This window comes from Balaenoptera acutorostrata, chromosome X, assembly GCF_949987535.1.
Source record: "Balaenoptera acutorostrata chromosome X, mBalAcu1.1, whole genome shotgun sequence".
Classification (NCBI taxonomy): domain Eukaryota; kingdom Metazoa; phylum Chordata; class Mammalia; order Artiodactyla; family Balaenopteridae; genus Balaenoptera; species Balaenoptera acutorostrata.
The window spans coordinates 96,168,771-96,312,949 of NC_080085.1; the positions used below are offsets into that span (position 1 = coordinate 96,168,771).

A 144,179-nucleotide genomic window follows, 5' to 3' on the forward strand; every position below is an offset into this window, starting at 1 on the left:
TTTTTTCTTCTGTTTTTAATTTGAATTTATCTGTTTTTATATGTTCTTAAAATTTGAAAACTGCCTAAGTCTATTTTAAGTAGGCATGTTAGGGAATCATAGACCAAGAGACTCTCAAAGTAGGAAGAGATCTTAAACGATCATTTATTACAACCCCCCTACAATCCTAGAAATATCATCTACTCTCTCCCCACCACATGGCCATTCAGCCTCTATCTGAATACCCCTAATAACAGAGAACTCACTGTCTTTGAGACCCAAACATTCATTTTTGGACTGCTCTGATTTCTAGAAAATTCTTCCTTATATTGACCTTATGTTTCTAGCTTCCATCATTTGATTCAGATTCTGTCTTCTGAGACCACATAAAACAAAGTGAAATCCTGCTCTTCATTGTAGCCTTTCACATATATCAAGACAGCTATCATGCCCCCCCTTAGTTCTTTAGTCTCCACTTTTCTTGGCTAAGTATTATAATTCCTAAAATTGGCTCCTCTCAATGCCTTAAGAGAAAACCACAGTAAACAATAATTGAATTCTTTTCAATGCATGAATGGAGACCATCTTTGCTATCAAAAGACAGTGGCTATCAAGATAAAAAAAGGTTAAGCAACAATGGCATAATAAAAATGTGACTTAATTTACCTCTTGGAAATTTTATGAGGGGAATATAAAAACACTACTGCTTTTCAAATGAAAAGCAAGATATTTAACCTCAACTTAATAAACACAACAAATACAAAATACATTTTTTATAATGGTTAATTAAATTATATATATATGTATAAATTTATATAGAGATACAGGTAGAGAAGGGTGATGAGAGATAGATAGACGGATGGAAACACTGGAAAAACATTAAATAAAAAAGGAAAAGAGATGAAAATGCACAGAGGAAAGATATACAGAGAGGCATAGAAACATTCATTTATTCATTCACCAAATATTTATTGAGTGCCTTTTATATATGTCAGGCACTGTGCAGAGTACAAAGATGAATTGAACATGGTTCCTGCCATAAAGAAGTTTGTAACATTTATGTTTTTTTCTCTGTAGAATGAAGTATAGTAGAGACAACAAGACAAACATACAAATAGCTAGAAAACAAGTTAATATTATATAACCATTAAAGAAGTATAGGTACAATTATTACAGGACTTCAGAAATAGGGACATATCACTAGTGGGAACAAGGAAGGCTTTTTGGAGAAAGTGATATTTGACTAGACTTTGAAGGATTGGCCTCCTATAGTGGTATTCAGAGGGAATTTCAGGTAGAGGGAAAAACATGAATAAAGGCATGGACTCAGAAAAGGTCAGGGGAAAGAGCAAGCACTAGGTTTGGGCTAGAGCATAAACTGTAGAAAGAGGATAGAGAAGATTATAAGATCTGAGCTGTAATCCCAGAAAGGTACACTGAAATATAGATTGAGATATACACAGAGAGGGAAAAAATTTACTTCTCTGGAGTAACATAACCATCTTTTGACACCCTTTTGGAACACTGTCACTACAAACCATTAAAGTAGTGTTGCACTTTATAGGCATAAATAAGGATATTTCATGTTAATATTTGTCCTTTGGGGACAAGAGACCAAGTCAACCCAAGTCTGACCTATGAGACAGGTTCTGCAGACTCACAACCATCCCAGTGAATTTAATCTGACCCTAGATTGCTCCTGGACCAAGGGATACCCAAAAGAACAAGCAGGTCTTGCTTCTTAGTCACATCAAATATGTCCCAATTAAGTTAATATACTGCCACTTATAAAGAACCTACCTCCATCAGCTAGTCCCCTAGAGGATTCTAAGCATTTGCTTGGAGCAATTGCTTTTCCTTTGATCTCTCATTCCAGAAAAGCATGGTTATGAGAAATTCACCTGGGACTACTTCCCATGCTGGGCTCAATCACCCTGAAGTAGCTGGAGCCAGTGAGTGCAGGGGCAAAGTCCCTCCCTGGCCAGACTATTCCCACTGGGTACAGAGCTGTACCCACAACTCAGATTTCATGGCTCTGGAGGAGAAAGGTGTTGTCAACAATAATAATCAGAATTGGTTCTTATCTCGCTTTGAAGTTTGCAGGCTTGGTTCTCCTCTGACTTCCCTCCCCATATACTGGAGCTCTTATTTGGATGATGGGCACAGTGAAAATGTTCCTAAGATGTCCTCTGAAGTCAGGCCTCTTCTCAGGTATTTCTGAGACTTGAATTCTATAAACAGGACTAAGACCATGTGCTTTCAACTAACAAATGAACCCATAAGGCTGGGCAGAATTCGAGGTTGTTTTCCATCCACTCGGGCCAAATCAACTTAGGAACATGTATGGCTCTGGATGAGATCCTGTCTGCATGATAAAGGTGATGTAATGACCCAGGAATCTGCATTTTTTTTTCTCTCTCTCTCTGGACTGTGATGTCAATACAGTCACCTAGCTCAAAACACCCCAAACCAAAGTATTCCTGCCAAGCTTATGCCCATATGTACACTTAGGGGTCTTTCCCCAGGATCTCTAAGGAGTGTTCCTAAGGGTCAAGGGTTGTCCTTGGTAACTCAGATCTCTTTTTGACTTGGTAAGAGCAGTTCTTCTTTTACTAACTAGATGGTGACTTTAGGAAGATGGCTTCTCCTCTCTGGACCCTAATATACTTTTCCACATTTCAACACGGTTGATGGTCTCCAGGGCCCTGCCAGGTCTATAACTCTATGTGCACACATTCATTTGCTTGGAATTAGGTCACCTTTGAAAAATCTTTAGTGGCATCTGGAGCCACTCTAATTTGCAGTGAGCCAAAGTTAGCATATAGATTAATAGTCACCTCTGCTCTCAGTGCCTCTTTGAAAGAGATCCACTATTGCTTGTCCTGCAGCAAATCCAAACTGGAAAGGAGGTAAGATAGCACAGTTTTTACAAACCACTCCAGAGAAACCCAAACAACATACAAATAACAGGTGTATTGTAGGTTTTTAAAAGGTACCTTGTGTCTATGTCTGTAGTCTACCTATCAGTCATCTTGAGCTGAGAAGACGGCATGGACCAGAGAAGGGGTAAGAGAGAATCGTATTGCACAGATTCCATTATTTTAATGGGCTAGGAGTAACCAGCCAGGTGGGAAATGTGCTTGATTAAGTCGACTAGCTTTGGCTGAAGAGGAGGCTAAAATAAAAGGGCCAATCCATTGTGGCCTTTTGTCTAATTAATGCTTACTTGATTCAACTGAGTTTTCAAGTTACATCCAATTGTTTGATGTCACATAGATGTGACCACCCAGTGTACGAAGTATTACCATTTGGCCGTTTGCCACCTCCCACTCCTTGCAAGTTGATTCCACTTGGCTTAAGGACAAGAATGTGATGAGATGAGTAGCTTGGTAATAAAGTTGTTTATACTAAGTCTAAGACAAGGTAGGCAGAATGGGAGTGCTTGGAACAACACTTTTTGGTAGAGTAGTTTTGTGTAGTAAACCAAGTTACAGATGAGGTAGATAGCCATCTGCTATCTCCTCCTGCTTAGCTACATCGAGTGAAATAAGGAATAAGTGGATCGCTGAAAGCTGCCCACAATCTAAACAGATTCAGCCTCCCCCACCAGAAATATGAGTAACACTGCCAGCAATAAAATAAAATAAAAGTAAAGTGGACTAATTTGAGAATCAGGCTGACTTCAGGTATTCTTTGGCTGGATGGATGTTATAATAACATGCAATAATCTATGAAGTGAGCCCAAACAGGAAGGATAAAATAGAATAAATGATCTAAAGGGATTTTGAGCAATTTCAATTTCCTTTGTGCCTTTCTGTGTTTTCTAAATTTTCTACAATGAACATGTATTGCTGTTGAGATCAGTAAGAAAAAAAAAATCTAAAGAGATTTAAATAATCCCCCATGGGATGACCATTCTGTTACATTACGTTTGTAGAGTACAGTCAAACCTCAAGTAAGCAGAACCCAACTTGAAGTTCATCAGCATTTGGCTTTCTTTTTCCAATAATCCATTTTGAGTAGAGGCAAATCACAAGAAAACAAGCAGATATAAGGGATGTGGTGAAACTGATTTAAATAACTATTTGAAAACCTTGTTTAAATTGTTTTCTAAATATTTTGTTTTGCACAAAGAATATAGTTTACTTAGGAAAACATCATTTTGAAAAATTCATTTTGGTCCCTCTTAACCACCAACTCAAGCTCCTGTGTTATTAGTGACAGATGAGTAGAGAAATATAAGAATCAGGCTATCCTCCACTAAATAAATCAAATGGTACATGAAAGTAGAGAGTGTTTTTCTTCTCCATAAATAATTAAAACACTAAGGCAAATTGAAGAAAGCTTAGTTTTGGTCAACGCAGAAGGCCTTAATGGAAAAGAATCCAAGAAAGGATGGATGATTTTAGATAGAGGTTCATGATAGAATCAAGCAAAGGAAGATGTGATCATGACCAAGACAGGACTAGCAGTCCAGACAAGGTAGGCTTGGTTGGCATGCTAGACTAGAGAAATACCAAAGAGGGAACTAGGGGGTAGGATTCGATACAGAGCTAGCCATCACACTCAGTGGATCTTACGGCTCACTAAAAGTCTTTGGCTGGTCAGTGGTCACTTTACAGGGCCAGCCCAGGGGCTAGACAATCCCTGGGGCTAAAGCACTACACGATGTCTGGGAGAATCTTGATCCATGGCACCTACAGCTGCAGCCTCATTCCCCCTACCTTGCCCCCCAAAGTCCTTCCATATTCATATAAGAGGGCAGTACCACCTCCTCTAGGAGAAGTAAAGTCATGTTTTAAGTTGGTACCTTTCTTTGAAACATCCCTCAGGCTTTGCCTCTTTCTAGAAGTCTTAAAAGTTCAGCTTTTGACTGAACCTGGCCACCAGTAGAAGATGATATTTCATGTCTCCTCCTCCACTGCCATGTCTAGAAAAAGGGATTAGAAACTCAGTTCGAGGAGATTGAAAGGCAACTTGAGCCTTTTCTGCATCCTCTTGAACAGCTTTAGTATAGTAAATAGACCACTCTGAGGCTGAGAGAAGTGAGCTTCTGTGAAGAGAGTAGTCCAAGGGCGCTTTGACTGAAGATTGAGGGAAAAATGCTGGGAAGAGCTTGTGACTCTAAGCTCAGATTCAGGGTGAGCTGATAATGGAAAAATTAAATATTAGTGAGAAAGGTATCAAATTATACCTTAGGCATTTCTTTCTTTAAAAAGGCTTGTTCTAAAAGAATTAACTGCTTTACTGGCTGATATGTTTGGGTTCAGCTGTTTTAATAAAGAGATTATTTTTTATAATAAAAGAGAGGAAAAGCTTGCTTAACTATTTTAAACATGCCTGTGACTTAAGCCTTATTGCTTCGGTCCATGTGACTGTGGCAATCCACTGCCAATAACCCCTTGAAAGTAGGAAAACTAAAAGAATAAAGTAAAAGCAAATGTTCAAAGGGATTTAGTTTAAGGGCAGGGGTAGGGGCTTGAAAAGCAGGGTGGACAGGGGAAGGGAGGGAAAGTACCAAACTGCAAGGGAATTGCTCGAGTCAATCTACGACCGCTATATCTTTTACCCTAACAATATCTCTTACATCTCTTCCGTCATGTTCAGATTGTGACCCTGAGGCGCAGTGAGATACTCACCTAGCAAGGACAATTCAACTGTGTTGCCTAGATTCTCCTTACTCAGACAAGAAAAGAGACCATGACAGTTTTGGAAAGCTTTTGAGTAATAAGCAATCAGAAAACAAAGGAACTTCTTCTTAGCCCTCAGTTATCCAAACAACACAGTTAACCAGACTCTTCTCCCCCTTCCTCTTCCCTATGCATTCCAGCCAACTGAGGTCACAGTGCACTGGGATTCAGATGTATGTTTGCTGGAAGATGTTTTTTCCTGGCACAAATCTCACAGTATCTGAGTTATAAATTGTGCTCATTAAATACTTTCTAGAGATTCAAACGAAATGAAAAAGAAAACAAAGTGCCTCCTACTTTTTTTTTCTGTGAAAATAGAGAGCTTCTTATCTTAGTCCAAATAGGGTCTGCTCTTTTAGAATGACTAAACTTGGAGGTGGTTCTCTGCCCTTCCTTAGGGTTCACATCCATGGTAGTATACATTCAAATGGCCTTTTGGTGATAGCTGTGTAGTGAGCGAAGCTTATTAAAGTTACTTCCCAGGGGCCCCCTTACAGTGGAATTAGGCTTGAATAACCCTAGACATTGGTCATCATCCTCAGAGGTATAGTCATTCACTAATTTCTTGCCCAGGCAGAACAATTTGTTGAACAGGAGTGAGCTTTTCCATTGCCTCACCAAGAGAAGACGTCAATCTTGGAGCCCTTTGTTCCTGGGTGGGAGAAAGAGAAAACAGTAAGTATACCTTCTCCATCCTAGGCCTTTCACAGGATTTCAATATGAATGATTCCAAGCCCTGCAACATCATGCTACTCCACCAGCAGTTTGCAAATTGCTAAACTTTCCTGGGTCGTTGAACAAATAAACATTATTACATTTGTCAGGATTCCATACTTACAATTGCATAATGTTGTTATTTACAAGGTCTTTACAGATTTAACAAAAAAAGAGGAGGCACATTAATACATAGGTAATTCTCAACTTACTAATGAGATGTGTCCTAAACATTTATAAGTCAATGACTTGGAGTTTGGAATGCCTTGCTGCAGAAAAACTGTGTTACATATGCGGTGGTCAGGTTTCTAGGCCAGTATGCAAAGGCTGATTTAACCCACATGAAGCAGAGTTATATTAGCGCTCTGGCTGAGGTCCTAGGTCCTGAGAGCACAAGGAAAAGCATTCTTACTTCCCATTCTTTGGGTCCAAGGAAAACCCAAAGCAAAAGTTTTAAAGTAGAGGAATCTAAACTGACTTTTCCACCCTCATACTTGTTTCACCCTTCACACATCTCCTAGGGATCCATTGCTCGTGTCTTATCCCAAGCCTTCCACTATAATCCTTCGTTCTTCAAAACTGCCAACTTCTTCATTTCTCCTAGTCCTGATGAAAATGAAACTTCCCAGTCTTCCTGAGCATCTAGCTCAGTTCACCTTCATTATGATATTAGTGATGAATTGCCCCTTACCCTCCAAAATGTATACCTATGGTTGGAAGAGGAGGCTTGTCAACCCCAAATGAACCCCAGTTGGTGAAATTTAAGGGAAAGTAACAACCTCTAGGAAGTTTTAGGGAGCGGTAGATATTGGAGGACAGGAGGAAGGAGTTACTAGGTAGACAGCAGGGTGCAGCCTGAAAGGCAAGCCCTGCAGTCACTTTGCCAAAGCTATACCCCCTTTCACAGCATCTTTCCTTCCTCCCTGTCTGACACCACAATGCTCTCTCAAGGTTTCAAGTGTCTCCTCAGTGGCTCCCATGGTAGCGGCAGTGCACGTGAGGCATTCCTAGATCTTGTGGGTATTTTAGAAGTTGAGTCTATCTCACTAAGAGTCAGCCTGAAAATTCATAGAAAGTTGGAAACATTCTGGAATAGGTGGTGTTAGTCTGTGGCATCAACATAGGACATTTAATGAAAGGTAAGTGAGATGTCTGGGAGCTCTTGGATTTAGGTCAAGCCTTCTGAAATTTGTTAAGGGGGCTCTTTTTGAGGACTTTTGTGATTTGTACAGCCTGCCAAGGCCATTGTGGTCAATTAACACGCTGGTTAAAGCACAAGTGCTGATGAGGCCAGGATCAGAGGTCAAATCCACTTTGGGGCCAATTGGCTTCAATCTGTTTCACAGATGCACATCCCACGGAATCTTGTCCTCTATCAAGGGGATCCAGATGAGTGAGTGTAAATGGCCTCAGCTATATCCATCTCCAGTGCTGGGAAAGCGCTACCAATCACACAGCCAATGACGGCGAGTCAGCTGCAGTGTTTTCTGCTGCAAACTCCAACACATTCTTAGGAATGGATAGGTTCTTGTGAGGTACCTCCAGTGCCTGTGCCACCCTGCCAGAGGGAAAACACTTCAAAAGCTTCCAAACCCTTCCCTGCTATGAGAGAGAGACAGAGGCAGCGGCAGAGACTGAGACTGACTGTGTGCTGTGTGTCTTGGGTGTTTCCTTCCCCACAGGAAAGAATGTCTTGGAGATTGGATGAATGTGTGTCCCAGTTGATTATCTGCTTGTATTGGTTAGGAGGAAAGAACAGAGCCGGGTCCCAGGTGGCAGGGTGGCAGAGGGTGGTGCAGGGGGCCACATGTTCCGTACAGAAGCTTTCTGAAGCATAAATGTTATGACACATAGAGGGTACCTGTGATAGTCACAGAAATGAGGATGCATTGGGTTTTCTTAGGAGAAAAGCAGTCATCGAGAGCTGACAAAGTCAACAAAGCCTAGTGGAAATATAGGAAGAATGTGGATGCCTTTGGTAGCTGCTGTTGGAATTGTGATTATTCTGGAACATGTTAAAAAGACAAGGGAGCAGGAGTGTGTGGAGATGCCCTAATGTTTACTTTAGAATCGTGTGATTTCCAAGGATATGTGGAGAGAGCAATGGGTCTGAAGGTCAGTGTCTCCATGAAAGAGAGAATAAGAAAGCAAGATAAAGAAGAGAAGAGATACTGACAGGAGCCCAATAAAGCAATGGATTTCTCAGAGATAAATACATGGGGAGAATTCTTGATAATTAGGCTGTTGTTGCTGCTTCGGAATGATACCCTTCTAGTAGGGGAGGAGAGATGAGGGAAATTGTCCTGAATTCAAGCCAGGCAGTCAAGGAGTTGCCAGTCTTACTTTGGTTGGTAATACCAACCTCAGAAGCAATTGGGCGGGGCCTGCAGAGGAAATGACATAAGCATCCCCTCGAAGATGATCTTGCCAATAGATCCTGGGAAAAGGGGGTCGTTGCAATATTGCTGTGCAGCTTAAATAGAGGTGAGTCTCTAAAGACCAGAGGTGGCTCACCGTGAGGCCCAAGTGCTCGACAATGAGACAGATGGGTGCACCTGCCTGATAACTGGATAACAAGGCCAGCCTCATTAACATTCAAATACGTTATCAGTGAGGAGGCGAAGATCTCTCTAAGGCCGGGGCAGCTGACCTCCCTCAGATGCAGCTTGCTCTGCAATAGGCCTCCCCACAAGGTTTTTGCACAACTCAGTGGAGCTTGGCAATTCACCAACTCCATCACACTCTGCCAACAGAATGTAGGCTGAGACTGGCACCCATGCCAAAGGGAGCCCCAGCTTTGAATATTTGGCCAGTTCCTGGGCTCTGTTTTCCTGCTGGCCATTACCTTATGGCTTGTTTCTCACCAGCTGCTTTTCTGCTTTTCTTCTTTGGAAGGCTGCGATCTCCACTGGTTGCAGGCCATGGCCCACTTGCCTGCGGGGCAGGAGAGACACAAAAATAGTTAACGAAGAGAGTGTGGCAGAGAGGGGCATGGGAAGATGCTAAGTGTGATCTCCACTTACCCATCTTTGCCCACTGGTGGAGGCACGGGAAGGGGCTTCGTGAAGCCTTTTTTTCCAACCAGCCAGAATGTCTCTTCTGTGCCTTTGCCCTTATTACAGAAAATACAGAAAATCTTAAACGTGCTATAACCAATTTTCCTAAAGAAGTCCTTCTGGTCAATAGGGTGCAAACATTCCGTTTGGCTCAGAAACTGCCTCTGCTTTCCCCTTATCACCACTCCCTGGAGTCTTCCTTCCTACACGGCTTCTTTGCCGTATATACCTAAGGCTCAGACAAGCTCCATAAGCTGCCACAGCGGCCAGATGAAGAGCGAACAGCATTTCAAGCTGTCATCCAGATGTTTTGTCTACCCACTGCCACGCAGCTCCATATTTGGGAATACGTGGATGTTTCGCTTCATAGCAACCAAACATCTGTACGTTCAATCAAAGATTCCATTTGTCATTTTTGCCATGATCTTTTGGAATTAGGCAACCCATTGTCTTTTGTATCTAGAGTACATACGTTCAGAGTCCACCTCCATCCCCAACACTCCACCATCCAATGGCCCTCACAAAACCCAAAAAGGGAATAGAAATGGAAAGCACGCCATGCAACTTTGATCTTAAGCCCAGGGCATCCTGGCTGCTTTGAGAAGTCTGCATTTCTGCAATGTTCTTTTCTTCCTGCCAAGGGAGTCTTACAGAAAGACACCCCAGGGAGGCCTCCACCTACAGCCCCATTAGTTGACTGTCAAGAACCACAGGTCTCAGAAGAAGAAGGGAATGTAAACTCAAGTTCATTGCCCCAGAGCCTGAGTGATCACCTCAGAAGAGCCAAATTTTCTGCCTCTGCCCTGTCCTCCCCTCTTTCCAATCAACCCTCCTCAACAATGTGGTTCTCTCTCCTCCTTTCAATTCTCTTTTCTCTGTCCTCTCATTTTCCCCAATCCGTAAGGAAAAAATGTGTTTACTAAGACTGAGAAAAGTAATGGGATGTGTTTCCAACTCATTAATCTGAAATATGGTCTCACTCTCGGCAGATTTCATTTGGAACAGTTCTAAATAGTTTAACTTAGAAATTCCAATTAGGTTTGCCCCCTTTAAATATCAAATCCATTATTCTCTATTTTACATCACATATATCCATCCCTTAACAATCACAACAACCATAATAATAATTAGCACATTTAATTGGAGAATCACAAAGCATTTCACAAATATTTGGTTCAAGGCTCTGAACGAGCCCTCCATGAAGCAAGTAGGAAGAGAATACCACAACAGCCCAACCTCCATGAACAGGCAACCAACCCACCGTAAACCTAAACCTCAAATAATTGGACTGTTTGGGGCCACTCTGTTTTCAGAAGAAGTGAGCAACTTGAAAATATGCTCCCATCACTCATTCTTACATTTATTCCACCCTTGTTGTGTCAGGGCTGGGAATACAGAGATGGCTCTGTCCTTAAGGAGCTCACAGTGTAATTAAATAAAAACAATTATCAGGCCATGTCTTGGGCCCTAAACAGAAGCCCAACCTTTCTGCCTCCTCAGCTCTTTGTTTTCCTTACAGAACCTAGTACAGTGTCTCGTACAGAACAGGTGCTCAGTAAATAGACTGTTCCATTAACTGGCACTCTCATTCCTTGAGTACTTGGAATACTCAAGGTGTCGTTGGACCTCATTTTGGTAAAACATACTCTCAAAACTTGACCCCAACCCCCAGCCATAGTTGACTGTTTCTCTTGAGCTCTAGGGGCTATCAGGACAGCATGCCAATCCCCAAGGGAGATTTGCAGATGCCAGGATTGTCTAGATCTTTGGGTGAGTCCTGGGACATACTGGCATGCCAAAACTAATGGTTGCAAAATAGGATGGAAGTGTTATGGACTCAGGCAAGCTTCCAAATCAAAGAGTATGCTGGGGAGCTCCAGGGGCTCTCTGAGGTTTTGGAGCCCATCCAGGAGAATTCTTAGAATCCTAGCTCTCTGTTTACCCACCCTACTTTCAAAAGTCTGCTGAAGGGGGGGGGGAACAAGTATGCAACAACTGAAGCCTAAAGCGAACTCTCTGACTCAGTATCAATCCCTAGGCAGTCCCAGAGACCTCCCAAATAATAGCACCTTACTTTGGCCTGACACTTTTAAGATACTTTGGCACCTCCTGTCTTATTTAATCCTCACAAAAACTGTGGAAAGTAGGTTTATTATTAACCTCATTCTGCAAATGGGGTCCCTGAGGTTTATGGTGATAAAATGACTTGTCAATAAGCAGGCAGAGCTGGGACTTGAACCCAACCCTACTAGACTACAAATTTTATTTATTTAATTTTTACTATGACTTTGCTATATTTTATTGAGGTAGAATTGACATACAACATTATATTAGTTTCATGTGTACAACATAATGATTCGATATTTGTATATATTGTGAAATGATCACAACAAGAAGTCTAGTTAACATCTTAGACTCCAAATTTTAAGTGTTCTTCCCTCTACACCATATAGCTTTTCCAACACACTGGAGTCAAGGGGCAGGTCTAGAGGCCAAAAAGCAACTGCAGGGAATTTTAAAGCTTGTGATTAATGATCTTCCTGATAATCACAGGTCAGAAGAGGACTCCATGTTGAGAAATGGAAGCACAGAGAAGATGAAGTTACTTGTCCAATGTCACACGTTGAGTCATTGATGGGACAAGAATTACAGACCAGACCTTCTGACCTTCATGACTCTGTCAATCCAACTCATTACTTCTTAGCTCAGTTGCTGGTGTGTAAATGTCCACCTCTGGCAAGGACAACAGAAACCAGCTAAGAACAACCATTTGGGAAAATCTTTTCAGAATGTCAACCTACCTAAAAGGCCCTGATATATGTGATAAGCCTAGATATATACAAAGTCTCAGCAAGGAGCTTCAAACTTGTTAGGAAAACAGTAACTGAAACAAGACTCATTCATGTAAGAGAAGAGGTAATGAGACGACTTATTGCCAGGCCATTAGGAGAAAAATATTGAAAAAAGCAGAAATGGCCAGTTAAGCACTGATGATTCTGTGCCAGTATAGCACAAGAGGAGGTTGGAGTGGGCAGGGGAACAGCTTCCCAGAGAGTATGAGCTTCTTGTCTCCAAATGTGTCCTCCTCTAAGCTTCCTCATTTTGGTCTCTTTCTTTGTACCCACCTCCCACCCAATTACTCAACTTCTCTGTGTTCTCCTCTCTCAGCCAATCCAATCCACATCTTTGATCCCACTAAAAGAAACAACTTAAAGCGTCATCACTCCAGTGAAGGAAATGGGATGGAGGGTAGAGGGGGGAAGAGTGTTGTTGTTACTGGATCCAAGCCTTGAGCTGAAGAGAAGAGGCTCTGATGGACGAATTTTAAGCCTCAGCCAGCTGGAAGGAGAGGATGTTTTTGGCCATCAGCTTTGAAATCACACCTGGCTGGCCATCAAATGTAGTCCTTCTGACCCAGGCACTAGAGCGATTCTTGCTTTCCAGCAGCACAGTGTGGATGGGGGAAGTGGGGGGCGGGTGGTGATGGAAATGTTGAATCAGAATTTCTAAAGTGTGCTGGTGATGTGGTCTTATTGGGGATATATTGCATGCCCTCAAAGGACAAGGAATCTTCTGTCCCCAAGTCCCTACTAGGTAATAGCCAACACCTGCCTCTGGCGGGGAGGTAGAGGTACAGAGACAGAAAAGATCTCCCCTCCTCTCCCTTCCTTTCTGTGGGTCTTACTTCCTATCCGTATCCTTCTTTTCATTGGCCTTTCCTTTCCCCTGGGGCACCCTCTGTTCTTCTCTCTCAGTATCTCCCTCTCAATCTCTCTTCCTCAGGAGGCCCCTGCCACCCCAATAACCAAGGCCTGACATGGCCTTAGGGGAAGCCTCTCCCAGCCTCTTCCCCCAAATTCCCTGGGGTAGGGGAAACTGTGAAGTTGCAGAGGGCCCTTTTGAAGTAGTCCTGCTTTTGTATGTGAACCACCCAAAGATGTGATTGCTCCTGACTGGTATTTGGGGGTAATAAAAACCATGGGGATGGGGGTATATTTTTCCTTTTCAGTTTCAAAAGTGGCACCTCTTCAGCTCTTAAATTCTCTCTTAAATGAGGGAATCTGTGTCTAGTAATACAGGCAGGCAAGTGCTTCAGGAAACCAAGCCACCTTTGTCCTCTTCTGCTGAGAAATGACCAAATATATAGAGGGATCACAAACGCCTTGGGTGATTTGATTCATTGCCTAAGTAATATCGTCACCCACATCCTATCTTTGTGTTCTCTGCAGAGGTGGGAAAGAAACCTCTGTCCCCTAATAAGTGACCCATCTCCCCTGCTAGAAGATATTAAGGATCTATTGGAAGGGACAAACTAGGACTAGCCATAAAGGGAATTAATTGATCAACTAGAACCAGGCCTTCCAATCTTTGACTTCTGAAATCCTTTTATATGTAAATTGCCACTATTTGGGGTAGGCATGCAAATGACAGAAACAAATTGTGCATCATTCAGTGCCTGGATTTTGCTTTGCCCAAGAATAATCACTGAGGAAATAATTTTCATGGACAATGGTATCATAGAAAGACTACTGAATGGGAAGTCAGGCTTCCTGGGTTATGGCTTGACTCTGCTATCAACTGACTATATGACCCTGATCAAATTACTTCACCTTTTTGGGCCTTGGCTCTTCATCTGAAAATGGAGTTAAATTATCAAATCTCTAGAGTCTCTTACAGCTGGGACAACCAGGGGCCCTGGGGTACCCAGAGGAAGATGAAAAGAATCCAGTGTAAATGGTGAAAAAAGAAAAAGGAATATTACTATAATCCTGAATCCCAGATCAAGTGATAGTCTTAACAGAGAAAAGGCACTATAAAATGTTTGTCTTTCATCAGAACTGACTGGTCCTTGGGGAAAGACATAAAGCCTCTCTGTAAACAGGGGGTCAGTGTTGTGGATGAAAAATCAGAAAGGAGAGCCACCAAGCAGATGGACAGAAAACCCAAACTCCCCAATACTGTAGCACTGCCACATACTAAATGAAATGGAAGTTAGAAAATGTAAATAATAGTGCCACTCACTGAAATGCCAAATTCTGGGCAATTTTTTAAGAGAGAAAAATGCAACTCCTAGTCAGAAAAATGCAGAGGGATTTTAACGATCCTTCTCACTGTAGCCATGTTTTAAAGGAATGAAAAGTGAGGCAAAAAGGAACAATCTTTTGGGAACCAGAAATGGAGCTGGAAATTCTGCCCAAATTATAGTCAGACACCCAGGTAAACTCTTTCAGCAGACCATGACCTCTCCAGGAGCAGGTGTGTCCAAGTGGTTTGACTCAAAAAACAAAAGGACATTATACCTTGAGCTCTGTCCTTCCTCGAAGCTCCACTTCATAGCCTTCACTCAGGGTTCGAAGAATTGTCACCGTGCTGTGACTGACGTGAATGCGATAAGCTGTAAAAGCAAGAGAGGCATGACTTTGGATCTTTTCAGTGAGAAAAATATTAATGTAATAAATGCCCCCACTTCTAAATGAACTAGACCCTAAACAAAGTCCCTGAGAGAGAGAGAGAGAGAGAGAGAGCTTTAGTTAGAGTTTCACAGGAGGAGGGGAGGGAGGTGGATGGCCTTCCTCACCAGGCCAAACACCAAATAAAACATTAGCTGTAGCACCTATCAGCCTCCTAGACACTATCTCAGATGAAAGACCATGCAATAGAAAGGTGTTCATTCAACTTGAGGTTTGAGATGAAGAAAAAAGCAACCACTACTTTGCTCTCAGGTGAAGCGTGACCTCCTCTGAGGGAAGTTAAGCTTCAGCAGCCGCTCTCACAGGCTGCTGCCGGGACTGAACCCCCAAGGTTTGCACATCCTACTTAAGAGGCAAAAGGGTGTCTCTTCCATATACATTCATCCAACTGTCTTTCAGTATTGCTGAACTTAAAATAAAACATCAGTGAGAAATGTCCCAAGACCTCTGCCAACACTCTGTGGTGACTACATCTATAGCTGTCCTTTGGGTGGGTGCCTCTAGCTGTGTACACACATGAATGGATTATTTTCCAACTAATAATCCCAACTTGGGATGAGAGCTTTATATGAGGAACTATGACTAAAACTTCTTTTTAGAAATTAAATGTAATTCTTTGGTGAAGAACAATCATTTAACTGAGGTAGGGTCCTTAGCTGTCCTGAAAACTGTCATCCTATGAAGTAAGACCTTGTTCAAGTTGTGTTCAATAAAAGTCCAAGACAGTCTCACACACACTTGAGAAAGTAACTCTTTTAGAATCTGAGTAGCAAGTCATGGCTGAAAAGAACTGCAAGAAATTTCTGCTGTGTTCTACAATGACTTTCCTTCTCTTGACAGCTCAGTATTGTTTGTATCTTCCTCACTACCTCATGGTCACCCAAAACCTCTGCTCCAAAAAGGTTGTCCCATCCTTAAAATTCACCTAGTGTGTCCCTAGCCAACCCTATGTGTGACATTCCACTAGCATCTTGTTGTGAGGGAACATTTCAGTAGAATAATCCTACTGATGGGGAACGCACAGCTCAATACGGAGAGATGGCTCATTCCAACCACCGTCCAGTTGTGTGGCAAGGAAGGTCACTCCAGGGCTGGGTTACTAGTCACTTCCGCCCCAGAATCAGTAGATTCAACTGAGCATAGAGGAGGTATTGATGAAATTGATTTTTTAAAAAAATAGACCTATGACACGTCCTAGTCTCATATCCAACATGAAGTTAGTCTACCTCTTTACAGATCTTCACTCAGGAGTGGCGCTTAATGTCGTGTTTCAGTCACACACTGCTGTGCATGATTCACTCCATTTTCTCCTTCCTAGCTGATCACTGGACAAGGTGCTGCCCGAATCTGAAAATTCACTTTCTGCTCTCAACTCTGTATTTCCAATGTGAAATGTGTGGAGTGGGTTTCCCTGGTGAAGACCAGAATATGACTTCAGTGTTCTACAAGCTTACAGCAGTCCAGAGTACTGTGCCAAATCTGCATTGCGTTTCCATGATCAATTTCACTTCATCTTGGGTTGCACTTCCAGAGCAAAGTTATATGCGTGCAGCAGTTCCTGGATGACTCCTTCCATGGCCTCTGCCATATCTGTGGAGTTCGAAGACTTTCCCAGATGTCAGAAAATTTATTCTGACAACAGCTTCTAAGAAGTTCCATGCTGCCTCCTTAATCATGGCTGCACAGGCTAGATTGACTAAGACTGGACCCATTGTGCAAGGCTGTTTCCACACATGAGTGATGAGGAGGGGGGTCAGACAGGGCACCACCTACTGTGATATAGGCCACCATCATCAGGGACTTGTTTACGTATATTGCTGAAGTTTGGGAAGAGCTTGTCTTGCTTAGTAGCTGCCAGAGCCAGGGCTGCTAAGGGCTTAAGTGGTTTTTTTAAAATGTAAAATCCATGAAAACTATATATAGAATCTATTGTGGTTCTTGATGCTTTTTTTATACTAGCTTGAACGAATCGCTTTGCTCAACCATAATATAGGTAAAGCACATTTTGATTCTGACATTGCCTTAATAGTAGCAGGAAATAACCAAGGAAGAGTTGCCAGCAGCGCACAAATGACATAATGGTTTGTACAGTTTTCTTCTCAAAGAAGTAGGGAGAAATGGTATCTTTGATACCATGCCTGTTTTGGTAGAAGCTAAGAGTTTTATATACAGGCAAGTTGAAATTAATTATTTCAGAATTCCAAGCTCCTTAGATTGAGGGATTATTGCTAGCTAAACTTGAGGGCGCTATTTGATGAAGCCAGAACTCCTGGGGTCGTAATGAGTTCAAAAAGAGGACTAGAGCAGCAAACAGCAGCTGGCTGGGAGACAGCTGGCTCTGGGTGTGTCTCCACAAACTAGCTGAAAAACTGAAAAATGTCAGTCCCTTACCTATTTCCTTTTTCAATATGACGCTCCCAAACCCACCGGGTTGGCCAATTTGTTCCTTTACCCAAAGGATTTTTTTGAGTTGTTTTGATCAAATTGTCTGGCTGTTTCAGCGTCACCTAGCTACAGCTTCACGGCTAGAACAACATCATGTTCAATCCAACATCACCCCCTGCTGGTTTGCCATTAGAGACCAAAATAATGTGTGTTAAATCTTCATCTTCTCAAGTTATCTTTGATTTTTCTTTGAAACATTAAAACATCTCTCTGCTCTCTTTCCTCTCTCTTTTTTAAGAAAATATTTATTTATTTATTTATTTTTATTTGGCTGTGCCGGGTCTTAGTTGTGGCTTGGGCGGTTTTTAGTTGCGGCATGTGGGATCTTTAGTTGAGGCATGTGGGATCTAGTTCCCTGACCAGGGATCGAACCCGGGCCCCCTGCATGGGGAGCGCGGAGTCTTAATCACTGGACCACCAGGGAAGTCCCTCTTTCCCCTCTCTTGAGGAAGAATCACTTTGTCAGTAACAGGAGGTTACCATCCCATCCATCCCTCTAGAAGTACTCACGTAACCCTGTTGATTCCATCCGAGAAGCTGTGTTCACAGTGTCTCCAAATAAGCAGTATCTGGGCATGGTGAGGCCCACCACTCCAGCAGCAACCGGCCCTGTAGAGTAGCAGGCAATTGGGAGTATAGTCAACAGGTATGCATCCAATGCTAATAGAGGAACACTGCCAAGGGAAGGAATGCAGCTGCATAAAAGAATAAAGTTGCCACTAAATAGCTCTGGGCATCTGAAGGAAGTCTTACAGTGAGTAATGAACTCTTTGCCCTACCAGAAAGCAAATTTATAACGATGAAGAAATGATTACCCTTCTGATTTATACCTTTGTTCCAAGTAACAGTTACACCCAAGATGCTTATATCTGTCAACAGGGACAAATAAGCATTAAACCCAATCAGAAAAGCCTGGGCAGGGATTCAGGATCCAAACATGTTTGTTGCAAGGGAAAAAATGTGACTCTTTCTTGTGCCTTAGGGTTGGAAGGAGGGATCTCATAGGGCTGTCTCCCAAATTGTGTCTATAAAGAGAATTATTGCTAAGACAGTTGGAAAATCTGAAAAGAAGTAGAGTTGACATTCAATCATTTGTGTTAGGGGCATGGAAGAGTAGTATATAAAGATAATCTGAGAATACTTTCTATTTGCCCTTAGAATGGTTTTTGTTCTTACATTTTAATACGATCATGTTAAGTGTTCAGAGAGTGAACATTACTTGAAAAAAATCTCAGCAACCATACTGAAAACCTAGTTCAAGATGATCTAGACATTTCTCCACCTTCACCTTTCTGGTCTCTGTTCTGTTTCTATGTGAAAAGTGTTCAGCATTATCTTTTTGCTGTTTCCTGAATTAGAGAAAATAATTAAGTGTTTTTGCTTCAAAAAGTTCTTTCTGAACATTAATTTTTAAGAATAAAAGTAAATAAAAGTTATGTTTCTCATTTTAATTCATTTCTCACCCATTAAGAAGCATTCATTAAGCCCTGAGCTAGGCACCAAGGGGAATGAAAAGTGTAGCACATGGTCTCAGTTCTCCAGGAGTTTATAATCTAATTGAAGAGAAGAGACTACCAAACTGGAAGCAATTAAGCAAAAACCCAAGACAATGTATGGCTGAGGCAAGATAAATGGCACGGGCAGAAGTGCTCTAATAGTTTAGAAAATGGGGGAAGGGTTGCTTATTAAGACCTGGTTCAGTCAAAAATGGCCCAATGGAGAAGGTAAGATTTGATTTGGATCTTGATGGGGGGTAGGATTTGAGTAGAAGAAAAGGGACATAAATCAAAGGTTTGTGGTTGGGACTGAGCATGGAATTTTGGGACACTCTTAGAGAAAGCAGTCTGCTTAGTTCAGGTGCCTAAGGAGAAACTAGAGACAAGGTTGGCTATTGGGTTGTACAAGATGGCGGACCTTGAATCATTAGAGAATTTTGAGCAGGGAATTACATGATGAAAATCCTTTATCTTTTTTTTTTCTCAAGTCAGTGTATAGAACGCATCAAAAGGGGAGAAAGTAAAACCAGGGAAAACTGTTAAGTGTAATAGCAGTAATTCAAGCACAAGGTTGTAAGTACTGGAAAGGAGGTGATGATGGACGGAGGGCAAAAAGGAGTGATAAAAGAGAGACATTATCAAAGGAGAAGTGTTGACTGTCTGATTGACAACCATGAGGAAATTGGCATGGGCTCACGCGCTTACACTGGTTTGTGGGAAAAGATGACTTGAAGCTTTAGATATGCAGAATTTGAAGTAATGGTGAATCATCCAAGAAGAGATGTGCTGAGGGTGGTTGTTGATGTGAAACTGAAGCACAAATGGGAGAGGAAGGCTTTTCTTTAAAAGAAAAATACTGAAAACCTGCTATGTGCTAAGCATTTAGGATACAAAAATGAGTAAGATCTGGTTCCTGCCATCAAGGAGCTTACAGTCTAATGGAAAGACAGGCAAGCAAACACAGATACGGTGATGACTATGAGAAGGATGGATAGAAAGAAGCAAGAGTGGAAGCAAGAAGATGCTATTGCAGTGATCCAGGCAAGAGATGCTGGTAGCCTAGACTTAAGTAGTGAGAGTCAAGAAGAGAAAGACAGAATCAAGAAATACTGAAAAGGTAAAATGTTTAAGACTTAGTCATTGGTTGAATGGTGAAGGTCAGGGTGAGGGAGGAGTCAAGGAGGGTGACACTCAAGACTAACTGGAATAACTAGGTGAATGGCGGTGACACCAATTGAAATAGAAAATAAGTACAGGAAGAGGAAGCTGATTATGCGGGAAGAAAATCACTCTGTTTTGGATCTGTTGAGTCTGAGGTCTGTGTGGAACATTCAAGTGGAAATGTCAGTAGCAAGTCTGATATATAGGGCTGAAGCTTAGGGGAGAAGACCGGTGCTGAAGTTGTAGAGCTGGAAGTCATCAGCACACAAGTGGTAGTTAAACCATAGACATGGATGAGATGACGCAGAAGAGCATATAAGGGGAGAGAAACAGTGGATGAAAGACAGAAACCTGAGGCATATCAATATTTAAGGGACAGATAAAGACAGAAGAGATTATCAGACAATGGTAGAAATGGAAGCCAGGTTGGAGTGGGTTGAGAAATGAATTCGAGGTCAGGACATACAGAGAGCAAGGAGATCACAGCTCAGAGCTTTGCAGAAAATGTGGGAGCAGTTAGAGAACAGGGATTGCTAAGAGAGCCAGTAAATGAAATGGAGAAGAAGAATTCAGAGGGTGAGGAGCAGGTCATAAAAGCCAACTGCGGGAGAATCGTCAAGAATATCAAATGCTGCAGAGATAAGGGCAGACTAGGACTGGGAAAAGTGGTAAGGGCTAAAGCCAGATTGCAAAGGGGCTAAAGAGGCAATGGATAGTGAAGAAATGGCATGATAAATGTCAATCATTCTTCTACAACATTTGGTAGGAAAGGGATGAAAATGATGGGAGAAGAAAAGGAACCTAGAAGAACAAAGCAAAGATAAAGAGGAGGGGAGTAAAGAGGGGAGCAAGAGGCTAGTAGGTGAGAGACCTGTGAAGATACCTGTGAATGTGAAGATAGGTGGAAAGGGTACAATGAAAGGGAGTCCTGAAGACGTTCAAGCAAGTGAAGAGGCGTGTGGGAGAAAAATACTCCAGGAGTTGAGATTTTAACGAATTAAAGGAATTATCCTAAATACCACATGTGCAGGTTGGTCTTGTATCATAGTCAAACATGGAACTGTTGGCTCTAACAAGAAAGGTAGACTGGAAGGGTTTGGTACCTAGAACAAGGGCTGCTGCCCACTGGGGTAGGGCAGGTGCTGGGAAGAGCGTAAACGTGGGGAGACATAAAGGAATGATGTAGCACTAGACACCTGGATAATACAGCTGCCAATAATCAGGGGAGAGCTACCCTCTTCCTCCCGTTTCTAGCCTTCCCTTGAGGTGCATGGGAATGTCTTCTCTTGCTTTAGCTGCTGGTTGTTACCTGAGTGCAGGCCTATTCGAATCCGGACTGGCACCTCTGGCATGTGCCGCATCTTGAAGGTACCCACGGAGCTGAGGATATCTAGGGACATGTTTGCAATCTCGGCTGCATGCCTCATGCCATTCCTCTTTGGGAGGCCTGAGGCCACCATGTAAGCGTCTCCAATGGTCTCTACCTGGAAATCAGGGGAAATAGAATTAGCAAGTAAATAACGTGTGTGTGTGTGTGTGTGTGTGTGTGTTTTCACAGAGCTTAAAGGGTACGATGGAGGCCAAGTGTTCTTCTTGTAAAGTGAGGAAGCCAGAGAGAGGCTGTCAGTGCTTCACAGGCCTGCCTGTGCATTAGAATCACTTAAGGAGCGTCACTCAAAAAAATACTGATGTCCCGGTCCCATACCTGTAGACTCTGCAGCTACTTCTCAGGTTCCTGTCTGACCCTAGAGAATTATCAGGCTCCAAATAATTCATCCTAGGAGAAGGTGCTTTCCCAGCAAGCATTTCTCTAGGTGATTTCGGGTCAATAAGCTAGAACAGCCTTGAGGAAAGTATAGGGAAAAGGAAAGGAAGGAGGTGAAAGATTCTGTTCCTTCTGCTTTGCCTCGCTAATATGATGGAGTTAGTTTTGCAGTCTCCTTGCGTGTGAGAACTCAGTCTTTTCCCACCAGCTCCCTCCTCCTGTCCTAGTGCTACCTCTCAAAGAAGCAGCAATACTAGCCCTCAACTGCTTTGCAGGGGCAGTTAGAGCTGGACACCTGTAAATAAAAGCGAATGAATCTGTGCTCCTTGTCTTCCCCACAGAAGTGTACTCACTCTTTTAGGTGATTAGTAAGGTGAAACTTTTCAAGTAAATCCAAAAGATAAGTAAGCTGAGGGGGCTTCTATGAAATGTGCCTGTCAGACTCTGCTAGTACAAGTTTGGATCCAGTCAAAATCTATGTTCTCCTAAAGAACTGAACTCACAGAGTGCCATAGTTAAGAGCATGAAATTCTGAAGTCATACAGCCTCGTTTAGAATTGCAGATGCACCATTTACAAACTGTGTGGCTTTAGTCACGTAATTTAACCTCTCTGTGCTTCAGTATCCTTACCTGTAAAATAGGGATAATGACAGCACCTACCTCCTAGAATTTTCTAAGTACTAAATAATATACGTCAAAGCACTTAAAACCTGTCTGGTGGATAATAAGTGCAAGCCATTAGCACCACCGCCATCATTATCACCACATCATCATCGTCAAACTGACGTGTCTTGAAACAAGTCATAGGATTGTGCCTATGACTCAGCTCCAGAGAAAATTTCGTAATTGGCAATAGGCCCCTCATCATGACTTCCTATGTAGCCAATAACAGCGATCCTTTGCACCTATGGTACTTTGTACCTCAGGATGCTTCCATTCAGGGCCTCCTATACCTGGTGCAATTTGAGAAAAGGATCCCTGCTCTCAGATAAGCATGCCCGCCTGCACAGAGGAAGGCAACGGTACAATGCAAATACTATATGGGAGGGAGAAACTCAATGGCTGGCCATTATCATTGACTGGTGGTTGGCGCTTCAGCTTTAATGAGTCGGTCATCCAGGAGCCCCCAGGAATATGGATGAGAAAGTTAGAAAGGCACGGAGCACGGCCACTGCTTGGCCTTGGTGTGGGACTGCTGTGGGGAATTGTGGGTTGTATAAACCAGCATAAGGACACAGAAAGGGAAGAGGAGGTATAGAAAGGGGTCTGGCTGAGATGGAGTGGTAGTAGGAGAACTGAAACTGAAAACCAATCACTAACTTCATAATTTTGTAGCAGCTTTCTTACTTCCATTTCAGATTATCAAGTGCCAGGGGAGGTGATTCCAATTTTCCAGGTAAGGAAAATGAAAACACAAACGGTTTTGGTAACTCGCTGCTGGTTCAATTTTTATTTCCTTTGCACTGTGTTGTTTTTATTAAAAATGACTGAAAACTTAGATTCCATTTTTGGATTTATATAGCCCTACTCTGTCCTGAAAACAGCCCACTAGCTTCTTACTGCAGCCGTGAGGTATCAAAATACCTAACAACCTCATTCCCAAGACCCCCAACAATTGTCTGAACAGTATCAGCTGGATTGATTAAACCAGAGGCTGTGTTACTGCCCACACCGAGTCATCTTTGATTTTAGTTTCAACTGAATTAGCTTTCAGTGATTTGTTTTTCTCTTCAGGCTGCTCGAGTTCAACAAGTTAAGACAGGTAGTCTGATTCCATGGATTTTTCCTCCACCGTGGTTTCCATGTGTGCTTCTTGATTAGTTTGCAGCTCCTGCTGATTGACAGGTATGATGTCTGTTTCTGAGCCCTATTTAGGCAGCTTGGCCTAGCCCCGAGGCTCTCTACTTGACCTGAAAGGGCCCTGTCTAATCTGAGATAAACACACTGCCCTGTGTGTGATTTGAGAGTTGGAACATTTCAGACTACTGTGAAGGATCCAATGAATGGAGCTACTCATTCTCCAGCTCTACCTGGGTTCCTGGGACAGAGGAGCTGTCTAAAGTGTGGGATGCCTGGGGCATCTTTCTCCATCAATAAAACAAGTAACCATGTTGCAGACGTGGAAATGTTCCTGTGTAGCTATGAGATTTTTAGTCATTTTCTGCCTAGAGACAGGACGACACATACAATCAAGGGTAAAGAAGCATGGCACTGAAATGAGTGAATGTAGTCATCTGTTCTGTACTCATCTTCTGCAACCTTTGAAAGGAAGAGTGGAAATTGACCGGCTGGAGGGGTGGGGGGAAGTGGAAGCAGTGGGTTGCAACCTCACAATTAATCACTTCCCAAGACCTCAGACCACTAGGTGGGCTTTAGGTTACCCTATAGCAATCCCAGAGAGCCTCAGGTCCAATAGCTCTTTGACATGTATAATGTCAGAGTTCCCTCCTGTATAAAAACGGTACCTAAAGGAGGAAACCAAGTTTTAACAGCATGTATTAGATGTACACAAACTTTACCAGGATGAACTCTGTCATAGTCATCAACTACGGGCCAGACACCAGTACTTTCTGTATCCCCTTCCGTGTCTGCACTGTGGGTACTTGGAAACTGAAGTGCAATAATGCTTTTTGGCCCCAACCTCTTCTTAGTCCCAGTTCTGGAAAATAGCTCAAAAGAAATCTGACCGGCAATCTCTTGCCGGGTTGAGATTGTTGTTTTGGAAAGTGTGAAATTCTATGCATTCTATTTGGCCTTCATTTCCAATGGGAGACCAATGGAAGTAGTGTACTATTTACATTTTAATTCCTAAATAACAGCATTCAATACAATTGCATCCTTCCTTCCATTTTGGAATACACATAGGTGAGCCTCAAATCAAAATTTCTCTCTGGAATATATTGCTCTGCTAAGTAACGTACCTTGTAGACATCATGACTGCCAATGATGGCATCAAAGAGTGTGTACAGGTCATTGAGAAGATCCACCACCTCGATGGGCTCACTCATGGCTGAGATGGTGGTGAAGCCCACAATGTCGCTGAAGTACAAGGTGACCAAGTCAAAGCCCTCAGGTTCAACCGTGCAGCCCTTTTTGAGGGATTCAGCAACTGATCTGAAAACAGACACAGCTATTCCTCAGAGGACACAGGTCTCCCTCCAGGCCACACAAAACATCTGCTAGAACACAACTTCTCCAAAAATCACTACCAAGTAAGTGATAAGGAAGAAAATGTCACCTGGATGCAAACACTCATTCTTTCATTTATTTTCCAAATAGATATTGAGTGCTTACAATGTGCCAGGCACTGTACCAGGTGCTGGAATGCAGCATTGAGCAGAGAGCCCTGATCTGTACCTTTGTGGAGTTTTTTTCAACTCTCTATCCTTCCTCAGTAACCCCCCCACCAACTCTACCCCACCTGAGGGGGAAATGTTCCCAGGCAGCTGCCTTTGCATGAGACTAGTTTCCCCAATTATCTCCTAGAAGATCATGTTACAACATGATAAGGTGCCTTGGAAATTTTGGAAATTGTAGCAACACATAAGGCTTTCACCTAAGGAAGGAAAAGCGTAGAAAAACAACCCTGCTACTTTCCTCTAGGAGCTAAAAAAACTGCCTCCTTTTAATTGGTCAACTTCCAGGCAAAGTCATGAAGTGACACATAGAAAAACCGAGGCATCAAAAACTTAAATGACTAGCATGACCCACAAGCAGTGGAAAATTAGGAAGTGTGCTCTGCTCCCTTGGCTTTCCAATTCTTTGATTTGAAGGTGTGACTCAAACCTACTGGGAGTAGAGAGTGTACAGGACAGGGGGAGGGAGCAGTTAGTTGATGGGTAATTTTTTTCTATTTTTAATAGAACACATTGTTACAAGCATTCACACTCCTCAGGTGTTCACACATACGGTGGTAGCATCTGTGTTAGAAGCTTTTCCGTTTTCTGTTTTTCAATTTCCAGCTCTCCAGTCCGCTCCCGGATCAAATCTTCCAGGTTGCTAGAATATTGCTCCAGCATCCGAAGCATAGAGTCAATAATATTAGTCTTCTTCCCTTTATTGAAAGTTTTAAACTGGAAGTAAACAGAAAGAGGAGCCAGGGAATTCTTACTTCTTAAACTTAGAGATGATGGAACAGGACCCCCTTATCATAAATCCCTTCCTCTAAAATGAAAAGGCAGGAGAGGTGAACCCAAATATAAATAGGAAAAGTCACTACCCACCCTTATTGTCACCCTGGCCCACTCACAGGGCTCTTTTTCCCTGAGTAGTTCTTCCCCTACCCTTCTGGTTCTTTCAAGTCTAAGCAAAAGTGCTCTCCAGGCAGGATCCTTCAGTTCTGAGATGCTAGCACATGAATAGTTAGCCACTTCAAAGGAAGCAGGATTTGGTCTTGAGCTCAGGCCAGTTGTGAGTGGGGTCAGGGGAAGAGGGCAGGGAGTGCTCTTTTACTCTTCTAGATCATCAACCTATAAAATCATCCTTATCTTCTAACGCTACCATGTTGCCAGTTCTTGGACAGTGGGAGGTTCTTTGACCTCTTAAATATGACCCAAGATAGACATGGTAAGATCTACCCCTATTTTTTACCATGGGGTCCAAGAATAATGGTGTCTCCTAGCGCTTGGCCTTCATGTCAGTCAGGGTCATGTAAAAATTCAACTGGTCTTGCCCCTGGTCCTTTAGAGGTGGCTGCATGCCACAGATTTTCAATAAGCCCTCCTGGGACCCTGTTCATTTACAGAGACAAGGAGCTTGGCATAGCGTTGGAATCACGAGGGGTAACCCCTCCTTACTGCTGTATTCAGCATGCAAAATGCTGGGTTGACAACAAGGGAAGACTGGTGGTAATTTTGCTCAGCACATGCCTAGGAATCTGTCCCGATGAACCCTTTTATACAGCTGAGCCACATGTGCTCTGTGTAGCACTCAATGCCCCAAGGCTAACACTAGGAGTTTCCTTCTGAGCCTGGTCCACATCTACATGTCCACCAAGGTCCTACAGGTAATCTCAGTAGCCAGCTCAGATGCTTTAGGCTCCGCCTCTTGCCTAACCCAGGGAGCCTCCCTCTCTTCCTTTTCCCATTTCAGTTTTATTAGCTGCAGGGAGTTGGGAGGCTACCCTTGTCTTTCAGACAGTCCAAACTTCCACTGAAGCATTTCAGTGAGGGCAGCTCCAAGCAATCTTGTTTGAAGGTCGTATGATGTGCACTCCTTCTATCTATCACCGGCTTCCCCGCTGCCTTCTGAAATAACATCTCTAGCATCAACACCAGGGCAAATGCTTTTTCTCCTGCCTCATGGTAAGTTTTCAGAAATTTGACCTTCATGGTCCTTTGCCTTTTCCATACTATTGAATACCTGTTTGAGTGTCCTCAAAAAACTCAGCCGGGCTAATGGAGGCATTGTTACCTGGGGACACGGATGACTTCATATTCAGGGCCCCTCAGGCTTTCAGTCCAAGTCTTTCTTTTTTCCGCCTCAGATACCTGCCACTCACAAAGCATCTCAGTGCTGTACCCTAGCCAGGCTCAAAAGCCTCTCCGCCAGAGCTGACACAGCACTGGCTCTCCCAGAGAGCACCCTGAGCTTCGGTATCCTGTAGTTTGAACAAATCCCTCAACAGCATGCTCCAACAGAGGAACCACACCCTAGCAGGGCTCCCTTAGCAGGGCTCTCTCTGTCTGCTCCTCATTTTCCCCTTTCAATCCCCAACTCTAGGGAAAGCGTCAACCTCTTTAGAAACTCAGTATCTTAAGGAGAGAGCTTATCACTTTTCGTGCACTCCATTGCCTCAAGTCGTTCCCTAGAAACCTAAGGAATCCCCTGCTTTTGTACTCCGCATTTGCACTTCCTTCCATCTGGAACACCGTTTCAAACACCCCATATTTTCCCTGACCCTCCAAAAACAATGTGGCTTCACTTAAATGGGATACTCATCAGAGTTCTCTGGAATTTCCAAAGCAAAGGGGGCTCTACGAGGATCCCCATCCAGTCCAGGATACATCTATTCCATCTTCTAATGGTCTCAATGCCATTGTCTTGCAAGTGCCTAGTGGTTCAACTCCATCTTTGAAAGGTTAGTTAGATCGGATTGTGGATGGTCTGGAACAGAGGTTCAGATAAAGAGCACAAAAACCTATCCTTGTGCTCTTGGAAGATGTGCTGGGGGTGCTCCAGCACCAAAGGCCTTCAAATAGCCAATTCCGTGCCTCTTCCCCAAGACGAATGTCTTTTTCTCTCGCAAGAGGTTCCACAGTATGATGAGAACCCAAGGAGTTCATTTTAGGTAGGCTGGTTTCAGGATGGCTTCTGGGCTGTGAGTGTTAAGATTCACGGAGTCCTTACCTGGTTAAATATTTCATCGAAAGTTGGTCGCTGTTCTGCAGCCTCAGCCCAGCACTGCTTCATCAGCTGGAGACATTCTGGAGGGGCGTGCTCAGGAGGAACCACTGGTCTGTAGACAGGAGGAGGCTTCTTAAGTCTTTCTATGATTTCTGTCCAGAAGCAAGAAGAAAAAGGTCTACAGACTGTGGGGAAAGCACCAAGATTTGGCAAAGATAATTGAGTTTTAGCCAAGAATAGCATTGGTCAGGAGAAATTACATAAAGGCCATGTCTTTTGCTTTCTCCTTAGGTGGCCTGAATATAAATTGTATCTGAACAAAAGCTACATCAATCAATTGAGGAAGGACTGAGAAACTAATCAATTGAGCTATTGGTATCATTTAAGCACAGCTTTATTCTGCTTCTGCTAGGTATTATTTATGTTTTCATTGAAGTATAGTTGATTTACAACGTGTTAATTTCCGGTATATGGCAAAATGATTCAGTTTATATATATATATATGTATATATATATATATATATATATATATACATATATATATTCTTTTTCATATTCTTTTTAATTATGGTTTATTACAGGATATTTAATATAGTTCCCTGTGCTATATATTAGGACCTTGTTGTTTTTCCATTGTTTCAATGATCTGGCTCCTTTCACCCACCCCAAAATCATCTAAGCCTCTCAATCCCTACAGTAGACCCAATTAGCCCCCGCTGAAGGCCCAGGCCCAGCCCAGTTCCAGGCTATGGGTCCTGCCTGGCCCCTAAGGTAAGGGAATTAAGAACTCCAGTAAAGGGACTTCCCTGGTGGTGCAGTGGTTAAGAATCCACCTGCCAACACAGGGCACATAGGTTCGAGCCCTGGTCCGGGAAGATCCCACATGCCGTGGAGCAACTAAGCCCGTGCTCCACAACTACTGAGCCTGCGCTCTAGAGCCCACGAACCACAACTACTGAAGCCCACATGCCTAGAGCCCGCGCTCCGCAACAAGAGAAGCCACCGCAATGAGAAGCCCGCGCACCGCAACGAAGAGTAGCCCCCACTCACCGCAACTAGAGAAAACCCGCGCACAACAATGAGGACCAAACATAGCCAAAAATAAATTAAAAAAAAAAAACTCCGGTAAATAGTTCAGGGCCTCATTGGGATCCTTCTGGCTGCTGGTACTTGAACCCCACTTTCAGTGGAACATTAACTGTGTAGCAGACTATGGGCTGAGCACTTTGCATGGTCTCTCTGCTTCCAGCCTCGCCTTCAACAAACCATTCTGAAAACATGGATTTGGCCATGTCACTTTTTTGCTTAAAATCCCTTCATGGATTTTTGTTACCCACAGGATAAAATCCAAGCCCTGACTATCTCTTCAGCTTATTTCTTTCTTTCTTTCTTTCTTTTTTTTTTTTTGGTTGAAGAAGGATTTTACTGTACATGGAAGTTGGAGCTTCCATTTTCAAATTTAATGTTCCACATTTCTCAGAATAGCTTTATTATTTATCAATTTTTTACTGGTGTATAGTTGCTTCAGCTCATTTCTTATCCCTAGCCCCCTCTCCACACCCTTGACTTTAATATCCTCATCATGAACCAAACCTTGCTTGCACCACCAGTGTGCCTTTCCCACCCCTGCCTTGGCTGTAACACTCCAACAGTACTGCTTTATACCATTATAAGTGTCCCCTTGCCTCCATGAAAGAATTTCAGTTGTTGCCTCTGACTTCTCAGCTTCTTGTGACACCACACCTTCTGCTCTGTTAACCCAGGTTGGCCCATACCAGTAATGGTTTCTCCATCACATCTCTCACCCTGCCCCCAGTGCAATAGATTCCATGGAAGTCGACCCCTTGGAGTGCAACTGCCCCATCCAACTCTCTGGTAGAGGGAGTCCCTTTCTCAGAACACCAGCGAGTGACATAGGTCACCTCTCTGCTTAGGCCCAGCATGATTCATGTCCTCGAGGAGCTCACAGTTCAATTGGGAAGATAAACAATGACCAGCAATATAAGTGCTCTAGCAGATATATGCACAGGAGAGCACAGAGGGGACACCTGACCCACACTGAAAAGGTCAGAGACGGTTTCCCAGTGGAGGTGACATGAGTCGGATGAGGCAAGGTGGGGAGAAGGTAGGGGCAACACGTTTGGAGGCACAGAGGTGGGAGAGACTGTGGTGATTTCAGGGCACTGCCAGTCACATGGCTTAGCTGGAGTATGGGGAGTGACAGAAGATAAGCCTAGAGAGGTAGCTAGGGACCAGATTGTGAAGGGCCTTGTACCTCATGTGAGGAGACTGGGCTTCATTTAACTTGTGATGAGGAACTGTTGGGGGGTTTTAAGTAGAGGAGTGAACTAAAACTCTGAGTGGGGCAAAAGACAACTAAGTATTTTAGGTTTGATTTGGTTTGATTTTGCATTTTTTAAATCTTTTATTTGGAAATAAATTTAGACTTCCAGAAAAGTTGTAAAAATAGTACAATAATTGCCTATATATCCTTCACTCGGTTTCCCCCTAATGTTAGCAACTTATTATTTTTTTTCTTTTTTGACCATGCCGTGGGGCATGTGGGATCTTAATTCCCCGACCAGGGACTGAACCCGCACCCCCTGCAGTGGAAGCGCGGAGTCTTAACCACTGGACCACCAGGGTTGTCCCCGAATGTTAGCAACTTATAAAACTGCAGTACAAAGGAAGTTAATATTGGTACAATACTATTACTAATCTAGAGTCTTTATTTGAATTTCATCAATTTCCCCCTAATGTCCTTTTTCTGTTTCACAATCCAATTCAAGATCCCATATCGTACTTAATTGTTATGTCTCAGTCTCCTCCAATCTGTGATGGTTCCTCATTCCTTCTCCGTCTTTCAGGACTTTGACACTTCTAATGAGTACTGGCCAGTTATTTTGCACAATGCCTCTCAGCTGGGGTGTGTCTGATGTTTTCTCATGGTTAGATTGAGGTTATGCATTTTGGGGCAAGAATACCACCAGGGTGGTATTGAGACCTTCTCAGTGCATCATGGCAGGGGTACATGATGTTGATGTACCTTGATCACTTGGTTAAGGTGGTGTCTGCAGGATCCTCCACTAATAAACTCACTCTTTTTCCATTTGTAATTAGTAAATATCTAGTGATTTCATACTTTTAGAATACGTAAACATCCTGCTTCCCCTCAAATTTTGCCTGGTCGCCAAAGATTCTGATGGGAGATAAGGATGAAAGACTATGGCGTGTCACAGGGAAAGAATGGGAGGACTTTGACATCCAGGAGCATCATTGAGGGGGCACTGAAATATCTGGCAGGGGGTGTCTCAAAGGAGTAGTAGGGGGCTGCTAAAAAAAAGGACTAACATAAGTCCTGTAGGCCCTTGGCTTATGTCACAGTTTGGAAAAGGACCAGCTTCTTGGGTGAGGGTTATTTCTTCCAAATGCCTAAAGCTGTCTGGCTCCAAGTCCCACCTGCACACAACAAGGGCTGCTTGCAGACCAGCCGGCAATTAGCACAAACACGGAATCGTGTTCACTCTTCTGGCAAATCGCAGCAGCCTGGGTTGGCCTGATGATCTGGGTCATGGTGGGCTCCTGGTACCCTTTCCTCACCTCCCGCTTACCTTTGGCAGGCAGATCCATCATGCAGAATGGGGTGCCCCGGACCATCACTTCTTGCATGATGATGGCAAAGCTATAGACGTCTCCTGCAAAAGAACGTAACCTGCTGCCCCTCGGGGCTCTCAACAGTTCAGGGGCCATCCACAGCAACTCTGAAAAGAAAGCATTGTGTAATGAATACAGGGAGGATTAACTGACAGCATTTGCAATGCCCTCGAGGGCTCCAAGGGTGCTGTTTCATTGACTGCTTTGTATTTTTATTAAGACAGACTGGCATGCTAGTGCCTCCGCGCCCCCCCCTCCCCCTGGAGTCTGAATTTATGAATCTAAGGAATTACTCTCAGAGAAAGCATACTACTTTCCCCACACCAGGACCACGCAGGCAGACAGAGCGGAGGTGTGGGGAAGGGCAGAGAAGCTCGAAATAAACAATCAGGTGCTGACTTTCTTGCTCTCTTGAGTCTGCAAGTAGCAGTTGGCAGGCTTCCAGGGAAAGGCGAGTGCACTGCCCGACTGGTTGCCATGGATTTGCTGTGTGCTGAGATCTATATGTGTCTGATAATTTGACTGTGCTGGGGCTCGAGGAGTCACAAGTTGCTTTCTCCAGGTCTTATCTAAGAGGATTAGAGGATCCCCAAGTCTCCTCTGTTCCTTGCAGGGCAAAAGGGTGCAGCAATTCCCTCAACTCAGTTCTGCAAATATTTATTGAGGATTTACTATGTACCAGGCACCGTGCTAGGGACAGGGGCAGTGTCAGAGATGAATTAGACCTTGCCTTTGCCCTTGCAGGGTTCACAGACCAGTGGGCAAGACACACACGTGTACCCCTAACTGCAATACAACAGAGATAGTGATGAGGGCCACTATATAGTGTAAGGAAATGAATCTATTAAAAGCCAATATTGAGCACCCACTGTGTGCTCTGCTGCATTTCAGACCCCAACAGGGAAAAAAAAGATATTATCTCTGCTTTCAGAGAGTTATGGCAGAGACTGAGAAATTTGGGGCGAGGGCTCCTTAAGCAATATATAAAGAAATACCAGTTAATAATATAAATTGAGTAGTCAAAAGTTGGAGGGAATGCTTCATATTGAACCATATGAAATTCCATTTCTGTAGATCAAAAATGGTTCAATATTGGCAATTCCATGAGGTTCAAGCTAACAAAAACACTGAGCTGATCAAATTAATCCAGGAAGGCTTCCCGGAAAAGTTAAATCTTAAAGGAGTTTGTTAAGAAGGTCAAGGATGCAGTTTCCTAGAGCCGACGACAGGGTAAGGGCTTTGCAGGGAGAAAGAACAGTATGTGCAAAAGAACAAGAGGTAGAAAGGAGCAAATTGCGGATGGGGGTGCCGGTAAGCAGATTAGCTTGGCTGAAGAGAAGGGCTCTGTTAAGGAATAATGAGAAATGAGAAATGGGGTTGATGAAGTGGGGGAGGGAGGGTGGCTGGAAGAATGAGGGCAGAAGGTGAGAGGCCCTGAGAGCCAAATGAAGGCATTTGGAGCGAATACAAAAGGCAGTAGGGGTGCTGGAGCTGGAGAGGGATTTGATGAAAGCCCTGTTTGGGAAGATTAATCTGGCAACCTGCACAAACTGGATTGAAGAAGGAGAGAGGCTGGAAGCAGGGAGACCGGCTAGGAAGTTATTACAGTAAGAGCCAGAGGCGAGGTGAAAGGGGCCTGAATGGGGGCAGGGGCGACAGCAGCAGGATGGGGAACGAGATACATAGGTAGGCTACAATGGACAGGGAAGGGGCAGGGCTGGGGATAGGCTCGATATGCTCTTCCGAGGGGAGAGAGGTGGAGTAAACAGCAGGTTGATGTCCAGATAGGGAGGCTGGAAAAGAGTGCCTCCTGAGGGTGAGGGTATCCCCAGCCTTTGTCCCCCAACTCGCCTGCCCCACCACCCCTGTGAGAGTCTCTGATACACTCACTATAGTGGTTTTGCCCTTCTGTCTCCTCGCCTAGGAGAACTGATATTTGCAAATAAAGCCAAAAAGATTGAATAATACTTTAGTCAAGGGAATACGTTTCTGACCATGGGAGTTCAGGCATACGGTTTTGGGGGGAGGGAAAATGGTATGCAGCTGCTTCTTCCTGGCGTCCTCTCTCCCTGCACATTTAAAAGCACAAGAAGGAAAAAAAAAAAAGCACAAGAAGGGAAAAGAGGACATGACTCTCTGGTAAAAAGCTGGGTTATTAAATACAATCACTACCAAATAGTATTTTCAGAGAGCACTTACATGTATGTTGTTAATGGCTAAAATGAGGCTTTATCTGCACTATACTTATGTAATTGGGAGTGGGCAGTAATGAATACACTTACAACCTGCCCCCATTTCCCATTCCCACTCCAGAGCCAAGTAAGAGCCACTACCTACCATTAGACTTGAACTCTCAGGAAAAAAAAAAAAAAAACCTAGAAAAATCACTTTGGCTTGTTTTGTGTTTGCTGGAGCTACTACTAACTCTTGAGCCCTGCTATGGTGATAAAATCAACCTTGGAGAGCCAGTGTGGTGTGGTACAAGAGAACACAGGGTGGAAGTCAGGAGACCTGGGTTCACAATCTCAACTCGGTCACTAATCAGCTCACCTTTCTGAACCTCAGTTTCCCCATCCGTAAAATGGAAATTGAGCCAGATGATCTCCAAGGGCCTTCCAATTATAAGATTCTATTAGCCCTGTCATCTAAGGTAGGGAGCAGCAAATTTGTTTATTTTATTTTATTTTATTTTATTTTATTTCATCCATTCATTGATTCAACAAACATTTACTCCACCAAGTATTGTGAAAGGCACTGAGGGAGGCAAACCTGTTTCTCACCTTCACAAAACTTACAGTTTGGGGAGGGAGAGAAGACAGCTAATTAAACATGTAATACCAACAAAATGTGGTATTACAACAAAGTTCAAAACCTTAAAGGATCATAAAGAGGAGAATTTAGCCAAGCCTAAGGGGTCATGGAAAGTCTCTTGAATCAGTGGTATTTAAGTTGAGCCCTGTGGGAGGAGGAGAATTTAGCCAGACTCAGATGAGGGGGTAACAGAGTAGGAAGGGAAGAGTGTCCCAAGCAATGGGCACAGCATGTGTGAAGTTCTGGAAGTAAGAGAGAGCCTGGTGCAAATAAACAACTGGAAGGCAGTCAGCATTGCTGGAGCATAGAGACAGAGGAGGGAGTGATTAAGCACAAGAGGTCCTCACAGCCCAGACCATGAAGGGCTTGTAAGCCACGTAAGAGAGTTTGAACTTTATCCTAAGAGCAATGGGAAGCCATTCAATGAATTTTGGCACAGTTGTAACATGATCAGATTTGCAGTTTAGGAAACTCCCTCTGGCTGCAGTGTGCAAAGAATGGATTGAGCATCCAGATTGCCCTTGCAATTTGGAGACTGGAATGAAACGTGAAGAGGGAGAAACAGGGAAAGAGACAGACACAGTCCACCAAAAAATAAAATAAAATAAAATAAAAATAAAAAACACCCACTGCAGCTATCCTTTCCTCACTCTAAAACCAGCGTTTCTTAAGTTTGAAAGTAGCCAACCTGTGAATTCAATGGAATTCTGGGAAGCTGGACATTGTGTTTTATCTTTGATAGATGAGTAATTTTGACAGGAAGCTAAGTACTTCCCACTCTACAGCTGTTGTCCCAACATCCTAGCGCTAACACCAGGCAACTACTCCAAGCTTTCAAATTGGGATTAGCCAAATAATAACCATACGACTAAGTCGTCAACAAGAACAGGTCCACAGGGAGAAATAGAGGAAGAGAGAGGCAGAGACGGAGAGAGAGCGACAGAGAAACAGAGACACAGAGGAAGACAATAGCACATGTTTCTATTGTGATTACCGGGAGCTTCAAGCCCTTCAAAGCATGGATGGGCAGAGAAAGAGGAAATTGTCATTAAATGTTTTAATTTAGCTGGGTGTAGGAGCTAGTCTTCAGAAGATCTGAACTGAATTCCTGGAACTGCTTGCTGCTAAGTAGCTGCACGATTTGGGCAAATCTTGAGACTCAGGTGTCTCATGTGTTAAATGAGCAAGTTGGACCAGATGACTCCCTAAAATTTCGTATTCCACTAGCTTTGTAAAGCTCAAAGATGATGCCACTGATGACTGGACTGTCTCTATCCGTGCATGTGTCTCTCTGTGTCCTCCACTCTTCATTTCTCCTATAAAGTCAGCAATTTTAAACTTATTACACCAAAGATCATTTTAAGAATATCAGTATATGTTGTCATTTTGCATCTCTCCCTCTCTGTGTCTCTTCCGGGTTGTCTGCTTCTCTGTGTTTTTGTGTCATTTCTCTTCTTCCCCCTTGCAACACGGGTTAAAACTTTTAATGTGCAAATTTCCTATATGTATTTAACCTTATTCATTTTCTCTCCTTCTTACTCTTTCTCTTTCTTCCTCCCTCCCTTCCATCAATTCATTCCCTCATAGTTCTCAATCACCCACTCCCAAGTCCCATCTCAGATTTCTATTTCTTTGATCTGTTATGACCTCTACAGGCATTGTTTGGTGTTGCCACGGGTGCACTAAATAGAAGACAAAAACACAAAGTGGACATTACAGGCATGCCTACTGATTTACTAGAAGGCCATAGTTCGGTCTGAAGCCATCCCACACAACCCACAGAGCATTTACTTGCTGGCGACCACCCCCTCCTTGCTTCTTTCTCTCTGACAGAGACAGTGAGGGTAGGCTCTAGTGACATCCCATTCCAGAATGGGCTTTGTGGGAGTCCAGCTACCAAATTACCTTCCATTCAATCTGACAAGTATTTATTGAGCACCTACTGTGGCCTAGCGCTCAGCAAGTTCCTCCAGGGACACCTGGGGTCTCCACACAATATAACCTAATCCTGCCACAGCAGGAACTCAACATTATTGCACTGGCTTTGTTCAGAAGGCTTGGCTGCGCTGAGATTACAGCCTGCAGACTTCATTCAACTCCTTTGGCTTGGAAATGAGGCTGCTTTTCAACAAAAGTGGGGAGTTGAATCAGCCTGAGGCTTTAATTCAGGGCATGTTCTCATTTGAACTTTGGAGTTACCTTGTGTGCATCAGAAGGGTACAATACATCGCTTACCTTCCGCAGAAGGTTCCTCTTGGGAGAGTCTTAGCGTTTCCAAGATGTCATTAAAGCCATAATCTGTCACTTTGAGTACAAAGCGCCCATCTACCACACAGTTCCGAGACTTCAGCCTCCCATGAGCAAACTCTCTGTGATGTAAGTACTTCATGCCCTGCAGATGATACAAACAGGATTTATTTAGCAACTTATTTAACTATTTTGTGCTTTTAGAGCCACTTTCTGAGATTGTTAATGGCATGAGCTATTATGATCTAGAATTCAGCCTTTTTCTCTTACACACAGGCAAAGCAAAACTTTGACAACAAGAATCGTTTCCAGGTCCCTTCTAGCGCTAAAATTGTACGTTTTGATGAAGCATCATATCTTGTGGGCATAAAGAACTGTGTGTTATTGGAAGATTTATTGACATTTCAAACACAGGACAGGTCTATACATATAAAATTGCCAAGAATTTGAAGATTCTGATTTTCCCCCAAAAGGTCTAGCCAAACTCTCATCTACTACTGGCAGGAATGGAAATTGGTACAGCCTTTTGGGTGGGTAATTTGGAAATAGCTATCAAAATTTAAAGTATGCGTACCCTGTGACCTAGGGATTCTACTTCTCCAAAGAAATGCTTGAACATGTGCACATACACAAGAATGCTCCGTGCAGCTATGCTTTATATTATATAATTGGATGTATAATAAATATCTATCAAGAAGGGACGTCCAAATTGTGGTACATCCAACCTATGGAATATTCTGCAACAATTAAAAATAATAAGATCAATTTGTATGTACTGATAGGGAACCATATCTAAGCCATAAAGTAAGTGAAAAGGAGTAAGTTGCAGAACTATGTGACAGTATGTATTTTAAACAACAAACAAAATCTATAATGTATGTAAATACACAAAAAATGAATTGCAAGGCTAATCACCAAATTGTCAACAGTGATTAATTTGGGGGGAAGATATGAAGGAGGATTGAGTAATTGTCAGTATTTTCCCAATATATTTATATCACTTGATTTCTAAATTTAATTGAATGCATTATTTTTATAATTAGAAATGTCTTATTTTTATAATTTATATAAAATATATTAAAATTATATAAAATATATACAATTTATTTTTTATATATTTTTAATTAAAAATAGACAATAAAAAAGAAAGCTGAAAGCAAGAAAGCTGATACTGACTGCTACAGTTTGCTTGGCAACCTTATATGACATTCAAATGTGATCTACCAGGACTTTACCAGATGGGTTTAATCATTCACATATAAATACATCCATTTTCTAGTGCAGTCATTTCGGGACTGTTTATGCTGAGTCCTTTTAAGTATCTGGCTCTATTTTGCAGCCTGACACCCCTTTGTATTTGTATGCTTTACATCTTGCACCCTAGGAAATTCTGTAGTCCCCAGTACTTCCAAGCAGAGTCTATAGTGGGGGAGATTTCTCCCTAGCTGTCTAATGCTTGGGTTTCATTCATCATGGGTCTGAGAGGACTCACTTAGAGGACTCTCTCTTAACTCACGGGACTTTGCTTACAGAGTGAGTGGAAAGAGTATTAGAATAGGAATTAGGAGATTTAGATTCTATTATTAGCTCTGCCACTTAATAGCCAGCTGGTAAATGTTTATTGAGTATCTACTATGTGTGGTAGACACTATATAACAAAAACCTCATTTAGTTTCTCTGAGCCACTGTAAAAGGAGGATAATCACACTTCTTTTATGGAAAATTGGAATGAGATAATGTCTATAAAGCTACCTTGAAAAGAGTTAGGCCACAATACAAGGGTCAAGACTGTGATTAATATACAGGAAGCTCAATGACTATTTGCTATCCAAATCAGCCCACTACAAGTGCACATAGACACAAATTTCATATCACTCTAGGGAGTTCATGGACTCCACTGAAGCCCATCCAAGGACCCATCTGTGAACCCCGTTGGCTGTTAATAGTCCTTGCCTCTGAGAATGGAGGTGCTGCCTGATAGAACCGATGGTCTTTTGGCTTTCTGGTCATGCTGAGTTCCACATCTATACCTATGGTATAGACCTATGCAAAGACCCATCACCTAGTTCTAGACTGAACCACCTTTTAGAATGTGAAAGCCAGGAGATGGGGCTAAGCAGAACCTAAGAGCCTGGGAATGAGCACTTTCCCACAACCAGAAGGCAGAGAAATGGGATGGAAGAAAAGATTGCTTAAGGCAGAAGAGTGCTCAATAGCTATAGGAAGTAAAGATAAATCTGGCCCTCAAATGGGGTGGGGGGGCAGGTGAGGAGCAAGCAAATTCTTTCTGTATCAGGACCTTATAACATATGGACAAAGGGGCTATGAGAAGAAGTGAGGGCAGACACAGGGAAGGAAGGTGGAGGAGTGAGAGCATCACAATGACCCAAGGAAAGTGAAACATCCCAAAATATTGAAGTTCTAATCTACAGGGAAAACCTTGGCTTTTCAGTCTTTCCATTAACCTTGATGAGATCCAGCAGGAGTGATGATTTAAACATCCAATCTAGTTTCACATCCTGATTTGTCAGTATGTCTTCCAGGCTCCTTCGGGAACAGAATTCTGTCACAATGGCAAACATCCCCGAATCATAGAAGAAGCCCACTAAAGGGTTAATATTCTCATGATGTAGGTCCTTCATCTGAAAACAGAGAGAGACAAGAGAGTCACAGCTGTTCTGTCTCAACTGGAGCTGGGGCCTTCTTCCTGATTCTTTAGGGACACTGTGGAGTGGAGCTCAGTGACCCAGGAATACTAAAGAGGTTAGTACAGTAAGAGGTGGAATAGATTGTCTTTCCGTGAATATTCATCTATGCAGCATCTATTAAAATAAATAGCTTACATAAACATCAGGCCAAAGCTTACAAAATTTGTTTCAGAAGAAACCCTTCGAATTTTGACTACATTTTACCTTTGTATCCATTCAGTTTTTTCACTAATGTGAGAAGCATTTAGTGTGTCTCAACAATGTCCAAGGCATTGGACTGCATGCTAGTGATATAGAGATAAACAAAATGAAATCAATATCCTGAAAGAGCTCACATTCAAAGAAGGGTGATAGACAAACAAACTGACAGCTGTATTTGCCTGTGAAATGGTTTCTTATGGGAGAACGGGATGCTGGTAGAGTTCAGATGGTAAGTACCTAATTCAGCCTGGGAGATCTGGCTTCCCTGAGGAGGTAATGTCTAGACCATCATGAAGCGCAAGTAAGAGCTGACCATGTGAAGGTGACACGGTGGGAGGGGTTGAGAGTGAGAGCATGTTATGCTGAGGAAATTGCAACAGGTTTAGGGTGGCCAGAACACAGTGCAAAGGAAAGAATATGAGATACAAGTCTGGAGAGATAGGCTTCCCTGGTGGCGCAGTGGTTAAGAATCCGCCTGCCAATGCAGGAGACACGGGTTCGAGCCCTGGTCCGGGAAGATTCCACATGCTGTGGAGCAACTAAGCCTGTGCGCCACAACTACTAAGCCTGCGCTCTAGAGCCCATGTGCCACAACTATTGAGCCCACGTGCCACAACTACTGAAACCCGTGCACCTAGAGCCTGTGCTCTGGAACAAGAGAAGCCACCACAGTGAGAAGTCTGTGCACCACAACAAAGAGTAGCCCCAGCTCGACACAACTAAAGAAAGCCCGTGTGCAGCAATGAAGACCCAACGCAGCCAAAAATAAATAAATAAATAAATTTATAAAAGGCTGGAGAGATAGACAGGAGTCACATCCTGTGCAGCTTTGAGAACCGTGCTATAGAATTTGAAATTAATATTACGGCCACTCAATAATTGTTATCTATTATTATTACTTTTTAATGGGGGATGAGAGAGAAAAGGGCTCCATTATTGCTTCTAGATTTCTACTTGGATTCCTGGGTAGATGGCAGTGATATACATCAATATAAGAAATTCAGGGATGTTTTAGTAGTGGATATGTTGGTGCCCCACCCATATCCCCTTTACAGTGCATCCTGTAGCTGATGTAAATGTTGGCTGATAACTCACAGTTGCTCCATTCTCTGGAAAATTGTCCTAGAGGCTAAGCCAAAGGGGAGCTATCTTACTTGAAAGGTTAGGGCCCACCCACAGACCTCAGCTAATGATTGACTGACTGGGAAAGGTACAAAAGTTCAACTCCCTCACCTCAAAGTGGAACTCATGGTATAACTTGTGCTCCAGTATTTCTCCCATAAAATCATACTGAAGCTAGTCTCAAGCTGAGATCACATACTTGCTGAGCTTTTACTTCTGCCTTATCCTGCATCCTCACTCCTTTTCTCTTGAGAGAATTCTCTCAATGAGTAATTTGAACAAGAATCTCCATCTCAGGCTCAGCTTTTAGAGAATCTGACCTAAGACAGTGGGAAAGCAAATTTTGGGTGATGGGGACAGCTGATTAATTCAGTTTGAGACATATTAAGAATGAGGTGCCTGTGGAACATCAAGGTGGAACTATTGCAAGGAGGTAGTGTGTTCTAGATAAATAGACTTGGGAATTGTAAACATGTAAATGGTAGATGAAATTAATGGGAGTGAATGAGATAACCCAAGGGAAGCATATAAAATAAAAAGAAAAGGGGGGGGGGGATATCAACATTTAAAAGATGGGAAAAGGAAGAACATCCTGCATAAAGACTTAGAAATGAGGCTAGAGAAGTGGAGAAAGGCTTATTTAGAACAACATTATGAACACCACAGGAAGAGTTTCAGGGAAGTGAGATAAATGCCAGAAGGAATTTCAGGAAAATGTGATAAATACTAGAGAGGTCAAGTAAGATGAAGACAACTACACCTAGACACATCATAATTAAACTCCTAAAATCTAAAGATAAACTTATGCAGGCAGTCAGAGAATATACAAAAACCTCTTCATGATTAAAAAAAATGCACAAAAAATCAGAAGTCAAAGGGACATGTGTGAAAAAACCTTCAGGTAACATCAAACCCAATAGTAAAACATTAAATTCTTTTCCTCTAGAGTCGAGAGCAAGACAAGGATGTCTTCCTTCACCATTTCTACTCAATATTGTATAATAGCATCAAAACATTGATGAGAAAACTTAAAGAAAACTTAAATAAATGAAGATCTATACCACATTAATGGACTGGAAGATTCAGTATTGCTAAGATGTCCATTTTCCCTAAATTGATTTATAAATTCATATAACCCCCTATGAAAAATTCCAGAAGGCTTTATTGAAGTAATGGACAAGTTTATTCAAGAACTTATTGAAAATTAAAATGAACTACCCTATCCAAAACAATCTTGAAAAAGAACAATTTGCAGGAGCTTACACCACTTAACTATAGGAGTTACTCTGGGGCTGTGATAATCAAGATAGTGTGATATTGGCAGTAGGGTACACTAATGAGTTAGTGAAATAGAGTAGAGAGTCTAAAAATATACCCACACATATATAGTCAGTTAATTTTTCACCAAGTTGAAAAGTTAATTAAGTGGAGAAAGGAAAGCCTTTTAAAAATAATTGTTACTGGAACACTGGATATCGCTATGGAAAAAAAAATTAACCATGACCACTATCTCAGTCCATACACAAAAACTAATTCAAAATGGATCATAATCCTAAATCTAAAATCTTGGAATTGGCAAAAATTTTCGAGCCACAAAATAAAATCATAAATTGGATTTCCTCAAAATTAAAAATTTTGCTCATCAAAGCCATTAAATAAACAAGCCACAGACTGAGAAAAAATATTGTAAAACATATATCTGACCAAAGGAAGGTTATATAAAGAACGTCTACATTTCAACAATTAAAAGGCAAAACTCTCAATTTTTTTTAAATGGGCAAAAACGTGAACAGACAATTCACAAAAGAAGATATACAAATGAATTATAAACACATGAAAAGATGCTCAATAACATTAGTCATCAAGAAAATGCAAATTAAAACCACAATAAGATAACATTGTATACACCGTAGAAAGGCAAATATCAAAAAGACAAATGTTGCTGAGAATTTAAAGCAACTGGAATGTTTGTACATTTCTGACAGGAGTGTAAAATATTGTAACCAATTTGGAGACCTGTTTGGATGTTTCATACAAAGTTATACGTACATCTACTCTATGACTCAGTTTGTCTATTCTTAAGCATTTACCAAAAAGAAGTGAAAATATATGTTCACAAAAATATCAATACTTGGACAAAAATGTTTATAGTTGCCTATGAAGAAATACTCAACATACTAATCATCAGAGAAATGCAAATCAAAATTACAATATGATATCATCTCCCACCCATTAGGGTGGTTACTATGAATTAAAAAAATAACAGATAATAACAAGTGTTGGCAAGGATGTAGAGAAATTAGAACTCTTGTGTACTGTTGGTAGGATTGTAAAATGATGCAACTGCTATGGAAAACAGTATGGAGGTTCCTCAAAAAATTAAAAATAGAACTACAATATGATCCAGAAATTCCACTCCTGCGTATATATCCAAAGAATTGAAAGCAGGATCTCAGAGAGATATTTGCACACCCATATACATAGCAACCCAAATGTCCATCAAGAAATGAATGAATAACATAAAATGGAATATTATTCAGCCTTTACAAGGAAAGAAATCTATTCACACTTTACCACACGGATGAACCTTGAAGACATTATGCTAAGTGAAATATGCCAGTCACAAAAAGACAAATACTATATTATTCCATTTATATAAGGTGTCTAAAGTAGTCATATTCATGGAAACAGAAAGTAGAATGGTGGTTAACCCAGAATAGGGGGAGGGGAAAAAAGTGAGCTGCTATTTAATGGGTACAGAGTTTTATATTTGCAAATTGAAAAAGTTCTGGTGATGTGTTTAACAACAATGCAAGTATATTTAACACTGCTGAATTGTACATTTAAAAATAAAGATGGTAAATTTTATGTTATGTGTTTTTTCATAATTAAACAAATATTTATAGTTGTCTTATTCATAATGCCAAAAAACAGGAAACCCAGCCAAATGTTCATCAACAGGAAAATTATAAACAAATTGTGATATATTCATAAAATGAAATACTACTCAGAAATTTTTTTTAATGAACTGCTACTGATACCTGCAAAAACGTGGATTTAATCTTAAAAATACTATGTTGAGAGAAGAAAGTCAGGCACAAAAGAATATATAGTCTATCATTCCACTTATATGAAATCCAAGAACAGAAAAAATATTAATTCATGATGATAGGTATCAGAACAATGATTGCCTCTGGGATAAAAGAAATGACTGAGAAGGGAAACAAGAGAACTTTCTGGAGTGATAGACATATTCTGTATCTTGTTTTGGGGAGTGGTTACACAGATATATGCAATATATGCAATTATCAAAGTTCACTGAACAGATAATTCATTCATCAAATTATACATAAATAAAAAATGTCTTTTCGAAACACAGTGAGACATTATACTAAGTGAAATAAGCCAGTGACAAAAAGAGGTATCTAAAGTAGTCAAATTCATAGAAACAGAAAATAGAATAGTGGTTATCAGGCATTGAGGGTGAGTGGGGAAAAGGAGAGTTTTGTTTAATGGGTACAGAGTTTCAGCTTTGCAAGAGAAAAGCTGTGACAATCTGTTGCCAAAAAATGTGAATATACTCAACACTTAGAGATGGTAATTTCTGTCATTTTATCATAATTTAAAATTAAAAAAACACAATGAGATACGCATAGAAACCCACTAGAATACTAAAACCAAAAAGACTGACAAGACTACATCATTGGTGATGATGTAAAGGGAGCTCTCATAACTTGCATGTAGGAAATTAAAATAGGAAAGGTTTGATAGTGTCTTATAAAGTTAAACATATACTATATTTTAACATAGAAATTCCACTCTTAGGTATTTACCCAAGAGAAATTAAAATATGTGTCCATAAAAAGACATAAAAAGCATATTCATATCAGTTTTATTCACAATAGCCAAAATTGGAACCAGCCTAAATGCCCATCAGCAGGAAAATAGATAATTACATTGTGTTATATTCATGCAATTGACTACTACTCAGCAATGAAAAGAACAAGCTATTTATACACATGATAACACGAATGAATCAGTCAGTATGCTGTATGATTCCACTTGTATGAGGTTATAGGATAAGCAAAATTAATGCAAGATAGACCAAAAACCCAGAACAGTGGTTTTCTTTGGTTGGTGGGGGGCAGGGGGGAGGGCACAATAATTTACTAATGAACACAAGGGAACTTTCTTGAGAGAAAGAAATGTTTTATATCAGGGGTCAGCAATCCTCTTCTGTACATATAGTAAATATTTTAGGCTTTGCCAATCATGTATAGTTTCTGTTGCATAATCTTTGTTTTCTTTTTTTACAACCCTTAAAAAATGTAAAAAACATTCTCAGCTCCCAGGATGTAAAAAACAGGCCAGGATGTAAAAACTTTGCCGACCCCTATTCTATATCATAATAGAAGTCTAGATTATATGGGCATATCTCTTCATCAAAATTATATATCTATGATATGAGCATTTCAATGCATGTAATTGTACCTCAGAAATACAGAACTGCAAAATAACAACAACAATAATAACCAAGTTAGAGATGTGAGAAGTGGGTGGAGATAGAGGTGAAATAATAATGGTAGAATGTTGATAATTGTTGAAGTTGGGTGACGGGCATATGGAGTTTGTTTATATCATTCTGTTTATTTTGTATGTGCTTGTTATTTTCCATAATAAAAGTTTTTTAAAAGAAAAGAAAAACTTCCAGGATGTAGCTGAAGCAGTACTTAAAGGGAGTTTTCTAGCTTTAAGTGACTGTATTGGAAACTAAGAAAGGTTAAAATCAACTATAAAAACTTCCAGCTCAAAAAACTAGAAAAAGAACAACAAATTAAAAGCAAAGAAACTAGAAGGAAAGAAAGAATCAGAATACAAATCAATGAAATAGAAAGCAGACATACAATAGAGAAAAATCAACAAAGCCAGAAGTTGATTTCTGGAAAGGATTAATAAAATTGATAATCTTCCAGCAAAACTGATCAAGAAAGAGAAAACAGAAATTATCAATATCAGAAATGAAAATGGGAGCATCACTACAGATCCTAAGGCTACTTAAAAGATTGCATGAGCATATTATGTACAACTTTATGCCAGTAAGTTCAACAACATATATGGAATGGACAACTTCCTTTTAAGTCATAACTTACTGAAACAGGTATAAGAAGAAATAGAAAGTTTGAATAGTCCAATATCTATTCAAGAAATTGAATCTGTAATTTAAAATCTCCACACAAAGAGAAGAACAATAGGAATCTAACTAAAGAGATTCAAGCAGAGAACTGACAAGATCAGGTTTGATTTTGATTCAGATTGCAATGTGGAGAAAAGATTTGACAGTGGTAAAAGTGGATATGTGTAAAGACAATTGCCAGTGGTTGCCAGGGTTTAGGGGGAGGAAGGTGTGACTAGGCAGAGCATAGAGGATTTTTAGGGCATTGAAACTATTCTGTATGTTACTATTATGGTAGATACATCATTATGCATTTGTCAAAATGCATAGGATGTACTACCCTCTGAACCCTAATGTAAGCTATGGACTTTGGGTGATAATGATGTGTCAACGTGTGCTCGTGGATTATAACAAATGTACCACTCTGGTTCAGGATGTTGATAATGGGGGAGGCTCAATTTTGCTGTGAACCTAAAACTGCTCTAAAAACTAAACTGTCTCTTTAAAAAAAACAAAAAAAACAAAAAAAACAAAAAAAACAAAAAAAAACAGACAATTGCAGTAGCTCTAGTGGGTGATGATGGTGGCTTGGACCAGGATGGTAACAGTAAGAATAGAGGAAGAGAACATTGGACTTTTAAGGAAAATGGAGAAGCTCTGAAATACAGGTTGTAGAAAGTGAATTAACTAATGAAGTATTATAATGGACTTAAAGGACAATTTTAAGGGACATTTTAAGATGGAAACAATATACCTTGTTGCACGACTTTCTGCCATAATACTCAGCTGTTCAGATGCAGGCACAAAGAAAGTTAAGAATTAGGGTCATCCTGAATATGAGTTTTATAAGTGTGTCCAAAAAGACAGAAATAAGAATGTGTTCAAACGGTCAATTATGAAATCTAAGGTGGGCATGAAAGAAGATAAAAGAAGGGCTTGTGGGATGGGAGAAAGTAGAGGGCAGTAGACAGGAAGACCCAATGTAAAATATAGGCACAGTTGAAAGAAGAGAAGGCTATAGTCAGAGAGTGTGATGTTTGAATCTATGATTTTGGAAGTGAAGCATTTTCAGTAGCAATTATAGATAATGACAAACCCCAAGGTATAACGATAGTAGTGGATGGCCAAAGTGAAATGGAAGAGAAGATGATTAGAGATTATATGGCAAGGAACTAAATAGCCAAGGTATTAGAAGGTACAGGGAGTGTGCCACTCAGTTCCAGATGATGGGAAAGAACATGAGACTGGGAGATAGATACAGTCTGATTTTCCTGCATACACCTTTGCAGAAGTTGGGACCCTAAAAGATGTTGGAAGTCATCAGTCCTTTGGCCTTCTGACTCCACCTGTTTCCCTTTAAGGAATATCTATCTGACTGTACATGACTCCCTTCTATAGCTGGCTCACCAAGATGTGTTTTCCAGTCTGACCCCTGATACTCAGTCCCAAAATTTTAAAATTATGAAGGCACATAGTAGTCAAAGCAGTGCTGCACTCACAGTGATAGCATCGTCAGATCCACTTCCTGCTTCAGAAAAGTACTAGAAAGGAATTAGGGCCTTTCACATGGTAAATTCTGGAAAATTGGCCTTCACCCTAGAATTGAGTTACTATCTGCACCTGACATAGTAACACAAGTTAGTAAGGGGACACAAAAAGATGTCATGAGGATAATGGGAGCCAGTTTTCTAACTGGCTGGAGAAAGGAGTTACAAATATGGAAAGGGAAAGGATAGAATGAACTCTGTGGTATTCAATTACAATTGGAGGTATTAGATGGATGATAGATAGATAGATATAAATGATAGATAATTGAATAAAATTAAAACCACTGGTATAAATGTATGAATAAATAAATAAACAGTAGAGAAGGTAAGGCTCCTTCTTACAATACAGAGCCAACAAATAAACATAGAAAGAATGCTAGAGTTAGAGAATCATCAATGGATGCTAAAATTAGTAGGTAAAAATTTGATTAGAAAAACAGGATATTTATACAGACTCAAAGTATCTCTCTACAAATTATGTATTAATTACAATGAGGAAAAAATAACAGTAGCTCTACAGTGGCAAAATCTGGTAGACACCACCTAAACCAAGCGATAAGAGTTAATATCACTAAAAATGGGACAATCAACATTATGTGCTTCCTAATACAAAGCACTGAAAAGAACACTGCATCACTTTTGTAGCATTCTGGCTGAAGATGCATAAACTAAATCTAACCATGAAGAACATGGAGAAAACCCAAATTGAGGGACCATCTACAAAATAACTCACCTGCATTCTTCAAATAATGTCAAGATAAAGAAAAACTACAACAACAAAAAGCTGAGGCTCTGTTTCAGATTAAAGGCAACTAAAAAGACATGACAACCAACTACAATGTGTGAACTTGCATTGGAAACTGGCCCAGGGAAAAATTAGCTATAATGTATTATGACTAATGATAAAATTAAAATATGAGCAGTAGTTTAGATAATATTACTGTATCAATGCTAAATTTTCTGATTTTGATGATTATACCATAGTTATATACAAGAATGTCTTTGTTTTTAGGAAATAAACACTGAAGTATTTAGAGGTAAAATGGCATGATGTCTACACCTTACTCTCAAATGGTTGAGAAAAAAAGAATATATAATCATCCCTCAGTATCCACTGGGGATTGATTCCAAACCCCTGAGGATACCAAAATCCATGGACGCTGAAGTCCCTTACATAAAATGATACAGCAGTACTTCCCTTGAATTCTCCCTTGAAGTGGTTGTAATATCTTCCTGATTCCCTTATATATATAATGATTTAAACAAAACCTTTGACATGTATTCATTTTGTATTTGTGCGAGCATCATGATTTTATCCTTTAAAAAAATGATAGTTAACACATAATATTGGTTGTTATCAAACAATGTAATAAATACCTGTCAACTTAAAAAAAACAAAAATAAAATAAAATAGTACAGTGGGCCCTCCATATCCGTGGGTTCTGCACCTGCGGATTCAACCAATCTGAAGTTGGTTAAATCAAAGGGTGAGGAACACATGGATTCTGAAGGCCGACTGTACATAAATTTATAAATAGAGAATGAAAAGCACTAGGCAAAATGTAAACAATTGCTGAATCTGGGTAGGATATACAGCAGTTCCTTCAATTATTCTTGCAGCTTTGCTGCAAGTTTGAAATTACGTCAAAATTTTAAATTACCCAAAAAAAGGTATCATGGACACACTCTACCTTGGGTCTTCTTATTTCCATACTTCTAGTTTATCAGCTCCCCCAGGTTTGGCCTTGTTTGGCTCCATACTTTGGATCTAGTGCTCTGTTTAGCATCCCAGATCATCAAACCAGTGTGGAACTGCTTATTCTAGCTCTGACCTTAGTCCCCCTTCTGGATTCATCTCTCATTATTTTTCCTTCAGCTCCAGGCATCAAAACCACATGTAAGGAAAATACCAAATCATAACATCTCATTCTGATCCATGGGGCACATTGGGTCTCTCATGGGCTGCACCTCTTCCATTTCCCCATTTCCCTTGTTTTCTCACTTGTACAGCAGTCTGGATGTAGCAGGTGTCTCATTCAAACCTATTGGATTGATTTGAACTTGCCTGATTCATAAATGTGAAGAAATATATCATTATCTTCTAGAAATCCCACTTTCATGAGTCTGAAGGAACCAGAGACAGTCTCCATAAATCTTTTATGAACTCAAAGTTCAAGGAGGAGCCAATTTTAAATGGTTTGAGAGGAAACATCATCACCTCTGCCTTATGTACAGACTGCTTCCTTAAACAAACTATCCAAGGACTTTTTAAATATAATTGGTGGGATTGGGAAATCACCAATTTTCTTATGTAAATAGAAATTACCAGATGACTTTTCCAGGCCTGGCAAACGGAGATTTTGAATGATTATGGGATATGTACTTAATAATATTCAGATACCTACCATTTTACAAAGAAGGTATATGTCAGGAAACGTGCAAGGTGCTTTACATGTATTATCTCAACCCTGGGAGGTAGACATTAATATACTCCTTTTACAAATAAGGAGAGTAAAGCTCAGGGAGTTTAGGTGACTTTCCCAAGTTAATGTATCTCTTAAGTGGTAGCGCTGAGAAGTGAATCCTTCATGTCTTTCTGACTCCAGAGCCCATACTTTTGCCATTGCATCATACGGTCATAATGAGTCAGTAGCCACCCTATAGTTTCCCTGCACTGATCTGTTAAAGGATCTTCCTAACAGCTGGTATTAGTTACTTTGGAGAAAGGATTGGTGGTTTCGGTGGGAATATATATAAGAGAGGGTTTCTCATACCATTTCAAACATATCACTTGCACTTGATTTGATGGATTTAATGTCTCCAAAATCTCCAGAGGGGAACTTTTTCAGCCACACCCAATCACCCTAGAAAGAAAAGGTAAAGATTGTTGGTGAGCCTTAGTTGCCAGCAGCTTTAGAGCAATGTCCCTTCCACATGAAGAGTTTAGACCATCAACCAAAACAAGCATTGTTCCTCCTCTCTCACCCTCCACCCCATGGACATTCTGTATTCGGAGCTAAAAAGGAGGTCACACAGAGAAGTTAAAGTTTAAAATTCCAATTAACTAAAGCAGGGAAACAATTGCAGGGATGCAGACGCCAGAAAAGGAATGATACTGCTCTCTGCAACGACTTCCTTAACTAACTGCAGAAAGTGCTGGGTCATTTCACTCATTCATAGCTAAGTGATGTAGCACCAGGTTTCCTGCGATTAATGGTGATGGTTAGTGGTTGCAATTCTCACTGCCTTGAGGCGTCTATGTCGAGAGATGTAGGGCAGGAGATGTAGTGCAGCAAATGTTTCCTGCATTTACCTTGATCCATTTTTCTCCTGTGGGACAGGCCATTTTGGGGGCCTGTTATGCTTTAATCATAAACTGATTGGCTTAAACATGAATTAACCATTTTTTATTTGGATGTACAAATGTACTACCATAGTAAGAGAGTAATCTAGACTCTTTCGGAAGTCTATTTCTGACTTTTTAAGCACAAAACAGCTATTTCTAAGGCTGCTGTCAAGTCAAAAACAACAATTATTTTACTGTCTTCACTTTAACACCAGTGCCTGATAGATAATTTTCTTCTACGTGCATAGCCTCAAGGATTCATCAGTCACCAAGCCCTGTTTAGTTTCTGTCCAACCCAAATCTGAAAAAAGCAATACATAGATTCCTTTTTCTCTGTGATAATAATAATAATGCCTTACATTTGCACAGCGCTCTCTCCTCTTCAAAGTGCTTTCACGTCTATTACCTATAGCCTGGAGATTCCATTTCAGGCTGTACCAATTTGTCATCAAGTAGAGATAATAAAGCAGAGAGCTCTGTACAGTCAAATTCCGAGAATAAGAGAGTATAGCCACTCTCTTATTATGGAATATATCCAGCTGTGGCACTACATCTGGAGACCAGCCGGAGGCAAAGGCTAATAATGGGAGCTGCAGGCATCTGAGTTACTCGCTCAGATGTGTGTTAGAGGGTATCTTCTGGCCAAGGAGCTCAAAACCCTTTAACTAGGAAATGGCTTCTAGAGGGCTTCAGCAGCTGAACAAAACTGTGTCAGCCAGGCTCACGCCCGCAAAATTCAGAAAGGTAGTCCAGGACCAGTGCCTGCCTGTAGCAGAATGGTCAAAGTACCAAAGGCAGCTTTCCTGGTCTCTTGCCCAGCAATTCCCTGAGTGTGACCCTAGACCAGTTACATCATAGTCACTTAGGAACTGATTAGAAAGGCCCATTGTAAGGCCCCACAAAATCTAAAGGATTTTGCCCTTTAGAGGGATCAAAGGCTGAGGTTTAATCTGAAAGAATAAACTCTAACTGGGAATTTACAAAGTCAGCCCACGTGTGGGTTATACACTGATGTGTATATAGTAAAGCCTTCCCAGCACCTTTGCAATTATATTACTTGGACCACGGTCACCGTTAGCCTCTATGGCACTTTTGTGCTAATTAGCAAAGGGTGCTTTCCCTCAAGTAAAAAAATAACGTGAGAATATTATTTTGCAGCCTGTGGCAGCCCTGTGATGTTGGGCAGCTGTATATATCTGTGCAGGTACCACACTCTCGTTGACTCATACATCCTCCAGACACCAGGGAAAACACTGCACTAGCAGCTTCAGTATTCTGCGGACCACCAAGCCCTGCCTGCCAGGTAAGGCCTCTTTGTCAGGTCCGCCACCTCATTCCAGAACTAGGCTGAGAGGCCAGCATCTCTTTGCTCACTCCTCCACCACTCTCGTATAAGTTACTATATGTCTACAATGTGAATAGTACCGTCTTAGAAGTGGTTCCCTTGTGCCGTGTACAGCCTGAATATCAGTACTGGCAGCCCTGACTCTGCCTATAGCCAGTGCCTAATACCTTCTTCCTGGAGTCTGCCCTATTGCAGATATGGGTCCGCTTTCTCTCTTGCTTATTAACTTTTACAAGTAGTTAAGCAGAGCTTTATTTCCTCCCAAATCACCAAATTTGAGGGCTTCATATTTAAAGAAATTGAAGCCTGAAGAGATTAAATGACTTGCCCAAGGTCAGAAGGTTAGGTAGTAACAGAGCCAAGGTCTTCCATCTCCCACTTTGTTGCTCTTTCCTCCCATGGGCTTTCTTTGGTTTGGGGGATTTGTGTGTGTTTGTTTAAAGATTTAAACAATTCTCATGAACTTTATAAGCAAATGTTTATTAAGTCTGTGTGTATCCTACTTTATGAGTAATGAGGAAAAGGGAGGATACGGGCAGGTTTTATCTTTACCGAGCATGCACTATTTGTTTTGTTTTTTTCTTTTAAGAGAAAGAATGATAAAATATTTCACTCATCATTCACTTTTTAATTAAGAGGAAGAAACATCAAACTCTATCCACTAAAGTTTTTAGAAGTAATTTAAAGTCCATCAGTTTTGCACTAAGGCCATGTTGTATTAACTAAGAGTCAAGAGAATTAAGTCCTAGACCTGGCTTTGCCTCAAATTCAGGGGTGGTCTTAGGGTAGCTACCTCATTGGCCTGAGCCTCAGTTTCCTCACTGATAGAGCTGGACGACTTAGATGATTTCTAAGGTCCTTTTCAGCTTTGATGATCCGATTCTGTGATGAGAGAGAAAAGATGGTTGGTGCAAAGGAGAGGAGTGGAGAGAGAGCTATACGGGATATAGAAGGTGGGAAGATAGAAAAAAAGGCTCTGGAAAAGACAGATGAATGGGGAGGGTGTGTGGGGGAGAGACAGAAATGAGACAAAGAGAAAAACACAGGGAGAGGTTGAGAGACAGAAGGAGTCAGAGAATAAAGAGGGAGGATCAGTTCAGTGGGTTCTCTCTGAGTGTGTCAGGGTTGCACTACTGCCCACCTCACCCCTCTCCCCTAGACTGTGGCTATTAGAACAGATCCTGACACATCCCCATTGCATCAGCCAGTCATAGCTCTTTCTCCCCACAGTCTCCTCAGCTGGCTTTCCTTTTACATCTCACAGAGTATCTCTGAGATAAGGGCTGATTTTCCCGTAGAGTTCCGAAGGCTATGCATCTGTGTGTCCCATCAAAGTGTGAATCTGTGTCAGTGTATACAATGTTATGGCATGCCCTAAAGAAACCTGTCCTTTGTTATTAGGTATCTGCTACTCCAGGCACATTGTCTGGAACTTTCACACCTTCCAGTAAAAGTTCTTATGAAAATCCGGTTTATTCTAAACAGAAACTAGATAATGAATCTTTAGAGGGCTGAATGAATCCTAATAGAGGGCTGTTTCAGAAGGCACACTGGACCTCTTTGTTTGGTCTGTTGATTCGATTGACTACCGCTCTCTCCTGGAGTCCTCTTTAGCTCTAGCTAGGCAGTTTTCTAGCTTCAACTGTCTTCCTTTGCACCCTGCCATCAGCCTAATCTTGACCTCATGGTGTGATATTATTCTCACTAACACCTTCCTTTTGTGCAGATAAAGTCCCCCTTTGGCCCACACAATTCAGAAACACCCATGATCTGACTGACCAACAACAGTCATTATGGGAACTAACTCAACTGTCTGCTTCCTTCCAAAATGAGGAAATATCTGACAAATTCTTAAAGGCCAATTACATACAGATGTTTATTTTCTCCCTTCTTAATTCTACACTATCACCTTCCAGCTCCACCAAATAAAACATACCACAATTAAACACATAAATTCTTCTGCAGAATCAGAGAATCATAGCATATCTGAGCCAGAAGAAGCCTTACTCTTAGTTCAGCAATTCTCAACCCTGGCTGCACATATAGGGGAACTTTTAAAAGAAATACCAATGCCTGGGCCCACCCCATACGAAATGAATCAGAGTTACTATGCCTGGGCATAGGTATTTTTTCGTTTCCCACAGAGATTCTAATGAACAGCCAAGATTAAGAATTTAGTTCAACCCCTCAATTTACAGATGAAAAACCAAGAGACTGCCTTAGGTATTGAGATTTACTTCAGAATCTTAGAGATGTCCATATATTTGTAAAGCCATCAGCCCCATTCCATTTGACATTCAGAAGATTATCTTGAGATTATCTTGCCTTTGGTCTTTGAGAGAGTAGAACTGTCAATTCCCCAATACCTCAAGTTTACATTTGAATCAAATCTCCTATTTGATTAAATTAAGTTCAAGGCAAGATCCAGAGGTTTCCTGCTCCAAATTTAAGTCAACACACTTCAGGTACACTGAGAAAATATATGCCATGCTAATCTTGGCGTTTTTATGTAGTTATAAATTATTTATCCAATGAAGGAGAGCATTCACTTGGAAAATCCAATGGTGGACAACCTAAAAACTCATTCTGGCCTGTTTTGGACTTTCTTTGTAGTTACTATTGAAGTTGAGAGTGTTTGCTGCTTTTGGGAGTATCTTCAAACAAAACAAGGAAACCATACTGGGAAGGCCTTACTTAGGAGGGACAGAAAGGCAGTCTAGTTTCCCTTTTACCCCCTGCTTAACTCTTTCCTGCTGAGAAGAAACAGTTCGTCTCTCCAACTGATTCAAGATTTGTTCTGGTTGCCAAATTCCAGTATCTTAGAACAAGGGGTTGTGGGTGGTCTCTTAAAGCTTGAAAGACAGAAATTTAAGTGAAATAAAAAGGATTTCTATTTTAGACATCAGAAGGTAACCTTTTACTGCAAGAGGAAGTACAGGCTGAGAAAAGGAAAGAAATGAATAATTTTTTAAAGATTTCAGTAATATCAGAGAATAACAGGTAAAGGAAGAACAAGCAGTATTTGAAGGGAAGAGCTTGCCCCAAGCCTTACTCTATATAAGCATGTCTCTAGACATCCCATCACAAACAGTTCACTCAGGAAGTCATCTCTTCTATTATTATATCTATGTCTTCTGGAATGAGTGACATGGTTAAGTGTTTGGGCCTCATGAACTTTTTTCCGCATTCATAGTAAATACATGGTGTTGAAAGATCAATGAAAAAAAAAAAAAGATCAATGAAGTTGGAAGTAAGTAGATTAGTTGCTGAGGAAAATCATCGTCAAAAATGTCAACCAGGGGCTTCCCTGGTGGCGCAGTGGTTGAGAATCTGCCTGCCAATGCAGGGGACACGGGTTTGAGCCCTGGTCTGGGAAGATCCCGCATGCCACGGAGCAATTGGGCCCGTGAGCCACAATTACTGAGCCTGCGCGTCTGGAGCCTGTGCTCCGCAACAAGAGAGGCCGCGACGGTGAGAGGCCCGCGCACCGCGATGAAGGGTGGTCCCCACTTGCCACAACTAGAGAAAGCCCTCGCACAGAAACGAAGACCCAACACAGTTATAAATAAATAAATAAATAAATAAATAAATAAATAAATAAAAGAACGTGAATTTCTAAAAAAAAAAAAAAAAATGTCAACCAAACAAGTCTGTAAGGGGATAATGGACAAAAACACTTATCAAAAGGAAAGACTTACCAAAAGCCTCAATATTTTGGCACAAAGACTAAGTAAGTCCTACGTCACTGCCTCATTTTAAAACCCAAGAAGGCAGCAGATTAGATAGCTGTTGGATATCCTACCTCATAAATCGCTATGTTGGAGTTTTCATAGGTAGCTGGAGTTAGGCTCCCTGAAGAAAAGGAGAGCCTTGGGAACCTTCCACTTTGGACCTCTGACGTGATCTGGAAGCTTACACTGGCACGACTTCCTCTCTGTGAAAGGATTAGAAAAGAAAGTTTATGAACAAAATTACCGTGATTAAGGACAGAGCATTGAGCTATGGTATAGACACTGTGCTTACATGGTATTTTTTTCTTCTTTAATTCCTAAGAGAGTAACTCTATGAGTTGAGCTCTATAAACATGAGATTGATTAATTTTTCCTATTCCCAGCAGTTTTTTATGCTAGGATTCGTTCTGTGCTTCACCTCCGTATACCACAATTCACCTCCATATACCACAAAAGAAAGGCAAAGCTTTGCAGATATTTCCATCTCCTAGAGAAGATTAGAGCTGTGGATTTTTGGGGACAAGAAAGAACGCCTGTCATAATTTAATTTGGGACCCTCATTTTATAGACAAAAGTGAGAAAAAGATGAGAATCTAACATTTTGAAAAAATCAATAGAAAAATTAGGACAGAATCCCACTGTTCTGGCTCTTAGGCTTAGCTCTTAATGTTATACCATCTTGAATGGCATCCTTTTTTGTGCAGGCAAGATTAATGGCAGAAGATATCTCAGAAAGCTATAAGATGGTAGAGAGTGAGAAGATCATCTGCCCATGATTTATAAGTCTGATGTTTAAATAGGCCGAATTTCTTATTTCTTTATTTGTTAATTAGTACACATAAGCCTGGTAAGAGAGGGCTAGGAAGTGTACAGTTGAATGACAAAAGGAAGGGTTATCTCCAATCTGTGTTAACTTTTAAAATTGAACATCTTCAACTGAACTTAATATCTTCAACTGAACCAGCAGACGTACTTCATATGAAGAAATAATAAGTCAACAAGTTCCTCATATCCTTCTCCACGTCTCTAAATATGCCTTTCTTAAAATTATAGCAATTCAGAGTTAGCAGTTACATTTGGTATTGTCTAGTCCATTCCCCACCACCAACTCCAACACTCTCACTTTACAATGAAGAAACAGAGACCTAGAGAGGGACTTAGGGACTGGAAGAGGAATGTAGATGTTATATTTCCGGTCTTGTGTTCTTTGTACCACATCATGCTTTGTTTCACTCTTGCTTGCCAATAAAAATTAATCTTAAGCAGTTTCACACACTCTGCCCTTAACAATCTTTGATAAACTGAAGATCACCAGTTGATTTAGCCCCGAGTTCAGTTCATTCTACCAAGACAAGACTATCACAAAGCTCCAAGGCAATAGTAAACTATACTTAGCTCCTAATGTGTTGAAGTCCCAACAGCTCAAGATTCAGACAAGATGGAAAACTTGACTCTTCACATAACCCTTGCATCAACCTGAACTCTCCTCAACAGAGCAAGGCCAGAGAGGAATCCACTTCCCTTTCATTCTTTATTTTCATATCTCAGCAGGAGCACCTAGATCTGTATATTGAGATATAAAACTCTCCATGAAGGGCAAAGGAGAGAGCAAGAGAATCTGCCAAAATCCACATATATTTGGGCTTCAGCTTCACTTTCTTCTAAAAACTTCCTTTCCTGACCTGACTTCTCCTGACCTGCCAATTTTTCTAGACTGAATTAATTTTTTATTCACCAAGAGTTTACACTTTCAGACATTCCATTTGGATGGAATTCTTGGCTTGGCTTCTTGACTGATTAGACACAGCCAGCTGCAAGTTTGTGACTACACAGCAGTTAAGGAAAATATATGCTCCCCTTATCTTCTTCCATCAGAACCCATGATACAAGCCAAGTGCCAAAAAGGATCTGGAGGCCAACGGCTATGTTCTTCTAGGTAATGCCATCCCTTTCCACCTGGGCCAATATAGTAAAGAAAAAAGGAGAAGAAGAAGAAGAAGAAGGAGAAGAAGGAGAAGCAGCCCTGTAAGGCTATCTATCCCTGTTGCTATTCATTTTTATCACTCATGTGGTGAGAAGTGGTGATGATTGTATTTTTTAACTCTCATTATGTCAGAATTTATGCACAAGTGAAAGAAAAGATCTATTATCATGAACAAGATTTTAAAACCTTAGGCACTTTGCTCATCTGAAGGTAGCACTATTCTGTTATTTATGGTGATTTTGTGAGAACTGGTATGAAACCCAAATATATTTTGTGTCTCAGTAGGAAAGAGAGAAGGCATAGGTGGAAGAGGTTTTATATTTACTGGACTACTGCAAGGCCTATAAAAAGGAGAGGCTAATTCAGTCCAAAATTGAGCTACGTTTATTGTTTTGACACTTTAGACCCAAAACATCTAGTTATATTGAATATGACAAATCCAGACAAATTCCACCACTTGAGTTCCAGTGTCCTCTGGTGGCTTCAAAAATAGAGACTAACATCAATAAGTTTTGATGGCATAAGGGCAGAATGTAGCTTTCAGCCACAGTGATCATTTTGGCATTCAGCAATACATTTCCAGGAACATGATATCAACATTACAAAAGGATCTGGTGATTTAAACAAGTAAGAGTTAGGGCTGTAATTGAGACTTAAAGCAAACAGCTGAACTTTTCATTTGATTCCAAATGCACAGGGTATTATCATGTAAATCCACTCTCACCCAGCCAACTAGTTAAAGCACACCTTTTAGTGTCACATTTAGGCAAGTGATCAGTTCTGTCACAGAGATAATTAATTCTCAGATCTGGTATGCTGGTGTAGCAAAAGTAAATAGCACATAAGAACAATGTGAGGTGTGGGAATCCTCTCCCTACACCCTGCCACCACCATACTAGAATTTGCAAAGACTAATGTCTTATTTTGACCACATATACTGGGCACAAAGAGGCACAGTCTCCTACTACTAGCTGCATTGGACAAAACTCTTCCCTACACATTTTCTTTTCCAAGCTCTTGTTTGTGCTGTTTTCTCTGCCTAGGAGGCCTATAGGGGTGAGGCAGGTAATATAAATTGATGAAACAAGTTGAGTATAAGACAATAGAGAGTGATGGGAAATGTGTCAAACTGCAGACACCGTTTTTGCAAATTCTTCCGAAAATGGTGACTACTGAAGAGTTTCAGCCAGTTGCCACAATGATGCCCAAAGTTGATAGATCTTCCAACCTATAAAGAACATCCAGAAATCCAGGTTTTTATGTATAATCTCACAATTCCAAAATTCTGGCTACAATTTTTTAAAACCATAAAGGTCAGACAAAAGTGGTTACCAGTTTGTGACCTGGGACCTAGACAAATCCTCTCCCGCCTTCTTTAAGACCCAGATTCGGTGCTGGGTCTCTAAGAAGCCTTCCTCCACTGATCAGTCTCCTCTTAAGTTCTACCATATTTCTAGTGTCCTCTGTGCAATATGGCATCTACCGACTCGTATGGTATGATTTGTCTCTCTGACTTGACTGTAATCTCCATGAAGGCAGGGACTACATGCCATCTCTTACAAAGCCTAGCCCAAGGCCAGGACATAGTGGCAGGCACTCAGTGAAAACAGCCAATTACAACACAATCACAATCAGAAGGGAACCCCTGGTGACACTTAACTTTCTTTCACTAGTTGATTCATTCACCACTTTTAAGAGCACCTATTACACTATCAGCACCACATCAGGTGCTATGGGCTAACATTAAAACAAAAAAGATGTACCTCCACCCTTGAGGAACTAGCAATCACATGTTGAGTCCAAATGTACAAAAAAAGGGCTATATGAAGTCAAAGCTACACTATTGTTCAAAGTGCGCTGCATCAGTTTCTCAAAACTAAGACAGCACTATCCAATAGAAATGTAACATGAGCCACATATGTACTTTTAAGTTTTCTAGTAGTCACATTAAAAAAACCTAAAAAGAAACAGGTGAGGTTAATTTTAGTAATATACTTTATTTAACCCAATATATCTAAAGTATTATCATTCTGACATGTCATTAATATTTTTAAAAATTTTAATGAGATATTTTACATTTATACTGTCTTCTAAGTCCAACGTGTATTTTACTCTTACAGCACATCTCAGTTCAGGCTAGCTACATGCCTAGTGCCCAACAGTCACTTGTGGCGTGCGGAGACCAGCTTGGGCCGTGCAGTAAGAGAAAGGGATGTTCCTTACCTTACTGCCAAAGTGGGGTTTGATAAACGTCACATCCTCCAAAGTCAGTAGAATTCTGTTGGGTCCTTTAATCAACTGGATTTTATTTATACGACGTCTGAAACAAGCATACAATCAGAAGGTCACAGGGGGCGGGATGTTTTGCAAACCAGGGGTAAATTTGCCCTATGATAGAAGTTAAAAATATATACAAGATAATTGAGAGAATAACCACAAATAGATGTTTACCACAGTATCCACAGCAAAGAGAGAGAACAAGCCTGGTCCTCATAACGTGCAATGTTACAAAGAGAAAAGTGAAAATGCTATTAAGGAGGTATCAAAAGGGAGAGTGCTGCATGGGGATAGTATCTCAGACTAATAAAACAGTGATTCCACATCAAGGGTACATTCAAAACAACACCTCTGAATACTTTTAAAGAACTCAACACCTTTTGTCATATGCCATAGTATATATTCTGATAATACCAAGGCCAAGAATCATTAATCTCCATTTTATAAATACAAAAAACACCTTAAAGAAACAAAACAAAATTAAGCAAATTATGTGAGATCCCATAGCCTGAGGCAGAGCTGGGACTTGAATCCTTGGTGTCTGGCTGTGGGCCCAGATTTCTGCCCACAAGACCACTTGTCTTGCAAAGTTGCATCTATACGTTGCCAAAGCAACAGGTTGAAAAGTGGAAAAATTCAATCAGTTGGTTGCTTTGTCTACATGATTCCAAACAAGTGGGCTGACTGAGTTTTTTTCCTTTGACTGAATTGGTCTCTTGTTTAAAGAGTCTTGTCTCACAGTTTAAACCTGATTCTCTCCAAACATGCCCATTAATTTGCGGTGAATGCAATTATTTCTTACAAATCAATTACTAGACACATAGGAGTTTATGATGTCTACCCACACAGCCAGGTGGGTCCTCAGTTGAGCTAACTGAGCAACCTGAGGACCTGAAAGGAACCTTGGATTAGTCCGTGTGGTTGTTTTGTTCTGTTTTGTCTTGAGGGCTCTGATAGCTACAGTTTGGCTTCACTTTTTCCATAACCCCTTAATGGTCACCCTGTGGAATGTATTAAAGCTGACAGCCAGAATGGGGAAAACAACCACTGAATGAAAATGCTTTGTCAAGTTGCTCTAAGAAGTCTACAGTGTCACTGTAGCTTTAAGTACCAGCAACCCAGACAGTTTTTCTCAGTGATTCTACTGATTTGTAAACAAACAATTAATGTGTTTCTAATTGTCTGCCAACAAATATGTCCCTTATCACTGTGGGAGCTGCTGCCCTGCAGAGAAAATTAAAAGAGCCCTGTAGTGAATTCTTGGGTAGAGCACATGAATCTTTTGGCAAAGTAAAGCATCACTCCCTAACTTATCTATTTCATATGTGCAGTGAATTGTCTTAAAACAGGCACACCTGTAAAAATAATCATGCTACAGAATACACTCTAGTAGAAAAAAAACTGGACTCTCAATCCAGAGACCTGGGGTGTAGTGCAGATTCTGTCATTAATTAGCCAGATTACCTTGGATAAATAATTTAACCTCTTCATGCCCCAGTGTCCTCATCTATCTAGCCAGATAATAGTCCTTGCATTACTCGCTTTATAGAGTTGTTTTGAAAATCAAATGAGATAATATATGTGAAAGTGCTCCGAAAAGCGCGAAGCACTATGAAAGTATAAGAGCTCATTATTTTCATTATCATCATTAGTATTACAAAGCACGGGAGAGCTTTATAGAAAGGCGAGGCAATCTGGTTCAGAGTAGGGAGAAAGGAGGAGTTCAAAGAATCCTTTGTTTTGGGGTGGTTGGGTTCTTTGCACGTCTTTCTTTCGGAAGAAAAAAAAACTTAAACAATCAAAACACAGAGAAAGGGAAGGAACAGAGAGCCACTCTCCTGCAAGTAATCACCATCTATTACAGAAACTCATCAGCCGCTCAGCTCTTCTGATTGCAGCCACGGTGGGCAGAGAGAGGGAGGAAGGCAGCAGAGAGAGGGCATCTTTTGTGCTTTGTTAACTGAAGAACCAAGGCCCAAGTGACTCTGGGAAATGATGTGCCTCTCTCCCATCTCTGAGTTTTCTGTGACCACTTGAAGTACCAATTGTCTCAAACTCATTTTCCTCGCCAATCATTTTCCTCTCCAGTCTTCTTTGCCCTTCAGCCCACAAGATCCAAACAAACCCGCCCCCCCATGACTTTGTTTTCTTTTTTTCCTTCCCTTCCTGAGAATTGCAGGTTGGGCTCACTCTAAGCCCAAAAAACCAGTCAATTCCATGAGAAAGACCAGTGAGATCAGTCATTTGGGGGAGAGTGGGGGGGGGAGATTGACAAATAAACAGCTAAGCGACTCCATTTTCCACCTTGCCATGGCATCTTTTGGCATTAGGAAGCCAGAGCCTATTACTCTTCAAATCTCCCTAGAGGGGGAAGATTTTGATTGGAGGGCATTTATTTTCACTAAGTATCTCATGATGTTAATTAAATACTTTATTCTTTGGCAGCAGCTAAAGACATTAAATTCCTGTTCTGAGCAGAGATATGTCACAGTCATAGAAATTGAAAGAAAAACTTCCTTTGAACTACACTACTGTCTTTATCAAGTGTGCTTTAACAATGCATAAGCTACCTACTATTTTGTGTGGCTTTATCAAGTTTCTAATACTGGGGAGATGGATAATAGTGGTTTTTCACAGCGATGCTAACATTCTAACACTAAGAGTAACACCTGTTATAGTTTCAATCCAGGATTTTGCAGACTCATTAGAACATCAGAGCTGGAAGGGCTCTTAAAGATCATCTAATCCAATTCCTTCATTTTACAAATGAGAAAATTCTGGCCAAGAGAGATTTAGTGTCTTGTCCAAATTTACACAGCTACTTAATACACTCTAGACATGTTTTTTCTTGGAATTTTCCAAAATAGCTCCACTCCATTCCCTACCAAGTTCTTGTCATATTGTTGTTAGGACCACCCACAAAGAGATAACAAAGGTGTGGTTTGCAGGGTGGAAAGGGTAAAGTGGGAGGGGTATGGCTGATTTCATTTTTCATTTTTCCCAAATCATCCTAATGTGGGGAGGATCCAACTGTTAAAACGCAAAGATTATAAGAAAGAAGTGTCATATTAAGCCATCTTCAGCCATTTATCCCTGATCCTGAATTAGTTCATCAGAGTAGTTGGTCATGTATTAAATGATCTGAGGGAGAAAAACAAGGACTTGATGATGTTGATGATCAGCTAGGATAGCTTTTGTCCAAGGAAGAAGGACAGTAAAAATCTGGAATACGATACCCTGGGCAGAAGAGATTACTGTCAAAGTGAGGATCCTGGGCTCCCAACAGTCAGCAGGAGAGTCCCACGTGCTTGGGAAGGAGATGAGATTTACTGTTTCTTGAGCACCTACTGTGAGTCAGGTATTGTTCTAGGTACAATACTTGCTTCAGTTTATTTAATCCCCCCTACAGTCCTGTGAATTAATACCATTATTCCCAAATCTTAGGTTCTAGCCAAAGTCTGCCTAACTCTTGGAACTTGTTAAAATATCCCAGTCCATACCTACCACTCCATACCATTTGAGGAAGGAAGTGGTTATAGGAGACTCTGCCAGTGGAAAAGGGAGCACAGCTAGGGAGTAGGCAGGCCCTAAAGTACTAGTTCTCTTATTTCACGATAGTGTTGAGAGCCAGATCTGCTCACAGGCGACAACACTGACAACACAACTGAGGAAGTTATTCTTGGCATCATGAAAACACTTCACTCTAAATGGGGCCGGTAAGGATGGTAAATCACTACGGAAAAAAGAAAATCAGTGGGTCATGTAATGAGGCAATTGTACTGAAACATGACTTCCCAGAAATCAATATTAACAAGGCTATAATGGGCTTGTGTTTTTATATACAAAAAGAAAAAAATGTACCTTATAAAGTAAGCAAATCCATTAATAGACAGCAGGGCTATAAGCAAGGCAAGGCAGACCATCACAGCAAAGGCAGGGTCGATGCCTACAGAGAGGAAGAGGAGGGGGAAGAATGGCATCAGAAAGAGGCTGTAAATAAAGGGCACCACTGAGCGACTCCTCGTGCTTTCTGGTGACTCTAAAATCAAGCTACATCTACCTAACTTAATTCTATTTTTCTCCAGCACAGTCTGTCTTGTTGACTTTATGGACACAGAAAGCAATTTCACTGTTCTGAAGCAAAACCACTCACCACTCTGACAATAACAAATCACATGAATTAAGGCTGACCTGGGTGTTTCCTTGGAGAAAAAAAGTCCACGAATGGAAAACTTTGAGTACTTTAATTTAAGTTGGACAGCAATAGAGTTCTTGAGAATAAATATGTTATCTCACCTGCGAAGGGTATTATGTTGGCTTCATAAAATAAAAGACCTTTTTAATTCACCTGAGCCCATAGACCTCGTGAGTTATAGATGAAAAACATAACACTTGTCCTTCAAGGGTCAGTCTGGTTTTGATAATTAGTGTTTTCACTAGGATGTAAATTGTCCTCTGTAAAATCTACGTATTTGGATAGATTACTAAGATTTCAGAGGGAAATATATGATGAGGCAAGTAAAGAGGTAGCTGGGTATGTCACGCTAAAACAAAGTAGAAGTTGAAGTCTATTTCAAATAGATGCATTTGGTTTTAGAAGGGTGTGGGGTACACTTGCATAGGAATAGTATAGATCCTTCCAAATTTCCCCTCTGGCTCTCAGAGATTGGATGGAGTTTCCCCTCTTCCACAAACTAGAGGGGTTCCATCAGTCAATCAAATGCAAGTATTCATGGGATGCCAACAGTGTTGGTTGGTTGGAGGGTATAAGAATTATTAGCTCTGGTCCCTGCCCTCAAGGAGCAGTCCATTTGGGAGGAAGAGACACAATCAATACACAAGAAACAACTGAAAAGCAATTTTGTGCTAAGCTGTGAGGTACAGACTTTTAGTTCAACGGGAGTTCAGAGAGGAGAGGGTGGAAAATGGTATTTCTGTGGTGGAACCTGATTGAAAGGATTTGGATACATCAAGGGAAGGACAGGTGAATTTTCTAGCAGGGGGAACAGTCACAGATCACAGCCTACAAAAGACCAAGAAAAAGCATCATGCCTTCCTCTTATTAGAAAAACCTCTTTGGCAGTGGGATCCTTTTAAAAACAGGTAGGGGGGGCTTTTAAATTGTGGATGGTTATTCAAGGTTACAAAGTACGTATCATGGTCCTTATTATTTTAAATTAACTATGTAGAGTGCCAAGATGTTTATGTCACCTAAATGCAAATGATTGATTCTCGGAGTGTCCCAATATTAAAATATGCCTTCTCCTAAGAGGTTCCCTGTAACCCAAGCTGAGCCAAATTGACTACCATTGATTTTCCATTCCTTACCTCCTTGGCAGATCTTCCCTTCTGCAAACCAGCATTTTGCATCTGCTTGAGGGGGCCTGCCACCAGGGAAGTGAATTGGGGTCTCTCTGAATCGTAGCAGCTCTGTTTCCATGTCCACAGTGTAAGTACTGTGGAGTTCCCATTCTTTCCAGTTGGTGTCCAGGATCACATAGTCTGAAATTCCATTTCCATTTGAATCTGTCCTTATCAACTGGTTGAATCCATAGAACTGCATGTTTCTGGAATGCTGAACCAGACTGGCAGCACTGGCCCGTCCATTTTCTTTCATAGCATTATTCATGGCTTGTGCGATAAAGTAAATTGAATTGTAGATGGTTCCAAACAACGGTGAAACCTATTTTTAAAAATTACAATTATCTTGAGCCCTAGTCACCCTAGAGCAATCTCAGAGTGTATTCCAAGCCTGTGTTCATTATTAAGGGCTGCACGTCTGAGTGGAGGTGAGCTATGAAGACCCAGAGGAAAAAAAAAAACAAACAATTGTTTCTCAGGACTTGCTTGGTTTCTCCCCTGAATTTTTCTGTTTTTCTCCCCCAGGCCTTCACATCTTTAAATATATCAACTATGACAATTTTATGAGCAAATCAAGTCATACACAATATATTTTTATGCTCCTAAACTAAGATAGTGATTTAGAGTTATAAAGGGCACTAAAAAAAAAAGTATGAAATAGACAAGAGGCACGCAAGGAAATTTACCAGGTTAATTACTACTGCATTATGCATGGTAAAATCATTTGGTTGACACTACTAGAGTGGTAGGTGTATGTGGTAAGACTATAAATAATGTGTCTCCACAGTCCAGGTCTGTGTCCCGACTTAGTTCAAAATGGCTATTCTCCTAGACACGTGCTCCCCAGAGAAAGTGGACAAGTTCAAAATGGCTATTCTCCTAGACACGTGCTCCCCAGAGAAAGTGAACAAGTTCAAAATGGCTATTCTCCTAGACACGTGCTCCCCAGAGAAAGTGAACAAGTTCAAAATGGCTATTCTCCTAGACACGTGCTCCCCAGAGAAAGTGAACACTAGAAAACAGTTTTAAACATATACCCCAACTCATACACATGCAGACATGCACACTGACACACACACCCACAAATACAGAGCCAAATGTTTTTGTGTATGGAGAAAGTAGGTTTTAATCAAGAAATCCCATAATCTGTTGCTGTGCAAAGTGGCAAAGCTTTGGTGAGAAGCCACTGTAAAGCAACAAGGCTGCTACAATGGACAGCATGACTCTTCTTCTCATATAAATATGGTAAAAGCAACAGCATTTGTGTCCTGTGTCTGATACCCTGCTCATTAACCTTGTAAGTTTATTTTTGGAACAAACCTTGTATCCTTTTTCCAAAAAGGTGGGGAAGAAGAGCAAATGATCCCTCCATGCTTCCTCCCACACTGGCCATGGCTTCGTGGCTTTTCACAACATTTCACTTCTAGGATGGAGTTCAAGAAAGCTATGGTCATGCCATTTTACTAAGCTTCAGGGAAAGCTGATACTTGCTACTTCAGTTTCACAAGGTCTAGAAAGCTATCCTCCTGTAACAATCTGCATCTGAATTAGAGGGTTTAAAATTGAGTGAATCATTTTTGTGCTAGAAATACAAGTCAAGATGCAGAGTGGTGTAGCAGCTAGCAAAACACTGCCATGCCTTGTAAATGTAGAGCAGAGGGTTTTCAACCCTGGCTGCACATTAGAACTACCTGAGGAATGTCAAAAATACTAATGCCAAACACAACCCAACCAGTAAAATGAGACACTTTAGGTTAGGAACCCAGTAATCAGTATTATGAAAAGCTCCCCAGGGATTCTAATATTCATACAGGGTTCAAGACCAACAGTATAGAAGAAGACACACTGGCCTGGGGTCTTTTCCTAATGCCAGTATGTTGGGCGAGTTACTTATTCCCTCTCTCTGGACTTCAGTTTCTTACTCTCTAAAATGAGGATATAGAATCATGAATGTCTAAACCTTGGGAGTCATCTGGTCTAGCTATCTTACTTCCTAGATATGAAAGAGAGACCCAAAGGAGTTAAGTGATTTGTCAAGGTCGATTAGCAAACACTTGGTCCTGTCCAAGATAGTCATAAGATTTTGGTCCATGCCAAAATGTCCTTGAGATTTGGTCATATTTAGTCCTATCCAAAATGTCCATAAGACATTTGGTCCACACCAAAAGGTCCTGGAAATTTGGTCCTACCCAAAATGTCCAGGAGCATATTTGGTCCATGCCAAATGGTTTTGGAGAGGACCAAATATCAAGGACCTTTAGGCATGGACCAAATGTCTTATGGACCAAATGTTGATGGACGTTTTGGTCAAGACCAAATATCAAGGACTTTTTGGTGTGGACCAAATGTCTTATGGATATTTGGGACAGGATCAGATGTCCTGCAATGGTCATGGTCACTCACCTAGGCATAAAATCAGGACTAGAACCCAAGTCTCTTGGTTCTTAGTTTATTTTAGCATTCTTGATTGAAATAGATGTTCTCTGTGGTCTCTTCTAGTTCTAAGCTCCTGTGAAACTTCCCAAATCTTGATCTAGTCCAGGGAGCAAACTTAGCTTGCAGACGTTTTTGTTTGGCTTGTTTATAGTTTCTTCTTAATTTCTCTGATCTTTTAACATTGGCATGCTGCACAGCTCAGTCCTTGGTCCTCTTCTCTATCTACACTCACTCCCTTGGTGATCTCTTCTGCTCTCATGGCTTTAAGTACCACTCTATGCCATAAATGTCAGGTTTACACTTCCAGTTAAGACCTGTTTCCTAAATTCCAGAGTCATATAGTCAACTGCTTACTTGGTATCTCTACTTAAATATTAAGTTTCAGTGTACCCAAAATCAAACTCCTGATCTTTACCCCAAATCTTCATGCTCCATTTATGAGTCTTTCCCATTTTTGTTAAAAGCTACTCCATTCTTCCAGTTGTTCAGGCCAAAGACCTTGCCCCAGTAACAGAGCATCTAATAGCAGAGCAGAAATCAACATCTCAGTCTCCTGAGTTTTATTCCAACGATCTCCCTTCACCCTGCTTTAACACACACTATAGATATAGGCATGGTGAATGTGCTGCCACCAAGGCATCCACAGTTAGTTGCCTAGCACACACTGAGGTCCCTTCAGGGGTTTTTACTAACTCCCCCTCCTGACATTCTCAGATGATCCATTTAATTGTATTTAGGATTGCTGCAAGAGTCTGCCTGTTTTCTGGGGCTTTGGTAAGTTATGACAATAAGTGAAGGCTGGAAGGTAGAGTATAAAATCAATACTAGTAAAACAAATGAGTAAAATACCACAGGGCAGCAAGACCCTGAGAGCAGGGAGAATGCTAGTATTCTGTTTTGAAAGGCACAGAGCCTTCTGGGAAAGGGACGGCATCTAACCTACAACCAAAAGCAAAGATTTAAACTCTTAAAAACATCATCCTCACCTCTGAGCTGACCCATCGCACAGAGTTTTCAGCTGACCAGCCTATGCTGCCCTTGGTGCTCTCGGATTGACCCCTGTTAGAGCTGACTGACAGCAACTCCCCAAGATGAACGAAAGCTGAAGCTTGTTCTTCAGGGTTCTCCAGCCTCTACCACATACCACACACATACCCACACATTCATGTGTACACACACACACATACACACACACACACACACGCAGAGCCACAAAAGTATGGTAGGGGGACTTGAAGCTAGGAAAGAACATAGCTGTAGCAACAGCATTTGGTTGCAAAAGAGGGGCTGTCACTATGCCCCACTCTCGCTGTGAGGCCTTAGATTTGTGTTCTAGCTGGTTTGTGTTGCCGTTTTACCTGCTGTGCCTTTCAGCAATGGTAATTGCCCCTTCCCATAAGCCAAAGGCATACTCTGTTAGCGTTGGTAACAAAAGCTCTGTAGTTGCAACTGCTGCAAATAATGAGAAAAAGAAGAGATAGAGGATGGGACAAGGAAAGTAAGGACACTCTTTACAACCCTCTATCTTGGCTTCTGTCTATAGTTCTAAAGAAGCAAGACAGGATTGGCAAGACCTTCTGTCAGGCAGATGGCCTTGTTCTATCACAGGCCAGAATGGTGAAACCACTGATGACTCAGTCTATTGGTTTGGAGTGCTGTATAGACCTGAGCCTGAATGAATGAATGAACTGTGAATAAATGAATGATAATTGAAACTTATCTTTCATTGTTACTCAGTGACTTTAGCTAGCTCTACCCTAGGCTTTTTTGGAGCTTGTATTCAAGAGAGCAAGGTCTGGGTCAGAAGCAAGTGATATTTGAATTTGTTCAGTTTAATGGTTCATGGTGTCGTCAAGTTGACTATCATCAGTTCCGATTTACTGTGCTTAAAAGACACAAAACGGGTTTCCAAAGAATTTTGTCCTTAGAAGTATACGTTAAAACACCTGGCTTGGAAAGCACCAGTTGAAGGACAAAATGGCAACATCACCTTTGAACAAAAAGCCAGGTGCATACAGAGACCAAGAAGCCAAAGGGTAATTGAATTCTTGTTATTAAAGGTGGTACCTCCAATAATGCATGATCTCAACCCTTGGACTTAGCCAAAAAATGTCTAATAGCCTAATCTGTTTGATATGATACTCATGAAGATAACACTCTTATTTTATATAGAATGCAGTACAAAGACAATTGTAGCCACTGTGAGCTGCAGGCAAGCTTTTCTGACAACCTGTCTAGTGGGCCGCATCCTGGAATGTTCCAGTCCTAACCACATCGCCTTCAGTCTAGCATCCCCCTGCCAAGCACCCATATTTATGGTAATGGAAAACAATAGGTGTAGGAGCTTAAGGTCCCCCGGGCTGGCTGAGAAATCCAGAGGATTTCTTTTGCTTAGCCAAATAAGGCCACATTTGGAAAAAATATCCAAAATGTGTGTTCTAGTAATATGCATTTGTAGCCAATAGAATTTCATTGAAAACAAGCATTGGGAATACAATGAAAGAGAAGAATGCAGGAACTAAAACCTTATTTCAGAAGTCTTTTTGTGCCAAAATATAAAGGTACAAAGTGATAATCCTTGCCCAATCATGCTGAGACCAAATTAGGAAGTTTTTCACTGATGTCCCACCCCCCCCAATCTCTCCATTCTGATTTATTTTTCTCTTTTCACAGGTCCTCATAAAGCCCTCTCACCTCCTATATCAGAGGAAAACAATCCATTCAAATCAAATACCCATTCAAATCAAATACCCATTCAAATCAAAGTTATTAGTCACTTAGCAATGTTACTTTGAGTAAAGCACTAGACATGGGACACGATGTAATTTTTTTAAAAGGCTAATGTGTGGTTAAATGGTCAGGTTATATTACTTCAAGTAGTAGACTTGGGTTGGAATCCCAGCTCTGCCACTTGCCAGCTGTATGACCTTGGACAAGTTACCTTGAGCCTCAGTTTCATCATCCATAAAATGGAGTTGATAATACCTAATTTGTAGGTTTGGTCTGAGGATTCAATGGAATCATTTATGTAAACTACCTGGTGCAGAATAATCACTGACTACATGATAGCTGCTATTGTTTGCATTTAAGAAGAGGAACACAGGGCTCTGGTAATATCATCATGGAAGTTAGTGTTCAAGACCCTTGTCTCAGTCTTGAATTTGTCACAAATATGTAATAGAGTCCCAGTTTTGGACCCAGTGTCCTTAGCACCCTGAAATGGTAAAACTGTTCCCCTTCACTGGAGGAAAGATCTTGCTTGTATTTTGTTTTCCATTATATCACCAACAGAGTGTTTAGGACACCATAATAATAAAAATAACAACATTAACAATAATAATGAGAAACATTTATTGAGGAATCATTAGGTGTCAGGCAAGCTCTTTATGTGTATTAACTTATTTAATCCTCACAACAACTCTATGAGGTAGGTACTATTATTGTTCCCAATCTAAAAATAATGAAAAGAAGATACAGAGAGCTTAAGTAAATTTACAGCAGTCTGCCTTCAGAGCCCATGCTCTTAACTACCATGTTATATCTGAGCTAAATAAATAAATGCTAAGTTAATTCATGGACTGTCATTAAACCCACCAATAAGAGAATATCATATATACCTTTTGTAACTTCTTTTTTTCCTTTCATGACTTCCCGATTAAAGATAGCAAAATCAAGATTTTTTTCCTTCACTCTCTTCCTCCTCTCAAATATCACTCCCAAACAACAAGGAGAACAAGAAACAGAAACAATAAACCTCCATATCTAACGGCACTAGAAGACAAGTATAATCTTGACCACAGAATATGAAGATAGAAAGCTGCTACAGGAGTGGTAACTGATTTAGCAGAGTGGAGGGTGATTAAATCTAAGTATCTGAAGAGGGGAATATTGGTAAGTAACAAGCAGATTTGCTCCTTGTGAATCCTGGAAAGGCTTAGGAATTAGAGGCGCTATGTACAGAAGTGGAGGTTAGGCAGAGCACGAAAAGAGGGATAGCTTTGAATGTCTGTGTAAGGAGCAGTTAGACTTCTGCCATCCCATTTCTACGAAGGAGAACCAGATCTCTGCAGAAAACAGGTTAAACTGATTCAGAGCAGCTCCAGAGCTGGGACACTTGACCCAAATGACAGTGAGAGTGAGGTGGGCCATAAAAAAAGAGTGATGAAGTTAAAGTCTTCATACTTAATGATGAGAATCCCAGCCTACTTCCCCCAACATGGCTCCTAGAATAGTGACAACCAGGATTACAACTCCCAGGAAGGAGTTTGAAACATTCTTCTCTGAAGAAAGTGACTAGCTCAAGAGGCAAGATCTACAGGTATTGGGGGGGAAAAAAAAAAACAACAGCTCGCAAGCCAATTGCCCTATACTGAAGCCTACAGGTCAACATAACCAGCATGTACATACACTTTCAAATCCTCCTTTTAAAGCTTCACTCTTAAAAACATACAGATAGCCAGGATCATCAGACATTTAAGGAAAGCTTCCAAGATTAAATAGAAAGACCAAAACAAAGAAGCATGAAAAATTAGGAACTGAGGAAAACACAAAGAGCAGGAGAAAACTTCAAAGAAATTATAATGAATATCTTCAGATAAATATAAGAAAATACCATATTCAAAAACAGGATGCTATAAAAATAGAATAATCAAACAATAAGAATCAATTCTTGGAAATTAAAAATATGATAGCAAAAAATTTTTTTTAATCAGGAAAAGAGTCAGAACACAAAATGAGGAATTCTTCCAGGAAGAAAAGCTAAAAACAAAGATATGGGTGATACAAGAGAACTAATAATACAATTAAAAAATCAACCCAGGCAATCTTATATCCAACTAATAATATTTTCAGAAAGAGCAAAGACAATGTTGTTGAGGAAATTATCCAAAAAAATAACATAAGAAAGTTTTCTAGGCAGAATGAGCTTCTAGATTGAAAGGTCCCACCAAATATACAGCATAATACATGTCAAAGACCCAGACATAATCATGAAATTTCATTACTTCAGGAATAAAGAGTTAACCTTAAAAGTTTCCAGGGGAGATAAGGAGGAGTGAAAACAGGTTGCTTCAAAGGATCAGGAATAAGAATGACGTTGGAGTTCTCAACACCTACGGTGGAAATAAGAAGACAATGTGCCATGTCTTCAAAGTTCTAACAGAAAATAATTTTTAACCTAGATTTATATATTTAATCAAACTATCAATCAATAATGAAGCTAGAATAAAGACTCTCAGTGCAAAATTTCAAAAGTTTACCTCCAGTATACCTTTTTTCAGAAGCTACTAAAGGATGCGCTCAATGAAAATGAGGGAGTAAACAAGAAAATGGGAGTCATGAGAGTCGTGAATAGTGAATCCGGCACAGAAGAAAGAGAAAGCGAATTTCCAGGGTGATGAAAAGAGAGATTCTACCATAACAGCTGTATAGCAGCCTTAGGGAACAACAGGTTTAGATTGGAATAGGAGGACAGAGAGCCTCAGGAAAAACAAATGAAATTGATAAGGGATTTAACAGATTTTACTGTGTATAAAATTGTTTTGAGAGGATTCTACAGCTTTATCAGACAGTACAGAAAGACTTAGAAATCCAAATTAAGGTAAACAAATTAAAAAATAAAGTAATTATTAACTCCAGTAAAAATCAAAAGTTATACTTGAAATGAATTATCACCATAGTATACCACATGGATCATCTATGAATGATATTTAGACAGGTATAATGTTAAAAACACAAAATATGAATTTAACTAAAAATTGTGACATAACTATATTGAGGGTCTGAAGGAGGGTAAGGAAGTATATAAGTGCTAACAGTCCTCAACTATAATGGGAAGTCAACAAATAATGTCCAAAACTGAGTAATCAAGAAACCAGTAGCAGTATGGTATTTAGAAATATAAATACCACAGTAAAGAACTAAAAGACATGAACGTGGTTGTTTCTGATGAAGAGTGGGAAGAAGGCCTAGGAACTGCTTTGTTGTTGATACAAAACGTTTTAGCATTTCTTGACTTTTAAAATCGTGTGCATGCATCACTTTGATAGTTTTTTGTTTTTTATAATTTTTGAATAGGCAAGTATATAAAGTAAAAGAGGATGCAAACCACTTCTATAAGCAATATAGCCTATATATAGAAATTTCAATTCCACTGGAAGTTATTGGGCAAGGGAGAAATACAGCCATCTTTCTCATACATTTGTTTACTCATTTACAATCTCTCTTTCATTAGAATTTAAGCCCCATAAGAGCAGGAACAAGTGATATGCTAGTAAATGTTGGCAACAGCTCTATGAAAAGGGGAAAAGACTCTTATTTGTAGCATTTACCAATTTCTGTGGTGTAAATACTCTCAATGCCTGATTCAAGCTACCAACATGATGCCACTGAACACAGTGTTTGGCAAAGAGGCACACAATTGGCTTTTATGAACTGGCTCCAACACACTACTGACAAAAATCCTGTCTTGTTTACTGTTCTATCTGAAGTTCAGCATAGTGCATGGCACATGGCAGGTGCTTAATAAATAGTTGTTGATCTGTTGACTGAATAGGAAAAGACAACAGGAGCCAAGGGATAAGCAAACATTGAGCTACATAATTTGATCTGAGAAAATACCTTTTGGAATTCTGAAAGTGAGATAATTTTGAAAGCTGGAACTATTGAACGATTCTGTGCCAGTAATCATAAAACTTCAAGAGAGTAGGAAGTTCAGGTCAGACTGTAACTTAGATGCTAGGTCACCATCAACCAATAAGGTCATCCTGGCCCCAAAAAGAAAAGGTGGAAAGGAAGCAGCTATAAGCCAGGCACTCTGCTAGTCACTTCACACGTATTACTTTGTTTAATCTTCACAATAATCCTAGAAGCTGTAGATCACTAACCCACTTTCCAGATGGTAAAATTGAGACTCAAAAATCTAAGTAACTTGCCCAAGGACACGCAGCTAGTAAGAGTGAGAGCTGAGATTTAAACCTGTCTAACTTCTTATCATATGTTCTTTCTGCTATACTAGCTCCCTTCAAAAATACCTTTTAGCAAGGTAATTTAGGAAAAAAGGGGTTTTGTTTATCAGAGATGTGAAAATAATTGTCTCACTCTTCTATCATTCTTTGGTTATGAAAGTAAAGCCAAGGCACCTGCAAAGTGGGGGTGGAAATGTATCCAAAAAAGCTTTTTTTTTTTAATAAGCTTTAGAGTCTTTGTTTTCACTCTATTTCCTTGTCTAAAGTAGAGTACAGGTTGCCTAGCAACCACACTAATGGCGTCTTTTTTTACCTTAATTACCTTATGTTTTCCACAAGCTCAAAGAGATTGGATCAAACGTTAAGAGTAGAAGGTCTGAATTTTTTGTATCAAAATATCTGCTCATACATATGATACACACACACACACACACACACACACACACACACACCTTTCTATTTCCCTCAATCCTGTGATTAAAGTAAAAAGATGACTTAGTCTTGTAACTATGTGATGCCATAGCATTGCATTAAAAAGTACAAAAATTCACCATATGATTGCTTGCCTATAAATACACCAAACAACTGGTTTGAGCAATCATTCTTAGCAGTTTGAGGGATTCTTGCCTTTCTTGACCAAATCAATGAATTGTTTTCAATTAAACATGTGTGTGTCTCCTAAAAGAAAGATTTATTACAAACATATCTGTGGCAATAAAGTTTAAATCCAACACTGTTAGTATCTCTGCTGGTCACTTTTTTTTTTATTAGAACAAGAATCTGCAAAATCTTTGCTATCAATACTCAGGACAGAAAGAGATTAAGAAAACCTAAGCTTCATCTGAATCATTTATTCAGGTAGAGAGGCAGTGCACAGGATAAATGAATAAATAGTATACAAAAAGGAGAAGATCATGGAGAATGTGAGTGTTAGGCACAACCACCAGCCTACCTGATAGCCTTCTTCCTTGCTAATGGAATCTCAATTTTTTGCACACTTTTCCAGCAGCCGTAGGGTCAGTCACGATGGTCTCATTCCTCTTTCTAAATTATTAGTTTGGGTATGGGTATGGGACACGATTGTGACCAGGAAAGTGTGGGGAGAAGTCTGCTTGAGGAGCATTTGGGCAAGATTTCCTCACTCTTAAAAAGAGACACAAGAGAGGGACATTCCCCATTTTTGTCTGTAGACAGTTGCACTTGGACATGATGTCTGGAACTGTGGCAGTCATCTTGGGACCAGAAGAACCAGATCATGAGGGCAATCTAGCATGCTATGATTGTAAAGTGGAAAGATGAAAAGAACCTGGTTCACTGATAACATCATGAGCAGCTGAATTAACTGACCCTAAAGCCCCCATATCTTCCAGTTTGGAAAAAAAAACAATTACTTGGGCCATTTTGTGTTGAGCGGTCTCTTAGTTACAGCCAGAGCATTATAACTAATACATTGTAACTAATGTATTAGTTATAACAGAGCATTATAACTAATACAATATGTTAGCAAATGCTAGAATTTTTAAACTTATTGATGGGCCATTCTGAAAATGACTGCCTTCTACATCTGGCCTCTAACCTATAAAAACCCCCTCTGTATTTTTTCTAATCTATCTTTGGCCTTCCCATCTTCCTCTCATATTCCTTGTCTCTTCTGTATTTTTCCCTCTTTGTTTTTGTCTTTTGCCCATTTTTTGGTCCATTTTATTTTTGTCCATTCATTTCCTTGCTTTCATCCTGTCCCCACTGCTTTTCCTTCCACTAGCCCTTAAATGGCTGTGATTTGATCTGAAATATGTTTATACATATATTCACGTATACATACATAAATATTATTTCTTGTATATTATTAGGGAGGAATTCTTCCCCATTCCAAATGATTCCTTTCATATAGAGATAGCTCTACTAGCAAAAAACACCTGACCTCTTCAACCCCTTACTCATTCCTTCCCACAAAGGAGTGACTTAATCTGACTGGTTAGTTGGGAAGGAGAACTAAACAGATGTAGCCCAAGCCCTCCTAACTTCTTTCTCTTGGGAGTAAGCTCCATTATGCTCTTTCAGGCTGTACATTTTACAAAAGGCATGCCCTCACGGGGCAGAAATATAGGGGTCCAGCAATGCTGGTAACTAGATGGAGAAGTCTGGTCAACCCTCAGATTCAATACTGGGAAACTCAAATGCATATAGACAGAAGCCGCATTCTCCAGTACCAGCTTTATCAATAATAATGGTAATATCTTCCTATATACCAGCTCTCTTATTGTTGAATTGGTTCCAAACTTGGGTCAGAAGCAAGATTTCTTTTTACTATGCCCCCTTGAATGGCACTAGTATATATTAAAGTTTTGTTTCCCTGTTCTTAAACACATTTTATTTCTTCTTCATGGCTGTATATGTTATCATTGCAGGTTGCTTGAAGATAAAAAAAATAAAACTCCAATAATGTATCTTTGTTTTATAAATGTTTTCTGCAGACAAAAGGTGTTTTTAATTTGTGTGTGGTTGCCTGCTATTGACTGAGTTTCCTGATTTTTGAGGTTTTCTGTTCATGATTAACTTGTGAATCTGCACTTACTTGATCTGACTCCAGCTTCTCAGGAATTTCACCTCTAGCTGCTGCCTCCATAAAGGCTTGATAGAAGGTCTTTTCTTGGGACTCCACTGTAATGGTCAACACAGCATCATAGGCTTCCCGGAGTTTTGGATTGTTCCTTAGAACCTGGTAGGGGGTATGCTTATAAGGTAAACTGTAGAGCAGGGCATCATAGGGAACAAAGACATAGGTTCCGTCAGTCATTTTCAGATCATGAGCCCATTCCAACAGATGCGTCTGAGTCTCTCCCCCAATCAAGGTCGAATGCATACACATGATGATTACTGAAACCGACAAAGCAGGGAGGTTATGGTGACAATATGTTAGTAAAATATAGTACCAAAAACTACAGATTGGGAGAAACAAATAATTGTATTATAACCAATTTTTAAATGATATCTGTCTTACGTCTTTAAGATGAACAAGATGTTGAAACCCTGAGTTGAGGCTGACGTATTTTCAGGGACGCTGATTAGGCAATAGGGAAAAATCAGACATGTCTACAGGCTGCAGAGCCTAGTACTAGACTGGAATAAACAAATATAGCAAGTGGGAGGTAGCATAATGAAGAGGCTTTGGAGTTGGAAAACCTAGGTTTATATCCTAACATCACCAGTTACTAGCTGTATACCCTTAGGTAAATTACTTAACCTCTCTCTGCCTCATTCATAAAATGGAGATAGTAAATATGTACTTCATGGGGTGGTAGTGATGACTGAAGGGGGAATACATACAATGGGCTTAGCACACAGCGCTCAATAAATGGTAGCTATTATTATACCTAAGAATAAAAAGGCTAGAGGGAGAAGATGGGTGATATTCCCATAGCCACTGTTGCTTTTTATTGCCTACCTCCTACAGACCTACAGTCCAACAGATGTTGACCAACTGTTCCCACCCTTACCAAAGCCATTATAGACAATGAATGGCACTAACTCACACTCCGCTGTAAATGCTACTAATATTACGAGTGATATGTTCAATTTTTAAAAATCCAACTTCCCTATAACTGGAATTACTTTGCACTCACTTTAATTCTCCCTAGACTTATGAAACTATGTTGCTTGGCAAGGCTATGCTAGAATAGAGTGGATTCGTGGAGGCCACGGTTGAAGAATGGCAGCTAGATCATGAGAGTGAAAGTCTTATATCCAATTTCGCCCTTGGCATGCTAAATGAGTTTAGTTTAAGCCCACTTGTGCTTCAGTGCCCACATCTTTAAAATGTAGATTCCAATGCATTTCACAGGTACACTGAGTAGTTTAATTAGATAATGCCTGGCAAGTATTCTGAGCTCCTTGAAGAAAGGCAAAGACCCTACTGCCTTTGGTAAATATTAATTATACATGTTTACATGGAACCTTTAATCTCAGGAACTGAGTATGCTTAAACTACGTTCAATGACTAGTCTTTGGTATTTACGTATTGCTTCATCTATTTTCAAAAACCTTCTTTGCACTTGTTAGATACCCTCAGAAAATTTCCCCTTTGAGCCAGAGCTGGTACCCTTTATTTTTTAAGGTGTACCTAGTAAGTTATGAAGTTGATTTAGATACCAAACACACACACACACACACACACACCATAACTTGAATTTTTAAATGACCATTAGCTCCTTCAATATAATTACCCTGAGAGGCTCTATATGTATTCTGATGCACAAAGTATTCCTTTGAATACTCTAGGGATATCTTTGGAGCCAGTTCTTGAGCCACACGAGGAATTCAGCCTCCCTTGTTCATAATCACGCATTGTATGATGGGAAAATGGAGTGACAGAGAGGTCTAACAAGGCAATGATTGGATTTAGAAAGAGAGACTAGAACCCAAGGCCCCTAACTCCGTAAGTTTGGCTACACCATTAAACATGAATCACTTTGGTCAAATTAATTCAGTAACATGTCCATTGAGGGGAAACACTGAGTTTAGTCAGGTGCTTCGGGTAGCTGGTCAGTTCTTCCAACAGTATCCTTGGCAAGCGGGTCAGTATTGGGATCTTCTACAAAAACAGAGATTAGATTATGAGACCAAGGTTACCCAATAGAGATAAAATTCATTTAATTAACTTAAAGGAATATTAAAATTACTTCCCTGGATGGAAACTATTAAATAGAACTAAGTGCTTTGTGTTGGTTGAAATACAGCAAATATTTTAACATATGCTACGTGTATTGGGCGCTGTGGTGTGCCAGTCGGATGCGACCCTCAGGAATGAAGCATTCATTCTCCTAGCTGCTGGGAATGTTTGGAGAGAATAGCCAATGCCTCTCAGGGGATTGTCCTCAGCTGAGGGGAACCACCTCTCCCAAGGTTGCCTCCCCTCCATAGTGTGTTGGAGCTGGCTTGTGCCGGTTCACAAGAGACTATGGTTAAATTTTCAGGGATATTATGAACTAGTAAATGTCATGTTGGTAGCTTGAACTTGGCCATGGTGGGTGTTATAACACCATGGAAATTAGCAAATGCTACACATCAGGGCTTTCCCCTCCTCCCCCGATAAACTGGCTATTAAACAATTATTATCACATTGCACCCCTTTCTCTGTATCTGCCTGTACCCAATGACCGGTCAATATGGAGGCATAAAGGCCAACACTCCTTAAGTCTGGACAATACTGAAGGGCCACCCCAGCTCCAGAGCTCCCACTGGGACTGGCTGGGACCTTTGTCGTGACTGCATGACAGTTTAATTTTTCTCTTTTTCCAATCCTACTGCTGCCTCTCCGTCACAGGTGTTGTCCTTGAAAGCATTCTCCCAATAAGCTTCCTGCACACCGATCTCCATCTGCCATTCTTTTTACTAGGGTACCAACTTGTGACACTGGTTTAGAGCCCAGCTGTACCCTAAACTGTCTTCTGTCATGGCAGTTACAAGATTCATTGCCCTTATTTATTTATGTCAGCCTCTACTATGAAACCATGAGTTCCTTGAAGTCAAAAACTGTATTTTATTTCTGTATCCTGGTACATATTATATACCCAATGAACAAGGGATGTTTGAAACAATTTCAGAAAGAAGTTTTATCAAGACCTTACCCTCCCCTTAATTCTCCTTTCATTGGCCCACACAGAGGACATTTTGGGCAGAGTCAGAATCTTTATTACTGGAAAGACCCTTTGAGACCATCTAGCCTGTCTTACTCCCCCCATTATTTTACAGATGATGAAATGGAAGCCTCAAGAGGGAATGATCACAAGCTACTCTATTTTTTGCAAGGTAAGACTTTGCCATCGAACACGATTAAAACAGAAAGCATAAATACTGAATTCAAACAGCACCATCTTAATTTAATAGATTGAGTGCTTTGTCAATAGGGATTTGTAGATGCATCTGTTCTACATGATTATTTTACTAAATAGCTTTATTATCTCAAAATGACATTCATTAAAATGGGATTTTACCTGTAAGTTGTCAGGAAAGGATTAGCGGACAGAAACCTTAAATCCTTGACAAGACCTGGGTCAACAGGTGATCACTGAGTAATATTAATTTGTAAGTTTCCATCCTGATTGTTCACAGTCAAGCCACTCTATAGCCTAAACAAGGACCAGAAGATACATTCTCCTGAGATCCCATCTCACTAGGATATGATATTAGCACTTTCTCCGAGCCACCTGAGCCCCACTTGAGTTGTCTAGTAGCTACGTCTTCATACTGTGGTACCCACTATGGCAGGCTGCTCTCTTTCACCCTCTCTTTCACCCTCAATGCTAGCAGCAGGAAATGTCTAACTCCAGGAGAAGCCAATTCCCAAGCCACTCAATTCCTACCTCTCTTCCTATATTGAAATACTCTATCCAATACTTCCTCGAGGTAGAGGAACTGTGTTTCTCCAAAAGCAAATTTCATTTCTCCCAGATTACTGGCTATGGAGCGCTTGGTGGAGGAACCTGAGCCCAGTCTCACACCTTGTGAGATGAAAATGGTTTCACTAGCTATTGCTGAAGAAGTTCTTAGAAGTCATATTCATGTTGTGAGCCCACAATACTGCTCCCAATCCACAGAAACCCTCCATTCTATTGTCCTTAATTTTCATTTTAATCCTTTTGTGACATTTCCTACCACTAACCTTCATTTTAACCTATTCCGTGTTAACAAGTGTTGAGAGATGGGAGAGTAAGCAGGCCAGAGGAGGAGGGGGACATACAGTGTGATTTATCCCAGGTCTCACATTCCCCCAGGATTCAGCCCCATCTGGCCACACTCTGAAACAAGTAGATTCACGCCTTCCTCCCCTCAGTTCTCCCCCATGCACTCTATAAAATGGATACATAAAAAGAGGGTGGGAGGCTCTGGAATCTGCATGTCTCCCAACCACCGCCCAAAGTGTGATTCAGTACAGGAGGCCCTCAAACCACACTTTAAGAACACTGTAGGGGCTTCCCTGGTGGCGCAGTGGTTGAGAGCCTGCCTGCTAATGCAGGAGACACGGGTTCGAGCCCTGGTCTGGGAAGATCCCGCATGCCGCGGAGCGGCTGGGCCCGTGAGCCACAGCTGCTGAGCCTGCGCGTCTGGAGCCTGTGCCCCGCAGCGGGAGGGGCCGCGATAGTGAGAGGCCCGCGCACCGCGATGAAGAGCGGTCCCCGCACCGCGATGAAGAGTGGCCCCCACTTGCCGCAGCTGGAGAAGGCCCTCGCACGAACCGAGGACCCAGCACAGCCAAAAATAAATAAATAAATAAATAAATAAATAAAATTAAAAAAAAAAAAAGAACACTGTAGTACACGATGTGTGGCTATTTCTATCGACTGAGGACACTGCACACATTTTTGGCCTTAAGTCCTGAGACCACCACTTACTTACCTGCCACCTGTGTCAAACTGGTCCAAGTAGCTCAGCATGCTGTCAGACACATATTACATTCAATGGCCATTCTGTCTGCATCAGATCGTGTTTCTTCATACCCAGTAAAACTGTTATTACAAGTACTTTTATTGCTGCCCAGCTTATGTTTTTAATATTTCTCCATATTTTGCAACGTATGTTTTCTTCAGCTTTTCCTAAACTGCTATGCAGGTAAGGACTCTTAAACGCAGGAAGCCTAGATGTTTAGAGATTTCCTCCTGGGCTGGGTCTTCAATAATTCTATCATTACTGACAGTGGACCCATTCAAGAGAGCAAGTTGTCCTTTCACCATTTACATTTACTTACATTTATCTATACCAAACTGTATACCAAATTCCCTATCAGCACTAAGGCTCTTGGCCATAGTATTACAGTATCACTATTCTTATTACTGTAGGAAAACTGGGGCGATACTTGTTACCTTGAGGCACTTAAAAGAATTTCATCAGTGGGCCCAAAAGTTAAGAGAGAAAAATGGAAGGGCTAAATTATACACCATGGGACACAGGATGTCAAGTGAGTATGCTTTAGGGGCGTCCCTCAAGTGGACAGGAGGCAGGAGAGCATAAGTCTTTCATTAAACCAGTGATGCTCAAAGTATGGTCCCTGGACCAGCAACATCAGCACCACCTTGAACTGGTTAGAAATGCAGATTCTGGTACCCTATCCCAGCCCTCCTGAGTCAGAAACTCTGGAGGAGGGACGCAAGCCCCCCAGGGGATTCCGATCATGCTTAGGTTTGAGAGGCACTGCTTTAGATCAACCTGAATACATATCCTAGTTTCCCCACTCACTAGCTGTGTGACCTTAAGCAAGTTATTTAACCTCTCTCAGCCTCCAAAGTCTCATTGGTGAAGTGCATTAAATAGTAATTTGCCTTACTTTATAGGGAGGATGCAAGAATTGAATGAGATGGTCCATATAAAACCCTTGCAAAATGACTAGCATATAATAAATTCTCAATAAATATTAGCTATTATCATTGCTATTATTATTATTGGGGTTTTTTTATGTCAAGAATCTTCAATAGATGGAAGAGGCCAGCCAGGTCTCTGACAATGAGGTAGTAATAAAGTATCTGATTTTGGAAGAACAAGAGAAGGACATTCTGACTGTGTCCTAGTTACCGAACATCATACTGTAATGAAGCATTCCCAATTTGGAAGGATTTAAAGGAATCCCCAAATGGTTCAACAACCTTGTAAACCCAAATTGAAAGGATTTCACAATCAGCCAAGCATTGATAGGCAAAAAGGTGAGGAGAAGGGAGGAGGGCTCGAAATAGCCATTTGAAAAGTTCTCTAAAGAGCTTTTTAGTGGGGCCTCCTGCTAGTCTTTGTGAGAATTAGCAAAAGAACTTCTGGGAAATTGCAGTCCCCCGGGTGCTCTGCCTGGTGAGTGATGCTCTTTTGTGCCACTGGATCCAAATCTCCAACAGGACTCATGGTTTAAGGAGCAGAGAGTGAACTGAATTGTGGCCCTCATGCCCACTCAGCTAGATTCCCTTGGGCAGGGAAAACCACATACAGCAGCCCTGCCTGTAAGCTGAGGCCTTTGTCCTTGATTAATATCTCTCCTATATGACTTTGTCAGAAACAAAGATAATTGGTAGTTGCCTCTGAAGCTTAAAGGAAGTGAGCTGACAATCTGGGAGAGGCTGAATCCTGAATCCCCCCTTCTCTGGGACTTCATTTACCCCATTCTTTGGTGTTAATAATGCATACACCTACCTACTTGTTATGTGAGATTCACAGCTGTTGTAAAACTTGGAAGAAAATACCTTGCTCCTGGAAAACCCTGAGGATTAAATGACATTATCTATATGCAAATACCTTGTAAACTGTAGAGAGCTGTTCACATGTAAAGTGGTATTATGGTTGCTTTCATTGTCTCAATGGCAGCCTCTAGTAACACCCTGCTGTTTCCCTTTCCAAGAGCCCACAACCATTATTATTGTTATGATCATCTTTACTATTAAATTTTATCATTGTCTTGCTGTTGTGTAAGCAAAATTTAGACCAGTTTCTGAGAAAGACATTCCTTCTGACTCCAGTAATGTGCCAGTGATAACTGGAAACATAAATTTACAAGGAAGAGAAGTGGCAGAGCAGCACTACCCTCCCTCCCCACCACTATCTCTCACTGCCGCCACCACTGCCACTGCCACATGGGGCTTTGGTCACTGTTGTCGTGAGTAGGTCAGACAAAACCAGTCTTCCAGCTATTTCCATTACTTCCAAATATTGCCAGTCCTCTCCAAAGGAAGGGATCCCTTTCCACTATATTTTCTACATCATAAAAGGTCCTTCTCTGAAGGTTTACTTGGGGGTCCACAGTGTTAAGAAGTAGCCTCATACCCAGCAAAATGAGGAAGAGGCCAGGCACTGCCTTCCTCAGCCCTTCTCAGCTGAGGTCACCACAAAAACCTTAGTGCTTTTTCAGTCCCAATAGTCAACAGCTAGGAACACTTTCACAGGCTCAGTCCTACCAGTTGAAAGGGGCTAGAAAATCAGCTAGAGATGTGATCGAGTAGATGCCGGATCTGGTGTATTGTAACCGTCCTCACTGCTCAGTTGGCCCAATCCATACTCATTAACTTCTAGCTCAGTTTCTCACCAGATCTCCCATTCTCTGATTGGACTGGAGATGTGCCCTGAACACTAGGCCTCGCGGCTGAAGTCCTGATACTCGATTCATATTCATACTCTGGATCCTGCTTCTCACGCTCCTATTGGCTGGGGCACTAGTCTCAATGGATGATCAAGTGGACAACAGGCTTCCCTTGCTTTAAGACTCACTCCCCTTCTGCAAGTCCTCCTGTCACATCCCATCCATCACTTGGAGTGCCCTCAGATACCAAAAACTAGCTGTGCCAAGTGTGGGTACCACACACGCTTTTGGACAGTGCACACTCAGGTGCCCGAGGTCCTACTCAGGTGGCAGCTCAGCCAATGGCTCAGTTTCCCTGCATCCGCCCCAACCTACCCACGTTCTGATTCATGACGCTGAGGTCCCAGCACGCCTCACCTGAGTCTGGCTATGTTTTGTCAGAAACCGGGGGCAAAATCTTGGAGAGCAGAGCTTTGTCTTCACTCCCTTTTATCTCCCTTTCTGAGTCCCTACTGCGCTTTCTGCTGCTTTTCTCCCTACCCAGGGTCTTTCTTTGCTGCATAACCACATACCTCCCTCTCTAGGCTTCCAGGCTCCTACCCCCTCACCCCCATCTTAAAATTTTCATTCCCTTAGCGAGCTGATCCACACTGCTATACAGAAAGCAATCTGATTAAACAAAGTCATATTAAGACAAAAAATTGTCTGGTAACTTAAAGTAGGGAACATTTATTTACATTTTCTTGAACTTGAAGCAGTGGTTCTTGACTCTGGCTACATTTTACAAGCACCTGGGAAGCTCTTTAAAATACCTTTGCTGGGGCCTCACCACAGACCATCAGAATGTCTGGAGGTGGTACTCTGGCCCCAATCATTTTGAAAAGATGTCCAGGTATTTCCAGTGTGCGGCCAGAGTAAGAACCATTGACCTAAAGGAATGAATCTCTAATAGTACGGCGATAATCTGTACATTTGCTACCTCCCTGCCTCAAAAGAATTGTGGGTGGTAAACACTCAATCCTAACTTCTCTCAGTCTGACAACCCAAAGAGCTTCGGGGCCTGGATTTATTTAACATTTCATGGTAGAGGCCAAAATGTCATTTCAAAGAGTATACTATTTAGAATGGGTGGGATGTGAAACACTCATGGAATGTAAACTTGCAGGAGACATTGGGCTTCGTGAAGATTTGTAACATATTATAAAGTTATGATATTAAATATGTTAGCCTGTTTCTGGCATGATTCCTCCCTGGAAATGGTTTTATATCTTTAAAAATAATTCTGTGCTCTGCTTTGAAAGTATCAAGCTCTATTATGAAGTAATCAGCGCCACACTGATTGCTTAACATTTATAGGATCTTGTAGACTGGAGCTGGAAGCAGACTACTATAGTTCCTGGAACTAAAAATTCTTGCCCTCATCCTCCCATAATGATCATAATTAAGGTCCAATACTGGAGACACTTGAAACTTAAAATGGGCTTCTGGGTATAGGCCAGCCCTAAGCTGGGCCATTCTCTAACAAGTCCATTGTTATGTTAAGGAAATGACTGGGACCAGGTCTAATCCTAGAAGTAATCAGTTTGACAAGTAGTTTCTGAGCTATCTGTCCTAAAGCGATGGAGTGACTGCAATAGAGGATGAGCAGTGTTCCCACAGATCACTGCTACTTTCCAGAAAAAAGGTAAAGTGGAGATTAAAAAATTAGAATAGAAAAAAAATCAAAACCAAGTGTCACAAAGGCTTGCAGTATGTATATGTAAAAGACTTCCATCTGATTTAAGAGGACCAGGAAGAGCCCTCCCCTTTCCCAAAATGCACCCAACTCGCCCTGGGTCAGTGGGTCAGTCCTTTGCTTTACACTTGGTTCATGGTCTCTGCAAGAATCATCTTTGAACATAAAACTTCTCTTGGGAGGGGAAAGGTTACAATTTAGGCAGGCTTCTCATTTTAATATGCTTTTATTTATCAGCTAGCTCCCTCCATATCGGCTCGTTGTGTGCTGCAGAGAGAGAAGCCCTGCTTTCAGGGAGTGGAAAGTGAGAAGGGGTGGGTGTGCATTTCTGAGTCCAGAGAAGACAGGTTCTTAGTGAGATGTGATGACACAAGGGCACTGGGCATCTATGAGGGAAAGTACCCAGAAGGGAATCAAAGGTAAATCTCCCTTCAGTGACTAGACCAGACAAAAATAGAGCTATAAGAACACCGCTTCTTGGCTGATCTGAAACTGCTGGGGTCCTAAGGGCATGGAGGGTGTGTGACCACAGTTGCTCTTGATGCTAATCTTCCCCCCCACCCCAGGTGCTGAGAGCCAGCACTGGCACCCAAGGGCATTGTAACCACAGAGGTCTTTGTACTTTTATTCAGTTCATAAAATAGGCTCTGTTGAAGCAGGATAGTCTTGGGGCCCGAGTGGGATTGAAAGGGGGCAAATGCATGAAGAACTGGAGAGTGATGTGCTATCCTAGGGTGTGAGGATAGGAAAATTTTGGACATTGTCATATCCTTTCACTGAAGCCACATTTAAAGCTGAGCCAGGAGAAGGCACTCACTGAGAATTCTGTCTGCCTGGCGAATCCGCTGTAGAGCTTTCTGGATGCTTTGGCTGTCTTGGCCTGTGGTCAGGACGACCCCTACAGGTAGGCCGCGGCTCCGAAGAGCACTTGCAACTCGATGGGCTGTATGCACCCAAACGTCTTCATCTGAGGAAATGACTCCAGCGTGAGCCCACTGGAAATATTTCATGATGGTTACCAGCACCCGGATGGGAGAAGGGAGTGTCCGAGAAAAGGTCGGGTGGCTATTTGTATTGTCTAATTCATAATTCACACAGGCCCAAGAGAATATCCCTTTGTCCCAGCTGTTTCCCAGGAGTGAGGCTGCCTCACAGTAGCCAGGGTTGGCCGGTCCAATAAATCCTGAGGCCATCTGGTGGTGGGAAATGAAACTGGATAGAGCCCTGGAAGCCTGGCAGTCTTCATTGAGAATCACGTATTCAAAAGAGTAACCCAGGTCAAACGATGGGTCCTTGTTGATCCGCTCAATGGCTAACCGAGCAGCAACCTCTGGCAGGGCCTTTGAGAACAACGGATCACAAGTCCAAGGGCCCACCACCCCTATCTTGTAGGGGGGTGCCCATACCCACTGCGGGAGGGACGTAAGGGCCAGGAGGCACAAACACCACAGGAGCTTGAAGGATGCAAGGCCATGGTGCCCTCGCTGTCTTCCGGGAGCCGAAAACCAGAGCATAAGGTGAGAGAAAGGCCAGGGTCCCAAGAACAGAGCCGTCCTGCTTCCAGCAGGCTAATGAAGAAATACTGGAAGGTGAGGCAGCTGTCCCGAGATGGATACTGTTGTTTCCAAATGCCTGTCAATCAGAAGAAAAGGTATATTACTCACATTATTCCTGAAACTTCTGGAAATAACAGTTATGAAAGAATGGCCAAGGAATGGCAGTCCCTAACTAAAAGTTTCTCTCCCCTACCCTGACCAAAACTTCTCCTCTTCCTCTACTTCCTGTAATCCTTATCTCAGGAGATGGCGCCTCCATCGACCCTTCATCTACTTGCTCTGGTCAGAAACCTGGTAGTCAGCTGAGACTCTTCCTTCTTCTCTGTCCCTCATTCAATCCATCACCAAGTACTGTTGATTCAACTTCAGTAATAGTTGCTCATCTCACAGTGTTGTAAGGATTACATGGATTAACATACAGCAAACACTTTTAACAGGGTTTGGCAGGTCATTAACTTTATATTTGTGATATTTTTATCATTATTATAGTTTCAAATATGTCCATTTTTCTCCACCACACTGCCCTCTTGGGGACAGGCACAGATGTAAATAGATAATGGCAAAGCAGAGTAAGAAGTGCTATGATTGAAGTAGCCCAGACAGAGGAAAACATAGAGGATCACCCAAACCCAAATTTCAGGGGAGGAGAAGAGGGAGGAGGAGGGACGTCTCTCTGAGTTAAGTATTGAAAGAAAAGTTAGCCAGGTGAATGGGGTTGCAAGGGGGTTGTTGCTAAGAGCCTTCTAGGCAGAAGGAACGATATACAGTAAGGCCCAGAGGTTATAAAAGGAAAAGGATATATTAGATTCTCACAGTTCCAAGGCATTTGTTTTGCTCGGGTCTGTGATGTCAACCAAGGCAGGGGCCAGGTCACCAAGAGTCCTATATGCCATTCATAAGTTTTTAGATTTAATCCTGTAGATAATAGTTTTAAGCAGAGAAATGATATAATAAGATTTTCATTTTCTAAAGATTACTCAAGTAGCAGTGTGGAGAATGGGTTGAAAGGGGACAAGACTGGAGGCAGGGAGGCCAGTTTGGAGGCTGTTGTAGTAATCCATATGAGAAATGATGGCAGACCAAGAGAGTGGTAGTAAAGACGTAGAAGAATGGAGATGAATTCCACCAAGATTAAAAACATCAAAGAGATTAAGAAAGTAAAGCCAATAATAACTTAGTGACTGACAAGATGTAGAAGGTAAGGGGGAAAAAGGAGGACTCCAAGATGATTTTGGGCTAGGCAACTGGTTAGAAAATGATATAAGTCCCTGAGATAGGGAACACTAAAGGAAGGGGTGGGAAATATAATGTATTCTATTAGACACGTTGAACTGATGATGTCTGTAGAATATCCAAGTAGCAAGATCCAGTTGACAATTTGGCATACTGGATCTTGTAACAGAAAGCTGAGCCAGAGATATAAATTTGAATGTAATCAATTGATAGAGGGTAATTGAAGACATGGCAGTGTATAAGATCAACAAAAGAGAGTTGCAAAGTAGAGAAAGAAGTCAGAGGACAAAATCCTGAAAACCCACAACAATTAAAGGTCAGGCAGAGAGAAAGGAGGTTATAATGAAAACTTCCATGAAAAGTCCAGAGAAACAGCAAAATCCAGGAGACAGTGGTATCTTACAACACAAGGAAGATGACACTTTGAGGGTGAAGATTGTTTATCACATCTCACACTCCTTTGAGAAGTCAGGTGAGCTAAATATAGAAAGGTCTCTGTCCATTAGATTTGGATTCAGAGAGTAAGGCTGCAAGTGGAAGGACCCACAATGAGTCAAAAATGAATGGGGATGAATGAAGTGGAGTCAGTAAATGTGGAGGGCTCTTTCAAGATGATGCACGCAAAGCCTTTCTCCACTTGGCCCTTGTCTTTCTCTATATCCCCCATCTCCCTGTTCTCATCTGATGTTATAGTAAAGTTTTTGCAGTTCTATAGACATATGTCACATAGTCTGCCGAGCATAGGATTTGGAAAGTGCCGTTCCTTCTGCCTGGAATGTCCTCCTCCTTCCTCCCCTACTCCACTTCCAGATTCTCCTGATGAACTCTACCTTCAAGACCCAAATAAAGTGTTCCCTCCTCCGTGCAGCCTTAATTAACACCCCCAGGTTGAGTTCACTGTTTTTCCACCTGTGCCTCATACTTATACCCATTAGGAAAGGCGTTCCTCTGATTTATAAACTGTCCCTATTTCTGGTCTGTGTTGTGACAAAGCTACCGAACTGTTTGCTATCTCTGTATTTACAGGACCTCATACTTTCAACTACAAGGGGTAGGTAACGAGGGCAACTCTCTATGGGGAACAGAGCCCACTGTACTGGGATTTCCTAAGGATCTTCTTCATCGCACTAATGCCTAGCCAACACATAGTAGGTACCAGATAAATGTTTGTGAAATGAATTAATAAAACACTAAAGTTGCTCCAAGGCCAAGAATAACCTCACTAGATATAATAAGAAGAATTAACTGCTTGGGGGAGATATTAATGAGGAAAATCCTTAGTGAATTTTTAATTCCAACCAAAGATCAAAATAATGGCATGGCTCTCTTCAGGGTTAATACTTGGCTCTTGTGTGACTGGGCTTGCCAGCAATAATTCTGTCTGGGCCGGGTCTGTTGGTTATCACCTTGACTTTCACCCCTAATTTTATGAGAAAGCCTGACTCTTCAAGAAACCAGTCAGGGGCATATCTGCTGGATCTTCCAGACGTACCACAATAGTATGCCCCATCATTTGTACACAGGTTAAAATGGAGCACTACTCAGCCATAAAAAAAGAACAAAATAATGCCATCTGCAGCAACATGGATGCAACTAGAGGTTGTCATACTAAGCGAAGTAAGTCAGAAAGAAAAAGACAAATACCATATGATATCACTTCTATGTGGAATCTAAAATGTGGCACCAATGAACCTATCTGCAAAACAGAAACAGACTCACAGACATAGAGAACAGACTTGTGGTTGCCGAGGGGGAGGGGGATGAGGGAGGGAAGGACTGGGAGTTTGGGATTAGTAGATGAAAGCTATTATATATAGGATGGATAAACAACAAGGTCCTACTGTATAGCACAGGGAACTATATTGTCTCCTATGGTAAACCATAATGGAAAAGAATATAAAAAAAAGAATATATGTGTATAACTGAGTCACTTTGCTGTACAGCAGAGATTGGTACAACACTGTCAATCAACTATATTTCAATAAAAAAATAAAATAAAAGAAACTAATGATAGTAATAACTAAGTAAAATAAATAAATATAAATAAATAAATAAAATCGACTCGTCGCAGCCCTTTGAGGTAGATACTATTATTACCCTCATTTACAGATGATGAAACTGAGGCTCAGAAAGGGTAAGTAATTTGCCTGAGGGCACATAGTAGCAGGATGGGGATTTGTATCCCAGTTGATCAAGCACTGCCTGCCAACAGCCCCTAATCTATGAAGTCACTGAGACCATCCTTATTATACCTTCTATGCTACCCAGATAGAGCTTGAATGATTCATTGGTGGTTTTTTAAAAATCCCTTTGTTCCCCATGAAATAATAAATTAAGTAATGAGGGGGAGGGATGGAGTAAACTAGGAGGAGCAAACAGAAATTTATTATCCAACTAGAAGAAATTTGCCACCAGTGTTCCAGCCAAACCTGGGGACCCCTCACTGAGGGTGCAGTATTGCACAACTGGGGGTGCGGGCCTCCAATCACATTGTACTCTATATGAAGCTAATCCTAGTCTTTGAGAGCAGAAGTCTTGGGAGTACGACCTTTGGCACGTTAGTTCTGCTTCTTAACTGCTTCATCTGCAAGATGGAGGTAAATTTAATTTAACGCTTTTGAGGTAAGGGATTAAATAAGATAGAATGCTGAGCACGCAGTTGTCCTTCAGTAAATACTAGTTCTTCCTTGCTGTTTGGAAAGAGGACTGCTTTGGGAATGGGAAGGCCTGGATCTTGAACCCAGATCTGCCACTGACTCACCATGTGACACAGAAGATATTGTTCCCCCTTCTAGGTCTCTCTTTTTTCTCCCTCAGCTGAACTAGAGGATCTTCAAGTCCCTTTCTTCTCTGATGTACGTTGATCCTGGGATTCTGTACTTCTTCCAAGCAGTGACTTTTCTAAACCTCTGTGCTATGAAACTGCTTTCTGAATTCATTCAACATTCCCTAGGCTCTGCTTTTCTAATTAGATTTTGCTGGAGTGGTTTGCACTTACTTCCATCTGGCAGATCCAATTCCTGATCATTTTAAATTTTGGTCTAGAATCCTCTATCAAGTACCTACAATGTGAAGTGCCACCCCCATGCTGTAGTTATACTATACTGAAAATCTGGATTCCTACAACCATTCACTATCTTATCATTATGAGCAAGGATACATTGAGAACCTGGTCTGTGCTAGGCCTGTAGCTACAAAATAAAAAGTGGGGGACTATAGGGCCTGGCCAAGAAATCTTACCAGGAAAAGAAACTATGTACATCAGGAGGAAGAGAGCAATAATATCCACCTACATGGCTCATATGTAAAGTCAAATTTGTAAGTTCCCTGCTTGCTTTTGCTCACCATGGTATCTCCAGGGCCCTGCACAGTGCCTGAAACATAATAGGTACTCAGCAAGTGTTTGTTGAATAAATAGTGAAGAGGAGACATGGAACACAAGTGAAAGGTTTTATTACTGTGTTCTTGAACAGGCTTCTGTTTTAGGCCTTGCACACTGTTAACGGGAATGTAAAATGGTGTAGCAGCTATGGAAAACAGTATGGACATTCCTCGAAACATTAAGAATAGAACTACCATATAATCTAGTAATCCAACTTCTGGATATACATATCTAAAAGAATTGAAATCAGGCTCTCAAAGAGATATCTGCACTCCCACGTTCATTGCAGCATTATTCACGATAGCCAAGATATAGAAACAACATAAATGTCCGTCGATGGATGAATGACAAAGAAAAAGTGGTATATACATAAAATGGAATATTATTAAGCCTTTGAAAAGAAGAAAATCCTGCCATATGCAATTACATGGGTGAACTTGGAGGATATTATGCTAAGTGAAAAAGCCAGGACAAATATTGTGTAATTCTGCTTATATGAGATGTCTAACGTAGTCAAATGCATTGAAGCAGAGAATAGAATAGTGGCTGCTGAGGGCTATGGAGAGAGGGAAATGGCAAGTTCAATGAGCATAGAGTTTTAGTTCAGCAAGCTGAAAAAGATCTAGAGATTTACTGTACAACAGAGTGCCTATAGTTAACAATATTGTATTTTGCACTTAAAAATTTGTTAAGGGGGCAAATCTCATGTTAAGTGTTCTTATCATAATAAAAAATTCAAATTCAAATTTTGCTCCTTTTGTGTAGCATTTTTCAAGTTTACACATTTACAACATGGGTCCTTCCTCAAGCCACATGTCAGAGAGTACCTCTTGCTATTTGTCTAGGTTGTTGTTGCCCTTTGTTAAACAACTCCCAAGCTGAAGATTTGTCTCTCCATTCTTCCTGGGCTCTATTTCATGCATTGGGTGGTGTTTCTAACTCTGCTAGGACTCCCTTGAGAACCAGAAAGTTCTGTGTTGCTCTAAAATGTAGTCTTGATTCCTGATCCCAGGATTTTGCAGAAGGAAACTTAGTCTGAAAAAAGAAGTAAGGAGACAGAGAAGAGAGGAAGACGAAGGGAGGAAGGGAGGAAGGAAGGAAGGAAGGAAGGGAGGGAGGAAAGAAGGAAGGGAAAAAGGAAGGGAGAGTGAGGGAGGGAGGGGGGAGAGAGGATGCCCTAAGCCTTCTTTTTTCCTGCTGATTTGGGTTTAAAAACAAAATTATAAAGCTCTTGTGTAAAAGACACTGTCTTCGCAACAAGCCTGCTGAAGCCTTCTTTAGGATTAATGGGAAATGTGGACATAACTAAAAGTTTGAAGATATGAAATTTTGAAAATAGAATGCTACTGACCCACAGCTCTTCTGGGGCCGTTGCCTAGGTAACTCAGGTCTGAACACCTGCATGGAATCGGGCTTCCATGGAAAGAAGCATAGGGATGCATCATTTTATTTCAGGTAGCTTTCACAATGTGATGCGAAGCCTGATTTCACAAGGGAAACGACTGTTCTTTAAACATGTACAAAGAAAGACTATGACAAATAGCTCTGAGGAAAATGGTTCCTCATCCTAGCTTGTCAAGCTGAGGACTTCTATGGATGATAGATCTTTGCAGTTACAGCCTGAATCAAGTTAACAGCTTGTGTAAGACAACATCAGGATGAAATAAAAAAGAATCACGAGAGAAACTAAATGAAAGCTTGGATGAGAGCCTTTGAGCCCAGATCTTTATTTAAAGTGCCTTGAAAGCTCTTTTTTCCCCCTTTCTCTCATTCTTTCTTTCTCTCTTTCATTTTTTATTTTGTTTCTTTTTTTCCCGCCACATATTGTAGTAAAACTGATATATCTCAGTCAGAATGATTGAGCTCCCAAGTGGGCTATGTTTTTTCCCCACTACAATCTTTCTAATAAACAAGAGCTGTCAACTACTCACCATGTAATTCACCGCTCAAATGTCTTCAATTTACCGTCTGCGCATGCAAATCTCTGGCATGGCTACCCCGTGTGTCCATTTCAGGGCATCCTCTATGCATTCATAATCCTGCCAAGGACTCCAGTCTGTTGATAAATTCCATTAATGGGGTGGGTAAATAATTGAGAGGGAGAGTAAACCTTTTTTTAAATCACTCTTCAGCATCCCCGGCCCAAGACCAGGATTAGGATTTAGAGAGACACTTCTAATCCTTTAAATTGATCCCACCTGTAGCAGAGTTAGTGCTGACCTAAATGCATTGACCCAGAGATTAACAAACAAGAGTCCTCTGGATAAATGCATCCTCCACGGACTACTGCCTACTTCTACCTTTCAAAGTTGGACTCACATACCCTCGGATTTTGCCTCCGTGTTCTTCCTTTTTCTCTTCTGTCCAATAATCACACATCACCCTTTTTCCAGGACGGTCTTAAATGCCAGAACATTCGCCAGTTGTGATTCCAGTCCAGGATATGAAAGATGATCCAGGTTGACTCCCTGCAAAGTTCGAAGTAGGTGAAGTTTGTCTCCTTCTGTTCTCCTTAAATGCCTTCACTGCCTTTCCTTCCAAGAGAGACCCCCAACTCCCTCCCCCCAACTCTGCACACACGCTCATACTTTAAATCTATCCCCTTCCCCTTAGCAATCCTCTTTGTCGCGAGCGTCATTCATTCAGGGACCTGTTCTGTATTCCTAAGGTGAGAGCTGAGGGGTTGGTGGCTAAAAATGATTTCTGTTAAATTATGGCTACCATATGGCAGACATTTAAAAAGCTAACAGCTTTATTGAGACATAATTCACATACCATAAAATTCACTCTTTTAAAGTGTACAATTTGGTGGGCTTTGATATATGTAATCACAAGGTTGTATAACCATCGCTACTATCCAATTCCAGAGCATTTTTATGACCTGCCACAAAGAAATCCTGTATCCATTTAGCTGTCATTTCCCTATTCTTCCCCTCCTCCCAGCCCTTGTCATCCACCAATCTACTTTCTGTCTCTATGGATTTGCCTATTCTGGACATTTCATATAAATGCCCATGTACAATACGTAGTCATCTGTGACTTAGCACAATGTTTTCAAAGGTCATGTATCTTGTAGCATGCATCACTACTTCATTCCTTTTTATGGCTGAATAATTTTCTGCTTTATTGCATATATCACATTTTGTTCACTCATTTATGAATGGATAGACATTTGGGTAATTTCCACTTTTTAGCTATTATGAATAATGCTTCTATGGACATTGTGTACAAGTTTTTGTGTGGACATACATTTTCAATTCTTTGGGGTATATACCTAAACGTGGAATTGCTGGGACATGTGATAACTCTATGTTTAGCTTTTTGAGGAATTGTCAAACTGTTTTCCAAAGAGGCTGTACCATTTTACATTCCCACCATCAATATACGAGAGTTCTTGTTTCTCCACCTGTTCTTGCCAATGGTCATTATTTGGCTGCCATTTTTTAGTATGGTAGGCATTTTTACATGTACATTATCTCATTTTATATTCACAACAAAGATGAAAGTAGCTATTATTCCCCCCATTTTGTAAATGAGGATACCAAGACTCAGATAAGTTAGGCAATAATAATATTTATTGAGTACTGATGATATGGTAGGCATTCTTGGAATCCCTATATCTCCTTTAATCTGCACAATGATCCCATAAGGTGGGTACTGTTTGAATTGCAGAAGTAAGGAGAGGTTAAAGTGACTGACCCAAAGTCACACAGCCACTAATCAGTGGAGCCAGAATTTAAGCCCAGACAGTCTGACTCTGAATAAGTGGTGGAGTCAGAATTCAAACCCAAGGCCATTTGGCTCCAACAAAGCCCATTCTTATCCTTGCCACATTCCACTAATGCATCTCTTGTGCTATACATCCAAGGCTGCTTGCATTTTAACAGGGGGTCCAGGAAATCCTGGTGACTACCCAAACGAAACAATCTCCAGTTGTGGAATGTTAGGTTACGTGATAGAAATATTCATGCAAGTGAGGGCCCTCTAGCCTTCTCTACCTACGGGGACAGCAGATTCTTCACAGGAGAGTTCTGATAAGGACTAGGATGCTCAAGGGGCCACATTCAAGGAATGCTCCAAAATCCTGAAGAGACATGAGATTCCAAATGTATAGGTAGGAGTAGCTGGGAATTAACATATAAATAAAACTTCTAAAGTGATATTTTTTTATTGAGTTCCACAAACACTTGTCTCTCTCTATGTTAATAATTATAGCTAACAGTTATTGAAGGTTCACTCTGTGTTAGTCACTGCTCTATGGGCTTTACATATACTAAATCGTTGAATCATCACAATAGTCCTATAGGGTTTGTATTATTATCATCCACATTTTATAGATGAGGAAACGGAGGCAGAGAAAGGTCAAGTAACTTGCCTAAGGATACACAACTAGTATGTGGTGGAGCCAGATTGTGAAAACAAATGGTCTAGCTTTAGAGTCAAGGTCCTTAACGACTGCCTCTTAAAAGAAATTGTAGGGCTTCCTTGGTGGCGCAGTGGTTGAGAATCTGCCTGCCAATGCCGGGGACACGGGTTCGAGCCCTGCTCCGGGAGGATCCCACATGCTGCAGAGCAACTAAGCCCATGCACAACTACTAAGCCTGTGCTCTAGAGCCCGCGAGCCACAACTACTGGGCCCAAGTGCTGCAACTGCTGAAGCCTGTGTGCCTGGAGTCCGTGCTCTGCGGCAGGAGAGGCCACCGCGGTGAGGGGCCCGCGCACCGCGGCGAGGAGTGGCCCCCGCTCGCCACAACTAGAGAGGGCCCGCGCGCAGCAATGAAGACCCAACTCAGCCAAAAATAAATTAATTAATTAATTTAAAAAAAAAAAGAAATTGTAGGGTGGGGCCATTGGATTTATCCATAGGCTCAAAAATACTCATTGGATCTCTAGACCTCAGTGACAGTGCAATTAATGATGATAAATGATTTACAAAAACCTTAAGTTCATTCACGAGTACAATCTTAGGGATCATTCCTATGGACCTTTTAGAATCGCTGTGTCAGAAACATCAGTTACACTGTCTGGTTAAATATTGTGCCTCAGGGGTCTTGTTGGAGAATATTAGCGGGATTCTACTGGATTTTATTGAAACTTTTATCAGTTCCCATTCTATGTTCCCTATATCGAAGCCTAACAATTTATAGAATTCAAGCATCTCTGGATGATCTTTACTTCCTAAGGAGCCATGGAACAAGGATCCAGAATGGCACACTCTCTCCCCACAAGACTGATTGTGAAGCCAGACACGTGTGTCCAGGTTCCCTCTTAACTTTAGCTGCAAAGACAGAAACACAGCCCTTTAATATTTAATTTTTTTTTTTTACTACTAAACACTACAGGAAACCCCCAATTATATACATCATGGGAAAGTGGGAAAGGATTTCCATGACATTAGCCTGGGATCTATGTATTCTTTTTGAGACTGAGGCACAGGATGAATAATTCTGCAGGGCTGGGGCCTGGGCTATAAAAATAGGTCCAGAATGGTGTGTTCCTAGTTAATCATCCAGAACAAGGCTTGGACAAGTAGCTCCTTGCAGTCAGGAAGTCACGTGAGAACCTAGGGAGCAAGGGAGGTGGGGGAAGATGACAGAGAGTGGGAGAGGAAAACTACAAGAAAGGATGTTAGACAAACGTCCACATTTTGCCACAAGGGCTGCCATGTCACATATAACCCTGCTGAAGATAAGGAGGAAAATAAAATTTAACAGTTGCTGTGAGCTCTACATGCCAGTCACTGTGCTACAAGCATGAAAGGCACTCTCTCGTTTCAATCATCACAAAAACTCTATGACGCATGTAATATTATTTTCTCCATCTTTGACAAATCAGGCTTAGACAGAGCAGGTACCTTGCAGGCTTAAGCCAGATTCAAAGTCAGATCTGCCTGATTCCAGTGCAAGCTCTGAAGTGCAATTTTCCACCTCTCTTTAAATGTTTCATATAAACCCTAACCCACTGAAAGTTCTTTTGTGAATTCAGTAGCAATAACAAAGTTCTCTCTGCTTATGATGCTCAACAAGATACATATTGGATCTTAAAGGAGGGCTAGCTTTGGGTAGCAGGCAATATAATAATTACCACTTATTAAGCACCCCCCAACTAACACTGTAAGTGTATTATTTCATTTATTTCTCTCAGAACCCTAAGATGTGGGAGACAATTCTTATCCTCACTTCAGAGATGGAGAAAAAGATAAGTCCAGAGAAGTTATGTGACTTGGCCAAGATCACATAGCTAGGAAATGGTGGAGTCAGGCCTCAAATTCAGGTAGCGTGGCCCCAGGGCTGGGAGCTTAATAACTTTGCTATATTGCTTCAGGATACAGAGAAGCTATTACAGGGTGTTTCATTTATCTATTTATTTATCCATCTATCTATTTCTTTATGAGTCAGTGACAGCTCCGCTTCTTGTGGTCTTCTCTCCAGGACCCAGCTGGTGCAGCGGCCTGTCTGGAATATGCCAGATAAAGGCATTAGTGACCTTTTTCCTGCTGTGGACTCCTGGCAATTTTGTGAAGCTTACAGACCCTTCCCAGAATAATATTTTTAAATATAATAAAATTACATTAAACTATATTTAAGTACAATTGCCAAAAATGACATTATAAATGGGTTTAGTTTTCTCCAGTTTTGAGAGGAAGGGTAGAATCCTGACCTAGTTTTCGGCCACATTCAGCCCAGAAATCTTGACCAGAAGGAAGCCCAGTGCTGCCCTCTAGTAGCCAGGTCCCAAACTGAAATTAAAGCTGAGACTGTAATGAACCCACACATAGCCACAGGATGTCACTATTATACAAGTATTCTCAAACGCCTCAATTTTTTTTTTTTTAATTAAAGTGTTGCATGACTTGTAAACATATTTTAGAAAATGCAGAACAGTAAAAATCAGAAAAATTTTGGTTTTAATGAATACTGTATTTTTTTCTAAAAATCACAATCAAACCACATACACAATTTTGTAAGCTCCTTTTAAAAAAAAAAATTGATACCATAACATACATAAATTTAAGGGCTCAGGATTTGGACTCAAGCCAACCTGTCTTCAAATTCCAGCTCTGACTTTCCTAGCCATGTGACCTTGGGCTACTTGCATAAGTTCCCTAAAGCCTAGGTTTCCTCCTATGAAAGAAACCATGATTAAACAGAGCTACAACCCAGCACTGCTGTGGGGATTAAAGATGATGCATATAAAGTGTCCGGAACACAGTAGGTACTCAAAACATGGCATTTCTTAGGCAGAGCATTTTAAGACCATGCTAAGCCCCGTGTACTCTTGCTTTAGGTGGCCTCACCCAAATCTTTCCATTTATACTTTAACATGTACCCACATCCTACATTAAATATATTTTTTGCTAAATTGAAGTAAATTTTTAAATTTTGCTTTTGAAATTTATTAGTTATGACTTCTTAGCAGAGATTATATATACTCAGGAACTCTTACAAACTGATGCAATCTAACCAACAATTTTTCCAATGTATTGAAATGTTTCTGAGTACAAAAAGAATTTATAAAATCGATGCGTTACATTTTTTGACATTTACTTAAACATTTATTGACTTTAATTTTGCAGTTACCTACATATTTGGAAGCCAATAATATTCATCATGTGTCAAACACCTTTGCAGGTCTTAGAAAAGTTCATAGACCTTAGACATTGTGCCTATAGTGCTTGATGGATTAAAATAAAAGTTTCTGGCTAACATGATTATCATTACACTTACGCATTATTTTATGGCTGTGGAATATTTAATTTTGTGTACGATCCAAAATTCACTCAACCATTCCCCTATTATTGTGTATTTAGGTTGTTTCCAATTTTTTTCTATTATAAGTGATGTTATAATGAATATCTTATAATATAAACTTCTTTTCAGTATATTAGGATTATTACCTTAGAATAGATTCCCGGAAGTGAAGTTACTGGGTCAGAGTATATGAATATCAGTAATGATTTTTTTTTTTTTTAATTAAAGGCATCCAACTTAATTTTATTTATTTATTTTTTTTAATTATTTATTTATTTATTTATTTATGGCTGTGTTGGGTCTTCGTTTCTGTGCGAGGGCTTTCTCTAGTTGTGGCAAGCGGGGGCCACTCTTCATCGCGGTGCGCGGGCCTCTCACTGTTGCGGCCTCTCTTGTTGCGGAGCACAGGCTCCAGACGCGCAGGCTCAGTAATTGTGGCTCACGGGCCCAGTTGCTCCGCGGCATGTGGGATCTTCCCAGACCAGGGCTCGAACCCGTGTCCCCTGCATTGGCAGGCAGATTCTCAACCACTGCGCCACCAGGGAAGCCCCAGTAATGATTTTTGACATGTATGGTATTCATTTTCTAAAATATTTGGGCCAATTTATGCTCTTTCTAACAGTGAATGAAATAAAAGTGTCCTTTTTACTGCTCTGTCATCAGCTCCAGCTCGTCTCAAATTTATATTTGTTAATTCCACAAGCCAAACAAAAAATCTAGTTTTAATATGCATTTTTGGATTACTGGTGAGTCGTTTAAACATTCTTTTGCCATAATTTTGTAAGTCATATGCATTTCCTGTTTTGTAAAGTGTCTCTTTGTATCTTCCCCCACTTCTAAGGTCCAGTGGTAGACAGAGAATAGCCCAAATTGGTGTCTTGCCCAGCATTATGCAGAATTGGGTAATTAGTAATGCTATATAATAACTACAGACTGTGGCTACCAGTATGCATTGGTTTACTCCACTTGCATTCCACCCCAGAGTCCCATCCAGCTAGGGCTTTGCATGTGAATTAGATATCACCCAGTAGATGCACTTATGTGAAAGTCTGGCAGATGGAAATCGGCTGACAAGCTAGAAGTTGCAGTCCTGCCTGTAGAAATGATTTTCTGCAGTGTTTCTTCTCCAGCTTCCTGGGTATCAAGAGGAACAGAGGGGTTACCCCCCAGCAAAGGCAGCAACAGCAGTTTCTTGATGTAGTTTCTAATCACTGGATCACAGTTATGGATGCTCTTCATCTAGCTCCCTGGGTATTCAGAGAGAGCTGCAGCAGCTGCAGAGGTGACAATGGCAGGTCCTTGATTCTGGCAGGGCTCTAGAGCTGACATCAGAAGTAAGAGCTCCCTTGAGGTTTCAGTTCAGTATTTTTTTGGAACTATTCTTTTAAATCCAGCCTACACCCCACTCCCTTAGACCTTCCAGCAATTTTGTAAGTACTCAGTTCTCTGTTTTAAATTCGTTGCTGTAAATTGTTATGAACTTTCTGGAATGTAGTCTAACTATCTATTATAGTTTTAAAATATTTGTACCCTTTGACCCAGCAGTCTTATTTGGAAAATTCTATTGTACAGAAGTAAGAACATCAGGGTCCATTGCCACAAAGACATTTATTGCAGTGTTATTTTTAGTGGCAAAAAAAAAAATCCTGGTGACAACCTGAATTTCCATCAATAGGGGAATGGCTAAATTCATGCAGTACATCTCACTATGAGATATGTTAGAGCAAACTGAAAAAAAAGTTGTGTGTGTATTGCCATGTGTATGTATGTCATGATATATGATGTATTTAATAAAACAGGTTGTATAATTCTATTTTTGTAATAAAGAGGTAGGGACATCTCTTCCTGCTTAAACTTCTTAGAGTGGCTTCTGTTTCCTGCACTAAAATCTGACTGATACACACACTGTAACATTGTCACCATCACTAAACATTACATATTTAAGGTGTTGTAAACATCTGGTTTCCAATTCAGTTATGGACCACATAAATGAGATAAATATACAAGAAATTTCTTGGAGGCCCAATACTTATTAAAATATTGTACCATACAAGGGACTTCTGCTTCAAGATGGAGTAACTTGTAGCAGACCAATGTTGTTGCTGAGAGTAACTAGAAAAATCAGGTAAAATTCCAAAAAACAAAATCCTTTTTGAAAATATCAGAGAACCAGGACTTGAGAAGGGAGATTCCAGAAAGAAGGGAAACTCATCAGAGCAAGCCCAACTTCCTACATGTTGTTTTTTCCCTTAGGATATTTGTCAATTCTTGGCCCAGACACTGGGTAGAGGGTGACTCTGAAGAGGCAGAGAGGCCACCAGAGCTTTAGGTAATATCACAGGACTGAAGCGACAAAAGTTGGAGTTTAAGTTCTGCCAAAGCCAACTAGGATTTGAGTGGCCACAATCTGGAGGGAGGAGAAGCACAGAAAAGTGAGCGTGACACTCAGCCCAGGTTTTTCCTTTCAGGAAATTGCCAATTAAGTTGCGCAGGGCAAAAAGTTAGAAGTCAAGCAGAGTGGCCAAAAAGTAGAGTGGAGTTTGGGGAAGTTTCAGAGAGCTGAGGAAATAAAGGTCGGAGCCCAGGACTTCTCACAGAGGAAGGTCCCTAGGAAACATTCACCCCCTGGCTCTCACTTGGGACCCCTTAAAGAGCTATATCCTTGGAATGGGGCAAACTAGAGGTAGGCTGAGTCTAGCAAACGCTGTAAAACAGCCTCAAGTCACTTCAGTGGCTGATTGGATTAAGGTAATTTGCCCTTCTGCTGCCTCGCAGAAAATGGGGTGAAACCTCTTTGGAGGGATACACGATCATCTAGAGCCTGTATACCTTTGCAGGCACAAAGTCTTGCAGTCAGTAAAAAGTTAACTGACATACCAAGAAATGAGCCCAAGAAGAGAAAAAAAAACCCAAGCAATAGAAACAGACTCATAGTGATCCAGTTATTGCAGTTGTATGACAGGGACTATAAATACTCAAGAAAATAAATGACAACATAGTGAATTTCACCTGAAAGCTAGAATCTATAAAAAATAATCAAATGAAAAATCTGAAATTGAAAAATACAATAAATGAAATTAAGAATTCTCCATGGACCACATAAAGACTAATGTTTACTGCTACTTTTCAGGACATTACAAGCGCCAGCTATGTTATTCCCTTTGGAAGACTCCCTGCCCCCATTGTGTGTAGCATTTGAAGGATGGCCAACAAATATATCCTGCACTTCTCTGGTCAAGAGGTGGGCATGAGGTCCAAGCCAAATCAATTGGATCCTGCTAGGAATTTAAATTTTGAGCTGAGCAATGTAAAGATGGGAAAGAGTTGGAGCTGATTCATAGTGCCAGTGGTGCCTAGAAAAGTGGTCCATTAGTTCCCTCTATCTAGATCCTGCAAGATGCCTTGTTTCTGAGATCTGGTTGTTTACTTTTTCCTTCTGTGAGCTAAATCATTGCCTTCCAGGTATATTCCTTGATTAGCCAGTATATTCATTTGGGTAAGTAATAAACAAACTCCTAAATCTTTGTGGCTTAAAAAAATGTCTATTTCTTATTCATGTCCAATCCAAAGTGGGTTAGCAGGAGGACTATTCTCCATGCTACTCAGGGACCTATGCTCCTTCCATTCTTTGGTTCTGCTCTCCTCTAGGTCTTAGGAGTTGCTATGACTGAATTGTTGTGTCTCCCCCAAAAATCATGTGTTGAAGCCCTAATCCTCAATGTGATGGTATTTGGAGTTGGGGCCTTTGGGAGGTAATTAGGTCATGAAGGCAGAACCCTCATGAATGGGGTTAGTGCCCTTATAAGAAGAGACACAAAAGAGATGATCTCTCTCCACCATGTGAGAATACAGCAAGAAGGTGGCCATCTGCAGACCAGGAAGAGGGACCTCACCAAGAACTAAATCAGCCAGCACCTTGATCTTGGACTTCCCAGCTCCAGAACTGTGCGAAATAAATTTCTGTTGTTTACATCACTCAGTTTATGGTATTTTGTTATAGCAGCTTGAGTTGACTAAAATAGGCATCCTCTGCATTCAGCTGGCAGGATCAAATGTGGGAGGTTTTTATGGAAAATAGCACATGTCAATTCTGTTCATATTCCGTTGGCCAGAACTCAGTTACATGGCCACACTTCACTGCAAGGTGGGCTGGGAAATGTAATCTAGATGGGCATCCAGAAAGAAAAGAACACTGATATTGATGAGCACCTGCAGTCTATACCACAGCCAAAGTTAGTTCTAATGCTTGCAAAGGACCCTAATCAATACAGATATATAGGGCTTTAACAGACAGAGCTTGAAGAGGGGGGCAAGTAAGATGATAGAGGAACTAGTGTAAACAAAGAGAACAGAGCATCATCTGGTTTGGCTGGAGTGTTAAATGGGTGATTGGTGTTGGAGGAGATCATGGAGAGGATGTGACCACCAGTTGACCTGCAAGCTGGACTCGGACAACTGGAGGCTCCTCACCCCCGCCCCTATCTTTGGAATGTGCATTCTGCTTGCTTTCCCCACGCTACAAGCTATCCCAAGGACACAGCCTTGAGGTAGTAATGTGTTGAGACCATCTGGAGCGTATACGTGACTAAACCCAGTTAAGGCCTGTATATAAACTTTTAAGATTCTGGAGGATGGATGCAGAGATCTACTCATCTTGCGGACCACCCCCCCACACACACACAAAGATAAGCCTAGTATGTAAGTTCCCTTGCTCATTAAATCTGTCACCTACCAATCTGGAGTGCTCTGCCACTTTTTTGATGTCTTTTTGCCCTCTGTGTACAGGGGTCAGTCTGGGAACCAACAATTGAGAGCAAGTGGGAGGCAAGGTTGAAAGAGGCAGGTAGGGACCTGAATGCCAAATTAATTCTGTAGGCCAAGGGTTGACAAACTCTGGCCTGTGGGCCAAATCGAGCCCTCCCCAGGCTTGGCTTTGTAAGTAAAGTTTTATTGGAACATATCCACGCACATTGTATTATGTACTTTCTATGAATGCTTTCACTATACGATGGCAGGGGTAAGTAGTGGCAATGGAGAACGCATAGCCCACAAAGCCTAAGAATACTTACTATCTGGCCTTTTACATAAAACATTAGCCTACCCCTGCTGTAAGTAAGTCCAAATATCAGTTTTACCATTTGCTTTCTATATGACCTTGGGCAAGTTACTTAACTTCTCTGTGCCTCAGTTTGCTTTTTAGTAAAATGATGGTGAGATCAAAATTATACCCTCTAGGGTTCTGGCAAGGATTGAATGGTTTACTGTACATAATGCACTTAGGACAATGCCTGGCATTTAGTAAAGACCATAAACACATTTGCTCTTCTTTTTGCAAACCTCCAAATCTTGGCATGCCACAGAGCTTAGTCCAAGAGCCTCTTCTCTTTTCTAGCCACACTTCCCTTATGACTCTAAGATTTCTTCCTCCTATGACACTTATTTTCCATTACCCTGTTTTTTTTTCATCAGGGTACAATCTGAAATTATTTTTTTTATTGTTTTGTTCATGTATTTATAATCTGCCTCCCCCACTGGAATGTAAGCTTCAGGAAAGCAGGAGTTAGTCTTGTTCATTGCTGAATCCCTAGGGTCTAGAACAGTACCTGGCACAAAGTCGATGCTCAGTAAATATTTACTGAATGAGGGAATGAACTCATCCAAGAAAGTGGCAGATATAGAATTCAAACCCAGGTCTGACTGAGACCAATGTCCATGCTCTTCGTCACCATGCTGCACACTATAATAGCCAGGAGACTAGAGAGGGGAGAGTGGATGGAAGAAACATTTAAGAGGTAAAATAGATGTAACAGCAACTGATTTGGTAGCAGTGGAGGTAGGAGTGGGACAGAGTTGTGAGTCAGATATGACTTTGAGATTGAGGCCTGGATGACACTGAGCTGTAGATTTGGGTGTCATCTGCTTACAGGAAATAGCTGAAATTATAGTAAATACCTACAATTAAGGGAATTGGAGAAGGAAAGGACAAGACAGAGAGAGGGAGGAAACAAGGAGAAGGGACATATTAGGGTCCCAATACGAAATGGATGACACATTCAAAATAGGAAAATTCAAGGAGGGTTTAATAAAGGGATTGTTTACAAAGATATAGGCAAGGGTGTAGCAAAACCACAAGAGATAACATTATATGTTGGAGCTGTTAAAACCCCTAGGTTGGAAGGAATGAGGGAAGTGATTACCAGAATTCAAAAAGATTCATGTAGAAGGACCACTCTGAAAAGAATTGTGACCTTTGGTAGATTGAAAGAACTAGCTCTAGGTGATCCTACAGGAAGGAGCTGGGAGTAATAAATAGCCTAACCTCACTCCTCCATCTCTTTATGGTATCCTGCCATGGACTTCCAATGGACATATCTAACTAGAAATTAACTAAAGGACAGGGATCCTGTTGATGTAATCCATAAAGGTCAGCCTTCCAGGGATTAGAGCAGAGTGAAGAAAAGTAGAGGAGTGGATCTGGAGGAGCAAGTGGAAGCTATCCAACATAGTCCACTCCTCATGCCCCCCAGTATCCACTCATCATCCTTCATCTAGGTGAAGATTTTGTTTCACAAGCACAGGATCAGACAAAGTCCCACCAGCTACTGTATGACCACAGGGTGATGTGAATCCAGTAAAATTTCCACCTGAAACCTAAAACAATGGTCACCACTACTGCTCTTCACATAAGGTAGTGGGGATCAAAATAGGGTTAAAAAAAAGTAACATAAAACATAGCAGCTGCAATCTCTGTTTTTTGTAGTTTGCTTAAGGTAATAATCAAAGCTGCCTTCTTCCACCACCCATTCTATATTCCCCTTTCCCTCTGCCAGCATCCAGGCTAGACCAGGTTCTTAAATTCATGGGAAAACCAAGTTCTTTTTGTCTATAGGATATGAGTTCGTTATGGTATTATCTATATTATTGGGTTGCTTCAGTTTCCATTTGTCCAATATAATTGGGCAAAGGAGTGTAATAAAAACTCAGTGAATCATCTGGGTTCCAAAAATAGTCCTCCTTTCTCCCATTGTGTGTCAGTCTCAAGTACTTGAGTCCCATCACATTCAATCCTGAATCCTGGGAGAGTACACCTCTGTCAATGTATTTGCCTTGACCAAACTTACATTTCCTTCCCTTTGATCTAATAAATTTAGAAAGTGGTAAATATATGAGTAAGCCAAAATAAACATTGAATGCATGAAACAATAATAATGTCTAATTTATAGGGTCAAAATATAGAACAAAAACTCTGGTCAATAAATACCTATAAGTCAGAACAGGGCAATCTGAGTTAAAGTGTTCTGTGGTCCTTGCATTGTTTGGGAGAATGGAAAATACATTGATTTACTTTAAACTTTATTAAATATGCTTGTTAACATTTCTAGGTAACCACTAAAAGAATAAAAACATAGCACATAACTTCCAAATAGAAAAAGAAAAAGTAGTTGAGATAAACAGACACATTTTAAAATATCAATCCAAATGGAAGCAAGAAGTAAGGTAGTAGAAGAGAAACAAGAGTAGCAGGACAATGAGAAATATCAAGGTAAGAGGTTAGAATGCATAATTAAATCCAAATATATCAGTAGCCATAATGAACATAATAGACTAACCTCTTCAGTTGAAGTCAAAAGCTGGATGGGAAAAAAGACTTCCAATTACAGCAGTAAGGGAGTAGCTTTTAGCAGACTAACTTTCCCACTGGAAATAATTATAAAAATTACACAAAATACATATTTTTAAAAGTGCTTGGAGATGTTGACAAGCAAACAATACAAGCAGGACCTTATATGCTACACTCCTTAAATACGGGATGCACATATGGTTGAAACAAAACATACCAAAACTCATGGGATGCAGCAAAAGCAGAGCTACAACATGGATGAACCTCAGAAACATTATACTGAGTGAAAGAAGTCAGACACAAAAAGTCTTGTATAATATTATATGATTTTATTTATACGAAATATCCAGAACAGGTAAATCCATAGAGACAGAAAGCAGATTGGTGGTTACTTGGGGCTGGGAACAGGGGGAAATTAGGAGTAACTACTTAATGGGTACAAGGTTTCTTTTGGGAGTGATGAAAATGTTTTGAAATCTGATAGAAGTGGTGGTTGCACAACATCGTGAATATACTAAATGCCACTGAATTGTTCACTTTTCCCCTCAGCTTTATTGAGATATATTGACATATTACATTGCATAAGTTTACAGTGTACAATGTGATGACTCGATACAGGTGTATATTGTGAAATGTTTACCACAATAAGGTTAGCTAACACATCCTTTACTTCATGTAATTAGTATTTTGTTGTGGTGGTGCTGGTGGTGAAAACATTAAAGCTCTCCTCTCATAGCAACTTTTAAGAATATAATACAGTATTGTTAACACTAGTGACCGTACTGCTCACTTTTAAATGGTTAATTTTATGTTAAAAGAATTTCACCTCAATAAAAAAGAGAGATTTTCAAATAAAAGTTGATTTTTTGCCAGCAGATGCACACTACAAGAAATATGAAAGGAGACACTTCAGGTGGAACAAAAATGATCACAGATGGAAGCATGAAACTTCAGGAAGGTGCAAAGAGCACGAACTGTTTAAAACAATGATAATAATGTCCTGTAGGGAGTTTTGTATTGTGATAAAATATACATAACGTAAAAATTAACTCACATAGGGTTTTTACATACATAGAAATGAAATATATAACAAAGATAGCACAAAGGATGAGAGGTCAATAAATGGAGTGAAACTGTTATATGGTTCTTACATGTTCAGCAGATGGTAAAAATACTAATTTAAGATGGACTGGAATAAGTCAAGGATGCATATTATAACCTGCAGGGTAACCACGAAAGGAATTATAAAAGAATATACAACTAAAAAGTAATAAAGGATAAAATAGGGTAATAAAAATATTTTAATAATAAAAAGGCAAGAAAGAAAAACTAAATAAAGAATAGATAGAACAGGGGCTTCCCTGGTGGCACAGTGGTTGAGAATCTGCCTGCCAGTGCAGGGGACACGGGTTTGAGCCCTGGTCTGGGAAGATCCCACATGCCACGGAGCAACTGGGCCCGTGAGCCACAACTACTGAGCCTGCGTGTCTGGAGCCTGTGCTCCGCAACAAGAGAGGCCGCGACAGTGAGAGACCTGTGCACCACGATGAGGAGCGGCCCCCACTTGCCACAACTAGAGAAAGCCCTCGCACAGCAACGAAGACCCAACACAGCCAAAAATAAATAAATAAATAAAATTAAATTAAAAAAAAAGAATAGATAGAACAAATAAAAAACAAATAGTATGATGGTAGCTATAAGCCCAACTATCTTCAATAATTACTTTAAATGTAAATAGACTAAACACTTCAATTAAAATACAAAGATTATCAGACTGCTTTTTCTTTTATAGAAAAAATGCAACTACATGCTGCTTAAAAGAGACTCAGATTAAATAACAGATACAGAAAAGTTAAAAGCAAAAAGGGTGGGAATATATACAATGCAAACACCAAAAGAGAAAGCCAAAGCAGTTGTATTTAATGAGGCCAGCAGAACACTGATACCAAAACCTAACAAGGATACAACAAGAAAGGAAAAATGCAGGCCAATATCTGTCATGAAGATAGATGCAAAAATCCTAAACAAAATATTAACAAAAGGAATCCAGCAATGTATGATATGAATCATGACTAAGTGAGGTGTATCTCAATAATGAATCTTGCTTAAGTATTTGAAAGTCAACCAATGCAATTTATTATATTGACTGAATAAAGGAGAAAGCTACCAATACTTGCAGGACAGGTATTTGATAAAACTCAACACCTGATCATTATTTTAAGAAAAAAAACCATACACACCAAACTAGGAATAGAAAGGGACTTCTCTAAATCAGGGGCATTTTTTAAAAGCTAACGTATTATTTAATGATGAAATATTGAACTCTTTTCCCCTCAGATCAGTTTACTTGTCCATTCTCCCATTGATTGACATTTGTGTTGTTTCCATTTTGAAGTTGTTATAAATAACGAATGAACTACTGCTAAAATGCAAGAACTTGGATGCTCTCACATTAATGTTGAGTGAAAGAAGCCAGATGTTAAAGAGTACATGCTATATAAATCAATTTATATGAAGTTAAATAACTGAAAAAATGATCTATAATCATGAAAGTCATTACAGTGGTTACCTTTGGGGAATATTGACTGAGAGGGGACAGAAAGGAGCCTTCTGGGACACTGGAAATATTCTGTTTTTATGTAGTTAGTGGTTAGTTATATGGGCGGATACTTTTGTAAAATCCATTAAGCAGTACACTTAAACTTCATGAACATTACTGTAGGTAAATTATACATCATTTTAAAAGACAGATTATCAAGCCAAAAGAAAAAAATCCAGCTATATGCAATTTACAAAAGACACACCTCAACATAAGGACTCAAAAGGTTGAAAAGAAAATGATGAGAAAAAGTTTTGTCAAGCAAATACTAACAAAAATTTTTGTAGATCTATGTTGATATCAGGAAAACATATACTTAAAGGTAAAAAGAATAGAGGAAAATTGAGTGACTACATTAAGCCCCTAGCAACATTTTCTTTCCTTTCCTTTTTTCTGCGGCAGGGGGAGAACTTTTTGTTTTGTTTATTTTTACTGAATACATGGGAGCAGGAAAAAGATTGGAACTAGATGGGAGGGAGAAGGTAAGAAAAAAAACATAGGTGTTTAGTATGAAGGAGACGTCTCAGATAGAGCCAAGTAAGATAAGAAAACTTGCAGATCTTAGTTTCTCATCTTGTTAATTAAACGTATGCCCCTGTCTGAAGCTTACATTATGATGTCTTGACAATGATAATTCACACTTTTCTAAGAAATTTTCAGACTGATTGAGCCAGAATGATAGTGGTACTTCCCAAAACCTGAGAGCTCAACCAATACAAAAGCCTTATTGTACGTTTTGCTTCTGAAAATAATGACTTGAAGAAAAAGAAGTTTTCAGCAGAGTTGAAACACTTGTTCTCTCCTGAAGATAAGACTTGTGACTATCCCATAAAGGAGGCAACTGAAAAGTAATGAGGTGAAAATGGATTATTCTCTCACTTCTATCATGACAGGAAGAAAAAGTTCCCTTTATAAGAAATTAGGTCACATCTTCACTTCCTTCAGAATGGATTCAGAATGGGGATAAAAAAGGATGAAATTTCATTTGGTCATTCACTTTTTACCACCTACTCCATGGAAGGTTTTTACTCAATACCAGTGGTATGAGTGAGTGTTTTTTTTTTTTAATAAGGTTTATTTATTTATTTATTTATTTTGGCTGTGTTGGGTCTTCGTTTCTGTGCGAGGACTTTCTCTAGTTGTGGCAAGCGGGGGCCACTCTTCATTGCGGTGCGCGGGCCTCTCACTATCGCGGCCTCTCTTGTTGCGGAGCACAGGCTCCAGACACGCAGGCTCAGCAGTTGTGGCTCACAGGCCTAGTTGCTCCGTGGCATGTGGGATCTTCCCAGACCAGGGCTCAAACCCACGTCCTCTGCATTAGCAGGCAGATTCTCAACCACTGTGCCACCAGGAAAGCCCTGAGTGAGTGTTTAATGTATGAAAAACACATAAGGTTAGCCACAGGAACTTAACATCTTGTAAAGAATATAAATATATAAATAAAGGCAGACTTTTTATTATTTATTTATTTATTATTTATTATTAATGTCTTCAAAAAGATACGCATAAGGGCTATCTAGGCAGGGTTTCTGGAATGGCAGAGTGAAGACCTCTGTAAGTCCACCCCTCCATAAAAGCAATAAAAACACTAGCAAAAATTGTCAAAATTAATTTTTCAGAACTCTAGAAATTAAGCAAACACTTGCAATATCTGAGGAATACTTATTCAAGAAAACCTGCTGAACATCCATAAAGACAGCAGGGTTTGTAGTGTTATAACTTGACCTACTCACCTATTCCCATACCCCTCTCTACAGATCCACAGTAGTGAAAAGACAATCCACAGAATGAGAAAAAAATACTTGCAAATCGTATATATGATCAGGGACTTGTATCTGGAATATATAAAGATATTTAAAAGTCAATAATAAAAAGACAAATAACCTAATTTTTAAAATAGACAAAGGATCTGAATGTACAGATTCCAAAGAAGATATACTAATGACCAATAAGCTCATGAAAAGATGCTCAACATCATTAGGCGTCAGGGAGATGCAAATCAAAACCACAGTGAGATACCACTTCGAACTCACTAGGATGTCTATAATTAAAAAGATAGACAATAACAAGTGTTGGTGAGGATGTGGAGAAATTGGAACCCTCATGAGTTGCTGGCGGGATTGTAAAATGATTCAGCCACTGTGGAAAACAATCTGGCAGTTCCTTAAAACGTTAAACATATGTTTAAAAATGAGACAACAGGACCAAAATGGAGTTGCTTATGTTAAGCCTCATGTCACCAGACCAAGACTTAATTACAGTTTGGGCTCTCCCAAAAATGGAATATTAAACCAATCAATCAAGAATCACTTGATCATCACTAGTTAGGTAATCTGCCTGATAGACCTCTACCACCCCCTAAAGGAAAGTAACCTTGCAATAACCAACTCGTTTTTCGGCCTAGTATAACTTCCTTATTCCTGCTCCCTTCCGACTATAAAAGTCTTTCATTTCATATAGCTCTTCGGAATTTGTTTCTATCTGCTAGATTGGATGCTGCACAATTCATGAATTGAATAAAGACAGCAAGATCTTCAAAATTTTACTCAGTTGAATTTAGTTTTCTAACGTATAAATTACAATATGATCCAGAAAGTCCACTCCTAGGTACATACACAAGAGAACTGAAAACATGTCCACACAAAATGTTTATGGAAGAATTATTCATAATATCCAAAAAATGGAAACCACCCAAATGCCCACTAACGGATTAATGAATAAATAAAATGTGTTATAGCCAAACAGTGGAATATTATTCTGCAATTAAAAGGAATGGCATGGACATATATACACTACCAAACGTAAAATAGATACCTAGTGAGAAGCAACCACATAGCACAGGGAGATCAGCTCTGTGCTTTGTGACCACCTAGAGGGGTGGGATAGGGAGGGTGGGAGGGAGGGAGATGCAAGAGGGAGGAGATATGGGAACATATGTATATGTATAACTGATTCACTTTGTTATAAAGCAGAAACTAACACACCATTGTAAAGCAATTATACTCCAATAAAGATGTTAAAAAAAAAGGAATAGAGTACTGATACATGCTACAACATGGATGAACTTTGAAAACATTATGCTGAGACACAAAGAACCACATATTGTATGATTCCATTTATACAAAATGTCCAGAATAGGCAAATCTATTGAAGTAAAAAGTACATTGGTGGTGCCAGGAGCTAGGGTGAAAGAGGAATGGGAAATGACTGCTAATGGGAAAGTGATTTCTTTTCAGGGCATTGAAAATGTTCTAAAATTTCATGGCAATGCTTGTACAATTCTGTGAATATACTAAAAACCACCAAATTCTACACCTTAAATGGTCGATATGCATTGTATCTCGATAAAGTTGTTTTTAAAAGCACTATTTAATGTGAACAGGCCAAAGGTACCTGGCTAACTTAGTCGGTAGGGCAGGAGACTTAATGTGAACAGTCTGGTTGCCAGTTAGAGACCTGAGAAGAAGAGACTGAATGCTCAGATCACTTCCCTGATTGGTCTAGACTAGTCCTTCTCAAGTCAAGAGCAAGGCGAAGGTTGAGATAGGGATATTGGTAACTCCAAAGAGGTTTATTTCCATTAGGTCTACATTTGACCAGGAGAAATGGCTGCACAGAATAGCCACAGCAATCCTAATCAACCCAATTTATTGCTCCTACAGTCTGCTATTCCAGACCCTCCAACCATCTCCTGAACTGTACTGATGCCTCTCAACACACCAAAATGTATCTAATCTGTCCCAACTCCATACTCTCAAATAGGGGGCTGGCTGCATAATCTCTGCCGTAGGTAGGAAAATAATATTCCTCAAATAATATTATAATATAATTATATTATATTATATATAATATAATATATATTATATTATATTATAATATTATAATATAAAATAATATTCCTCAAGCAGGGACACCAGACACTGACTCATCTAATTCTCACAACAATGGTATGAAATATGTATTAATATTATTATTTCCATTTTATAGGTTGGGAGACTGAGGTTAAGTAATTTGGCCAAGGTCACAGAGCTGCTCAGTGGCATGGCCAGGATCTAAACCCAACTGGTGCCAACAACAATTTACTTAACCAAGATGCCATTCTATGTTCCAAGAAAAGCCCTTTCACACCTTTCCTAATCACTCTCCCCACTTTTTGCACATGTGCAGTTATTTAGTGAAGACCAATTCTGTGTCTTATTCACCTGGTTCCCATTTGTCCCCCCAAACATAGTTTTCATATGGTTTAAATTCATTGCTCTGACCAACCAGAGCCCAACAGTGTGTTCTGTGTTTGTTACCAAACCAAACATGGGTCCATTTGCCTGACATGCAGCAAAGTCAATCTACTGACACCAGGTTGTGGTGAAGGAAAGTACAGTGTTTACTGCAGGGTCAAGCAGGAATGGGTAGCTCATGCTCAAAAGACCTGAACTGCCCGATAGCTTTCAGGGAAGGGTTTTTAAAGGCAAGGTCAGGGAGAGGGTCTCAGGGTGCCTGATCATCTCATGGACGTTCTTCTGATTGGTTGGTGGTGAGGTAACTCGGTGGTATTTTGGAAGTCAAAACCAACATCATCAAACTTCTGGTTCCAACTGGTCTGGGGTCTACATGTTGGTGGTCAGCAGTTAACTTCTTCTACCTGATGGGGGTTTTAGTATCTGCAAAACAACTCAGGATATTATCTATAGCCCCTAAGGGGGAACTAAAGGTCTTTGACTTTGTTTTATGGCTACATTCTTATTATTTTGTCTTACTTGACTGTTTTCCTTTGTTTCTTTACTTCTCTGATTAAATTTGCTCTTTAGAACACAGGGAAGGGGGACTTCCCTGGTGGTCCAGTGGTAAAGAATCCGCCTTCCAATGCAGGGGACGCAGATTCGATCCCTGGTCGGGGAACTAAGATCCCACATGCTGCAGGGCAACTAAGCCCATGCGCCACAAAGAGTGAGCTCGCACACCTCAACGAGAGAGCTTGCCTGCCACACAGACTACAGAGCCCATGCGCTCTGGAGCCCATGTGCCACAACTACAGAGCCCACGTGCCCTGGAGCCTGCACACCACAACTAGAGTGAGAAAACCTACATGCCACAACTAGAGAGAAGCCCACGTGCTGCAACTAAGACCTGATGCAGCCAAATAAATATTTTTAAAAAATAACTCAGGGAAGGCCTAGGATGCTAAAGCTTTTCTACAAACAAGAGGCAGGAGACATAGGATGTTCTGTCCCCAGGAAAGCCCCTCAGGGTCCTGCTTGGTTTCATGTTATCAGTTTACCCAACCTCCCATCCTTGTAGCACATCGATAAAAGTGCACAAAATTCTGTGCAAACATTCAGTGCAAAACTCTAAGCCTTCCCTTTACCTCTAGCTCAGTTGTCCCTTTTCAGTACTACCAACGCTCCTCTAGTCCCCAGCACTATTGCCCCACACCAATAGCCACTCCTCATAGCCAAAGGACAGGTCACATCTTCTGGGGTTCTGGGGACATGAAATGAGGGAAGGCTTCATGGAGGAGGCTGTACCTGCCCTGGTCCCTGAAAGGCAGTTGTAAATGGAAGGAATAAACATTCCAAAATAAGCATAGTATAAGCAAATGCATGAATAGCAAAGTGTCTAAGAACAAAGATTCTGGGATCAGACAGTTGTGAGTTAAAATCCCAGCTCCACTAGCTGCGTCATCTTGGCCAACTTACTTAACCTCTGTGAACTTCAGTTTAAATTCTTAAAAATGTAGATAATATTTCCCTCTCCAGGGGCTGTGAGGATTGAATGAAATCACAATAAATCCAGACACATTCTAAGCTCTCAATCAAGAAAGGCAATCACCTATAAAGCAGTAAACATGAGTCACTTTTGGTAAACAGTAGTTTAACAGCAATTAACTTTGCCAGTGTTGGTGAATAATGGGAGAGAAGTCTGGAAGGGTAAACTGAGACCAGACCAAGATAGGTATTTAGAAGATTAGGAGAATTTTGGAAAAATGAGAATAGAGCAATCAAAGTCAAAGTTTGTGTATAGAGGAGAAAGAGAAAGAGGGAAGTGAGAGAGAGAATTTCTTTAAAGAATGGGCAGAATTGGGCAAGTTACTTGGAACTCCTCTGTAATTCACTGTTTTGTTTATTGTCTATGACTCCCAATTACATTGTGAGCTTCATGAGGGTATAGATCCTGTCTATTTTGCTCACCACTGTATATCCAGAACCTTGCACAATGCCTGGCCCATAGTATGCTTTCAATAAATATTTGTTGAATGAAGGAATGAATTATGATGATGTGGGGGGAAGACACCAAAAAAAATATTCCAAGAATTCAAGCATAGATGGCTGAAAGAATACAGAAGATTGGAAGTGCAGGGGAAATAATGTGTTTAAATTTTGGACTCCCCGAGTTTGAGAAGCCTGTAGTGCGTTCCAGTGTTCATGCTTAGGGAAATTCAATACTTTGAATTGGAGCCCAGAGAAGAGGTGGAGGGCGGTGCCGGCGATGTATCGAAACTCAGTAGCAAACAAGTAGCGACTGAGACCGCCTCAGAGGAGTGAGGTTTTAAGCGGGAGACACCACCGGAAGTGACGCAAGTAAAAGGGGCGCAGAGCGGCACGTAGGGCATGCTGGGAAGTTGCGGCCGTTAGAAGCGGACGAAGCAGAGGAGAGGCCGGGGAAAATTCAGGTTCAAGTATGAGAAAATTCAGGCGAGACCAGCCTCAAGAAGACAGAGGCGGGCGCCAAGAAAGGAGTTATCATGTTTCTGAGGAGCCACACACCAGCCACTGGGGGTAAGGCCATCGAGATATCGGATTTTTTGGGGACTTTGAGATGAGCGGTTTTGAAGGACGCTGGGGAGTGGCGTCCGGTTGTAGCGGTAGTTAAATTGCTTGAGCTTGAATCCCAGCTAGTTTGTGACCCTCAGCAGGTTACTTAATCACTCTGTGTCTTAACTGTATAACAGAGATGATTACCTCATAGCGTTATTGTAAGAAGTGAATACGGGACGGGGTTCAAATGCTTAGAAAAGTACCTTGCTTGCGGTCACCACTCGGTAAAATTTTAAATATTTTTCGAGGGTGCGTCGTGGAAGGTGGTGAATGGCCCTAGAGACTAATCTTCATTTGAGGTCTGCAAGACCTTTCAGAATAGAACTAAACGAACCTTTTCCACAGAATAGTGCCAAATCAAAATAGTGAATGATTTTAGGACTACTACTGAGATGCTGGGGTTTAATTCGGTGAAGATTTTTCCAGAACTGTAAGCCGTTTGTCTGCCCGTCATGCGCAGTACGGTTGCACGCTTTTCCGCAAGCTCCACCCTTTTTTCCGGTTAGCTACAGGTCAGGCAGGTCTGCTAGCGTTCCTCGCTGGCCCCACCTCCTGGAGCAAAGAAGTCTCCCCATTGGACGCCTTAAATAGGTCTTTTTTTGCAGTCCTTGGGCACGTTGGAGAAATGGATGCTTTTGTTAAAATTGTCCAGCTACAAAAGCGGAGTGTTTTTTTCTTCCAAACTAAGTTAATGAATATCAAATGAGTGAATACGTAAGGCAGATGGGAGGGTACGGTCGGAACTGAAGAGAATTGGACTTAAGGTTGGTACATCGGGGTGCTTTTAACAGTGGACCGAGTTGCTTCCGGGAGAGAATGGGCGGGCAGAGAATTCTGTGGGTTTGGCGGGTTTCTCTGTCTTCCTAACTATTTGATCATCCCGCAGCCAAGGGAGCAGGGCGCGACAGAGCGAAGCGAAGCCGTCAGTGCCGGAAAAGCCTTTTTTCAAAAGCCCGATGGCCATGCCCATGGTGAGTGCCCCGGCCGCGGCAGGGTGCCCGGCCGCGGGCGGCTGAGGGGAGGGGTTCTGGGGCGGGCTGGCTGCTGGTCACGTGGGCAAGCGGCGAATCAGGGTCCGGCCCGCCAGGCGCCGGGGGCGGGGCCCGCTCTCTGCAGCCCCTACTATCCCCCCGACCCCCCACCTCCAGGGCCGTGCAGTCGCTTTTCCGAGCCTGGAAAGGACCCTGAGATGGGAACTAGCGAGAGTCCGGAATGTTGGGGTCTGTTGCTTATGGCTTGTAATCTTTTCTTGATCTAAATAACTTGCAGTTGCCTGAGACAGAAAACGAAACTAGTTCTTAATTCAAGTAATAGGCTGGGCTGGTAAATGGCTGGGGAAGAAAGTACTTAATCTTCCTGAAGTAGAAAACCGCAACAGCATTTCTTTGCTTCGGTTTTAAAATCCTTTACAAACGCCGGTGAATTTTTACGTAATGTGAGGACGTTTCCTAAGTACCTAGCTTTTCAAACAAGTTCATTGAACTTACCCAACTTTTTTTCCCATTCAACTACTTTCGAATAACTTCTCGCTTATTTCCTAATTTATTCAATGGCAATCCGCGCCCGCCCCCCGCCCCGTCTTTTTTTTTTTTTTTTAAGGTTAAGACCGCATAATTTTTATTAAGGTGAATGTTTTGTAAAATACTGGAAGCCTAAAGTACCAGTTGCCAAGCAAAGATTATAAATTTATATTTAAGGTAAGAAAAAAAGTGAAATTGACTAATCAAGGATGAATATGTTCTAAAGATAACGTCCTTAAAAATAATGAAAATTGGAAACTTGAGCCCTAACCTTAAAAATGTCCAAATTTATGTGGAAGAATGTGGACTGTGTATGGAGCTACAAAGTGATTGAAATAAATCATCAGCTTTTGTTGGTGATTTTGTGTTTGTGAGGGGTTGGAGGGGTGGTAATGTACACTTTAATGAAATTTTTCTTGTAGGATTTTAAAACTTATGTAGATCAGGCATGCAAAGCTGCTGAGGAATTTGTCAATATTTACTATGAGACAATGGACAAAAGAAGACGGGTGAGTGTTATAGACTACTACTCTTTATTAAATACCAGTTCTTTCTTTCTTCTTTTTTTTTTTTCCTGAGCCAGCCATTCATCTGACTTGCATAAGTGATTGCTGTGTTCTTTAAAAGCACATTGCTTAAGGAAGGGTTGGTATGGCATTATGGAAATGTGGACTCTGGAATCATACCCCAGCTTTGTGTTTGCCAAGCTCTGTGACCTTGGGCAAGTTGCTAACCTCTCTTAACCTCATTTTATTTTTAGGGTGGTAAATGGGAATTAATTTAACTACTGCACTTATCATGGGACCCAACGTATATTTACTGAAATATGTTACATTTTCTTCCTTCCATTGTATAACCAATATGGTTAAAATAGTATTAATGCTAGTGAAGGGGGTCTGCATTACAGGGACTGTTCCCTGATTTGCCCCTTTAAATTCATATATTAATTGATAATTTTCAATTAAAGCACACAGCTGTAGCTGGCACTCAAAAACAGAATCTGCATGGCTTGGATACTTTTAGTCTTCAGCAGAGCAAGTTCTGACTTCATCAGCTTTTTTCATTGTGATTTATCCCTGAGCCATATCTTCTAAGTAACTATTTCAGTATGTGCTCGAGAGTCTTGCCTAGGTCTCTTATCGGAATAAGACTATGTTTTAGAGAACTTTGTCTACGCTGTAGGTACAGAAGTTAGTATCTCTAAAAACTATTTTGTTAAGGTAGAAGATTAAAAAGTTCTTGATACTGACGTTTGATGACAAGGGACAGGGGCAAGTGATGTAACAATGGACGTTTATTGTGCCTTGGTGCCTTCAAAGACAAAGTAGCCCCCCCCCAAAAAAAAAGGAAACATAGTTCATTTCCAGAGTCCAGATGTGTGTTGGCCCTTTAATCCAAGTTAAATTTTAGAGCTAAGCAAATGTGTCCTGTGACACACTAAATTCCTGTGACTGACTCCTGGGACTAAAACATTAACTCTTGAATTCTGCCTTATTTGAGCTTTAACTTACTTGACTTATCCAAGACTCTGCTTTAGCAAGTACTCCTGATTCTTTTGAACTAAATATGCTATTTCCATAGTGGTAAAAGGAACGAATGCTTCCTAACACATACAACATTAAATGGTTCAAACATTAAATAACTCACATGTATATAAACACTAAGATTGAAGTGTACAGGTAGGGCCTGATTGACAAGTTTGTTAATTCACAGAATTAGAAAAGGGAGGGAGATTAAAGCTAGTTCGGGGCTGCATGGGCTTGAAACCTGTGATCATTTAATTTATTTTAATACAGAGAGCAAAACTTAAAAAAAAAACTCTTCCAGTTTGATACAGTTTTCTCAGTGTGGCTAAAGTGAAATATGAAAAAAAAGTATTTAGCTAGCTGCCTAGTTTATTAAAAGCAGGATAATGTCTATTTAAGGCCAACGTTATAAGGCACATACCTTGTTGACACTGTCTTCCCATGAGAGGGGGCAAGGGAAGGAGAGATGGAGAACAATAAAAATGTTTAGATACTACCTGTAACCTTTCAAGCCATTTCTATAAAATACTTACCCAGAAACAAAAAACTTTCCCTTTTTTTTTCTTTTTTCTTTCTTTTTAGGTACTAACCAGGCTGTATCTGGACAAGGCCACTTTAATATGGAATGGAAATGTTGTAACAGGGCTGGAAGCCCTAGCTAATTTTTTTGACACGTTGCCTTCTAGTGAGTTTCAGGTCAACATGCTAGATTGCCAGCCAGTTCATGGTAAGATCATGGTCTTTTAAGATACTTCCTTTGTTTTCCTTTAGTGAGCAGTGAACTTTAACACCAAAAGCAGCTAGCAACTTTCAGTGGTAGAAATAATTACTTTTTTGAGCAAATTAAATATGAAGAATTTAGCTGTCAAATCAAACTTTTGGTCTTCCTTTAGATGTATCTCTCTCCAGAGGACCACTAGTAGGTTTTGGTGGATTGAGTGATTATGGCTTAGTAAAAGTCATGTGACAAATTGAGCCTTAATATGATTTTTGTTAATGGAGAGGAACGACTATTTTCCCTAAGTAAATTGTTGCCTTCTGTACCTTGAAATGTCTCCAGAGAAAAATTATACCTTATCTCTGATTAATGTGTTTTATTATCTTACAACCTATTAAAATTTCACAGAAATTCACTCTGTTATGTGAAAGGATGCCTTTTGGCAAGACAGAATTTGATTCAAGGTAGTAGATTGATGCAGTTTCTAAGATTAACCTCTAGGTGGGGTCCTAAGCATCTTAAGTAGTAGTTGAGTGTGATTATTTTTTTCCTTTATGGTTCTTGAAAAGAAAGCTTAAGAAGCAAAATACGACAAAACTCTTTTAGAAACCCAATGAAATATTAATAAATACAGCAACCAAATGGTCCTATTCTAGATATAAGCTTTTTATTTTTAAACTTTAGAGCACCCAAGATCTTTCTGGACTGAAAATAACGTTAGTATCTTTGAAATGATTATTGAGTTTTCTGGCTTTGGGTGCACATGCTCAAGATAATGTGCAAAGTAAAGAAAGTTTATGAAACTTTTTTTAGTGTTAAATTTTAGGCAGTGTAGTTTAAACCTGAAAATCTGCTTACTTAGAGAGAGCATCCAACCTCTTCTCTTTTTTTGTGTGGGTGAAGAGCAAGCTACTCAGGCCCAGACTACAGTTCTCGTGGTGACCAGTGGAACTGTGAAGTTTGATGGAAACAGACAACGCTACTTCAACCAGAGCTTCCTGCTGACCGCTCAGTCTACTCCTAACAATACCGTGTGGAAGATTGCAAGCGACTGCTTCCGTTTTCAAGATTGGGCTAGTAGTTAAAGGGGGCAAAAGTCCATTCTCTTCTGGTCCATTAGTTCCAGCAGTAGAAACTTATAAGAAATAGTTCATTGCATTGTAGAAGCACTAAAAACTAGTATGTGCTGAAACTAAATTTCTTTAATATTTTTTATTCCTAGCAGCACCTTTTCTAGCAGCTGCCAGTTTAGATCATTGCCCTTAAGAGCTTTAATGTTAGTTTTCTACATGCCTTATATACGTTTCACTAATGACATTCTTACAGTAACATTAAACCCATGGTCTCTGTACTAATATACTCACTGTGAGCCCAGTGTATTGCAAAAATAAACTCCTTTTATAGTACTGTCTATGGGATATCCGTACAATGTAACTCTCTGGGAGGAAGTGGAGTGTTTTTTTTTGTTATTAGGTTAATTTTGTAGTACAGCATGTACCTATTTTTGGTAAACACTGGTAATGCAGTTTAAATATGAGGCTTTTTCAAATCAGTTCAGTGAACACATTACTAATTTAGGTTTACATAACTACTCTGACATACTAGAATGGCATGTAGAGATGTTCAGTAGTCTTTTTATGTTAAGTAATGTAGGTGTTTTTTTTTTTTATGTTGCCATGTTTTCTTAAGTGAATTAATCTACTAGAGAGGCGTAAAATGTTCTCGATTGATACCTGAGTGTTAGATAACACTCAGTGGCTTAAAAGTAAAACTTCTTAAGAAAGCTTTTTCTTGGCAGCTCCAGGTCTGTAACTTTAGATAGTGAATCGTAGTAGTACTAAGAGCTTTAATGGGAGAATGAGTAGTGAGAAGTGTAGAGATCCGAGGTTGGCCAAAAGCAAGGTGGGGTGGCCAAATGGTACACTTTTGGTACTTGTTTTCTACCTCCTAAAAATGTAGCCTAATTTTAGGATTTGAGTCATTAAAGTAATAAGTATCCTAACCAAATGGTCATGAAGGCCACTTTTGTTCTAAGAATTATTTTTAAAGGTTTTTCCAGTTCACCTCATACTCATCACTAGTATATGTCTCAGTTTATTCAAGAACTTATGGGGGTAAAATGTCAGCAATAAGCCTGACCCTGCAACAGGGTCTGACAGGAAAGTTGGAAACAAAGCCATCACTCCCTCTTTGGGACCCTTAACTTCTAAGTCTTCCATGTGAACTTCAGGCCAAAAGTCTCCTATGTACTACCCACCCCCAAAGTGAGTGATTTGTTCTCTATGTTTACACTGTCAACTGCATGGTCTTTTTACTACTTAAAGTTAAAATTATTTAATCTCATGATTTGTTCTTTCATATGGCATTGAGCAGATAGATCTATTATAAAACATGTTCCTGTTATGTGTCTAACACTTTGTCTTTTTAGAGAAAACAGAGAACAGCAGATCTTCATAAGCCCATAAACTTCAAAAGAACCAATTGATTTATTTTATGTCTCAACATCTAAAGAGAAAGAAATCTAGCTTTGGTTTTTGGTTAAGCTTTAAATGTTTCTCCCTTCTTGAATTTATTGTTTTCATGTTTTTACACTAGGTATGCCAGCTTTGTTGCTACATTGCAACTCAAAGTTAATGTTCCTTGTCATTTAATTTGAAAATTGGTGATTCATTTACTCTTGTCTCAAACTACACATTACATTTCTGATATATTAGCAAAATAGAATTAAGTAGGAGAAGGGGATGAAACTAAAATTTAGACCACACCTTCCTACCCTCTTTTAGTATTGACTAAAACTTACACATTATATTCTACTCAGAGTAAGTTTATTCTAATTTTGTATTGGCTTTTTAAAAGCACAGCTTTAGCAGCAACAGTCAAATTGCCCAAATGTTGTCCTTTCCCTTAAGAGGAACAGTTTCAAGTAAAAGCTGCGTATAACAAGCAATAACTGAATTGAGTGGTTGTATACTGTTAATGAATTCACTGTTTTAAGACTTCTAAATTAATTGCTTTTTCCAAACTCTATATAACTTTTAAATGGCTGGAACTACTGTTATATGGACTAGACTGTATTTTTGACATGGACATATTTTTGTAACTTGAAAAAATTAAAATAAAATTTGCCCTGTAAGAGTTTTCTCAAGCCTGGTTTAAGGTCTCTTGATTTTTTTAAGGCTCCAGAACAGTTGGTTGTTCCTTTTTACAATATAACGTTTTAAGAAAAATTTTAAGTTAGAATGTTGAAAACAATGGTTGACAACTTGGACTTTGTCTTTTCTCTAGTCTACCTCGTTCTTCCTCTTTTCCTACCAAATATTCACATTTCTGAGATCACCTGTTTGTTTGAAGTAACAGCGACGTTTTTGGTAAAATGTTGGAAATTTTAACCTTGAAAAACTAGCCAAAATACTATATCCAGAAGGCAGTGAAACCAAAAGTTCATTTTCAGAAAAAAAAATGGTCCCATTAACTTTAATTCTACATTAAAAATATGTCAACAGACACTTGAGGAGTGAGAAGAGGCAACAGCCTTTAAAATCAGCTCCTGTATTTCATCTCTTCAATGAGGCATGTATTTTTCACAATTTAATATCCCTGAAATTGGTGTATTTTAAACTGATGCTAAAGCATACTTTAATTGGCCTTTTTTCTTTTCTCAGTGGTACGTAAAATACTGATGAGTCTTACAATTGATGGCATCTTAGATTGATGAACTACAGTAATGAATTTTGCCTAGATAAAAATGGTTAGGAATCTACTTACGTGTAAATTTGTAGGCATTAGTGGAAGTAAAAGACTGTAAGCTTAAGAGGCTAATGACTCATGACAAACTCTGTCCCCAAGTTATTTGCATTTCATGTCTAGCTCATAAGGCTGGAAGAGCTGCAGACCTTATTTAAGCATGTAAGTGCTTTGGTGAATTGGAATCAGCATTTTCCTAGTTTTTGGAAATTTCCTAGTAATGTATGTAGTGTGTCTAAAAAGATACTCCCAATGAGGTTAAAGGGTAAATGCAGTGTTTGGGAAAGGAGCAAGAAGTCAAATAAAAGCCAAGAAGGTACCGTGAGTTCTTTTTTCTGGAATGTTGCTGGATTGACATGCCCGAAATTACTAATGTAGGAAATTTGTTAGCAGAGGACTTCATTTGCTGATTTTTGTTATAATATGATTTAATATAGGATAGAAAAGATAAGCATGGATGTGCTTTAACATAACCTTACATATTTAGGGGGAGATGGTAGGGCATATTTAGCTTTTTTACTTAACAGTTGTCTCTACAATAAAAATATTTCATCAAAACACTTGCTACCAAACTCTGCTGTATTCTATTAAATATTTGCCCTTCTTTGTCAAATGCATCTTTCTGTACAAAAAATTGCTCGGTGACTATCAGTGGGCTCTATACATCAGTCTTGCTTCCTAGAGAAGCACTAAAAAACTGTAGAATATTGTTGGAATAATGTGTCAGATGGAGGGTCTTAGGATACAGACTACATCTGGGGTTGAAGTATATATACCCTCTAGATCAGTGGTTTTCAAAGTTTTGCTCTAACTTACAGTAAGAAGCATAAAATGTCGCAGCCCAGTATACAAATACATGTACATATAACAAACTAATAAAAATCATATATCAAAAATAAAACTCATGCTTACTACTTGCAATGTGTTTCTACCATTTTCTACTTCATTTTATTAATTTTTAAAAATGCTGTTCATAGCCTGCTGAATTGATTTTTACAACTTCCTAATAGATTGTACCAGCAGTTTGGAAAGCATGAAAATAGAGGAAGCATAATACTTTCACCATCACATTCTAGTGGGTGGGGCGGGTAGGGTCAGCTTCTAAAAAGTAGTGTCGTGTCAGTGATGTCACCTTGGCTTAGAAAAGATCAAAAAATTCCTCTCAGGCATGTCGTATTTGTGGAGGACCATGAAGGGCAGCCCTGTTTTCCTCCCATTCCTTATCTTGTACCCGAAGTTCAAAGCTAAGAAAGCAACTGTTTAGGCTAGTCTTTAGGCAGAATCTGGGAATAGGATGTGTGGCAATGAAGTTGAAACAGGAAGGAGGCTGCCCTCTTTCAGATGTGCAAGCAGAGAACTGAGAAGGCATTCCAGCAGAACCATTTTTGAACATGGTTTCATACCACGTGCACTGTATTTTAGCCTATTTTAAGTGAATTTCATATGTTTTTTTCCTCTTTCCCTCCCTCCTTGGACACCCCAAACATCTGTATTCAACCCTCCCGGTAGAGAATCCCCTGGCGGTCCAGTGGTTAGGACTCCGAGCTTTCACTGCCGAGGGCATGGGTTCAATCCCTGGTCGGGGAACCAAGCTTCAGCAAGCCGCACAGCGTGGCCAAAAAAAAAAAAAAAAGGCTATGGTGGGCTCTAAGGTGTAAATCCTGGTCCTGGTCCCAAAGGAGACCTGTATTCTAAGGCTGTTGTGTCCCTGATGTTGCTTTGTGACCCTAGGTGAGTCACGCACTCTGGGCCTCTGTCTTCTGCTGTTGAATGGAGATTTGCCCCATCTGGCCCACCAGGAGGTTGTGAGGATCAAATAAGACAACAAATGGGAGAATATTTTGAAAAGTGCTAAGTGCTACACAAATACAATGGTTCTATTTTTTTTTTTTTTTTTTTTTTTTTTGCTGGGCGATTGGCTTCTCCCTCTCCCCAAATTCTGTTTCTTTTAGGTTAAAATCAATTGATCCAGACTGCTGTCCGCAATCAGACACTCATTTTAAATCTCGCCACTGCCTTTGCAGGACTTAACCAGCTCCACAAAAAGCCTAAGAAGATTAGATCGATACAGATATAGATGGCTTTAATTAAAAAAAACAAAACTGTAAAAGGAGATTCAGGGTATTAAAAAAAAAAAAGGATAGCAATTCACAGATGTATTTTTGAGAGGTCTTTCTGTAAAGGGAAAAAAATGGGCCTGAACATTACTGATTCCAGTTCTCTTACTCAAGGGCAGGATATCAGCAAGAGGAATCTGCAACATTTACCAAGTGCAGGTGCTGCAGTCCACCTTGGAGCCCCGAGCTGCCTGACGTGGCCAGCCTGCTCTTTTCCCCACCATTTTGTGTCAATTCTGAAAGTGCCTTTGGGAACGATTTCTCTAATAAGCTCATCTGTCCATCAGTGGCACCCAAGACTCCCAGTGGTCCAGGTCCAACCTCATTCATTGGCTCTGGATGTGGCTTGTGCAAAAGGCAAGCCCGGGAGAAGGGACCAGAAAAGAAATTAGCTGGGGGGAGGAGGCGGAGGGGCAGTTGGATAAATTTTGCCTTCCAAACAACTGACAGTAAAAGGGAAGGAAGTGGGAGAGAGAAACCAGAAAATTTAGCCTCCCTTGGATAGGAAATTTATAATCACTGCACGGCAGTTAAGGAAGCCCTTACATCTTAGAATGAGAACTGCAGCTAAAATATACATATATACATATGTATATGTGTGTGTATACACACACACACACACACACACACATATATATACTTACAAATCCCTGGGAGACCAGTGGCAAAACTAGTAATGGGGGGCCTCCTTCTTCCATGTGCCCCTTTCTCCCAATCCTCTGGGGCCCTACGTTGTTATGCTTCCCAAGATCCCCGCAGTTTCAAACTCTGGCCCAATCCTGCCATCCCCTCAAATCCCCCTTCCCATCCCATCCAAACTACTTGCCCTAAGAACCATTCTCACAGTCCCCACCCTCCGCTTTCAAGTTAAGTTTGTTAACTCATAAACTCACCATGGAGATGTTTGACTTTTGTCTCTTGGGGTTGTATTTTGTCTGGAAGCAGCTGGAACAATACCATCACTCAAAGGAATGGCTTACTAATCTTGACTCTTCAGACATATATTTTGTGTGTGAGGGATGGGAGAAGTTTGATTTGAAGATCAGAGGGACTTCTGGTGCCCCTCAAACTATACTTTGCAGAAGCCGAACTCATATATATCATTTATCATGGAATATAAATTAACCCCGCATACAGCCACCCAAACAGCTTACTGATTATATGTTTTTTTGACTCCTGTTCACTGTGATAAATGGTTTTCATTCCACTACTGCTCTCTCACCTAGTTGTCAGTGGGCTGAGAACACTCCCAAACCCCATTTCTGCCCCATGCTGCTTATGAGACTGCAGAGGCCCTTTGGCAGTAGCCAAAGAAAACTCTAGAAGGTAGTTTGGTGTGAGCTAATGGGTCTGGACTCTAGAGTCAAAGAGACCCGGAGGTGAATTGCAGACTTGCCAATTGCTAGTTGTGTGATCCTTCAGCAAGTTTCTAATCCTCCACCAGAGCCTCCGCTTCCTCATCTATAAAAGGGAGATAATAATACTTACATTGCAAGGTTATTGTGAGACCCGAATTAGATACAGCTGTATTGTGCCTGGTACACAGTAATAATATAGCCGACCATCATTAAGCACTTAAATGTGTCCAGCTATGCTGAGCACCTCACATGCATTATTATCTCATTTGACCTCAAATTAGCCTTATGAGATAAGTATTATTGTCATGACCATTTCGCAAATGAGGAAATTGAAGCTTGGAGAGATAGTCACTTGTCCAAGGCCACTCAGTGGCAAAGACAGACTCAAAACCAGGCCTTTATGATTCTTAACCATCATGATATCAGAATTACAGGCACTTCACCAACGGTAGCGATTGCTATAATTGCTGTGTTGTACATTCTTAGAGCCAAGCCTGAGGGAGACTTAGCTGCCCATACACTCGGTGTATATATGGCCCACTCATCATACGTCTTGTCAACATCTTATTCCTTACCTCCTGGATGGAAGGCTCCTAGAGCCAACGGTAAACATGGAGAAGCATTTTCACTATATATATCTCAATTGAGGGTGAAGCTTGGGCTAATATCTGGAGAGGAAAATACAGCAGTACAAGATGGGACCCCTTTTCACCCCCACTCCTTGTAAGGTAGAGGAAACCAGTCCAGGTTGCAAGCCCTGTCTTGGAAGTGTCACAAGGTGTTACCTCAAATTATCTAGGCTGATCTGCCTAGATAGGACCATGCTGGCTGTTTTCTTGGTGGTTAGAAAAAGTTAGAGGTTGTGGCAGCTAGGGACGTGTCTCAATTCACCCTTCAAGAAAGAATTTCCCAGGATTTCCCTGGTGGCGCAGTGGTTTAGAATCTGCCTGCCAATGCAGGGGACATGGGTTCGAGCCCTGGTCCGGGAAGATCCCACATACTGTGGAGCAACTAAGCCTGTGCGCCACAACTACTGAAGCCCGCGCACCTAGAGCCAGTGCTCTGCAACAAGAGAAGCCACTGCAATGAGAAGCCCACGCACAGCAACGAAGAGTAGCCCCCGCTTGTTGCTACTAGAGAAAGCCCACGCGCAGCAACGAAGACCCAACGCGGCCAAAAATAAAATAATAATAATAATAAATAAATATATTTTTTTAAAAAAGAAAGAATTTGCCTTTCAGCTGTGAGGAAGACAGTTACCTGACAGAGTCCCAGCTACAGTGCCTGCAGGATCTGCTGCAGTATTTGAGCTGAGGCCATGCTCTTCTGGGGCAGCCTCTAGCCAATGACCGAACACAGCAAAGTTGCTAAAGCCTGGCCATTTCAACCCTTTGCAGAACTTCTCTAATGGACTATCTTTCCTTTGCAGCTCTCCCCTAGATTGGCCGAGACTTTCAGATCCACATCACAGGCCTGCCCAACTCTGCTTTTTTCCTTCTTTCCTCTCAGGAGGGTCAGATACATATCAATGTCTGGAGACTTCCCTGCCCAACGCTGTTTCCTCCCTCTTTATCTTTCACAAGTGTTAACCCCCAATAAACCTCTTTTATTCCTAACACCCTCTCAGCATCTGCTTCTTAGAGAACCCAATCTGACCCAGGGAGTTTTGTTGCCTCTCCTTTGCCGAACTGAAGCACTGATCAATCTTGAGAGTGAGTGTCTGGTGGCTTCTCAGGCAAATATCCTAGTAGCCTGCTTGACCGTTGCCATGGAAACTTCCACAGGCAAGGGGGAAAAAGAAGGAGACGAGGACTCATTGTAAAGCCCCACACCCAGCCTGTGGTGGGAGAGGCTCCACAGCCACTTGGGCAGAAGGCTTGGGGTCCTGGCCAATCACATTCGGCCTTGTGAGGGTTGGAGTTGAAGAGGAGATGGAGAGATACTTAGGCTGCCCAGGCCTAGAATGCAGAGGCAGGGAGATGGAGGGTGGGGAGGAGAAGGCTGGGGATTGGGAGTGTATGGCCCAGATAGCATTGTTAGTATCTATCTATCCATCTATTTATCTACCTATCCATTTATCTATTTATCTATCGAGAGAACATAAGGAATTGGCTTACACAATTATGGAGGCTGAGAAGTCCCAAGGTCTGCAGTAGGCAAGCTGGAGCCCCAGGAAAGCCAATGGTATCGTTCCAGTCCAAATCAGAAAGTCTGAGAACCAGGAGAGCTCATGGTATAAGTTCCAGTCCAAAGGCCAGCAGGCTCAAGACCCTAGAAGAGCCAACATTTCAGTTTGAGTTCAAATGCAGGAAAAGACCAATGTCCAGCTCAAAGAGTCAGGCAGGAGGAGTTCCCTCTTACTCAACGTTTTTGTCTTATTCAGGCCTTCAACTGATTGGATGATGCCCACCTACATTAGGGAGGGCAATCTGGTCTACTAGTCTACCAGTTCAAATGTTAATCTCATCCAAAAGACCTTCACATACACACCCAGAATAATGTTTGACCAAATATAAGGGCACCACATGGCCTAGTAAAGTTGACATATAAAATTAACCATCACACCATCTTTTCTAAAAAAGCACTTCCCACATCACTCTCTATCACCCTTCACCACTTAATTTTGTTTCAGGGCATTTTTCACCACTGATACATTATATATCTCAGTTTTTACTCTTTGACTCCACTCATTGGAACGTAAGTTCCAAGAAGGCAGAGACTTTGTATATTTTGTTCACTGCTGAATCTCCAGAAGCTATTACAGTGCTTTGCATGTAGTAGCTTCTCACTAAACAGTTGTTCGATAAATGAACAGTCAAGGTTAAGCATTAGTGAGTATGACGATTTATAGTGCTCGACCTGTGAACTGCCACTTCATGTCCTTTGCCTGTTTTTCCACTGAAGTTTTTTTTTCTTTTTCTTGTTGATTTTTATAGGAGTCCTTTAGAGAAAGTGGATATTAACCCTTTGTTACATGCGTGACAAATGTTTTCTCCTTTCTGTCACTTACCTTTTTACTTTGTTTATACCTTTGGCCATGCGGACGTTTTATGTTCTTTATCTGGTCAAACATGGTACTCTTTTCTTTTTATTTGTTTGTTTGTTTATTTATTTATTTATTTATTTATTTTTGGCTGTGTTGGGTCTTCTTTTCTGTGTGAGGGCTTTCTCCAGTTGCAGCAAGTGGGGGCCACTCTTCATCACGGTGCATGGGCCTCTCACTATTGCGGCCTCTCCTGTTGCGGAGCACAGGCTCCAGACGTGCAGGCTCAGTAGTTGTGGCTCACGGGCCTAGTTGCTCCGCGGCATGTGGGATCTTCCCAGACCAGGGCTCGAACCCGTGTCCCCTGCATTGGCAGGCAGATTCTCAACCACTGCACCACCAGGGAAGCCCCTCTTTTCTTTTTTAACTTCTGATGTTCATACTTAAGACAGTATTCCCTACCCCCAAATTATAAATGTAGCCTCCCATATTTTCTTCAAGTGCTTATATAGGTTTGGGGATATCTGTTTTCCTTGGGCTTTTATAAAGTTTAGATTCATCTGATTTTTTAAAACTGTTTTCACTAGGTATATACTGTAAGGTAGAGATCTATTTTTGTATTCCTATTTTAGGAGAATGCATGTAAGGATCAAAGACATAACTGGGCAGCAAACACTGAGTTCATGATTCCCATAATGGGCCTTCCTGCCAATCTGTGCCCTGGGGAGAAGTGAGCTATCTTCACCCACCACCACTTTTTTCTGAAGTTAGGTTAGAAACCAAATGATTAGGAAGCAAAGGCACCAGTTTTCCTTCATTCTCCGACGATGCTGAAAAGCTTTGGAATACAACTCTGGACAGAGGAAGGGCAGATGTTTCCTTAGCATAATATATGCTATCCACTCCCAAGTACCTGTCTTTCCCTTACACCTGTCCTCTGAGCTCCAGTCTCATATATTGAATTCTCTGGTTGGCATCCCTTCTTGGGTGGATAATCACCATATCTAACTTATCATGTTCAAAATTAAATTCACCATCTCCTTACAAACCTGCCCCTCCCCTGTGCATGGTACCACTGTTGACTTAGTTGCTCATTCAGAAATCTAGGAGTCCACCTTGACACCACTCTCACTTCCTACATTCAATCCACCATGAAGTCCCATCAGTTTCCCTCTATAACAGGCATCCCCAACCCCCGGGCCACAGACTGATACTGGTCCGTGGCCTGTTAGGAACTGGGCCACACAGCAGGAGGTGAGCGGTGGGCGAGTGACCGAAGCTTCATCTGTATTTACAGCCGCTCCCCATCGCTCGCATTACCACCTGAGCTCCACCTCCTGTCAGATCAGTGGCGGCATTAGATTCTCATAGGAGCGCGAACCCTACTGTGAACTGCACATGTGAGGGATCTAGGTTCCGTGCTCCTTATGAGAATCTAATGCCTGATGATCTGAGGTGGAGCTGAGGCGGTGATGCTAGCGCTGGGGAGTGGCTGCAAATACAGATTATCATTAGCAGAGAGGTTTGCACAGAGACCATAATAAATCAGTTGTTTGCAGATTCATATCAAAACCCTATCAGTGAGTGGCAAGTGACAATTAAGCTGCATCTTACAGAGTAGACTGGACATAAGCAACACACTTCAGGTCTCACTGTCTTGTATCACCTCCAGATGGGACCATCTAGTTGCAGGAAAACAAGCTCAGGGCTCCCACTGATTCTGCATTATGGTGAGTAGTATAATTATTTCATTATATATTACAATGTAATAATAATAGAAATAAAGTGCACAATAGATGTAATATGCTTGAATAATTCCAAAACCATCCCCCGCCTCCAGTCTGTGGAAAAATTGTCTTCCACAAAACCGGTCCCTGGAACCAAAAAGGTGGGGGACCGCTGCTCTATAGAATGTATCTCAAAAACATATGTAGCTGATCCTCACTATTCACAGATTTCATATTTGTGGATTTGCCTACTTGCTAAAGTGCATTTGTAACCCTCAACTTAATACTAGCATAGAACGGGGACTTCCCTGGTGGTCCAGTAGTAAAGAATCTGCCTTCCAATGCAGGGGACACGAGTTCGATCCCTGGTCAGGGAGCTAAGATCTCACATGCCGCAGGGCAACTAAACCCGCTCACCACAACTACTGAGCTCATGTGCCTCAACGAGAGAGTCCATGTGCCACAAACTACAGAAGCCATTCACCACAACTAGAGAGAGAAAACCTGCATGCCACAACTAGAGAGAAGCCCGCGCACCACAACGAAGAGCATGTGCCACAAGGAAAGATCCTGCATGCCTCAACTGAGATCCGACGCAGCCAAAAAAATCAATAACTAAAATAAATAAAATATTTTTAAAAATACTAGCATAGAATGGTGAAACTGTAGTTCAATCAATGTGCACATTCCCAGCTGAGGTCAAACAAGGCAATGCTCTGCCTTCCTTTTTTAAGTTCTCATTCTGTAGACAAATGTCCTTTTCATGGTCAGTTTTAGTGCCACATTTTCACATTTTTGTGCTTTTTGCTGATAATTTCTGTTTGAACTGGCCCCCAAGTGTAGTGCTGAAGTGCTTTCTAGTGTTGCTAAGTGCACGAAGGCTGTGATGTGCCTTATGGAGAAAACACAGTGTTACGTAAGCTTTGTTCTGCCATGAGCTATAACTCATGTGCTGTTGGCCACGAGTTCAATGTGAATGAACCGATAATATAATATATGTTAAACGAGGTCTCTTTAAACAAAACACGCACAAAGTTATGTATTCATCAGTTGACAAAAATGTTATGACCAAAGGCTTGCCGGAACCTAACCCTGCATTTCCTTTAGGAGCAAGAGTTCAATCTTTATTAATGCAGTGTTCATAGCAACTTTATAGAACATAACTATTATGAATAATGGGAATCAACTGTACTTTACTCAGTTTCCACAGCCTTCACCCTAGACCAAGCCACCATGCCACCATCTCTTGCCTGACCCATTTCAGTATCTTCTAGAGTGGTATTCTTGCTTCTACTCTTGCCTCACTAGAGCCCATTCTACACACAGCAGCCAGAGTGATCTTCTGGAACAGAAAATCAGATTATATTACTTCCCCCACAAAACCATTGGTGGGGGGGTGACTTCCTGTTGCCCTTATAATAAAATCCAAATTCTTTGCCATGGCCTGCAAGGCCCTGCAAGATCTGGCCCCAACCTGTCTTTCCGTAATTATCCTCCTACCACTCTCCCTTTTACTCTGCTACAGCTGCTGGCCTTATTGCTCTTCCTTGAATATGCCAAGCTCATTCCTTCCTCAGGGCCTTTGCATTTTCTCCACCCTCTTCTTAAACCCTTCAGCCCGCAATCTGAATGGGTTGACTTCTCAAAGTTCAGAGCTTAGCTAAAATTGGCACCTCCTCAGAGAGGACTTCACTGACCACTCTGGCTAAAGTATGCCCCCCAAGTATTCACGATCATACCACCCTGTTTCTTTCTTGATAAGAAATATCACACTTTGTGGTTACATATGTGTTTACTCATGTGACCCTACTGTTGCACTCCATAACAACACTCCTGCCAGAGTGCTCAGTTCATGACTGTGAAGATTCTGCTCTTCCTCAGAGGCTTGAATACCCTCAGATCCCAGAGGATGATGAGATACTTTACTTTGGTGCTTTCATTAAGCTGCCTTCTGGCCAGCACCATGTTCACAACACATGGCCCCTAGAAGTCCCTCCTCTTTATCTCTCACTTGTCTTCAATTTTTACCACCTCCCCTCTCATTTCATCCTGAAGTTGTCTCTTGTGTTTAGGGTGGTCAGTTCCATTTATACCTCCCTCTTTAAGCTCTGTAGAAGGATAAATTTTTTTTGAGATAGGAACTTATATTTTTATTTTCTCCCTGTTTTCCTTATTTCCCTTCTCTCTTCATTTAAGCAAGTAATTGGCCCTGTTCTCCTTGACTCAGAGGAGGGATGTGTCAGAGTGCTTTCTCTGGCTCCCGGTGTTATGTTGGACTGCCAGGGCCATCGCAATCTGCAACTTAGAACCTACCTTTCAAGGTAGCTGCCTACACGTGAGGCCCTCACCTCACATCTAGCTCCTTCTGAAACAAGGCAATTTGGGCTTCCCCCTGAATGTAAAGAAATAGTGAGTGAAGCTGGTGTCATCTCTCTTGCTAGTATGAGGAGTAGGGATTCCACCAGCGTGTTGCCTAGGATCCTCTGGATCCCTCCTGAATGGGCTCCTTGGTGAGCAACATTTTCCGCTGATTGCATCCAGTCTACTTGTCAACTTTTTCTTGGATATTCTTGATCATTTTGGTTCAAACAGCAACCCCTTAATTAGTTCTAGCATTTCTCCATCCCCCAAAACACTTCCCTCAGCACTCCGGGGCTTTCTTTCTTAGGCTATAATATCTACTTCCATTATCCATCTAAGGGACAGTATAGTACCCTACAAATGGACCATCCATTAGTGATAGTTCTTCTCATTCCCACGAGAAGAACTCTTATGTCTGGGAAGTAAACGCATATCTTCCCCACCAGCAAGGCTCCTTCTTTTCCTCCCACCACTGACTATTGCTCTAACACTACCCATTGATCTCTGTGCCAATCCTCCATCCCCATCCAATGGAACAATGATCAGTTTAGGATTAAATCATGGCTGACACTGTTATCATAGTTTTTCCAAGATAGTATCTGTGTGTAATATAAAGGGCATATTAGAATCCGAAAAAGTCTAAAATAGTCATTGACTAGTTGGTCCACTGGCATCATATATGCTTGCTTGCAGTCTGCCCACAACCTGAAATCTTTATGCCTCTGCAAATCAGTTGTACACAGACCCCAGTGTAACATGGCAGAAACTGACAGTTGATCCCCAATATATACTCTTCACTTATTTAAAGCACTTTTTTTTTTTTTTTTTTTTTAAGGGAGAATTTTTTTTTTTTTTTATAGCTACTTTTATTTATTTATTTCTTTATTTTTGGCTGTGTTGGGTCTTCGGTTCGTGCGAGGGCTTCCTCTAGTTACGGCAAGTGGGGGCCACTCTTCATCGCGGTGCAGGGACCGCTCTTCATCGCGGTGCGCGGGCCTTTCACTATCGCGGCCCCTCCCGTTGCGGGGCACAGGCTCCAGACGCGCAGGCTCAGTAGTTGTGGCTCACGGGCCCAGCTGCTCCGTGGCATGTGGGATCTTCCCAGACCAGGGCTCGAACCCGTGTCCCCTGCATTAGCAGGCAGATTCTCAACCACTGCGCCACCAGGGAAGCCCCTCTTCACTTATTTAAATAATAGAAACCTCAAGTTTTAGCTAGGTACTTGGCTTCCCAGCTGAAAACTACATTTCCCAACTTCCCTTGCAGCTAAGTTGAGGTCATGTGACTGGAGTAAAAGCAGAGGTGATACTGTAAGCTTCTGAGAAATACCTTTAAAGGGAAGGAACATATGGATATGATGGTAAGAGCTGGAGAAGCCATCTTAGATTATGAGATGGAAGCTAGGTATTAGAACATTTTACCTCCGTTTCCCATTCCTCTGACTTTGTTATTGTCATCACGTACTTAAATTATTTCTACATATTATTTTGAATTCTACAAGATATTATTTTTATTGTTTGATAAGTTGCTGTTTATTTAGATTTATCCTTTCCACTGCTATTCATTCCTTCCTGCATTCCTATGGTTTCATTTGGGATCATTTTGCTTCTACCAAAGAATGGCTTTTATTTCTTTTAGTGTGGCTCTGCTTGCAACAAGTTCTCTCAGGTTTTGTTTGTTTGGAAAAGTCTTCATTTTGCCTTCATTTTTTAATATATTTTTACCATGTATAGAAGTCAAGATTGGCAGTTATTTTCTTTCAGTACTACAGCCAGCACTTTGTCTTCTGGCTTTCGTTATTTCTGTTGAGAAGTCAGCTAATAACTTATTGCTCCTTTGAACATAATGTCTCTTTTTTTCCCCTCTGGCTGGTTTTAAGATTTTCTCTTTAGTTTTGTTTTCAGAAATTTGAATATGATGTATCTAAGTGTGGCTTTCTATGTATACTTGGTGTTTGTAGTGCTCTTGAGTCTGTGGTTTTATATCTTTAAACAGTTTTGGAAAATTCTCAATCATTATCTCTTCAAATATTGCTTTGGCATCAGTTCCTCTCCCCCCACCCCCTCCTGGGACTTCAACTACACATGTGTTACACTTCTTCACCATGTTCTATATTTTTCAATCCTTTTTTTTCTGCTTTCCAAATTTCAACCTGAGTATTTCAACTGATCTGATCCTTAAGTTCATTCATCTCCTCTGTGTCCAATCTGCTATTAACCCATCAATTGATTCCTTGTTTTTATATATTGTATTTTTTAGTTCTAGAATAGCCATGTGATTCTTCTTTGTGGATCCTAGTTCTCTGGTGATGCTCTCCACATTGTCACCTGTTTTCTTAGACATAGTAATCACACTTATTTTCAAAGTCCATGTCAGACAACTCCCATGTCTGGGTCACTGAGTCTGTTTCTATTGTCTTCTTTTTCCTTTTGGTCCTGTTTCTCAGTATACCTGCTGATTTCTTATTCAAATCCTGGAAATTGTATATGAAAAGTTGTATACATAATTATGCTATCTTTCTCTAGAGAGGGTCACCCTCTCCTCTAATAGTCGCTGTGGGAGGACAGAACTCATGTTAACTCAATCAGGGACTAAGCTGACTTGAGGCTGAGTCTCAGTGTTTGCAAGGCTCAGTCTTCCCCTGGTTCCCTCTCATTTGTATGGTGTAGCCCTTTAGTAACTTAGAGCTTGAAGGGTCTACTATGGCTCTCCCTCCTTGGCAAGTACTGAACTTAAATGGTTTCCCCTTCAGTATCATGGAACTTCTGAAAACTCCAGTCTACATTTCAGTGGCTTTCTACTTAATTCCTTAGCTTCTTGGCCTCTGCAGCTCAGGAATTTGGCAAATATCTTGAGTCAAAAAAGCACTGAGTGACAGGCTAAAATGTGCTTGACCTCAGTCTGGGATATTCGTCCCTTGGCAGCTCCAAATCAATTTTTATCTCCTCAGCTCCATGAGGTTTCTGAAATCTCCACTGCTTTTTCTGCTTTTTGACAGAGAACAAGGTCCAGATTCTAAATTTCTTGCCCGCACTGAGTCAACAAACTCCCTAAGAGTTAAAGCAGTGGCTTACCTCCCTGTGGTCTCCTTCTCTCCAAGATCTCAGATTCTCAAGTTCTGCCTTTCTGGCAGCTCTTTATGTCTTCAAATAGATGGCTTTTCCAAGTTCCTCTCATGTGTTGTTCTGCAACAAAATGTTCCATCATAGCTAGAGGCTGAGATCCCTAATTAATACATAGAGATATAAAGCATTAATAAAAAGTTCTCTAATATGTTTCTGATGTATGACGGTCATCGTCCTAGAATGTTCGCTAAAATATCAAATGATCTGGGATGTTGTCCAGGGCTACTCTCTTTTCACACATCGCATATGCCACTTATGACAAACTAATTTTTCCTCTTAGTGCTTTGCTTCCCTTTCAACCTCTTTTCAGTCCTTAGCACAACAGAGGAATCTCCACATTTATAATTCTCTCAACTTTGTTCCTGGGCTCCTTTCTCCACGTAGCCTTTGATGAGATTTGTCAGAGACTTTCCCCTGGTATGTCCTGCTTTCTATGTGATGGTTGCCTTAGCACCCTTGGCAGGAGTGAAGAGACTAGAAGATACTGCCCCTGGTCAGTTGCTAAACCATACCTAGTCCATACCTGAAAGAGACGAGAGTTGGTTCCAATGAACTCGTGTATTAAAATCAGACCTGCTGGGTCTGAACACATCAGTACCCACCACTTCACTGATGCCCCACCTCCCTGTGTCCCATACTCCCCACCTTTGCCTTCTCCCTTGATCTTCAGGAACTCCAGGCTCCCCACAATTTACGCTAGGTATGGGAAACTCTGCACCCAGACTACAAGACCTAACCCTGTCTGGTCTTCTAAGTGACCATGAGCCAGATACTCTTCATAAAATAACCAAAATATAATAGCTATTTGAGACTCACTCTATAATAGTTCATCTTGGCATAAACTTTCCACCATTTCACTGCATCAGTAGTTCTCAACCCTGGCTGCACATTAGTATCATCCGTAGAGCTTTTAAAATATGTCAGTGGCAGGCCCCTTCTCGAAGATTCTGATTTAATTGGTCTGGAGGAAGCATCTTCACCTGTAGTCCCACTAGCCTTATGGAGAAAGACTGAAGTTGCAAGGTGAGAAATCTGGTGGGAAGAAGTTGGACTGCACCGGAAGAATTGAGCTGATTATTTCTTGGAACCCAGCTAGCTCCAGCCTGAGAGCCCCAAGCCTATTTATTCCCAGACCACTCTAAACATTCATTAATATTTTCCCAGCTTTAGGGAAGCATTCCCTCTCCTGCTACATGCAATTTGCTAACATATACATCTCCTTACTTCTTTGCCAGGGGGGTGGGCAGTGCACAGGGGAGATGGCAAAATGATGAGCTTCCAGGCATTACCTCCTGACTTTCCAAATCTCACGAAGATTTTTCTGGATCTAATTCTTTTTCCAATTTTTTATTTTATATTGGAGCATAGTTGATTCACACTGTTATGTTAGTTTCAGGTGTACAGCAAAGTGATTTAGTTATATTCATATACTGTATCTATTCTTTTTCAGATTCTTTTCCCATATAGGTTATTACAGTGTTGATTAGAGTTCCCTGTGCTATACTGTAGGTCCTTGTTAATTATCTATTTTACATATAGTAATGTGTATATGTTAATCCCAAACTCCTAATTTATCCCTCCCCCACCCCACCTTTCCCCCTTGTCAACCACAAGCCCACCCTCTAAGTCTGTGGGTCTGTTTCTGTTCTGTAAACAAGTTCACCTGCATCATTTTTTTAGTGAATCTATTTCTTCTCCATGCAGCTGCCAACACCTTAAAGTGCCACTCTACGATTAGTCCTGCCTGGCCTACTAGGAATGGGTGCAGCGCTCAAAGTTCTCATGATCCTACCTTTTTTTTCTCTCAAAATTTTCAGCGTTCCCCCTTCCCACACTCCACATCCCTCTCTACCTTCCCAATTTGATGACAAAAACAGAAAAATGGAGAGAAGCACGTACTCCAAGTCCTCTTCATGAGCCCCAGGTTGGCTGGCAGACCCTGGCTGTACTCTATTCCCTGGCACTGTTTTGATCCTCACCTACTCACATGATTCCATCCCACAGTCCCCCTCTCCAAATCTCCACAGAAAAATGGTAACAGTTCTCTAACCTTATCACGTTTCTCCTCTCTCTGTAAGAGGGTCAAGAACTTACCATGCCTTTCTCAGCATTCTCTACCTTGAGCAGCCAGAGGCTGTCTTTTACTCCCCATAATTCAATCCTCTTCCCCGGAAACTTTTTAAACCCCCATACGAATCCTGAGCTTTCCTCCTCTGGCATCATCTACCATAAACTCCATTGCTTGTCCCAACAAGTCAGCCCAAGGACCCAGCAGTGTGAGAAGAGCTAGATCCAGTGATAACGTCAATTTGGCTCAGGAGAGCCAATTGTGCACATCTCCTCCCAACTCCGTGTTCAGTGACGTCACTTTGGTAACTTGAAATCAACCATGGCAGGAGTATTTACATCATAAAACCTGGAAAATGCAACAAACCAGTGCTTTTCTTCCCTTAAAGAGTCAGTTGTTAGACTTTTACTATCAACCAACAGAGCTTGGCCCTGATGCCCCCATCACTGCTTCTATTCAATACCGTATTGGAGGACTAAGTCTGTGAAGTGAAACAAGAAAAACAAATTAACAGTGTATGGAATTAACAGTGTATGAAAATTAACAGTGTATTTTCCTCCTTTCTGAAAAGGAAGAAACAAAGACATCATTATTTGTAGATTAATACAATCATCTTCTTACAAATCTACAAGTGATTATAAATGATTTAGCAAAGTGACCTACTATAAGATCAATATTCAAAAATCATCTGCATCTCTATATTAGCAGCAAAGGGTTAGAAATTTTTCTAATAAAAAACACCATTTACAATAGCAATGAAAACTATAAGGCACTTGGAATTAAGTTTAACAAAAGATTGCAAGACCTAATCAAGAATATTATACAACTTTATAAAAAGACATGGAAGAAGCTCTAAATAAACAAAGATATGTACCATGTTCATAACTAGTCACACTCAATAATCATAAAGATAACAATTCCTCCCAAATTAATCTCTAGATTCAATGAAATTCCAATCAAAATTCCAACAGAATTTTTCACTGAATTTGGCAACTGATTCTCAAATTTGTATAACAAAGTACCAAAAATAGCCAAAACAACTTCTAGAGAAGCAGAATAAGGTGGGGAGATTTGCTTGGACAAATATTGAGACTTACTAAAAAGCTATAGTAATTAAGACAATATGCTACTGTTCCAATTGACCAATGGAACTAAATGGGGGTTCAAAAATAGACCCACACGTAAATGGAACTGTGATATATGAGAGAGGTGGCACTACAAATTATTGAGGAAGAAGTGAATGAAATAGTTACACTAAATAATACAGATGGATTTTAGTAGCATTATGTTCAGGATGAAAGAAAGTCCAAGAAAAAGACTATATACAGGAGGATGTGATTTATATACCTAAAAAAATTCTTTAGGCATGCATAAATATGTAATAAAACTATTCTTTAAAGCAAGAGTAAGGAAAACATAGACTTCAGGATACTGGTTATCTCTGGGTCTAGGGAAAGAGTGGGATGGTATATATAGATATTAATTATTAATAATGTTCAATTTTTAGTTAGGTGGTGAATTAATGGGTATTTATTATATTGTTATGAATTTTAATACACATATATGTATATTTTAGTACACATGTAGTATACTTAAAGAGATAGAGGAAAATTAAGTGTGAGGAATAATTCGTATTTCAGTATGTACATACTTGGTTATGATATCACAAAGGAAATATTGAAGTATTCAGTTGTTTACACCTTTATGTTGAAGCAACAATGACCACAACACCAGACTGATAAAGATTTGTGGTATTGTCAACTCAAATATCATAACTGATCAGTGTTGTGGTTTTCCAAAATGGTAAATAATTCTTCACAAAGTTCCAAAGAAAACAAAGCACAGTTTTCTCTCAATTTGTGTAGTAGTAACAGCCTTGGAAAATTCAATATATATCGAAGGTGTTTAAAAGCTCTTTTGTGTTTGTATTTCACATCGTGTTAGATTCTGGACTCGATAATTATAATCAGGTTTTGCACCCACTTGATTCTCCAGCAGAACATTTGAAAGTCTTATGGGACAATGCTCTGCTGTGTGGGAATGTGCTGAGCATGACTAAAGTTAAGCATCCTCAGCCCTCATCCATTTAATGCTAATAATGTCCCACAACCATTGTGAGAACCAAAAACGCCCCTACAGATCTCTCAATTGCCCCCTAGGAGGAGCAGTATCACCAGAACCACTGCCCTCGTGGAAGTGGGTGAGGGTAGGAAACCACCAGCTTCTCCGTGACTTGGGCTCTTACTTGAATAAGCCAATTAGCTCATCAGAGAAGCTTCCACACCTGGCCATCAAGAAGTGATGTGAATAACCATTTTCTTTTTTAGATTCCATATATATGTGTTAGCATACGGTATTTGTTTTTCTCTTTCTGACTTACTTCACTCTGTATGACAGACTCTAGGTCCATCCCCCTAGGGGCAGGACAGGAATAAAGACTGCAGACGTAGAGAATGGACTTGAGGACACTGGGAGGGGGAAGGGTAAGCTGGGACGAAGTGAGAGAGTGGCATGGACATATATACACTACCAAATGTAAAATAGATAGCTAGTGGGAAGCAGCCGCATAGCACAGCTCAGTGTTTTGTGACCACCTGGAGGGGTGGGATAAGGAGGGTGGGAGGGAGACAGAAGAGGGAGGAGATACGGGGATACATGTATATGTATAGCTGATTCACTTTGTTATAAAACAGAAACTAACACACCATTGTAAAGCAATTGTACTCCAATAAAGATGTTAAATAAAATAAAATAAAAAGGTGATGTGAAGTGACAGAGAGTGTTTAGTTTGAAAGATAAAGTGGGCAGGGGCCGGAACAGAAGAAGGCAGAGAAAGAAGACTGAATGCCAGTTCCAGAAACTGGGAAAGTTAGTAAAGAGAGTTGCTGCAAATCTTCGATCTAACACTGTAAAGTGCGTGTCCTATCTACCAGGACCACTTTAAGACCTAAGGGGACCTTAGGGGCACCTACTGGGGTGGAGAGGAAGAATCTGTACCTGTGTGGGAGTTGGGGGGTGCAGAATTTGATCCAGTCTGCATCAGGGGAAAATGGACCTCACCGTTACAGAACTTTACTAAACGTGTGGGGATGTTGTGCCCTGAGCAAAGGAAGCAATGAATCCAACATGTGTCTTTCCTGGCAATGCCCACGGATGACACCAGG

At 40.8% G+C, this 144,179-nt stretch overlaps 2 protein-coding genes across 4 annotated transcripts; one reads left to right on the forward strand and one right to left on the reverse strand.

The window, feature by feature from the left end:
- Positions 1-9,229: 9,229 nt before the first annotated feature.
- GUCY2F (guanylate cyclase 2F, retinal) lies at positions 9,230-88,629 on the reverse strand. The gene is made up of 19 exons (XM_007196519.2): positions 88,564-88,629; positions 87,632-88,382; positions 77,607-77,908; positions 65,598-65,952; positions 64,131-64,215; positions 60,216-60,312; positions 56,080-56,211; positions 50,361-50,450; positions 39,301-39,477; positions 36,824-36,980; positions 31,735-31,884; positions 28,127-28,275; positions 25,688-25,851; positions 24,700-24,892; positions 21,322-21,496; positions 17,866-17,964; positions 14,740-14,834; positions 9,407-9,495; positions 9,230-9,317 (listed from the first exon to the last, which is right to left on the reverse strand). The coding sequence occupies exons 1-19, from the start codon at positions 88,627-88,629 to the stop codon at positions 9,230-9,232; spliced, it is 3,414 nt and encodes a 1,137-aa protein (XP_007196581.2).
- A 29,728-nt stretch (positions 88,630-118,357) lies between these two features.
- NXT2 (nuclear transport factor 2 like export factor 2) lies at positions 118,358-124,677 on the forward strand. 3 transcript variants are annotated; one of them, XM_007196384.2, is made up of 5 exons: positions 118,358-118,532; positions 118,655-118,739; positions 119,711-119,797; positions 121,397-121,541; positions 122,436-124,677. In XM_007196384.2, exons 2-5 carry the CDS (start codon positions 118,725-118,727, stop codon positions 122,615-122,617), a joined length of 429 nt encoding a protein of 142 aa, XP_007196446.2. In that variant the 5' UTR covers positions 118,358-118,532; positions 118,655-118,724; the 3' UTR covers positions 122,618-124,677. The 3 variants fall into 3 exon arrangements, with proteins under 3 accessions (XP_007196446.2, XP_007196445.2, XP_057395043.1); XM_007196383.2 differs by lacking the exon at positions 118,358-118,532 and having other exon boundaries at positions 118,567-118,739; XM_057539060.1 differs by lacking the exons at positions 118,358-118,532; positions 118,655-118,739 and adding an exon at positions 118,999-119,465.
- The last annotated feature ends 19,502 nt before the right edge of the window (positions 124,678-144,179 follow it).

Excerpts from the sequence above, each read along its gene's own strand:
- GUCY2F (XM_007196519.2), bottom strand. The coding sequence starts at position 88,629 with ATGGAGGCGCCATCTCCTGAGATAAGGATTACAGGAAGTAGAGGAAGA. Across the intron at positions 39,478-50,360 it reads CAAGTGATATGTTTGAAATG|ATGAAGGACCTACATCATGA; the intron begins GTATGAGAAACC and ends CTCTGTTTTCAG. Across the intron at positions 31,885-36,823 it reads AGAGGAACCTTCTGCGGAAG|AGTTGCTGTGGATGGCCCCT; the intron begins GTAAGCGATGTA and ends CTTTCTTTTCAG.
- NXT2 (XM_007196384.2), top strand. Across the intron at positions 119,798-121,396 it reads CAATGGACAAAAGAAGACGG|GTACTAACCAGGCTGTATCT; the intron begins GTGAGTGTTATA and ends CTTTCTTTTTAG. Across the intron at positions 121,542-122,435 it reads AGATTGCCAGCCAGTTCATG|AGCAAGCTACTCAGGCCCAG; the intron begins GTAAGATCATGG and ends GTGTGGGTGAAG.